At 37.4% G+C, this 114841-nt stretch overlaps 2 protein-coding genes, 1 long non-coding RNA gene and 1 other non-coding gene across 5 annotated transcripts; 2 read left to right on the plus strand and 2 right to left on the minus strand.

The window, feature by feature from the left end:
- Positions 1–1138: 1138 nt before the first annotated feature.
- Positions 1139–70019, minus strand: SEC24A (SEC24 homolog A, COPII coat complex component). Of its 2 annotated transcripts, XM_043465482.1 has the most exons (23): positions 68799–70019; positions 46346–46828; positions 41751–41921; positions 39727–39804; positions 39010–39176; positions 38572–38744; positions 37619–37721; positions 36357–36483; positions 34657–34766; positions 31267–31379; positions 29694–29812; positions 25407–25462; positions 24107–24313; positions 22727–22847; positions 22261–22419; positions 18804–18977; positions 11815–11925; positions 10120–10295; positions 8587–8724; positions 6272–6376; positions 5744–5836; positions 4400–4503; positions 1139–4118 (listed from the first exon to the last, which is right to left on the minus strand). In XM_043465482.1, the coding sequence occupies exons 1-23, from the start codon at positions 68893–68895 to the stop codon at positions 4004–4006; spliced, it is 3300 nt and encodes a 1099-aa protein (XP_043321417.1). In that variant the 5' UTR covers positions 68896–70019; the 3' UTR covers positions 1139–4003. The 2 variants fall into 2 exon arrangements, with proteins under 2 accessions (XP_043321417.1, XP_043321418.1); XM_043465483.1 differs by lacking the exons at positions 1139–4118; positions 4400–4503; positions 5744–5836; ... (6 more) ...; positions 22727–22847; positions 24107–24313 and adding an exon at positions 24366–25034 and having other exon boundaries at positions 68799–69354.
- A 6320-nt stretch (positions 70020–76339) lies between these two features.
- Positions 76340–104848, plus strand: SAR1B (secretion associated Ras related GTPase 1B). Its single transcript, XM_043465484.1, has 7 exons — positions 76340–76488; positions 86613–86688; positions 90288–90407; positions 95982–96047; positions 97526–97629; positions 98670–98801; positions 100177–104848. Exons 2-7 carry the CDS (start codon positions 86631–86633, stop codon positions 100291–100293), a joined length of 597 nt encoding a protein of 198 aa, XP_043321419.1. The 5' UTR covers positions 76340–76488; positions 86613–86630; the 3' UTR covers positions 100294–104848.
- LOC122441089 lies at positions 92003–92109 on the plus strand. The gene has a single exon (XR_006269232.1). It is a non-coding gene; the product is annotated as a U6 spliceosomal RNA (small nuclear RNA).
- On the minus strand, positions 95326–111173 carry LOC122439914. Its single transcript, XR_006269018.1, has 3 exons — positions 110205–111173; positions 108140–108216; positions 95326–95617 (listed from the first exon to the last, which is right to left on the minus strand). It is a non-coding gene; the product is annotated as an uncharacterized LOC122439914 (long non-coding RNA).
- Between the last annotated feature and the right edge of the window lie 3668 nt (positions 111174–114841).

A 114841-nucleotide genomic window follows, 5' to 3' on the forward strand; every position in this document is an offset into this window, starting at 1 on the left:
GCTCAGTCGTGTCCAACTCTTTGTGACCCCATGGACTGTAGCCTGCCAGGCGCCTCTGTCCATGGGATTCTCCAGGCAATACTGAAGTGGGTTGCCATTTCCTTCTCCAGGGGAATCTTCCCAACCCAGGGATTGAAGCCAGGTCTCCTGCATCACAGCTGGATTCTTTACCGTCTGAGTTCCTAGGAAAGCCAACCCCAGAATTTTATAGAACAGTTTTAATACATTACTGAACAAAACAGACAGAAATTAATCAAAAATAGTTACACAAATATAAAATTCAATAGATGAAATTAAACTTCAACTGGACGTAGTCACAAGCAGAATTAGTAAAAACATACATCAAAAAGGAATTCTGAAGGTAAAGAATAGAGGGAATGACTGAAGCAAAAACTTAAAAAAAAAAACTTTATATGTCAATTATACCTAGTTTTTAAAAATAAAATTTTAAAAAGTGAGAATTTTCTGGAATTGAAAGTAGACAAGGATCTCTGGATTAAAGCATGCACTGAGAAACAAGCAGGATAAAAAATGAACTCAGGGTAGTGAAACCATTGTGCTTTCCAGGCAGCTCAGTGGTAAAGAATCCTCTTGCCAAGCAGGAGACACAGGTTTGATTCCTGGGTCGAAAAAAATCCTGTGGAGCAGGAAATGGCAACCCACTCTAGTACTCTCACCTGGGAAATTGCATGGACAGAGGGCTACAGTCCATAGGATCAAAAAGAGCCAGACACTACTTACTTAGCATAGCAACTAAACACAACAAGTAGAACTATTACAACTATAGTATATTAAGGATAAAAGAAAAATCATAAGAGCTGATTATCTTTCAAATAACAATCAGACTTACAGTAGACATCGTATCAGTAACAAAAGGGACACAAGACAATAGAGTAGTACCTTAAACATATTGAGAATTAAAAAATAAAAAATTTTAAACCCTTTCAATCTAGAATTTTAAACCTAGCTGTTCTTGAAGAGTGAGCATCTAGAATTAGGATTATGAAATCGCAGACTCTGACTGAGGTTTAAAGCATCTTCAACAGGATTTTTCCATTGACTTAATTTGGATGTACAACATAGAACTACTCAGTTACTGTCAAGTTATCCATGTCAATTTAAATACATAACCACAGTATGAAGTTCTTTCAATTAACTTTATTGAATAGCCAAATCGATAAGTTAGCACAGTTCAAACGATTATTTGCATGGGTTACAAATGACTTTTTTTTTTTTACAGGAAAAAAACAGTGAGAATTACAAACTGTAAAAAGGAAGACATCTTGTCTCTAACATTTCAGAGAAGCAAGATATAACACAGCACATTGAAGATCAATACATATTTGAATTTGAAAACAAGAATTTAATGTTACAATATTATACACTACTTTACAAAATTAAAATTTCTACATAAGGATTATACTTGTAATAGTTAATAAAATCCTGAAATCACATTTGGTGGTCCCCTAGATAACAGCTGTTATGCATCTTTGATTAGAAGAAAAATCTTTTATCCTAATTATTGTAAAACAGTCTATTAGATTCAATACATTACATTAAATTAAAACAATGAAATATAGGCAAACTAAAATAAATGGTACAGCTTGAGTGAATATTAATGTGCCAGACTTACAGAAATGTTATTTTAAAAATCCTAGAAATTAGAAAAATAGAGTACTTTTTATGGTAGAACTGCCACTCAGATTTAAATACCAAGATTGCCCTTGTCAATTACTTTAGTAGTTGTAGATCTGTAGAAAATTCAAGGATCTTTCATAATTTACAACTACAATAAAAAAAATATGGCATAGTGTAAATATTAGTTGCTTTACATCAAAAAGTAATACAAGATGAGATAGCAGGTAGTGCCCTACTTAAAAAAAAAAAAAACTAAACTAAAAAACACATTCAATATTGCAAAAAATAATTGCTTAATATCAATATCTCCAAAAGATTCATTCATTCCCTCATTACTGGGAGAACAAATATTGTGAATTCTTACTAAAGTTATGTTTTTTATGACCTGGCTATTATAAAATTATTCTGGATTGCACATGTTATGCAATATCTAAAATAATTTTTTAAAGTAAATTTGTGAAATATACCAACAAAGCATGTGGTAATAACAAGAGTCATACCCACTTAGGGATGAAAGTGAGGCACAAGGAAGATTACTGTCCCTAGGAGCACAAACTTTCCCCTCTAGAAGATTCATTACTACTATTAAAAAAGGACCTACAATATCAACATTTAAAATTCACATTATGAACAGAATTTTAGTTATTTTAAGAAACATCAGTGCATAATAATGACTCTCAGTTTCTTTAGAAGAGGGGAAAATAGAAATGTATTCTAATTAGCTACAATTTGAAAATTGCTTTCTAATAAAGGAAGCAGCTTTCAAGAAAATTTCCAATTCAATGTATCACTTCCATACTGAAAATAAACCTTAACACTGCTTAAGGGAGATAATATTTTTATAGAACACAATTATTCTGATCTGGCTGGCAAGCAGTAGTATATACTCTAGTGGGACCTATTTCTTCCCTACCCCAAAACAATTCAGTTAAAGTCAGCTCATATTGATGTAAACCTGAAAGTTACTATTTCATTGGTGATCATATAAGATCAAGATTGTAAACACATTTTTCTAATCCATTAAAACAAAGAAACAAAAATCTTTTCATCAAGTACTACTCATGAACAACTTTTACTTCAAGAAGTTCATACAAGACAAGATGAATCTGTGAAAACTGGACCAAACTCTTTTTTAAAGATATTCTATCACACCACCTTAAATATACAGATGTATAATTTACCTATTTGTAAACAAAAGTCACTTAATAGTTTTTACTATGATATTTCTCTGGCCAAATCAAAAAGCAGTATCTTGAGCATGTTCAGAAATCAAGTTTCTTTTATAACCTCCATATATCAGACTTGTGTGATCTTAATAACCACTAAACCAAACAGCGGCATTCATGCTTTACTAAGTTTTAATGTTAAGAATGAATCTTATGAGCAACTTCCAATTTAATTATTAAACTCCTTAGAAAATGTTACTGATGGATTTGAGACAGCATTTAAGAAATCTTTAATTTCTTTCATTCATACTCATTTCACCAATATAATGCCTTTATATTATACATCACAGAGCAGAAATGTACCAAATAAAACCCACTTAAAGGATCAAGATAACTAAGTTTCTCATCTCCCTATTATTGCCAGTCCCAGCATATTTATGAAGACAGCTCAGATTTTTTTCACTGCAGAGTAAGATAGTGTGTCCAAGCAAGTCTTCTGCAGTCGAATCAGAAAACCACTTAGAGTTTTCACTCTAAATCAGTGACTTTGTTCTTCAAGTATAGAGAATACTGACAAAGCTTGACTGTATCACTTCATATTCTTCTCAAGCTAGACTAGAGTTAATTTACTCTAGTTTTAGTTAACATGATGATCCTTTTTCTTCCTTTTAAAAAAAAAAGCAAAACTCTGGGGGATGGATACTAGTTTTCCAACATATTATTTACTTCAAAAATCTTTTTATTTTAAAAAGATCATTATCAATGGATTTGTAACTTCCCCACAACATTTAATCTTGTGAGGTTTTAAATGTAGCAGCCAAAAATTCAGAAAAAAATGAGAAATATACATTTGGAACACAGAAGTCTTTATTTTACAAAATGTACTTTGCCTCTGCAATACTGTCTTATTTCAATCCATAACAACTCAAACATAATTGGCAGCAAAGAAAAAAGATAATTTGTGTGATCAATCATATGCAGATATATTTTGATTTGAAAAATACAGTATTTCAGAGTTGCATGTTTGATTCTCCGCTGTGTTCCTTTATTTGCTACAATTTGTTGAAATCACAGTGAGAACATATAATCATCACATTAGTCCACAAACCTAATAGGAAAGGAAGGTATTACACATTCTCAGGTGTTCTGTGTTATTGTGACTTTCCTTTGAAATTATTAAGTCGAGTATCTTCATTTGTTCATTTATTCACTTGCTGTTGTATATGCAAGAGGAATTCATAATATGATAATGCAGATTCTGTTCTGTCTTCTACCATGTTTTGAAGGAAGTTTGCTTTCATTGGACTCTCATCCCTTAGGAATAAAAGACAAATATTTATATATATTAGACGAAACGTAATAGTAAAATAAACAGTGGATTTGTCACAAAGCTTTGACATCTATTTTGCTAATAAATGGATATAAAGCATAACTTAATACTACTAACTTGTACTATTTATTAAAAATAAAAATTTTTTTCTATACCCTACTAAAGAGTTTGCAATAGGTTATACATACCTATGATTCAACTCAAAGGTTTCCTTGCAAAGCCAAGCAAACTGCTTTAGTCTCGACAAATGACAAATTCAACTTACCTTATTACATAAAGTATTGGGTAAAATGGTCTCTGCTCTCTAAGCCAAGAGATGAAAGCTATTGTTCTGGCAGATTCTGGTGTATCAAGTTCTGGAAGGTCTGTCTATTAAAAAAAACCAGCAACATACAACTTACTCTAAATTATCAACTATAATACTTTTCAAACTTTATCTTGTATATGAATCACCTGAGGATCTTACTGAACTGCAATTGATTTAGGATGTCTAGGGAGAAGCCTAAGATTCTACATACCACAATTTTCTCCCTACCCCTAAAGGGTAGGCAGACTTTTTAAAGGAACAGATAATAAATATTTTAGGCTTGCAGGTCATTTGGTCTCTGTTGCAACTTCTCAACTCTGCCACTGTTCCACTGAAGCAGCCACAGACTATACTATAAGTAAATGCACATGGCTATGGTCCACTGAAACTTTATTTACAAAACCAGGTGGCAGGCCTCCTTAGGCATAGTTTATCAGACACTGATCTAGAAGAATATGCTACCTCTTATCTTCAGTATATTATGACATCTAGAATTAACTGATCCATTCACACCGTTATTACAAATATAAGAATTTCTTATCTCCTCATTACCTAAAGCTCTTAGTCATTCAGATCAGCCATTAAGCTAGTGCTTATCCTAGATAGAACCCTATGTCTTTTAAATACATAAATGTCCTAATGACTTCTATAAATGAAGTTAAACCCATAAATATGACCAAGATGCGGACATAAAATATATTCCAAAGTTGGTGACAAACTGATAGTTGAAACTGAAAAGTATGCATGAAATAAGACCATGTTATAATTAATTCTAACTTTAAAATTCACAACTATCCAAATGTTACATAGTTTAACATGTGCTTTCTATGTGTTGTTTCAAGTACTCCCCCATAAGCAACAGCACTCTTATTTTACAAATGAGGCTTTTAGAGAGTGGGTGACAGAGTCCAATAATCAATATATATCCAGCTGATATTGGTCTCAAGTTGTTGGTTTGTGTGGCAGTTAGCTTAGTTCTTACTCTAAAGCAGCAGTTAAAAGGGCTCTGCCAAAGAACAATGAAATCACTTGCAAAAAACACAAAACACAGAAACAGAAGAGCCCTAACACTAATGCCAACTGCTGCCAACAGCAGCAAACTTTTTTTGGCCATTAACTACGTTCATTACTTTCTCACTAAAATAGTATACACACATAAGAACAAGCAAGTAAAAAATGCAAAATAACCTAAAGAATGCCTCTAAAATACAGCTATGATTTCAAAATAGGATGTCCATGTTTTTGCCATCATTTGAAACGCCTTTTAAGCCTATCACAATCACTATAATTACACAGTCTTACCATGGTCTGTGGAATTAATGCATAGTTTTCAACTCCTAGAACTTGGCTGAGAAAATTCTGTCCACAATTTCTTCCAACCCAAAGCATTAGTACCTGGAGACAGGAAGAAAATTATTTTGAGATATAGCTTAACAGTGAGATATTGACTCAACCTTTAACCACTGACTGTGTTTCAAAAGATCAAAAAGGGTAAATCCATGGCTGATTCATGTCAATGTATGGCAAAAACCACTACAATATTGTAAAGTAATTAGCCTCCAACTAATAAAAATAAATGGGAAAAAAAAATTTTTTTTAAAAAAAAGAAGATCAAAAAGGGAAGTTAGTTTACCAAGACTGTATAGCCTCCAACTAAAGTAAAACTACTATTTACCATAACAGGACATTGTATGCTCCGCATGCAAGGAGACTATGGAGGAGAAGGTGGCAAATACAAAACTATATAGATTAAATAACACATAATCCGTTAAGAGAGAAACTAAGGGGAAAGAAGGTAGCAGTGTACAGAGAGAAGTCAAGACTACTCACAGAACCTGCATCCATGAGAAAGGCCCCATCCCTGCTGAGCTTCTCCACTGAAAGCTGAAGAAGAGGCGGCTGAGGTATAGTGCGATCACTGATGCTGATTGCTCCCTTAAAAATTCAGCAAAAGATTAAAGCTTTTAGATATAACTATTAGGGAGCCACAATTTAATAAAAAGAAATTTAATGAGTGTTACCCTTGAGACTTTGGAATTTATTTAGGTAAATTACAATTATTCATATTTAAACATAAAGACGAGGAGGAAATATGTATCGTTTATCTAAACAAAGCCATCATGATCCCAGTCAAGCCAACTTACTTTCTGATCTTAATTTATTATTTTAAAAAACTAATGCAAGCCTGTGATGGTTAGTTATCCCTGTCTGAACATCTCGACTGAGGGAAAACAATCTGTTCTGAGGCTTAAGGGAAATTAAAAAAAAAAAAAAAAAAAAAACTAATGCAATAAATGTAATCAGTACTCATGTCTCCTGATTAGATAAATTACATTAATGAGATCCAAATAAATCTGGAATTTAGTTAATGGTAACAGATGATTGTGTGGTTTAGATCATATACACATCCTGATGTAACAGTAAATCTAATGCAAGTGAATTTTCATTAGTTCTCTTCAATTTAACACTTACTGAATAAGGCCAGAAATGGAAGTTTCTCATTTGTCACTGACTATAATACTGCTATCTTAAAATATACACCTTTAATTATTTGTAACTATTCATTTTTGACCAAAATTTGATTTAAATACTAAAACTTGGTACTTAATGAATCTTATCTAAGGGAGAATGTAAATAAAATACTGACCTATCAAGGGGTACTACCAGTGAGAAGGCTTTAGCTCTACTAGGGCCTTAAGACCTTAAGTACCTTAAGGTACTTAATCACAGTACCTTAAGACCTCTGGCCTTAGGGCGTGTGGGGAAGAGACTATAGCCCAAATACAGCCAATCAGAAATTAATGTGAACTAAGAAAAGAAAGCCTTGTCCTTCTCTGGTGTTAAAGATGGGATGCTATCAGTGGCTCTGTTTTCTAGTCTTATATAAAAGGCTGGTCTGAAAGAATGAGGCAATGCAAACAAGAGTCTATGAATTTGAGTTAGACCTGAGTTTAATTAGACCCTAGCCTTTCCTGTGGTTTGTGTTTGAGTGCCCCATCAGTCCCCTTTCTTTCCTAAGCTCACTTGCAAAAGAGAGTCCTGATAAATATACCATTGAAAATCTTAATAGTGCTTGTCTCTGAATGTATGTACTATGAGTGATTTATTTTTCTCCTAGTGGTCTCCACATTATAGACGTCTAACATACTGCATTTGTATTTTTATGTTAATTTGCCACTTTTCAATTTGAGAAAAATATAGATCCAGTTAGTTGAACTTGTCAAACACAGGAGTAATCTTAAGTCATTATTTTTGTAATACAAATTAATGTCATCAACAATTTTCATTTGCTAAAAAGTTATCTCCTTCATGTATGCAAGGTACCTTAAAATATTTAAACTCAAATGTTTTTAACCATAGTATTACTTCTAACATATATATCCTAACTTGATTACAATGTATTGTAGAAAGATTATGATTTAACATTTTCATGCTTGCAGCTTTAACTCTAGTAAATTTCCTATGAAGGGAAAATAATGTTACAACTTAGACAAATATTTTCTTTTCAATTCAAGAATATTATTACACTAAACAGTGACTGGGCATTCAAGTGTAATTTCACACTGGATACTCCTTTCAGATCAACCTGTTTAAATAAATAAATTATAGGTTGCTCTTGGAGAAGGCAATGGCACCTCACTCCATTACTCTTGCCTGGAAAATCCCATGGATGGAGGAGCCTGGTAGGCTGCCGTCCATGGGGTCACGAAGAGTCAGACGCGACGAGCGACTTCACTCTTACTTTTCACTGTCCTGCACTGGAGAAGGAAATGGCAACCCACTCCAGTGTTCTTGCCTGGAGAATCCTAGGGACGGGGGAGCCTTGTGGGCTGCTGTCTATGGGGTCGCACAGAGTCAGACACGACTGAAGTGACTTAGCAGCAGCAGCAGCAGGTTGCTCTAGTCAATTTGACAATGTCTTCATTTACTTAGATCTCTCTAAAGATTTGTCTTAAACAAACAGTAAAGTTTATTACTTTAATAACTAGGTAATATTTTCAGGAGCTTCCCAAAGCCAAAATTTCTTTATATAAGAATAAAATGAAAAGCTTTAAGAAAGAAATCACCTTTCTTCATTTCTTCAATGGATTCAATATAATTAGGCTTATAAACATTCAAGTGAATAAAAAAATGATCAATCTTACCTCATCTGAGAGATTGTCAACTCTATACAAATTGGGATGAGTTGTGAGCATAAGGTAAACCAAGGGCTGATTTTTCACTTGACACATAGCAAAAATGCGTTCATCTAAACGTGCATTTGTCCCAGTCTGAAATGATTTCTATAACAAAAAAATATACCCATCAGAAAAAAGGTATTTGACAAATACATATAAAATTTTGCAAATATCAGCTGTTAAAAGAATATATTCAAACAGAATTAACAAATTTACTGCTACTTGTTCTTACAAAAATATATCTTAATCAAAAAAAATATATATATATCTTAATCAGTCACACACATCTATTAAATTGTGGCTATATCCTCACCTAAAAGTCTTGACAAATTAATTATCTGACCATGGCAAAATCATTCCATCTCTCTGGCATCTGCTTCCTAATGGAATCTAAACATTCTATCTGTCATAAAGCAATAGTGATACAAAAATCTAAATAACTGGACAAGAAGGATAAAGTTACACTGCAGATGCCAAAAAAAAGGCATATGAAGTATGAAGAACCAAAGATATAAGTATTCTGTAAAAGCTGAGTGATGATGAATGGTGGTTAACTATCCTCATTTCTCCTACAGCTAGAGAAATTAAATAATGTATAATAACAAAGCTCACAAATCAACCAAGAAAATTAGTAATTTGAAGACAGCTACTTAGTAGAATAGAGTTAACAAGTAATTGTCAGTTTCAACTGGAATATTAGCTCCATGAAGACTAAATTCAGAGATAAGGTTTTGGGCATTTCTATTGATGGAAAGGAGTAGAAAGAGGCAGAGAGATAACAGCAATGAAACTTTGCTTTAAAACAAATGCACTGACTATAAGTAAGGAAGATTAGAAAAGGCTGTTAAAGAAAGAATACTATAGGAAATGAAAGACATTCCATTTATTCATTCAAAAACTACTTACTGAGTGCCTATGGGCTTCCCTTGTGGCTCAGCTAGTAAAGAATCCGCCTGCAACGCAGGAGACCTGGACTCGATCCCTGGGTTGGGAAGACCCCCTGGAGAAGGGAAAGGCTACCCACTCCAGTATTCTGACCTAGAGAATTCCATGCACTGTACAGTCCGTGGGGTCGCAAAGAGTCGGACACAACTGAGCGACTTTCACTTTCTCTGGTTCTATCTGTCCTGGGGTTCTACACTTACTATTCAGAAGCATTAATTACCCTGAACTCTGTCATCTAATATTTCACGCCAGAAAGCCTGCAAATTACTGGTGTTTTATTCCCTACGCAAGACATTAAAGGTCACCTATCCTCAGGCTAAAATAATAGGAAGTGCACCATGTGCATGCCTCTTCTTCCAAGCTTTGTTTCTCCTTACATACATCCTCCAGATCCTTTAGGTAGTTAATTTTTTGTATTTTTTCCTTTAGGTAATTAATTTTTTGTATTTTTTTCCAGAGTTTAGAAATTGTTATCTATGAGAAAGAGGTTCACAGGACAAAACTTTTGGCTATTGACACTTTCACTGTGTTAGTTTCTGGTTTTGATTCTTTTACCTGTTTAAGGAGAGCCAGCACAAACAGTGGGAAAAGCCGAAGAGAGAAAGGAACCATGAGTCCAGGCTGCTGGTTACTTAGGGCTGAAGAACGATAAGCTGAAAGGGAGTCTATGACGGCATTCACTAGGGCATCTCGAGCATCACTCAGACTGGCAGTCACAGACCTGTCAACAGCTAACAGAAGTTGAAGTAGGGACAAAAGAGAAAAAAGACAGAAGTTTAGTCACCCCACTGTTAAGGATAGAAAAACTTTTTTTAATTATACAAATTTTCTCTCAAGTTATTACATACACAAGGAACCAAACACAGCAGTTAAAAGCACATACTTTGGAGAATCAAACCAACCTGTGTTGAAATGTTGTTTTGCTCTTTCCTAGCAGTATGAAAATCTGGCAAGTAATTTAACCTTTATGACCCACAGTATCCTTATCTGTAAAATGTATACACTGGAAATACAAATGGAAAATATATACCCCAAAATTTTTTCCAATACCAAAAACACTGTAGTTGCTTTGAAAACTTCTCAAATTATAGCTAAACTCTATTCATGTGGTATCAAAAATACACTCAATGAAGTGACATTATTAACTGCTATGACCAAATTTATATATAAGAAAAAAGAATGAAGACTACTATTATCTAAACTCAAGGATTTTGACAAAATGTGAGGGGTAAAAAGTACATATTGGGATCAACCAAATTTAGTAACAGAACTAATACTTGTTGTGAAGATTTTTTAAAATTCACATATACTCCCTGACATATAGTTGCTATTGTTAATAATAAAGATATTGTTACAAAAATGTACTAGTTCAACAAAATATAAAGGCAATGGATCCTCAAATTTCTTAGGTTACAATTTTTAACTTTTAACACATGAGACTAAAGTGAAGTTAATTATTTATCATGTTACATTAAAGAACATTTTTTTCCCAATAGGAAATTCAAGAAAATAGGTAATTATTCCTATTACAGGCATTTGAGTTTGAAGCAAATTGATGATTGAATTTGAAGCAAAAGGACTCACTGGCAGCCATCCCTGAAGGAGAAAGGGAGCAAGAACCAAGATGACATTAAGCTCTATGTTTTTGAAAAAGGGATCCAAAAAGAAAACAAAACTAAACAAAATTCAAGAAGGCAACTCTGACATGGAAGACATTAAGTAAAACATGGCATTGAAGTCCACAGCAGGTAGACTGTGAGACAGAACACAGTTTGCATGTATGTGTCTGTATGTGTGTGTGCACTCAGCTGCTCAAACAGTTTTGTGGTAGCCTAAGGCCAGTGAGGGAAGAAGAAGAGAGCAAGCAGTAACTGTTAATTAATGGGCATGAGGCTCATTCAGGGGTGATGGAAATGTTCTAAAACTAGACTCAGGTGATGGCCATACAAATCTGTATACATACTCATGGATGTATATATGGAGTTATATACTCAAATGGGTTAAGTGATAATTATATCACTTATATCTCAACAAACTGAAACTAATTTCAATAAAGCTGTAAAATTAAAAAAAGAAAAAAAAATCAGGTTATCTGCAGCAGACCCATTTATTCAAATAGTTACTTGGCAGGCATACACTGAATCTAAAATACTGAAATTGTAAAGCAAATTATTCAAAGGAAAACACAAGTATATAGATTTTTCAAATGCTACTACTTGTAATATGTTTACAATAGGTAATAATTCTTACCCATATTGGCCAATAACCCTGAAATTGCTTGAACATCAGCTCCAAGAAAGACTTCATTTAAAGTTGAAACTACCGGCAAACACAGAGTATGAACACGAATTCTTCTTTCACCTTTGGAGAAAACATACAAATAATAGTGAGGAACAACAATATTAAAAAAAAAAAGGTGTGTATTAAAGTTACTCAGGGGACTTCCCTGGTGGTCCAGGGGGTAAGACTCCATGTTCCCAATGCAGGAGTCCCGGGTTCAATCCTTGGTCAGGGAACTAGATCCCATATGCTGGAACTAAAGAGCTTGTATGCCACAACTGAGATCGAAGATCCCACGTGCCACAACTATGACCTGGTGCAGCCAAATAAATAAATATTGAAAATAAGTTAATAAATAAAGTTACTCAGAAAAATCACTTCAATTTGGAACCAAACAGGATTATGTGTAGTAAGTAGGAATAGTATCAAAACAAACTCTAAACCATTATTTTTTCTACTACAAACTTTTTTCAAGGTACCACTGAAAAGACAATAGAGATCATATCCAAATGATGGTAACATGCTAGCTTCTTTAAGATTTCTTTTCTGAATTTTTTGATTATTTTATCCTTTTTGTAAAAGCGATTTTGGTAAAATATAGTTTAAGAAAACACTACTCCAAGATATGTTCTACATTCTGTTTTGATATTCAAACTCCAGAGAAATTTTATACTGTTCTTTTTAATCACAGGAAAAAAAAATTAAAAGAAATCCACTAATTCAATTTGACTCAGCTTGTGAAATTAAAAATAAAGCTTTCATTTAAAAAAAAAAAGTCACAATACTTCCTCTTTGCTAATTACCCACACAGCAAAAACCAGTAAATACAAGAAACAAAAGTGAAAACCATCTGAGAACCATATAATATCAAATATCAAGTCAAGCTCTTAAAAAGTTCTAACGCGCAAGACCCTGAACACCAAAGAAGAACAAGCAAAAAAACTGGAATGGATACCCACACTACAACCTGTAGGGACACATGATGACTTACAAAACCTTATCTAGGAGGAGCTCATACAAATTACTTTTAAAGAGAAGTAATATCTATGTAAAAGGGTGATATTATTTACAGCTTCTATTCTAGATAAAAACATTGGTAACTAAAAGAAATAAGATACAATGTTTAGCCTATCATAACAACAACTATTATATACTTCAGTTCAGTTCAGTTACTCAGTTGTGTCTGACTCTTTGCTACCTCATGAATCACAGCACACCAGGCCTCCCTGTCCATCACCAACTCCCAGAGTTTACCCAAACTCATGTCCATCGAGTTGATGATAGATACAGATAAACTCACAAAATCAAAAGGTGGTATTAAAAGGGCACTGAATGGGACTATAAATTGGTAAAATATTTCCCATGGCAGTAGCATGGCAGTAGCAAGATTTTTCTAAACATCTCTATATTTTTATTTCCAATTTGAGAAATCCATCTTAGTGAAATTTTTAGATGACAAAGATTTGCGGACATGGATAGAAATTATAATCACATTTTATTTAGGTTATTCTTAGAAAACATTAGGAATAACCTACACTAATAATTAATACAGTAAGTATATAAAAAGATGTCCAACATTATTTATTAAGGAAACATGAAATAAAACTAAAAGTGATACATTATACTTTATTAAAAGGGCATAACAAACAAAAAACCTCAAACCAAAAATAACAAGCAAAAACTAAACAGATAACAGTAAATGCTGGTCAGAATGCAGAGCAGGTGGAACTCTCATACACTGCTTAGAGCACAAAATGGTACAGCTGCTTAGAAACAGTTTGGCAAGTTCCTAAAAAGTTAGACATAAGCTCACCATACAACCCAGACACCCATCAAAAACACTGAAAAGTATTTAACCAAGTGAAATTATAACTTAGGCTCATACAAAACTCCATATGCAAATGTTTATAAGGGTTATATCTGAAATTGCCAAAAACTGGAAACAACTCAAATGTACCTAAGCTAGGAAATAAACAACCTGAGTACAATGGAATACCATTTAGGAATAAAAAGAAACAAACTACTAGTAGATGAAACAACATGGATGAATTTCAAATCCACTGTGTTAATTGAAAGAGCCAGATATAAAAGGTTTACCTACTGTATGATTCTATTCATAAAACATTTTTGCAAAGGCAAAAGTAAAGGGTCAGAAAACAGATCAATAGTTGTTAGGATCTGGGGATGGGAGACAGCCCAAGGACATTTTGGGGGTAATGGAACAGATTGTGATACTTAAATTATCAAAACTTGTGGAACTGTAACTTCCCTGGTGGCTCAGATGGTAAAGAATATGCCTGCAACGTAGGAGAAAATGTAAAAGTTGCTCAGTCATGTCCAACTCTTTGCAAACCCATGGACTGTAGCCTGCCAGGCTTCTGTCCATGGAATTCACCAGGCAAGAATACTGGAGTGGGTCGCGATGCCCTTCTCCAGGGGATCCTCCAGACCCAGGGATCGAACCCAGGTCTCTCGTATAGAGGGCAGATTCTGTACCGTTTGAACTACCCAGTAAGCTGGGTTCAACCCCTGGGTGGGCAAGATTCCCTGGAGAAGGGAATGGTAACCCACTCCAGTATTCTTGCCTGGAGAACCCATGGACAGAGGAGTCTGACAGGCTATAGTCTACCGGGTCACAAAGTGAGTATATCTGTTTCTATGCGTGTAATAGCTGTCATTGCCAATATGACAGGCTTAAACGTCTTAATTGTTAGTTATAAATGTTTTTATCTAGAATAGAAGCACTAAATAACGTTACCCTTTTAGACAAGTATTCAGTTCAGTCATTCAGTCGTGTCCAACTCTTTGTGACCCCATGAACCACAGCATGCCAGGCCTCCCTGTCCATCACCAACTCCCGGAGTTCACCCAAACTCATGTCCACTGAGTCAGTGATGCCATCCAACCATCTCATCCTCTGTCGTTCCCTTCTCCTCCTGCCCCCAATCCCTCCCAGCATTAGGGTCTTTTCCAGTGAGTCAGCTCTTCGCATCAGGTGGTCAAAGTACTGGAGTTTTACCTTCAACATCAGTCCTTCCAATGAACACCCAGGACTGATCTCCTTTAGGATGGTCTGGTTGGATCTCCTTGCAGTCCAACGGACTTTCAAGTGTCTTCTGCAACACCACAGTTCAAAAGCATCAATTCTTCGGCACTCAGCTTTCTTTATAGTCCAACTCTCACATTCATGCATGACTACTGGAAAAACCATAGCCCTGACTGGACAGACCTTTGTTGACAAAGTAATGTCTCTGCTTTTTAATATGCTGTCTAGGTTGGTCATAACTTTCCTTCCAAGGAGTAAGCGTCTTAATTTCATGGCTGCAGTCACCATATGCAGTGATTTTGGAGCCCCCCAAAATAAAGACAGCCACTGTTTCCACTGTCTCCCCATCTATTTCCCTTGAAGTGATGGGACTGGATGCCATGATCTAAATTTTCTGAATGTTGAGCTTTAAGCCAACTTTTTCACTCTCCTCTTTCACTTTCATCAAGAGGCTCTTTAGTTTTTCTTCACTTTCTGTTATCAGGGTGGTGTCATCTGCATATCTGAGGTTATTGATATTTCTCCTGGCAGTCTTGATTCCAGTTTGTGCTTCATCCAGTCCAGCATTTCTCATGATATACTCTGCATATAAGTTAAATAAGCAGGGTGACAATATACAGCCTTAACGTACTCCTTTCCCTATTTGGAACCAGTCTGTTGTTCCATGTCCAGTTCTAACTGTTGCTTCCTGACCTGCATACAGGTTTCTCAAGAGGCAGGTCAAGTGGTCTGGTATTCCCATCTCTTTCAGAATTTTCCACAGTTTATTGAGATCCACACAGTCAAAGGCTTTGGCATAGTCAATAAAGCAGAAAGAGATGTTTTTCTGGAACTCTCTTGCTTTTTCGATGATCCAGTGGATGTTGGCAATCTGATCTCTGGTTCCTCTGCCTTTACTAAAACCAGCATGAACACCTGGATGTTCACGGTTCACGTATTGTTGAAGCCTGGCTTGGAGAATTTTGAGCATTACTTTACTAGCGTGTGAGATGCGAGCAACTGTGCGGTAGTTTGAGCATTCTTTGGCATTGCCTTTCTTAGGGATTGGAATGAAAACTGACCTTTTCCAGTCCTGTGGACACTGCTGAGTTTTCCAAATTTGCTGACATATTGAGTGCAGCACTATCACAGCATCATCTTTTAGGATTTGAAATATCTCAACTGGAATTCCATCACCTCCACTAGCTTTGTTCGTAGTGATGCTTCCTAAGGCCCACTTGACTTCGCATTCCAGGATGTCTGGCTCTAGGTGAGTGATCACACCATTGTGATTATCTGATTCGTGAAGATCTTTTTTGTGCAGTTCTTCTGTGTATTCTTGCCACCTCTTCTTAATATCTTCTGCTTCTGTTAGGTCCCTACCATTTCTGTCCTTTATTGAGCCCATCTTTGCATGAAATGTTCCCTTGGTATCTCTAATTTTCTTGAAGAGATCTCTACTCTTTCCCATTCTATTGTTATCCTCTATTTCTTTGCACTGATCGCTGAGGAAGGCTTTCTTATCTCTCCTTGCTATTCTTTGGAACTCTGTATTCAGATGGGTATATCTTTCCTTTTCTCCTTTGCTTTTCGCTTCTTCTTTTCACAGCTATTTGTAAGGCCTCCTCAGACAGTTATTTTGCTTTTGTGCATTTCTTTTTCTTGGGGATGGTCTTGATCCCTGTCTCCTGTACAACGTCACAAACTCTCTGTCCATAGTTCATCAGGCACTCTGTCTATCAGATCTAGTCCCTGAAATCTATTTCTCACTTTCACTGTACAATCATAAGGGATTTGATTTAGGTCATACCTGAATGGTCTAGTGGTTTTCCCCACTTCCTTCAATTTAAGTCTGAATTTGGAAATAAGGAGTTCATGATCTGAGCCCCAGTCAGCTCTTGGTCTTATTTTTGCTGACTGTATATCAAAAAGATAGGACACTGAAAGATGAACTCCCCAGGTCGGTAGGTGCCCAATATGCTACTGGAGATCAGTGGAGAAGTAATTCCAGAAAGAATGAAGGGATGAAGCCAAAGCAAAAACAACACCTAGTTATCAATGTGACTGGTGATAGAAGCAAGGTCCGATGCTGTGAAGAGCAATATTGCATAGGAACCTGGAATGTTAGGTCCATGAATCAAGGCAAATTGGAAGTGCTCAAACAGGAGATGGCAAGAGTGAACATCAACATTCTAGGGATCAGTGAACTAAGATGGACTGGAGTGGGTAAATGTAACTCAGATGACCATTATATCTACTACTATGGGCAGGAATCCCTTAGAAGAAATGGGAGTAGCCATCATAGTTAATGGAAGAGTCTGAAACGCAGTACTTGGATGCAATCTGAAAAATGACAGAATGATCTCTGTTCGTTTCCAAGGCAAACCATTCAATATCATAGTAATCCAAGTCTATGCCCTTACCAGTAACGCTGAAGAAGCTGAAGTTGAATGGTTCTATGAAGACCTACAAGACCTTTTAGAACTAACACCCAAAAAAGATGTCCTTTTCATTACAGGGGACTGGAATGCAAAAGTAGGAAATCAAGAGAGACCTGGAGTAACAGGCAAACTTGGCCTTGGAGTACAGAATGAAGCAGGGCAAAGGCTAATAGAGTTTTGCCAAGAGAATGCACTGGTCATAGGCAGGTATTTTAAAATAAATAAATAAAATAAATTAAAAATAAATAAATAAAATAAAAATAACTAAATAAATAAAATAAAAGTAATTTGTGGAACTATACATTAAAATGGTAGATTTTACCTAGTTCAATTATATATTAGGGTTTTTTTTTTTAATAGGTTAAGAAAAATCAATGAGAAAAAGGACTGGGAATTATTCTGTCAAATAAAAAATAATATCTAGATTCAGAAATCTATCTTACTTTTACATTTATGGTATGCAATGTTATTATCATCATAGTACAAAAAGTGGACTTCTCTAATACTAATAGTTTTCAGTAAAATATCTATCATACACTTTTTATAGATTTTGGCAGGGTTGTAAAAATCAGTAGACACAGCACAATAACACTTTTCAAAACTTTTTTTAAGGAGACGAAACAGAATTACGGTGAGAGCTGTGAATCTTTAAAATAATAAAAATAAATTTGGGGGCACTCTCCTGTTCCCCTTCTGATGTCTATGTCAGAAGCTTTCTCTGTCCTTTTTGCATTGTAATAAAACGTCTGCACAAAAAACAAAAAAAATAAATAAATAAAATAAAATAAAATAAATTTAACCAGCCTTCACATCATCTTTTGGACAAAATATATTATAAATTAATTAGTACTAAACAAATTATACCCTTAAAAACTGTTTATCTTGCATTTGAACTCCTTCAAAATTCAACTCAAATGTCAACCTCTGTGAGACCTTTCCTGGAAACCCTATCTTAAAAGACCATCACCCCTCAGAACCTTTTAAACCCTTTACCAGATTTCTGTTTCTCATTAACTAATGTCACTATATAAACATATTATTATTTTACTGATGTATCCTTTTTATTGTTTGTCTCCCCTATTAGAATAAGGGCTATGAGAAAAAGGGTTTTAATTCAGTTTGATTGTTGTGTTACCGTAACGTATTTCAGACACTAAGTAGACTCTTAATAAGTATCTGTTAAATACAATGCTTAAAAAATTAAACACCAAATATCTTAGCTTTATCAAGAATAACAGAAAGCCTCTTAAGATTAAGATCACTTTTTTGGCTTAACAGAAATGGTAATTTTTTCCAAAGAAGATGGATTTTATCACAAGCCATAGACATGGCTTTTATCACATGGATTTTATCACAAGCCAATTCAAAAATCTTACCTTTGCTCCATCATTGTGCTTCTAGTTAACAATACTGTATTTTAGACATAATTTTGTTAAGAGGATAGATCTCATGTTATGTGTTTTTGCTATAACGAAACAAACAGAAAAGCTTACCTTTGCTGGATGTATACAAGAGTGCTGACTGAAAGGATACCAACTGAGTGTCAGTAAGACTCTCTTCCACTGACATCTGTACTGCATAGCCAGCATCTGGGTTTACATTGGGCAAAGACAGTAAGTCTGTTGACCGAACAAAGAAGTTCCCATGGAAAGTATGAATGGAAAGACCTAGAAAAGAAAAAGGCATCAAAACGATTTACATACACCTACATATAAAGTTTAGATGTAGTTTATAAAAAGATAAATACTCAGTCTTCACCCATTCCAGGCACACAGCTTCTAAAACCCTTAGAATTCCCTAAGTGTTGAGGGTTATAAAGTTGTCTTTTACTATGTTAACTAGGTGACTTCTGGAAAGGAACTAGGATGGAAAGAAACTAATGATGGGGGCGGGCTACCAGAGTATTCAACCATTTGATTACAGAGGGTTAGAACTTTCAGTCTGACATTCCCCCCATCCCCAACCCACTCAGTACCTACAGGGAGGGGAGAAGTGCTTGAGAGTGACGTAATCAGTCTTGACTATGTAATAAAGCCCCATAAAACCCAAAAGGACAGGGTCTTTACGAGAGCTTTGGGATTGTGAATACACGGAAACTTGCGGAGAATGAAGCAAGCTCCAGAAACTCCAGGACTCCACACCCTTTTCCTTTCCTCATATCTTGCTCTATGCATCTTGTCTCTTTTTTTGTTGTTGAGTTATATCCTTTTAAAATAAACTGGTAATCTTTACTCAGCTATTAAAAAGAATGCATTTGAATCAGTTCTAATGAGGTGGATGAAACTGGAGCCTATTATACAAAGTGAAAAACCAATACAATGCTGTAAAGTAAAATAAATAAATAATTTAAATTTTAAAAATAATACAAACACAGAAAACTCAAAAAATAAAATAAAATATACAAAGTGAAGTAAATCAGAAAGAAAAACACCAACACAGTATATTAATGCATATATATGGAATTTAGAAAGATGGTAACAATGACCCTATATGCGAGACAGCAAAAGAGACACAGATGTAAAGAACAGTCTTTGGGACTCTGCGGGAGAAGGTGAGGGTGGGATGATTTGAGAGAAGAGCATTGAAACATGTATATATTTTTTTTTTTTTGAAACATGTATATTTTAATATGTGAAATAGATTGCCAGTCCAGGTTCGATGCATGAGACAGGGTGCTCAGGGCTGGTGCATTGGGACAACCCTGAGGGATGGGATGGGGAGGGATGTGGGAGGGGGGTTCAGAATGAGGAACACATGTACACCCATGGCTGATTCATGTCAATGTATGGCAAAAACCACTACAATATTGTAAATATTTTAAAAATTAAATAAAATAAACTGATAATCTAGTAAGTACAATGTTTCTTCTGAGTTCTATAAGTCATTCTAGCCAATAATCTCAACCAAAGGAGGGATTTGCTGGAACCTCCAATCTATAGCCAGAAGCAGAGGTAACAAATTAGACTCACAACTGGTTTCTGAAATGTGGTGGTGTGGTGTGTGGGGAGGCAGTCTTGTGAGACTGAACCCTTAATCTGTGGGATCTGATGATATCTCTAGGTAAGCAATGTCAGAACTGAGTTAATTGCTTGGTAGTATGGGGAAAACCCACACCCTGACACTGGAAACAATCATATTAAATAATACACAGTAGTTAGTAAGAATGAGGATGGGATAAAAGATAACTTCTTAAATGAATTCAACACCACAGTTCAAAAGCATCAATTCTTTGGTGCTCAGCTTTCTTTATAGTCCAACTCTCACATCCATACATGACTATGGGAAAAACCATAGCCCTGACTAGACGGATCTTTGTTGACAAAGTAATGTCTCTGCTTTTTAATATGCTGTCTAGGTTGGTCATAACTTTCCTTCCAAGGAGTAAGCGTCTTTTAATTTCATGGCTGCAATCACCATATGCAGTGATTTTGGAGCCCCCCAAAATAAAGTCAGCCACTGTTTCCACTGTTTCCTCATCTAGTTCCCATGAAGTGATGGGACCGGATACCATGATCTTAGTTTTCTGAATGTTGAGCTTTAAGCCAATTTTTTCACTCTCCTCTTTCACTTTCATCAAGAGGCTCTTTAGTTCTTCTTCCCTCCAATTTATCTACTACCTATTAAATGAAAGCCCTATCAAATACCAGCTGGCTTGTTTGCAGAAACTGACAAGATGAAACTAAGAATCATATGAAAATGCAAGGAACCCAGAATATCACAATAATTCTGGTAAAGAAGAAAAATGTGAGAGGACTCATACTTCCTAATTTCAAACTTACTACAAAGTCACAATAGTCAAGAAAGTTTGGTACTTGCATAAGACAGACATATAGATTAAAAGAATAAAATTTAGAATCCAGAAACACACCCTCCCATTTATGATCAACTAATTTTCAACAAAGGGACATAGAGGACAAGACAATTCAATAGGGAGAGAACAGTATTTTTTAATAAATGGTGCTGGGACAACTATATCCACATGCAAAAGTATGAAGTCAAACACCTACCTCATCAAAAACAAAAATTAACTAAAAATAAACCAAGGACTTAAATATAAAAATTATAACTATAAAAATCTTAGAAGACAACATATGAATAAATGTTCATGACTTTGAATTAAGCAGTCAGTAGTTGCTGTGAAAGTGAAAGTCGCTCAATCGTGACTGACTCTTTTGTGACCCCATGGACTACACAGTCCATGGAATTCTCCAGGCCAGAATACTGGGGTGGGTAGCCATTCCCTTCTCCAGGGGATCTTCCCAACCCAGGGATCGAAACCAATCTCCTGACTGCAGGTGGATTCTTTACCAGCTGAGCCACCAGGGAAGGCCAAGAATATTGGAGTAAGGGTAGCCTATCCCTTCCAGGCAGATCTTTCCAGATTCCTAGGAATCGAACCAGGGTCTCCTGCATGGCAGGTGGATTCTTTACGAACTGAGCTACCTATGATACCAAAAGTACAAATAAAAAATTTAAAAAGATGATAAACGGGACATCACCAAAATTAAAAATAATTGTGCCTCAAAGGGTACCATTAAGAAAATGAAAAAGGATGGACTTCCCTGGTAGTCCCGTGATTAAGAATTCACTTGCAAATGCAGGGGATACCAGTTCAACTCCTGGGCTGGGAAGACCCCACATGCCATGGAGCAGCTAAGCCCGTGAGCCATAACTACTGAGCCTGCAAGTACGCACGCCGCGTACTACTGAAGCCTGCAAGCTGCAACTATTGAAGCCCTTGGCACCTAGAGCCTGTACTCGGCAACAAGAGAAGCCACCGCATTGAGAAGCTCACGCACTGCAACACGGAGTAACCCCTGCTTGCCACAATCAAAGAAAGCCCAAGTGCAGCAATAAAGACCCAGAACAGCCAAAAATAAATAAAGATGATTTAAAACAAAACTCCATTTATGCCTTCATAAATGTCAAAAAAAAAAAAAGTGCCCCCACCTTTGGTACACCGAATCCTCATGACTGCCTCAAAGCCAATCTTCCGAGTGAGGTATCTCTGTAGTTCCTTCTGCAATTTCTGTACTTGGATTGGGTTGTGTTGATGGTGGTAAGAGGGATAATAATAGACACTACCTGCTGAATACCGAGAAATACAACCTGAAAGAGAACATATAGTCCTTTTAAATTCTACCATCACCTACTATTACTAACACAAAGTAACTACAAGCATTTGAATTGACCTTTCTTTACCTTCCAAGACATTGTCAAAAAAGACTTCATTCCTTTAAATAGTAATAAAGACATTTCTCTATTATAAATGTTCAGAGAAGAAGACTACAAGGTTAATTATAAACTAAACTGACTTCCCAAGGGAATAAGAATTCCTTCACTTTGTCATCTATGTCATCATAAAAATACCATTTTGACTTTCACCTGAGAAAAATAATCACTAGGAAGAACTTACCCAGAGAAGCCAAATCAGAATACTGTCCACTGAGAAGGAATAAGTCAACAGCTACCTGCTGACCAGAACAGTCCAAGGCTAATTTCTTATAGAAGTCAGTTGATGGTGTCAAGTGAATTTCCTATTAATAATTACAAAGAGAAAAAATTTTAAATCATTAAATTGTCATAAAATTTATATACCAGTTCACATATACCAATGAGATGACACTAGAGATGCAGGTTCGAGCCCTGCATCAGAAAGATCCCCTGGAGGAGGAAATGGCAACCCACTCCAGTACTCTTGCTGGGAAAATCCCATGGACAAAAGAGCCTGGTGTGCTACTGTCCATGCAGTTGCAAAGAGTTGGACACAACTGTGACTGAGCACACACACGCACAACCATATATACTGAGGGTTAACAATTACCTTTGAACCTTTATGTTTTGTAATATTTTCTCTTTTTTTCAGTAAGAAACATGTCCTGCTTAAGAATTTTCTATTTTGCTTTACTTTTTTTAAAAAGGAATATACCTATTATACTTATTTTGATAATCTTTTAAATGCTTAATGCTGGAACTTCTAAACAATTCATATGTAATACTTTTCATCTATCATAAGAGATAAGTACGATTGATAGTTTCACTTTATAAATATAAGGAAACAGAGTTACTTAATTAAGTAATTAAGTAACTATTCAAGCTCACACATTTAAAAAGCAGTGAAACTTAGGCAGACTTATTCCAAAGCTGACACCTTTAATCATTATAGTATATGGCCACATTCTCATTATCTTTTGAGAAATATGTATCTTAAAATAAGTTTATACACACAAGGTGCTCAAAAACAATTCAGGACAATCAATATAACCAACCATGACTAATTTTACTCATCATTCAGGTTCTACCTTGTCCCTAGCAAGCATATTCTCTTAGTTTCCCTGACTTTCTCATCAAAGGCAGGTGGCATTGCTGCTGCTACTTAGTTGCTAAATTGTGTCCAACTCTCTGTGACCCCGTGGACTATCGCCCACATGGCTCCTCTATCCATAGGATTTCCCAGACAAGAATACTGGAGTGGGCTGCCATTCCTTCTCTAGGGGATCTCCCTGACCCACACTGAATCCACATCTCCTGCACTGAGAGGCAGATTCTTTTACTGCTGAGCCACCTGGGAAGCTACACACAAATTTGCTAGTGGTCTGCTAAAGATCTAACATAAGGTAAGAGTGAATCAAATAGAAAATAATGAAATAGAAATGACTACATAAAAGAGAAATGATTATCCATTTCCTTATATTCCCTGTTTTTCATAACTTAAAAATAAATTTAAAATAATCTCTCTAGTCAAAGGGACAAGACACCAGCATAAATCTTATCATACACTTGATGACTTTCTAACCTTAGCAGATGATCTTTGGTTGGGTTCCTCTCGAGGTTTCAGGGCTCCCACTCCAAGAGTAGGGAGTTGTGTTTGAAAAACAGACATGCGACCACCAGTTGGGGACATCAACTTAAAGGCAGCCTGAAGAGCTGGACCCAAGGCACTCTGAGTCTCCAAGGTCTTGGTGAACATTTGCGGCAAAGTTTTCAGTAAATCTTGGACGAGCTTGTGAAATAAAGCAAGAAAACTCAAAAGTGTTACAATAAAAAAAATTTTTTTCACAATAAGTCAGTAAGTAATACAATAGACAGGACATTGAGTCATGATGATGGTCAGAGAATCTACAGACAGTACAGTAAACAATGAAGTTGGTCAAATGACAAGAAAGCCATTTTAAGTCAACATTATAAATTGGCAAGCAAGACAAATCAAAATTGGGGCCTTACAGTTCTTGCACATGCAGTAGTCCAGCAAGACTATAAGTCCAAAATATATCCAAAAGAACCATCACAGTTTAGAGATTTGACATATTTAAATGCCATGAAATATGGCCTTCTCAATCACCTCTATACACTTTATTCTTTTCAGTTCCAAAGTGTATTTAACTCTTCCCTATTGCAAAATCTAAGGTAGCCAGTAAATTTGCCAACTAGTGATATTACTACAAAAGAAAAACAAAACAAAAAACAACTACCTCTTCAGGTTAGGTTGTACAAATAAAGAGAGTTAATGGGAAAAAATACTTTGCGCTATGGCAAAGTCACCATTGCCAACAGCTGAGACCATAGACTTGCTAGTTAAAATGTTACCCCTATGGCATATATGCATGTACAGGGTAGACAACATCCCCCCTTCAGACACATTCTGTTCACCTCTCACTGTATTATGTCATGGCAATTTCCAGGCAGGTAATAAGAGTTTCTTCTGAACTGACCTCAATGACACTCTGTGAATCAGAAAAGCAAAGGGCACTGAAAGCAGCCTAAAGTGCTTCTACGTAGTGACCAGAAGCTTATCTCAGCAACCCTCCCAATTTCCCAAATGGCTGGCAAGGCAAGTTTCCTGCATCTTATCCTGCTTTATGGAACAGACTTATCTTCTACCCTATTACAAACTGATACATTAAACTTAAAAGCAATCAGTTTAAGGGCAAACTCAAAAGCTGTTCATCTGATGAATTTTAACTAATTGCAAATATAAAATGCTACACATCCTAGAAATGTCACAGAAAGAAGCAAAATTCTACATAAAGTTCATTTTAAAAATACATTCCTTCAACATTTCAATCAAACATGTCAGATAGGAAAGTGCCCCTTACCTCTTTACTTTCATTTAAATTTACTAATAAGTTCTCCGGCATAGGTATAAAAACATCTGAAAAGATAAATAAATATTTCTTTTAAACAAAACAACTGTCACAGATGTTCTAGATATATAACACTGATATAATTAACCACCCCCACACTTAGAGAAAAGCTCTACTTTCACAGCAATGTATACCTATGTTCATAGAGTTACCAAAACAGCACTGATTTAGGTTTCTATTGTAACTTATCTGTTATGTAAAAGGTAAATAGTCTCTCAGAAAATAGAGATCCACAAGCACTCTGTAACGTTTGTACAAGTACTCCGCTTCTTAAAGACAATTTAGAATCCTGCCTTAGAATTCCTGCTTAGCCCCAAAAGCAGTCAAAGAAACACTCCTGGCATTAAAAAAAAAAAAAAAAAAAAATCTTGACTAAGAAGACACACAAAAATTCTGTCTTGAAATAGAAGTAACACAGCCCACTAACAACTGCGTCATTCATAAAGTGGATACTTTCTCAGAAAGGAGGCTACTGTCCTACTTAGGGCTATAAAATCAAGTAAATCGCAAGGTATGCTAAATGGACACATCAGAGGAGTTTTTCAGTATTCAAATTTATTCCTTCTTATGTAGTAAATACTGTTTTCTGAAAGGAAGCAAACTGGAAGGAAAATGTGGGTGGTGATGGAGTACTTTGAGGGGGTCTCACTTTTTACATTTTTGTACTGTTTTTCATTACAAAATTACAAAAATAAGGCTCACCATAATTCTTATAAAAATAATACCAACAGATAATTTGAAACATTAAATATTTAACTATCATATAAAAAAATCTACTGTTTAGATTTCATCCCTTTTATCTTTAAGATTTTAATAAAAGTTTTAAAATATAATCCACACACCATGAAATGTACTTGTGCAGAAGGCACACTTCAGTGATCTTTTTACTGTATGCACAGAGTTGTACAACTGTCACCACTATCTAATTCTAGATCCTTTTCATCCTTGCAAAAGGGAACCCCACACTGATTAGCAGTCACTCCTCACTTCCCTACCAACTCCCAAAGCTCTAGGCAGCCTCTAGTCTTCTGGTCTCTGAACTGGCCTATTCTGGACATTTTATAATAATGGAGCCACACTATGAGGTCCTCTGTGACTGGCTTCTTCCTCTTAGCCTAACATTTTCAAGATTCATCCATGTTGTTTTTTTACTGCTGAGTAATATTTCATTATATGGATATCCTACATTTTGTTTATGCTGGGTTGTTTCCACTTCTTGGCTGAGTTGTTAAAAAACATTCATGTACACATTCTTGAGTAGACATGTTCTGTACTGTTTTATTTTTAATAATTCATGTTAACAATTAAAATAAATTGAAATATAATTGCTTTCCTATTAAGTAAAAATGCTGGGTTATATGGTTAACTCTATGTTTAACTTCTAGAGGAACTGACAAAATGTTTTCCCTAATGGCGGCACTATCTTCCATTCCTACTACTAGTGAATGAAGGCTCTACTTTCTCCACATCCTTGAAAAAACTTGCTACTGTCCTTTAAAAAAATGTTTGCTATGTGACACCCAGCAAGGGATATTCATCAGCTTTTGTATAAAATTGAGAGGCTGAACCATATCAGTAAATTCACAACTTGGCCCATTATCAGAATCACCTGTTATGTGATTTTATTTTATGCCAAGTAAGTATTTGGAGAAACATGAATAGGTAAGAGAAAGGGGAAAGACTGACTTGGCTGCTCTGTTGTGAGATTTGGAACAACCAGGACAGAAGGGGGGCTCTATTAATCTATTGCATTTTAAAGATGTACAGCCAATTCTCATAATTCACAGATTTTATAGTTGTGAACTTACCTATTTATTAATATTTATTTGTAATCCCCAAACCAATACTCATGGAACTTAACCAGTTATCCAGACATGCTCAGAGCAGCAGAAAATTCTGGTTTTGAGATTTCTTTTTAAGTGCTCTGATATGGCATTTCTTTGTGGTTTTCATTTGCATTTCCCTGGTAACTCATGATATGAGCGTCTTTTCAAGGGCTTATCAGCCAACTGCATAGACAGAATGTTGAATACGGTGTACCATAGAGACAAGGCTATTCAAATCCTTTGCCCATTTTTTAATTAGGTTGTCTTTTTATTAAGCTGTAGAAATTCCTTGCATGATCTAGATATATATTTTGATCAGATATATGACTTTCAAATATTTTTTCTCATTCTGTGGGTGTCTTCACTTTCATGATGGTATCCTTTGAAACACAAAAAGCTTTAGTTTTTAAAAACATTTTCATTTTTTTATTTTATTGAAGTACAGTTGATTTACATTGCTGTGCTGATTTCTGCTGTACAGCAAAGTGACTCAGTTATACAAATACGTATTCTTTTCCATTATGGTTTATCATAGAATATTAAATACAGTTCCTTGTGCTACACAGTAGGACCTTGTTGTTTACCCAAGGTTTTAATTTTTAAGAAGCCCAACTTACCTATTTTCTCTTTTGTCGTTTGTGCTTTTGGTGTTTTATCTAAGAAATCACTGCCTAATTCAAGGTCACACACTTCTATGTTTTTTTCTAACAGTTTTATAGTTTCAGTCTCATATTCAGATTTATGATCCATTTGGAGTTAATTTTTTAAACTGTGATAAACACATATAATATGCAAAGTTTATCACCATAACCATAAAAAAATTTTGTCATTCTTTTTCAAATTTTCATTCATTTATTTAATTTTTTTTTTTGGCTGCACAGGCTTTCTCTGGCTGCCGTAAGTCAGGGTTACTCTCTATTGTGGTGCCCGGGCTTCTCACTGCAGAGGCTTTTGCTGTTGTAGAGCAGAGGCTCTAGAGCACTCGAGCTTCAGGAGCAGTGGCTCAGTGGGCTCAGTAGTTGTGGCACATGGGCTTAGCTGCCCCATGACAAGCGTTAACTTCCTGGACCAGTGTCCCCTGCATTAGCAGATGGATTCGTAACAACTGGACAACCAGGAAAATCCTCACCTCAACCATTTTTAAATGTACAAATTGTTTTCCAGTAGCACTGAACCATTTTACATTCCTACCAGCAATATACAACAATTCCAAAGTTTCCACATCCTTACCAGTCCTTGTTATTTTCCATTTCTAAAAATAATAACCATTCTAATGGATGTCAAGTGGTATCTCATTGTGATTTTGATTTGCATTTCTCTAATGACTAATGATGTTGAGCATTTTTTCCTATGTTTATTGACCATTTGTACATCTTCTTTGGAGAACTGTCTATTCAAGTTCTTTGTCCATTTTTGAGTTGTGGTTTATTTACTGCTGAGTTGTATGTATGTCTGTTAGTCACTCAGTCATGTCCAGCTCTTTGCGACCCCATGGATTGTAGCCCACCAGGTTCCTCTGTCCATGGAATTCTCCAGGTAAGAATACTGGAGTGGGTTGCCATTCCCTTCTCTGGGGATCTTCCCAACCAAGGGACTGAACCTGGATCTCCTGCATTGCAGGTGGATTCTTCACCGTCTGAGCCATTAGTAGCTCTTTTATTAATCCTTTATCTTATGTAAAATTTGCATATACATGTGTTTTCTCTGTACTTCTCTACTTCTTTTTACTGTCTTGATAGTTTTCTTTCATGTACAAAAGTTTTTAACAGTGATCAAGTCCAATTTATTCATTTTTTTCTTTTGTTGCTTCTGCTTTTAGTGTCATATCCAGGAAATCACTGCCAAACCTAATGTCATGAAGATTTTCCACTGTTTTCTTTTTTTTTTCCCCACTGTTTTCTTATAGTTTCAGTTCTTAAGTTTAGGTCTTTGATCCACTGAGTTAATTTTTTTTTTTAAATATGGTTGAAGATAAGGGTCTAACTTCATTCTTTTGCATGCTCAGTTTTCTCTGAACCATTTGTTAAAAAGACTGTCTCTTCCCCATTGAATGGTCTTGGTATCCTTATCAAAAATAAAGTTACCATATATGTGAAGGCTTATTTCTGGGCTTCTATTCTGTTCCATTGGCCTATGTCTATCCTCAAATACTGCCTGAATGAGATTTAACATTAACTTGCTTTTGTTGCCTTGTTCAGAATTCACTTTACCTCCATAACTCTGTTTCCTCTTCTATAAAATAAGAGCTTTGACTGAAGAACTGTCACAAGTTCAAAAATCTTGTCACTATATACTCAAAGTTTTCCTCAATATAGTAGAATCATACCAAGTGATCTGAATTGGCTGAACAATCATGAAATATTTCTAAAACTAAAATTTCCTCAGTTCATTAATTTAAGTATATAATATATACCTTCAATATCTGAAACTATTAGCATCTGAGGTTGAGAGAGACCTTCTTGAAGACTGTAGAAGTGGATTGTACTATCAAATGTTATGAAGCCAATTTTTGTCCTGGTGTTGCCAGGAAGCCTAAAAACAAATTCAGAAGAATATTTTATAAAGTTTTATATTATACCTAAAATATCTGCAAAGAGTTACATACAAACATTTGCTTCTGTCCTGTGGAAAATGTCCCAACATAAGTGTTTTTAATCCATGCAGTGTTTAATCACCATGGAAACATATACTACTCAAAAGAAAACACTACACATAACCCAAATAATCAACAAAACCAAGCAATAATACAGCAATCCAAAACTCATTATACCTATATAAAGCTATATTAATCACTTAGGAAATGACATATAAAAAACAACAGAAAGTATATAAAAAGTCTGTAGATGATTTTAACTTACAAAAAAGACTTCAAAAAATTACCACATACCAACTCTAAAATGTAATTTACATACTGCATAAATCTACATACTGCTTTACATACTGTATCTTTTTTTTTTAATTGCCTAAATTTATTTTTATATTGCTTAATGCATTCATTTAAGAAGATCAGCAAAAAGACGTTTTAAAGAACTTAAATATGTAAACCTTAGTTTTACAAGGGGAAAAACAAACTAGTTTTCATTCTTGGGTAAGTTAGTAAACCCTTTCATCAACAAACAATTCTTATACACAACCTACAACATTAAAAACACAAATGCCGATAAGAACAAAAATGTCTGTAACCAAGCTGAGGGAGTTAGTCCATTTCTGATGAGATTTGCTCCTGAACATTCTTCCTTACCATACAAGAGCACAAGAGTATTTCATTACACTGAAAGGTCATGCTAGCTTTCATGGGTTATACTAAGCATGTAAGAGCCATTTAAAGTAAAGTTGTTTTAAGAGGCTTAAATGACCAGCAAATGCAATGTGTAGACACTGTTTAGATTCTTTTTCCAACAAACCCACAATAAAAAAAATTCTTGAGACAACCAGGAACAAAAATTGAACTGGATATTATATCATATTATGGAATTACTGCTAATTTTGTTTGATGTGATTCTCATATTTTAGTTACGGTTAAAAATAACTCCACTTATTTTTAGGTAAAATGATCATATTATGGAATTACTGTTAATTTTGTTGGATGTGATTCTCATATTTTAGTTACGGTTAAAAATAATTCCACGTATTTTTAGGTAAAATGATATACTGACTGAGATTTGCATTAAAATAATCTAGGAGAAAAAGCAGGGGCAGGGGTAGATGAAGCAAGAACAGTTGAATGCTAAAAATACTGAACCTGAGGCTAAGTACCTGGAACTTCACTAAGTTCTTTCTATTTACCACATCCTTGAAATTTTTCCATAATAAAAAGTTAAAAATAAACTAGTATTTCTCAGAGAAAGGGAGACCTAAAGTTAACTGTGGATTTAAGTGGACTTTTAGAACATAATTACATAGCTTTTTAAATATATTTTGGAACTACCTATTCATTTTATTAATACAAACACTGTTTCTAAATTAACCTGAGTTAAGATACTTACAAATCCAGATTGTCTAACAAACTCTGGCAAACTGAATTCAAGTATCCAGTTTCAACTGCATTGTGAGACACATCAAAAACAAAGAGGTACACTGGAGGCTGAGGTGGTCGTAACTGAAGGAGAAAAAGGATCTCATTAAATACAATTAACAGGATTTAATTTAAACTTACCATTTGTCATGTCTACATATAGCAAAACAATAAAATAAACATTATTTACAGATCAAGTGGAGCCTATAATAATAATAAATGAAGAAAATAATATAGAAAGAAGTTTTTTTCAGATGCATACTTAGAAAAAGGAAAATGAGAATATGATTGTCATCTGTCAGAAGAGTGTTTTTTCTAGGACAGGAAGGAGAATACATATATTCAGAAAGCTTTTAGGGGACCTCCTTGGTGGTCCAGTGGCTACGACTCTGTGCTCTCAATGCAGGGGTCCAGGATTCAATTTCCAGTCAGGGAACTAGATCCTACATGCCAGAACTAAAAGAGCCTGCATGATGCAACTAAGAGTTGGTGTAGCCAGATATCAGGTTGGTGCAAAAGTTTTGCATTGTTGAACTTTGCCATTTGATATTGGAAAATTTTTTAAGTAAATGCGGTTATGATACACATCATTTTAATGCACATTTCTTGCTTTATGTTTTTTGCTAATGAATTATTACTTGTTAATTTTGTATGTATTTTAGACTATAGAAATTGTTACTAGACAAAAAGCGAATTCTTGCAATTTTCTTATCGGCGTTCAAAATGGGTTATAAAGCAGCAGAGACAACTCACAACATCAACAATGCCTTTGGCCAAGGAACTTCTAATGAATGAACAGTGCAGTAGTGGTTCAAGAAGCTTTGCAAAAGAGATGAGAGCCTTGAAGATAAGAGGCACAGTGGCCAACCACTGGAAGTTGACCACAAACAACTGAGAGCAATCATCAAAGCTGATCCTCTTAAAACTACACGAGAAGTTGCCCAAGAGCTCAATGTCGACCATTCTACAGTCATTTGGCATTTGAAGCAAACTGGAAACGTGCAGAAGCTCAGTAAGTGGGTGCCCTCATGAGCTGACCGCAAATCAAAGAGGTTGTCATTTTGAAGTGTCATCTTCTCTTATTCCATGCAACAAACACAAACCATTTCTCAATTGGATTGTGACTTGTGACAAAAAGTGGATTGTATACAACAACCCGCAACTATCAGTTCAATGGCTGGACCTAGAAGAAGCTCCAAAGTGCTTCCCAAAGCCAAACTTGCACCAAATAAAGGGTCCTGGTCACTGTTTGGTGGTCTGGGGCCAATCTGATCCACTACAGCTTTCTGAATCCCAGAAAAACCATTAGATCTGAGAAGTATGCTCAGCAAATCGATGAGATACACTGAAAACTGCAACACCTGCAGCCAGCATTGGTCAACAGAAAGGACCCAATTCTTCACGACAATGCCCAACCACCTGTCCCACAATCAACATCTCAAAAATTGAACAAATTGGGCCACAACATTTTTGCCTCATCTGCCATATTCACCTGACTTCTTGTCAACCAACTACCACTCCTTCAAGTATCTTGACAACTTTCTGCAGGGAAAACGCTTCCACAACCAGCAGGATGCAGAAAATGCTTTCCAAGAGTTTGCTGAATCCTGAAGCATGGATTTTTATGCTACAGGCATAAACAAACTTATTTCTCATTGACAAAAATGTGTTGCAGTGGTTCCTATTTTTATTAATAAAGAGCTGGTTGAGACTAGTTAAAATGATTTAAAATTCAGGGTCCAGAACCATAATTACTTTTGCACCTATCTAATTAATAAATGGGCTTCCCTGGTGGCTCAGAGGGTAAAGCGTCTGCCTACAATGCAGGAGACCTGGGTTCGATCCCTCGGTTGGGAAGATCCCCTGGAGAAGGAAATGGCAACCCACTCCAGTACTCTTGCCTGAAAAATCCCATGGACGGAGAAGCCTGGTAGGCTACAGTACATGGGGTTGCAAAGAGTAGGACACACAAATGAGCAACTTCAGGAAGGAATTAGTAAATAAATATTTTTTAAAAAGAAAACCTTTTGAGAGTATTGGCAATGTTCAATTTTTGGACCTGAGTGGTGAAACAGTGGTATTATGGTTAGTTGGTAACCTATATATTCATGATTCATAGGCTTTCATCATATTTCACAATTTAGAGAAATTACAGTTCTGAAAATGACAAATCAAGTCAACTTGAGTTGGTTATTTAACCAACACATTTCAACCAGTTGCAGAAAAATGCACAAGTATATTTTAAACTTGCAGAAAAATGTACAAGTGTATTTTGTATATACTTGCAGAAAATGTACAAGTATATTTTAAAAATTGCAGAAAAATGTACAAGTACATTTTAAACTTCCAAGCTCAAATATTTGTCTTCAATTCAATAAAAAGCATCAAATAATCACACTCAGAACTTGATGTATAATATACTTTTATATTTTTTTGCACATATCACTTGCCAAATTCATAGAATCTGCTGTCCAAGAAGTAAGTCTGGAAGAAGCAACATCTCTTGCAGACCTAGGCAAGTTTCCAAATGTAAAGGAAGCCATTTTTACAAAAGCTAAGAGGTAAAGAAACGGAGGAAAGCCAATTCAAAAAAAAAATTCTTCTGATTTTTTGGCTTTACATAAAGAAAGCTATAACAGCCATTTAAGTGTCACAAAAACGTTTTCTACACTGAAATTTCCATGTGGTGAAAATAGACTGAGTCCTCATAATTTCTATAGTAAAATGGCCCCAACTGACCAGATAGAGACTATCCCATAAAAATACACTAAAATAAAGTATTAAAAGTTGGTATTAAGTCTTATCTTCCATATTCCCTTTTCTTAGAGGCAATTACTGCATAGAGAAAGAGAAACCAAAAGTTCTGGATTTTGCAAGTCACTTAAGTAAATCTGTTTCATACCTGTAAAACAGGATGAACAGTGCTTAAGTAAGAGTTGTTTCTGATGATCAAAGAGATATATGTGGTTTGTAAAATGGACAGTACTAATCAAACATTAGGCATAATTATTATCTTTTCAAATGCAAGACCTCAGATACTCACACAAGTGTATATATAAGTACTTGAAGAGGATACACATCACATTATTATTTGTAATAGCAGAAGCCTAGAAGAGACCTAAAAGTAAGTATGATCCCAATACTCTATTGCAGATTTCTGAATGGATACCCAAGAAATAAAACGGAACTTCGCATATACTTTCACTCTCCAAACTTACCCTTATATACAAATTAACTATGTTTATAATGAACAGGATAACTTTTATAAGTTAAAAATATAAAATTTCATTAAAAAACTATATGGTATATTTAAAACCCAGTATTATGAAGTATTTATGCTACATAAAAAGTGAAACTTTACCATGTATTCTGAAGGAGCCATAAACTCAATTGTAGCATTTTGAACTTCAGGTCTTCTGTGAGGTTCTCCATAGACTCTGGTCAAAGGGTTGTACATGAATTCTTCAGGAACTATGTGAATTAACAACATACACTGTTAAAACTGAAAGGATTACGTTTAATACAGCTTGCATTTGGCTGTTTTCTTAATTTAGGGATTCATATATAATTCAATATAAACTAAATATTAAAAGCTAAATGCACTTTTTTTTTTAAACTTGGCCATGCTGTGAGGCATGTGGGATCCCAACCAGGGATTGAACCCACTCAATAACCACTGGACTGATAGGGAAGTCTGGGTTAAATATACTTTATTTTTGAGTTCCATTTAATTTCTCTCCATAATGAACAGCACTAAGTATGTTTTCCTTTTACAATTACAAGTACTATGACTTTTCCTATTTTCTAATATCCTTTTTCTCTTAATTCCTGGAAAGCTGCTTTCCTAAAATACTTTAAGAGGATGATAAAAACTCATTAAGTGCTAATTATTTTCTTAAACGCAAGACTAAACTTTGTCTTAAATTTCACAGTGGTAAAAGGATAGTAACATTTGATGTTGTTTACAGACTCTGGTTGCCCCTGGAAAGCTACGGCAAAAATACTTCAAAGTATTTTTAGGGTATCAGGGTATGGGGCATGGTGAGTTTCAAAAGTTATTAAGACCTCTATGGAATATCAGCTGCCTTCTGCTTACAAAACACTAGTGCTCCAATATTTTCTAAATTATCACTGCACCTGTCTTCTCAATAACTGTTTAAAAATTCAAATCCCAATATATGCTAAAGGGTAAGCTATAGTTCATGAAATGCTCTGGGCTGCTTATGAAAGTGACTTCAACTTTTATTACAATTTAACTTCATATACCAAAGCACATATACATAAGCTTTTAAAGGTGTACTAAACACTATACATACATATATTTTCTGAATTATTACAGCATAAAAAGAATGCTCTTTTTCTACCCTCATTTTCTTCTACTCTAAAAATACAAACAGTAAAAGTGGTTTTCAAAAATATCAGAAGCTCCTCTATTTCCCAATACTTAATGAAATGTCCTTCTAAACAGATTTTTAGAAAAATTGAAAACTTAATTTTCAATGTGGATATCGGCATGCCCTTTTTCCTTCTCTAATCCTAATAGAATGTTGTTAGGTGATATTTCTCAATATATAAATAGTGAAACAGTTACTGAAGGCTATCTCCTCCTCATTAATTACTGAAAAAACTACATTCAACTAACCTTCTAGCACTGCCCACCTCCCTTCATACAGCAGTGAATGAAGCTAATGGCAGCTATTCTGTGGACTTATTTTCTCTCACCCTAGAGAAAAGGCACGGGACAATTTCTAAATAAAAATATTTCTTAAATTATAGGCTTAAATAATACCATGAAATATGCCATTTATTATATGCCTAATATAATAAATGTGAAAAAGTGGTATCAAAGTAATATTACCATATTTTTTTGCTTAAGAAGTATGTAATCATTTATATATAAGTATAAATGCCTAGGAAAAAAGTGAAAAGAAGTTATATCTGAGTGGCAGGATTACACATAAATAAGACAGGAGTTTGTGGTTTTTTTTGCTTTTTTAACTTTACATTTATATTATCTGATTCCCTACAATGAATATAATAATGTTAATAAAAAAGACATACCATCATTAATTCGGTAACATAAGTTACACTTCCATCTCCTTTGATCAAGAAAGCTGACAAAAGGGTTGATGTATGTCCTGCATGAACGGCATCTCACAATTGTACTAGAGGTAACCACAGGCAATTGCTGAAAAAAAAAACCACCAACTAATTTATTAAAGACAGCAATCATCATGTCTAAGGGTAAAGCAATTAATCCATACAACTGTTGCAATATTATAATTTTCGAGGAAAAACTAGGGTAAAAAATGTGTCCAACCTGCCACACAAAATATTATGTAGTTGACATGTATTTATTTTTAAACCTTAATGATTTTCCTGAAGACTATTCTCATTAAATTTTGCCTTTTAAAAAGTTTTTATTTTCTCATTAAAAGTTTACATTGCATACACGACAGTGTAAAGCAACTATACTCCAATAAAAATTGATTTGAAAAAAGTTTACACTGCAAAATCAACATAGTAAATTTACAGTGTATTTCTGAGATGAATGGTGAAGGATCGATCAACATTCTAAAAAAAAATCAATTAAATTATTGGGAAGTTTCTTCATGTTACATTAACAGGCTACTAAGTTCTCATAAAAGAACTATCACAAAGTAAGTTATGGTTTAAATCATATTTCAATGTTTTATTTGACTTGGCAATTATGCTATTTAAAGTCTATCCTACATATTAAAAGATCTAAAGTCTTAAAATCAAAAATCAATAAAGGCAATACAATCCTATTACCAAAAGGAGGTTGGTTATGGGAAAGTCATTTCACCAAAAAAAAAAAGAGAAAGTCACTTCACTTATGAACTGATCAACTCAAATGACTGGGTCACATGTCATGGGTCACATGTCAAGGTCCCAAAGCCTTAGGACAAAAGTAGAAGGGCTTTTTTTTTTTTCCTCCTTTTTTTGGGAAACAGTTTCTCAAAGCAACAGACTTTACTCCAAGAATAGAAGAACTGGGAGAACAGGTAAAGCATTTTAATGGGTAAACAATTTACAACTTTAAAAAAAAATACTATGGTTCATTTATCTATTTTCTTCAGTACATCTATCCTACTCAGTACCTCCTGAATTTTTCAACAATATGTTTATTTTATCTCATTGTAAAAGTGTTTGATAATAACCTTTTTGACTGAAATACAAATAAAGGAATTTGTCAATGGTCAAATTCCTAAAGACAGCTCAAACAAAATTCTTGCATTATTATAAAAGATGCCTTACCACTAAGATAATTTTCCACATTTACTTTCACTAATAAAACATACCACTAGGTCTTTAAAAGGATGAAGCAGCAGTCCCAGAGGAAGTTTGGCTTTATTCAGTAAGGCCTGAGTCTGAGGAATGCTAGTCAGTGTGCAGCGAAATAACCTGTATCAAAGTAAAAATCATGTATCAGTTATTACTATGACTAGTTTGGAACAAAAAAATTTCAAAAGATTTAAAAGGTACATGTTGTAACACTGGATCAGATTATAAATGAAGTACTTCAACAGGCTCTCACAAATTTTATCCTTGCTAAATATTTAAATCCTATTCAGAAAGAAAGGGTAGATGGTTACAATCCCATTTCACATAACAAAACAGTTTCTTCTCAGCTTGTGCATAAGACAGCGTGGACTATCAAAGGACTTACTTTTTCTTTATATAAATCTAGATTGCACTGGAATTACAAGGTGGTAACCCAAATTTGCAAATGTAAAGTTATATGTATTACCTGAAAGCTCAGTTTTGTATTAGGATCTAAAAAGGCAGTTTAAAAATAACACATTCAATTTATCAGAAGTCTTCATATCTTAAAAACTTCATAAACTTAAACTCACAACCAAATTGAGAAGAGAAAAGCTTACTATAATTATGTTTGCTATGAAAAATAATTTAAAAGGATAGCAAATAAAGGATTATAGAGAATCAAATCTCCACACTTCAGACTTTGAAAATATAATAGAGCCACCATAATGATAATGAATATCATAGTCCCAATAGAGTTGATAAGAGCAACTATCAGATCAGGCATTACAACCTTATTTCTTTACTTAGAACATTTCAAATATCAAGTAAACAACTAACAAAGTACTGTTTTGTGCATGCAGACTACTTTCATAAATTAATACACCTACATAGCTTGCTCAAAATACATGAAGCTCAAAAAAAAAATCTGGAAGCATTTTAGAACAAGTAAAATGTCATATTCAATAAAAAGTACTGTTTGAAACCTTACTCTGGGTTACAGTTCAGTTTCTGGATATCTTCATGCAAATTTGGAACTGGAGGCTGCAAAGGTGTCGATGGAAGCATGTTTCTCTCTTGAAGAAGATTGATAACTCTTAGCCCCTCTGGATGTAGGCTTAATCCACTCATACTTGCAGTTAAATGATTAGCACCTAAAGGAGTCTAAAGAAATATAACTTCACATTAAGTAGCCTTTACAATGTCTTCCATTGAAAAGAGAAGCATATATTAATAACAAAACTGTAATCTCGATTTCCTGGTCAATTGTTTTGGTTCTGGAGACATCTAACAGGACAAAAGTCTTATGAAATACTCATTATCATTCTAAGTTGGTAAAACAATGTTCATTGTACCTTACTTAAATGTTTTCAGGTGAAAATAGTTTAAATCAAAAAGCAGAATACAGGTTATTAAAAGAAAAGTATACCTGAGTAAAAGCCTGTGGACCACTTGCGTAATTCAAGGAAGAGGGTGGTATTCCTGTTCCTGTTGTACTAGGTGGTGTTGTGTTCTGATAACCAGGTGGTAAAGAGGGATATGAATATCCAACACTTCGGCTCATTGTGGGATTCTTATTAGTAGGCTGTGATGTTGCTAGAAACAAGGTAACTTTTAAGTTCTATTTTACACTCCAGAGTACTTTAAATCAACACATAGATCCATTAAACTTGTAACTCCAAAATCCTTTGGGTAACTTAATACTTTAACTCATCAATTTTGTAAAATAAAACAAACACTAGTAACAAAGTGAGAGCAATGATTAAAATCTAGCTAATGTGGTCTATAGCTATAAACACACACAGGTTAAGTTTAGTATACTTAATTTACTCATGTCATGTACTAAACATTGTATTCACTAAAATTTTAATTCAAAACAACTTTAACTAAAATATGATAAATGTTCAAATGGATAAATTTAAATAGGTCTAACTGATAAAAGTATTCTATAGTCATAACATCATAATAATAAAGCCCATAATCCCAATTCTAAAGGGGGGGGAAAAAAAACCTAACAAAAAGTCTAAATCCATAGAGACAGAAAATGCTAACAGGAGATACCATTGCATGACCTAATTATTAGGTTTTCTTCCCTGTTTTCTATCAGGAACACATAAAAAAAATAAAAACTTTCATAGCATCTCACCCAAGAAGCCACCGCCTTCAATCTCATCATAACTATTGTGAACCACCATAGATCCATTATTGGTATTTGATATAATACCTAAGGAGGAAGTTTATTAACAATATTTAAATTAGAACCAGTATTACAATTTCTGCAAGATCTGATCTAGTGTTTAAAATTTATGATAATGTTCCAAATGACAAAGAGCTTAAACCACATCCCAGGAAATGTCACATGTTGAAATAAAAATTTCAAATAAGATTCTAAATATACAAAATATATAAAAGTTTCAAATAACTTTATAAACCTCTAAAAAGAATGGTACTTTGTGCAGTTTACAAAATTATATACAATCTGAAAGTTTTAACAGTTTCAAGAGCAGCATTAAAAACTTCTCAGGAGCAGTACACACTAAACTAAGTCACGAAAATCAATACTATTTAAGAATGAGGATAAATACGGATGAGATAAACTATGAGGGTAAAAACCTTTAAAAGAAATACAGAACAAAAAAAAAAAAATTAAAAAAAAAAAAAAGAAATACAGAACAGAGTAGAATCTAGAATTAACTCTAAAGTGATGTATAGTAATTAGAACAATTGCCTTAGTCCAGCAAACTAAACTAATAATAATAATCTATCACTAAAATTTGTTAGCTCTAATTCAGGTATAGAAGAAATCAAATCAGTGAACAGCATCACCTCTAGCACCTACAAATAAACGTGTTAACTTTTAACAGTCATTTTAATACCAAATAGATAAGTTTAATGACTTCAATAAAGTTAGTAACTCCTTTCCAATTCTCAAGACCACCATGACTTTACCCATGAGTTGATATATTAATAGAAAATCTTGGTAATCTTGTAGAAACAAAAACACTGAGCATATTTTTATTTATTTACTGTTGGCTGTGCTGGGTCTTAGTTACTGCACAGGTTTTTCTCTAGTTGCAGCAAGCAGGGGCTACTCTCCAGGTGCTACGTGAGGGCTCCTCATTGCATCGCTACTCTTCTGCAGCACATGGGCTCCAGGCTGTGTGGCTTCGATAACTGTGGCATGTGGGCTCAGCAGTGGCAGCTCCTGGGCTCTAGAGCACAAGTTTGGTTGCTCTGTGGCATGTGGGACCTTTCCAGCCAAGAGATCAAACCCATGTCTGCTGCACTGGCAGGTGGATTCTTTACCACTGAGCCACCAGGAAAGCCCTGAGCATATTTTTAGTTGGTTAAAAGTTTAAATACTTATTCTAGCTTGATTTTCAAAATTATCATGTGAGACACTTACTTTATCATTTTGTTACTCATTGTTAACATGATCCTTTTCAAATTATACACAGGTCAGTTTTTTTCCCTACTAACAATACTAAAAAAAGGAAATGGTAGGAGAAAATACAAAAATGATAATATTGATTGTACTGAGTTGTAGAATATGGGCAGTGGCTTTTCCCCCTCTTCTTCTGTTTTCCTATTTCCAATCTTGTTACAATGGTTATATTATACCTAAAATCCAATTTCTTACTTTACAAAACATTTTAAGTTAATAAACTTGTATTTTAAAGTTACATCTGAAGATAATGGTTTAAAACTATAAAACATGAAAATGTTTTTACATTTTACTTTTTATTTAGGCTTATAAATGTTTGTTAACAGTGGCAGTTTGTTAACAGTAATGGTGGCAATCAAAAATCTGCTTCCACAAAAAAGAGCCGATATATTAAAAATATAGCTTCAAACATCATGTCCAGAAAAGCAAAAGTCCCCCTCTCACTTCCCTCTACCAAGAGATACGTAACTTTATAGCCATGATTTTTAAAGTCTGCACAGTAACAAAAAAGTTAACAGTGATCCCAAAGGCTAGTCCACAGCCCAGAATAGAGGAATGGAAAACTGAGAAATTTTTTTAAACCCTAAATTCCTAAGGGGCATCTCAAACCAAAACAACCAGATTTTCTGGAAAAATATGGCTTGTGTGCACAGAATTCAGAGAATATTAATCCTTCCACCCTGAGTCAAAACTTTAGGACTTGACTTGGTTTTTGTCCTGCTTACCTTCTTGGTTGCTAGTTGAATTAAATGAGGGCTGGGGCACAGTTCTAGGTGTCAATTTCCGAGGAGTAAGGGCCCTCACTGGAGGTGGTCCTCCAGTTGGAGGGGGGCCAAGAGGAGCTCCTGGCTGAAAAGTGGTAGGCAGAGGTGGATTTGCTAAGGGCAGTGCAGACCCTATGGAAACAATGGTTTTTCACGCGTCACTTAAGAACTTAAGAAAAAGTCCAAAACAGCCTTCCACCAAATCTAAATAAGTTCCAAATTTATATTTTCATTATAAACCAACAAATTACTACAAATAGGTTAACTTTTCAGATTGACTGCCTAATTTTACATGCATACTTTACACATTTCCAAATCTCTCCTACCATAATTCTTGTGTGTGTGTGTGTGTGTGTGTTTGTGTGTGTACGCGCGCACTCAGTCGCTCAGTTGTGTCACTCTTTGTAATCCTATAGACTGTAGTTCATGGAATTCTCCAGGCAAGAATACTGGAGTGGGTTGCCATTTCCCACTCCAGGGGATTTTCCCAACCGAGGGGTCGAACCCAAGTCTCCTATGTCTCCTTCACTGGCAGGCAAATTCTTTACTGCTGTGCCACCTGGGAGGCCACCATAATTCTTACCTGTCAATTATTAAAGCAATATAAAGTCGGGATCAAATCACTTATAGAGTAGACACAATGCCCTGTTTATTGCTTAATTCTTATTAACTGGTCACAGAGTTTCAACAGGCTATGTCAAGTATTGCAGTAGAAATTAACATGAATAAAATTTTATGGAGTACTTATCAACATAGCCCATTCGATTACCATCAATTAGGGTTAGATTTAGCTTTCTAAAACTACAAAGTATTCTGGTTATCCTAAATTCTCCAAGTTTTATCTCATTTTGCTTCATTTTTATTGGGGGTATAACCTGTTAATATTAGATAATAAATGTGTACACTGTTTATAGTGTTTACCTAGTAATAATTATAAGCAGGTTACTTTCAATAATGACTTACATCCTATATTAAGAATACTTCCTAGGCTTAAAAATCAGGAAATGATCCAAAGTTTATGTAGAAACCTTATGAAACACTGCTATCCAAAATGCTTAAAAGGTATCCATCAAACTAACCTAAAAAATATCATGGTATTCATCCTTGTATCTACCAGTATCTCACTGCCTAAATTTCACCAATTTTCTATTAGGGTAGTAAGTTCTACTCTTGAGGAAATTCTGTGTGATATGGAAAGTTCCAAAACCCACAACCAACTTCTCATTTGCCAAAAAGGAGCAATAGTCTACAAAGTAGATAAAATACTACTGATTAAATACACGTGATTTAAATTTTCATTTTAATACTTGTTTTTTTATCCTTTGAATTTAATATATTCTATCTGTGTTTTATAAAATTGAAGGAATAAGGACAGCAAATATGAAAATTTTCAGTGTCTCTTCAATATTGTTGAATTCTTCAGTGCTAAGTCACTTCAGTCATGTCCAACTCTTTGTGACCCCATGGACTGGAGCTCACCAGCCTCCTCTGTCCCTGGGTTTCTCCAAGCAAGAATGCTGGAGTGGGTAGCCATCCCTTCTCCAGAGGATGTTCCCAACTCAGGAACCAAACTGAAAAATGATCTTCCAACAAGACTAGTCAGTGCCCTGTTGTCAAAAGTGAAGATAGAGATTTATTGCCATGGAACTCCCTTATCGAAGGATAGAGATCAGTCAAAGGAACAAAAGGGCAAGGTACACTACCAACTCAGCATGAACAAGAATGTATGATACATCTGGCTACAAAGATGTAACAACCTAATGTTTAACAGAATACAAGTGAGCTTATTGAGATTTTTCACAGCTTAAGAGGAATACTGTTGAATCCAGAATAAGCTACGTTTCATAAAATAGACTTTATTTTTTCAAGCTGAATGACTCTTATTTAGAACATTAATAGCTAGAGTTTCAGAATCTGGCTTCTGAGATCTCTAAAGCTAATTACATGCTAAAAGGTGGCCTATAAGAAAAGAAAAAGTTAGAGAATTTTAATATGTGAACTATATATTTTGCATAACTTAGATACAGTTTTGAGATCAGACAGTCAGGCATCTACCAACAATGATGAAAAAACAGAGGTAAAAATCAGGGAATTTTTTGAGGTCTCATTAAGAAAAGAGAAGAGCAGTCAAATAGTTCTTTCAGCAGTCATATGCTTCTTTTACACAGAAACCTTCCTAAATTTTGGCACTTCCTTATGTCTCTGTCACTACATCTGTGCTATAATCAACGTGCTCTACCTGGGGGCACCTCAGGGCGGTCTACCTTCTGTTATAGCCAAAAAAAATTTCAGGGTATTGATCACATGCTTTGTAATGAGAGGCTACACTTCCAAGTAGTTTTTATTTTTTAATTTTTTAAAAAAATATTTATTTATTTGGCTGCATTGGGTATTAGTTGCAGCATGTGAGATCTTTAGTTGTGGTATGTGGGATGTAGTTCCCTGACCAGGGATTGAACGTGGGTCCCCTGCACTGGGGACATGGAGTGTTAGCCACTAGATCACCAGGAAGTCCCCCAAATGGTTTTTAAACAGTACTTTTTCCTAACCTATTTTCTTGTGGCTTTGGGCAAATTATTCAAGCCTCACATTTCTTATCTGTAAAACATACTGCTATAAAAATTAAATAAGATAACACACATTCAAGTTTGGTAAAATGCTGGAAAATAACAAATATTCAATAAATGTTATAAAGAAGTGAATGTTCATTAATTTCAAATGATTAATGCTCACTCACAGTGTCAAATAAATAAGAATACAAGTAATCAGAAGGATTTTGGTTCTAACAATGATAGGTCAGAAGATCTCTCCAAAGAAACCAAGTTTCTAGAAGCACCCTTAATCTTTACAAGACCAAAATGCATTCACCAAGGTTAGTGGCTAGTCAAGAGGCTAAGAAAAATAGTTTCAGCAGTTAACAAACTATAAAATGCAAGAAGTCCATGTAGTATCTAGATGCATAAATACATATTAACATAAAAAGGTAACAACTGATAATACCATTTCACTTGAAAACTTTTACTAGTTCATTTCCTTGAGGATATCTGCTGAACAGAATCAATCTGCAGATCCCAATATAGAATCTGAATTAATAGTTAAAAAAAAAAAGAATAGTGAAATGGTTAAATGAACCTACTTTTGAACCACATATGACCAAACAATGAGGTTAAAAAGATTTAATGATCAAAGTGAGTCCAAGAATACATAGCTTTCTTCCCAAACTGATGTACAGATTCAGCACAATCTCTATCAAAATCACAGCTATCTTTTTTTTTCCCCCAAAATTTACAAGCTGATCCTAAAATTCTGAAGGAAATGCAAGGGACTGAGGACAGATAGAACAATCTTGGAAAAAAAAAAATAGTTGGAGGAGTCAATATTTCCAAACTCAAAGCTTACCATAAAGCTATAGTAATCAAGATGTTTGGTAACAGTTTAACAATAGACAAATAGATCAATGGAACAGAATTCAAAGTCCAGAAATAAATCCTACATTTATGATCAACATAACCCTTATTTTCAACAGGGGTGCCAAGATCATTCGATGGGAGGAAGAACACACTTTCTATCCTAGGACAACTATATATCCACATGCACAAGAATAAAGTTAAATCCCTACCTACCAACACCATATGGGGCTTCCCTGATAGCTCAGATGGTAAAGAATCTGCCTGCAATGCAGGAGACCCCAGTTCAATTCCTGGGTCGGGAAGATCCCCTGAAGAAGGGATAGGCTACCCACTCCAGTATCTTGGGCTTCCCTTGTGGTTCATCTGGTAAAGAATCCGCCCGCAATGCGGGAGACCTGGGTTCGATCCCTGGGTTGGGAAGATCCCCTGGAGAAGAGAAAGGCAACCCACTTCAGTATTCTTGCCTGGAGAATTCCAAGGACTATATAGTCCATGGAGTCACAAAGAGTCGGACATGACTGAGCAACTTTCACTAAAAACACCATATACAAAAATTAACTCAATTTTGATCAATGTTTGATCAAATTTGATCAAACACCTAAACGTAGGAACTAAAGTTATAAAACCTTAGGAAAAAAATGCAGGGATAAACCTCTGTGCATGGCTTTCTGACCACAGATGTGCTCAATAGTACTCCTCACTTCAAAAGTAAGTCTGTTTTCACCGCCCCTCCAAGATTCTCGAATTTCTGCAGTCAAAAACTGTCTGGGCTTTAACAAATAGATAAGCCAAGCCTTAGATCAAGTCCAAAGAGAGACCACAGGGATTGAGTTTCCCTAGAATACAAGATGGAACCTTGCTAATGTAAGTACTGGCCAGTCCTCAAGGAAGTGATTCTGCACGCATACCTGAAACCCTAAAATATCACAGTTGACCCAAAGAAACTCAGATAATACCTTCAAAGGAAAGAAGCAAAGCAGAAACAATCATGATTTTAACTTAACCCAAAAGTTGCAGAAATAATCTAAAGATTAACAGTGATCAAAAAAATAAAGTCTTCCATGTGATTTTAAGACCGAAATAGTAATTTAAACATTTAAAATAAGCAAAATTTTCCTATTTCTAGCACTCCTATAAGAACTCTACCTGATTTTATGACGTTGTTTTGAAGTGAAGTATCTCCAGAAGAAACATATTGAGGACTCATCAAATTTGTATTCCCAGTCATGGTTGGTTGGGATGACGCACGAGGACAATGGTTTGTCTGTGACAAATAGTTATACTGCCAATTCGAAGGTGATGGTACGCTGGCTCCAGGAGGAAAGCTACCAGAAGGCATTGGTGTAGCAGCTGGGTTCTGAGAAGTAGGTAGTGGCATTTGGGGACTAGGACCACTATGGAGTGAAGGTGTCACTGGATGAGAAGCCACAGGTGGTCCATAGAGAGCTTGTCCATGTCTCTGATAATTACTTAACGGAGAAACAGTCTGGGAACTACCAGAGTTAGACTGTCCGGAGACTGGATTCAAGGTCTTTGCTGGTATTAGATGAGGGTAGGATCCTGTAAGCTGAGAATTATACCCTTGGCTCACTGACACTTGTGAAGACAGGAGGGCATTCTGGACAGGACCTTCCAATAAGAGCAGGAAAAATTAGTCTTACAAACAAACAAAGCAATACTTAAAAAAATACAGTAAAATATATGCTACTCTTAAAACTCAACAACAAAAAGACAAATAACCTAATTAAAAATGAGCAAAAGCTTTAAATAGTATTCAAATATACTTCCAAAGACATAAACAAATGGCAAAATGTTCAACATTATTAGTCTTAAGAGAAGTGCAAATCAAAACCACAATGAGATATCACTTATACTAGGATGGTTAAAAAGACGGCAAATAACAAACGTTGACAAGGATGTGGAAAAACTGGAACCCTCATACTTTGCTAGTGGAAATGTAAAACAGCACAACTGCACTGAAAAGCAATCTTGGCAGTTCTTCAAAATGTTAAACATAGATATCATATAATCCAGCAATTCCACTCTTGGTCTCCGTAAAAACTTGCAGACAAATGTTGATATTATTATTATTATTTTTAATAGTCCCAAAGGAGAAACATTCAAATGTCCGCTAACTACTGAACAGATAAACAAAAGGGGCATAACCATACAATGGAATATTACTTGGTCATAAAAAGGAATGAAGTACTGCTGGCAAGCTATAACATAGATGAACCTTGAAACTTTATAATAATTGAAAGGCACTACTCACAAAAGACCATACGCTGCACAAATCATTTATATAAAATGTCCAGAACAGAAAAACCCAAAGACACAGAGGTAGATTTGTGGTTAGGAACAGGGAATAGGTAGTAACTGCTAATGGGTATGGGGTTTCTTTTTTGGGGTGATAAAGATATATTTATTTATTTATTTCAGTTGGAGGCTAATTACTTTACAACATTGTAGTGGTTTTTGCCATACATTGATATGAATCAGCCATGGGTTTAATGTGTTCCCCATCCTGAACCCCCCTCCCACCTCTCTCCCCATCCCATCCCTATGGGTTTTAGAGTTGGTTATAGTGATGGTTATTGCACTGTACATTTAAAAAAACTTTTTTTCATTTTATTTTTGGCTACACTGGGTCTTCACTGCTGCGCACAAGCCAAGGCAACTCTCCAGTTGCAGGGTGTAGGCTTCTCACTGTGGCGGTTTTTATTGTTGCAGAGCATGGGCTCTAGGGCACGTGGGGTTCAGTTGCTTTTAGTTGCTTGGTGGCATGTGGAATCTTCCAGGACCAGGGATGGAACTCATGTCCCCTGAATTGGCAGGCAGATTCTTAGCCACTGGACCATTACGAAAGTCCTGACTGTACATTTTAAAGCTGTTATATATATAAAAAATTTATCTCTAGAATCACCACTTCTCAGGAATATAGTCATTTCTGCCCATAAAACTAGAAAATGAAAAGAAATAAGATGAATATTTTTTAAAAGGTGGCACTCATACAAAACTAACTCCCGTGGACTCTCTACATTTAAGAGATATAACAAAAAAATACTTATCTTCCACTCATACCCTCTCAATCCACGCAACCACAGTACAAATATCATTAGTTTAATTTGAACCCTTTCATTAATTACACAATACTTACACAAACATACACAAGTATATATATATAGAAGGAGAGGGAGGATTGTGTATGTGTAAAGCACATACACATAAGTAGTATGTATCTGGGGAACGCTAGTTGATAAGCATTCAGTTCAGTTCAGTTCAGTTCAGTCACTCAGTCGTGTCCGACTCTTTGTGACCCCATGAACCGCAGCACACCAGGCCTCCCTGTCCATCACCAACTCCCAGAGTCCACCCAAACTCATGTGCATTGAGTCGGTGATGCCATCCAACCATCTCATCCTCTGTCGTCCCCTTCTCCTGCCTTCAATCTTTCCCGACATCAGGGTCTTTTCAAATGAGTCAGCTCTCTGCAACAGGTGGCCAAAGTATTGGAGTTTCAGCTTCAGCATCAGTCCTTCCAATGAACACCCAGGACTGATCTCCTTCAGGATGGACTGGTTGGCTCTCCTTGCAGTCCAAGGGACTCTCAAGAGTCTTCTCCAACACCACAGTTCAAAAGCATCAATTCTTCTGCGCGCAGCTTTCTTTATAGTTCAACTCTCACATCCATACATGACTACTGGAAAAACCATAGCTTTGACTAGATGGACCTTTGTTGACAAAGTAATGTCTCTGCTTTTTAATATGCTGTCTAGGTTGGTCATAACGTTCTTTCCAAGGAGTAAGCGTCTTTTAATTTCATGGCTGCAGTCACCATCTATGTGCATTACTCTGCCAAAAAATTTTTTAAAAATACAGGTATTCTTTCAGAACAAAAGAAACAGATCCACATGTGTTAGTTGACTAATTGCTTATAATAATGAAAAATTGGAAACAAATATTCATCAGCAGGAGACTGAGTAAATTATAATTATTCACACAACAGACTAATTATGAATAAAATGAATAAACCAGATGTACATCTATCAATTTAGATAGACTACAAAAAGAAAACTAAGGACTTCCCTGGTGGTCCACTGGTTAAGAATCTGCCTGCCAATGCAGGGGACACACATTTGACCTCTGGTCCGGGAAGATTCCCCGTCCAGAGGAGCAATGAAACCTGTGTGCCACAACTGCTGAGACTGTACATCCTGGAGCCTGTGCTTTGCAACAAGAAAAGCCAAAACCGCCGAAATGAGAAGCCCACACATCGCAACTAGAGAGCAGCCCCTGCTTACTGCAACTAGAGAAAGCCCTCACGTAGCAACAAAGACCCAGCACAGTCAAAAATTAATAAATAAAATATTTAAGAAAAGAATACTGAGAAAAAGGAAGTTATAGAGAAAGAAGTATGATATCTTTCTTACACAAATCTTTTGATTATGAAAATTTTTCATACATAACACAAAAATATAAAACCACTTTTTGCAGTCTCCCACACACAAATCAATGAAATATCAATAGGAAATATATTTGATTTATTTTGGATTGTTTGACATTTTACAATAGAAAATCTTTCTTTCAGGAATTCTCTGACAGTCCTTTGGTTAGAAGTCCACGCTTTCACTGCAGAGGGCCAGGGTTTGATCCCTGGCTGAGAAACTAAGAAACCCCAAGCTGCGCAACAGTCACACACACACACACAAACAACTTTCTTTCTCTCATAAACATGATATGTCTCTCCATTTATTCAAAACTGTTTTATATAATTCAATTATATTTCATGCTTTTTTTGTAAAGGTATCTTCCTTTAAATTAAATGTAGTTAACTTGATATTAGGGATTCTGTAGTTTGTAAATTACTATGAATAGAACATTTACTTTCACTTCTAACTAGTAAAAGGCTGTCAGGTATTCAAAGTACCATAAATGCCCAATTATAAGGTGAGATTTTCCTCAAAAATTATTTCTCAAAAAAGAAGGCACCATACAAGTCTCTACAAACATTCTCATTGTACAATAATGCTTTGTTCTAGTGGATTAACACTGTTTCAAACAGTAGGTACGATAAATTAATGAGTTACAAAATCAATAAGCTATAAACTATCTTTTTAGTTAAGAAATAGAAGACAGTTAAGAATGGAAAATATTGCAGGATATCAAATGTAATAAAGGTAACTATTGTGAGGTTTCATTACAAATATAAACATATATGAATATGGATACTGGGTCACTATTTAAAATGTATATCTTATTGTAGATTATAGTCAAAATCTGAAAGCCTGTGATCAGCTGATACCTTTGAATCTTCTTTCATCCCTCTAAGATTTATTCCTTACATATCCTATTACCTTTTAAAACATGGATCAGATCAACTTTCTACTCAAAACTTCCAAAGTCCTTAGCTTATAAGATCCTCTATGTCCCTGGCTTCCCCTCTGGTCTCATTTCCGACTTCCTTTGTTAAAAAATTTTGAACATTCATTTTATTTTAATGAAACAGTGCCAGGATAATACATATGTTGTTTCTGAGCTGGAAGTAAGTATCCTGTAGTCTTCTGATTCTATTTGTTTTTTCTTGTTCTTGCAGCAAATTTTAATATAAAGTTCAATTTTCCTTTAAGATTAGGTTTAACAGATTATGCCAAGTCAGACAAGAAAATAGCCAATGTCTTGAACCACAGCTTCATTAGTTCTATATTTGTCATATTAATTACACATGGTTCTTTTCTTATTAGGCTGTTCCCATCCTAATTTGATTTTGCTTTCAGTTAATATTATCTGTTCATCTATATGGGCTAAGGGGTCTTTTTATCTGGCATCTCTAATTTTGGAAAGATGTCTATGCAGGGCTATGTTTAAGCCAAGTTGGCGCAGATTTGCAGTTCTAAACAAATACACACCTTTATAACTTTACCTTATATCAGTTGATCATATAATCTAAAATGACTTAATAATTTCCACTAAAGACTGAAAACCCTTTTCAAATATGTACATATAATAGAACCCAAAATCTTTGAGTGTAATGGCTTCTGGTAAGGTCACTATGTCAACTGACATCAATTACTCTACTTTAATAGCTAAAGGCATTTTACTATTCAAATAATTTCCTACTCTTTCTCTCTACTCAGCTCCAGTCACATTCACCTTCTTAACGCTCCTTCAACAAGCTTAAAAATGCTTCTACTGTAGCGTTTGTCACTATTTTCTCCACCTAGAATACTCTTCCCCCAGATATAATCTCACTCCATCTCTTCATTCAAGTCTCAGACACAATCTCCTCACAGAGGCATTGTCTGAACACTGCATCTAAAACAGAAACTCTTTCATTCTCTTCCCCTCTGACTCTGTCTTATTTTTCTTTCCAGTGTGTACCTGACACTATGTTATTTATTTATAGTATCTACTTCACTATAACATAAGCTCCAAGAAGGTAGGGATTTCTTTTGATCATTACTGTATTCTCAGCACCTAAAATGTGCCTATTACATAGTTGAGTTTGTTGAATGTGTGCTCAATGTTGTTTATTGAATGACTTCAAGAATAAATATTATAGCACAGAAACTCTTGTACTTTGAATAATAAAGTACCACTTGGGGAAAAGTGAAAATATAATAAAGGAGGCGATGGAATTCCAGTTGAGCTATATCAAATTCTAAAAGATGATGCTGTGAAAGTGCTGCACTCAATATGTCAGCAAATTTGGAAAACTCAGCAGTGGCCACAGGACTGGAAAAGGTCAGTTTTCATTCCAATCCCAAAGACAGGCAATGCCAAAATTGCTCAAACTACCACACTACTGCTCTCATCTCACACACTAGTAAAGTGATGCTCAAAATTCTCCAAGCCAGGCTTCAGCAATACGTGAACCATGACCTTCCAGATGTTCAAGCTGGTTTTAGAAAAGGCAGAGGAACCAGAGATCAAATTGCCAACATCCGCTGGATCATCAAAAAAGCAAGAGAGTTCCAAAAAAACATGTATTTCTGCTTTATTTACTATGCCAAAGCCTTTGACTGTGTGAATCACAATAAACTGTGGAAAATTCTGAAAGAGATGGGAATACCAGACCACATGACCTGCCTCTTGAGAAACCTGTATGCAGGTCAGGAAGCAAGTTAGAACTGGACATAGAATAACAGACTGGTTCCAATTAGGAAAAGGAGTATGTCAAGGCTGTATATTGTCACCCTGCTTATTTATCTTATATGCAGAGTACATCATGAGAAAGGCTGGACTGGATGAAGCACAAGCTGGAATCAAGATTGCCGTGAGAAATATCAATAACCTCAGATATGCAGATGACACCACCCTGATGACAGAAAGTAAAGAACAACTAAAGAGCCTCTTGATGAAAGTGAAAGAAGAGAGTGAAAAAGTTGGCTTAAAGCTCAACATTCAGAAAACTAAGATCATGGCATCTGGTCCCATCACTTCATGGCAAATAGATGGGGAAACAGTGGAAACAGTGGCTGACTTTATTTTGGGGGGCTCCAAAATCACTGCATATGGTGACTGCAGCCATGAAATTAAGACGCTTGCTCCTTGGAAGGAAAGTTATGACCAACCTAGACAGCATATTAAAAAGCAGAGACATTACTTTGTCAACAAAGGTCCATCTAGTCAAAGCTATGGTTTTTCCAGTGGTCATGTATGGATGTGAGAGTTGAACTATAAAGAAAGCTGAGTGCAGAAGAATTGATGCTTTTGAACTGTGGTGTTAGAGAAGACTCTTGAGAGCCCCTTGGACTGCAAGGAGATCCAACCAGTCCATCCTGAGGAGATCAGTCCTGGGTGTTCATTGAAAGGACTGATGTTGAAGCTAAAACTCCAATACTTTGGCCACCTGATGTGGAGAGCTGACTCATTTGAAAAGACCCTGATGTTGGGAAAGATTGAGGGCAGGAGGAGAAGGGAACGAGAGAGGATGAGATGGTTGGATGGCATCACCAACACAATGGACATGGGTTTGGGTGGATTCCAGGAGTTGGTGATGGACAGGGGAGCCTGGTGTGCTGCGGTTCACGGGGTCACAAAGAGTCAGACACGACTGAGTGACTGAACCGAACTGATTAAAGGATAATTTCAATTACTATGGTGATCACATGATGGACTCTCTTAAAGGTAAAGAAATTTTTCCACAATACAGCACCATAATGTTGCATATTCTTGTAAGCAAAACTTCTAAATAAACTAGAAAAAAGGGCAAAAAAAAATCCCTTTCCTGAAAAATTCAGTCCTAAAACATTAGGTGAGGTGAGCATACACATATGTGGAAACTGGAGTAGAGTAAGGGGGCAGCACAAGCAATGACAGAATGGTTACATACCCTTGTTTTTGTTGTTCAGTTGCTAGTCATGTCTGACTCTGCAATCCCATGAATTGCAGCATGCCAGGCTTCCCTGTCCTTCATTATCTCTCAGTTTGCTCAAACTCATGTCTACTGAGTCAATGAAGCCATCATCTTCTGCTGTCCCCTTCTCCTGCCCTCAGTCTTTCCCAGCATTCGAGTCCTTTCCAATAGTCAGCTCTTTGCATACAGTGGAACTGATCAAATAAATATATATGAGATAATGGAAGTAAGGTCTCTTATTCTCAGAAAAGGAAGTCACAAATATGAAAAAGGGAGAACAAGAATGAATCCAATGGTAGTGGGACTACAACAGAGGTGACAATTGAAACTCATGGACTTCAATGTGTATATAGTTAAGACTCCCTAGCTCCGTCTGCTGAGACTGAGAGCAGAGACATTCTAATAGCACTGATCTCTCAGTACTTGTGTTCTTGGTTTCTAAATACTATTCTCCACTAAAAGGAATCATGGCTGATTCATGAGCTTGAAAAGTACAAGATGAGCCTGCAACACCTTACTGTGCCAGAGAGCAAGAAAGTGCCCAAGAATGATGACACATGACAAGAGGATACATGAAGACAGCCTGAAAGAGCATCCACAGGCCAAATCTGAGATAATATAAGCATCAGTATAAACAATGATAATACTAGGTTATAACCCACTGAAATCACTGAAGTCATGAAATCAGAAGACATTGGCTTCTTGGCAAGAAAGCTAAGACAAACCTATACAGTGTGTTGAAAAGCAGAGACATCACTCTGCCGACAAAGGTCCGTATAGTCAAGGCTGTCTTCCCAGTGGTCATGATGGTTGTGAGAGCTGGACCGTAAAGAAGGCAGAGTGCTGAAGAACTGATGCCTTCACACTATTGTGCTGGAGAAGACTCCTGAGAGTCCCTTGGACAGCAAGGACATCAGACCAGTCAATCTTAAGGGAAATCACCCCTGAATACACACTGGAAGGACTGATGCTGAAGCTGAAACGCCAGTATTTCAGTCATCTGCTATGAATAGTTGACTCTTTGGAAAAGTCCTTAATACTGGAAAGATTGAGGGCAAAAGAAGAGGGCATCGGAGGATAAGATGGCTGGATAACATCACTGATGCAACAGACATGAATTTGGGCAAACCTTGGGAGATGGTGAGGGCAGAGAGGCCTGGCATGCTGCAGTCCATGGGGTCACGAAGGTTGGACAACAACAACCCACTGGAATAGTCCACACAAATAAAATAAATGAATAAATTAAAATTCTAACAAGGAATGAGATATTTACAAAGTCTCAAACTACATCACCCAAAATACTTTTCAATTACAAAGGAGAAATGAGCAACATGACTGTGAAGAAGCTTGGCAGACACCCTTCTAATCAAGTGATCAAAGTGAACATCACCAATAATGGGGAAAAATGAAATCATGTGCCACTAATGCGATGTGATGAGAATACAACATCTTTTCTGTAACAGTCCTGCTAAAGTGCATAATCTAAATCTAATCATGATGAAATATTAATATATGACAAACCCAAACCGAAAGACATTCTACAAAATAACTGGCTTGTAATTTTCAAAAGCATCTAGGTCATGAAAGTCAGAGAAAGACTGAGAAACTGCTTCAGATTGAAGAACACTACAGAGGCATGACACTTAAATGCTAAATGTGACTTTGTACAGGATTTTTTTGCTAAGGGTTTTATTGGGACAACTGGTAAAATCTGAACAGGGTCTGAGGATTAGATAATAGTAACGTATTAGTGTTAATTTCCTAATTTCATTAGTTGTATTGTAGTTATTTAGGACAACTTTCTTATGTGTAGGAATTAAAAAAGCATTTAAGAGTGATGGGACACCATGTCAGCAATTTACTCTCAGATAGTTCTGGGGGCAAAGTTCTTTGCAGTGTACTTGCAACTTGTCTATAAAGTTGATGTGATCAAACTTTTAAGTAAAAGCAAATGAAGACTTTTTAGGTGAACTCTTTAGGAATAAATTATGTTTTAGGATTGTCTACTTAAAAATAGTTTCTCCAAATCTTTTTGACAACTTGAAACTTAAGAGTTTTGCTAAATTAAGTTAAATGACGGAAAAAAGTTAAGTCATTCCCAAGTCAAATAAGATACTGGAACATCATTTACTGAACATAGGTTTCCTTTTATAGTGAAACTAAAGCTATTTAGGACTATTAATGTTCGGTAACACACTAAAATAATTTTTTTTCTATAAAAGAGCATGTGCTTTTTTAGCAACCATAAATAGTATAAGTTTGCCAATCTACAGAATGCTAAGAAGACAGTTCATAATTGCTTACTTCTTGGTTTTCACTATAAACTGAAGTTTTTAAAGGTTAAGAATCCTAATTAAACTATGTAATTAAAACTACTAAAAAATCTGAAGATATAAGGAGTAGAGATACATTTTGTTAAGGAAAAAGACAGTAATTTTGCTGGTTATTTCTAAATGGGAAAGAAAATATGGGTCAAATTAATATAAATATAGAAAGTTGTAGAGATTTAGAAGAAAAAAATCTTTAGGACAGAATTCTATGGGGACTTCCCTGGTGGCCCAGTTGTTAAGACTGTGAGATTCCACTGCAGCGGGCATGGGTTCAATTCCTGATCAGGGAACTAAGATCCCTTATGCTGCTAGGCAAGGCTAAAAACAAACAAAAAAAAGAGAAGACAAGGAAGAAAGGAATTCTATGTGTAATCAGAACTATGATTGGAATAAATTTGAGTAGATAAATTTTAATATTAATGTAAGAGGATACAAAGCCTTAGTTTTCTTTCTCTGTTAAGAGGACAAAGTTTCTTAGGATACTGAGCTGCTTTTAATACCAGATTGTAAAGTTTCTTTATCTTTTAAGTAATCTGTTATAACTTTCTACATTTGCCTTGGAAATCTAAAGTCACTTGGTTAAGTGAATAAGTATTATTTCACAGGGACCTATGATACTGTTTTTAAAAACTGTTTGATATCTCTGACAAAATTCCCAAAGATCAAATTTATATGAAGTTCATTTGACCTCCAGCTAACTTTGAGGTTTTCCAAGAGGGCGCTCGGGGCTTCCCCGGTGGCTCAGCAGTACAGAATCCGCCTGCAACGCAGGAGACACAGGAGATGCAGGTCTGATCTCTGGGTAGGGAAGATCCCCTAGAGAGGGACATGGCAACCCACTCCAGTATTTTTGCGTGAAAAATCCCACGGACAGAGGAGCCTGGCAGGCCACAATCCATGGAGTCACAGAGTCAGACACAACTGAAGCAACTGAGCAGAGCATGTCACAGTGAAAGGGCCCTAGAGCACAAGAAAATTGTTTTATCTTGTTATCAAAGAAAGATATAAAACTAATTAGGCTTGTTTATTGTTTAAGTTTATATTGTATGGGTAAATTCTATTAATATAGATATTCTAGAAATAATATGGAATATCTAAAAACCTGGTATGTCCTAGTAAATAAAATGTTATCAGCCATAACTCTAGTTATTATCTTAACATATTGTATGTCACAGTAATAACCAAATTCATCTGCCAATTACACTGTCATCAGATCTTTAACCATGCCTTTTAAAGTCTTCTGTTAAAGAAATAAATAAATAAAGTCTTCTGTCGTCCATAGACAGTTATTGTTTTACTCTGCTGCTGCTGCAAAACAAGAAGCTTCATCTTCAAGAACACTCACAGAAAGGACTTTCTGACAAGTACAGGTTTCTGACAACTTTCAGATAATACTGCTGAACTGGTAAGAAATTAAATAATTATAATGGGAAACCTGATGACTTCATGAAACTGTTAACAGAAGATTAAGATCAAGGATTCGTCACAGGGCTAAGTGCATGATGAATATAATTGGGGGATTTTTTTAACAAAATTATTACTGATTTTTAATCTTGTGTTTTCTAAATACAAGGAAACCCTTCCCCTCGAGATAATTATGACTTACGGCGATTTGGTAAACTCCACTTTTGTAAGTACAAGTGAAACATTTACCTTTTCTCTCTACTTGATTCCCCCAGAAACTGGAAACTCTTAGGTTCTCAGCAGCCTTATCAGATGGATAATGAAGATTACCTCCTGGCAGGTGCAGGAATCTCAAGATATTCTGAAGATCCTGAGAAGGGAAGAACCCACCTAGATCTTAGGTATCACAGACTGAATCTTACAGCACACCCTTGATCTGGCTTTCTTGGCCTTGAAAGACCTTTAAGAGTTCAATTTGAGATTCCTTATGAAAGTTCCACCACAGCTGAAAAAGAGCCTATATGATCAGTTACACTTATGTAAATAATCAGGCCAAGTTTATTGAAACCAGATTTGTTTTGCAAATAAATTAGCTTTAATCTGGCCATATTTGATGAAAACTAGGGTAATTTTAGAGAGAAAAAAATGTATTTCAGTGTATGTGCTGCTGAAGAGAGCACCAGAAAAATATATTTCAATGCATATTACGTCTTAGTGTTGTCTTTAAGGTTTTTCTATATTTACTGCCTAAAGACTCACTTCCAAAATAACTCTTTGTTATGTAATATTATTATAGAATTTAATTACAACTTAACTGAATTATTAAGAGGACATTCTAAGTTTGTTTCTGGAGTTTATCACAGTAAATTTTCTTTGGATGAAGATCAAATCCCCATAACCTGCAACTAGGATATTATGTATATTGGAAAAGACATCAGATAAAGGACTCTTTATAGCCACACTGGGAGGGGCCATATCAGGCTACCTCTCCTAAACAGACTGCAGCTCCTGTTTCTGACACCCAGCTCTGACTAACTGAGGCCAGCCCTACCAGATCAGGATGAGAAGAAAACATCTGAAGTAGACAGCTGACCCAAAATGCTGGACCAGACTTGTACACTAATTACTTGGACAAATGCTCACACTTCTGCTTATAAATCAAATATTTATTTCTTGGGCTTAATCATACGCCAAGTTTCAAAAGTCAGTATGTTGGGTTTGTGGCCAATTACCAATGTCCAGTACTCCTGGGTTACCTTTGTGAATTTCTCCTTTCCAAAACTCTAATCGGATGGCCCTTAGAAATTTTAGTTTAGAAGAAACTTGAGTACCATGCAAGCTACCATCAATATTACTAAATGGGACCCTGTTACCTGGCCAATTTATGACACTTGCTCTGAAACTGGCCACAAAATATATAACATCTCCTTTTTACTAGATGTTAAGTATTGGGTAGCTCCTGATCCCAGTGGATTTATGGAACAAGTTTATGGCCTTGGCTCTCCCTGGGCTGATCAGGAAGATGCACAACTGGTTTCCCGTGGGCTCAAGGTCACCTACAGGCAGCCTTGGAACCAGGCCCTGCCAATCTGCCTTCAATTCCAGCATGCTGGGTTCAATGTTTTCCAATGGTATGACCATTTAGCTACAGAATCTGCTATTTCGCACTTGAAATATAAGATATCATTACTGACATAGAGGCTTTAACAAGATTTACTGAGTAGGCTTTGAATGATAGTTATTAAAGCCAGTAGCTTGCTCAATTCAGAAGTCTACATGATGAGAAAAAGTGGTGCTACAGAACTGTAATATGACCCTTGAGATTCTAATTGCTTCCCAAGGGGGAAGTTGTGCTGTAATACATACTGAATGTTGTATATTATATTCAATAGTCTTCTGATATAACTCATCTTGAAAGCTGGGTCTGACCCTTTGCGACCCCATGGACTATACAGTCCATGGAACTCTCCAGGCCAGAATACGGGAATGGGTAGCTGTTCCCTTCTCCAGGAGATCTTCCCAGCCCAGGAATCGAACCCAGGTCTCCCGCATTGCAGGAGGATTCTTTACCAGCTGAGCCATGAGGGAAGTCCAAGAATACTGGAGTGGGTAGCCTATCCCTTCTTCAGCTGATCTTCCCGACCCAGGAACTGAACCAGCGTCTCCTGCATTGCAGGTGGATTCTTTACCAGCTGAGCTACCAGGGAAGCCCAACTCATCTTAACACACATGAAGAATCAGATTTCTACTCCGAATAATCCTCTTCCCAATTTAGGGGAAATAATAGAAAAATGGTTTGGTTTAGGAGGCTCTGGCTTAAACTTTTAAACTACTGATCACATCTACAGTTCTCTATGAATTAATGAACATGCACAATCTATGTGGCAAGATAAAACTGGCATATATCCTACTAGACAACTTGAAATTAACCATTAGTCCTTGCCAGATATCTTACTAGTATAACTGCCTAAAAGGAAAGAAAGAACCAGGCTATTAAGACCCCAACATCAAGGAAAATGATAAACACAGGGTAGGAAAGCCATCACTGTGGCATCGAGGGACCAAATATTTGATTACCTAATGCTTTCTATCAAAAGATGAATGATCAAAGAAGGGAAATTAATGAAATAAAATTCCTATTTATGGCAAGACAAAAAAATTCTAAGTATAAATTTTTTCTCTGTCTGCTTGGGACTCCTCTCCTAAGTGTGTAATGTGTATCTGCATTAATCACACATACTTAGGAGATAACCTTCCTTATTAATCTTGTAAAGGGTCATGATGATTCACTACCAGCTCTGTACATGCAGACCTGGATTGTGTAAACTGTCAATATGTCATTTGAAGTACAATCCTTTGTCTCAAAAAGGTATATGACTGTACTTTGACTTCTGACAGGGGCAATATTCCTCAGAGCTTTCTAAAAGACTATCTCCCAGGTTATAATCCTCAGGTTGACTGAAATAAATTTTTCCATTTCCCTCTTAGATATTAGCCTATTGATTAATTTTATTGTCAACACTATATTTTATTCCAAATGGTTAGGAACATACCATTCATTGCCTAATTGAAAAGACAGATTTTATGAAGAATCTTCTGAGCACACAAGGTAAGCTCCACTCCATCCCTGTCCTCAAGAAGCTATGGTCCAAACAGAAAGACAACCAGGTGAGGACAAGAGAGAGTAAAATCTTAAGAGACAATAGAAGGTAGCCCCAGGAAAAGGATTGTCAAGGGTGCTTGCAGAAAAAGGAACAACATGTGCAATAGCTTATGGTAGTAAAACGGCATTCTGAAAAATCAGTGTGGCACAGCAGAGTCAAGTGATTGTGTCAAGCATCTGAAGTGAGGCAAGGGGTTAGGACATCAAAAAACCTCTTGGGGATTGCAGGAGAGATTGGAAGATACTAGAGTCTACAGTAGTAATCCAGGTAAGAAATAATTGACTAAACAGCAGTAGTGGGAATACAGAGATCTTTGAATCAATGAAAACATTTGTAAAAAGTAATATAAGCATATTTTGGGTCATCTGGATAGAAACCAACATCTCACAGCCTAGTACCGCCACAGGATTTCATGGCTCACTCTAATATTTTTATTTATTGTTTCATCACAGGCCATTATGCTAGAGGTCTTTAAGCCAAGTACAGTCAGTGAAAGCCAAGTATCATCAAAATGCACAAAATAAGCAAAAGTCTTACAGTATATCAATGAAGAAAATGAAAAGATTATGCAGTCATGAGACTATAAGGTAGAAAGACAAACACAAAAGAATCTGCTCTGGGCTTCCCTGGTGACTCAGTGGTAAAGAATTCACCTTCCAATGCAGGTGACACACATTTGATACCACACGCCTCGGAGCAACTAAGCCCACACACCACAACTACTGAGCCTGCGCTCTAGAGCCCAGGAGCCACAACTATCGAAGCCCACTTGCCCGAGAGCCCACGCTCCACAACAAGATAAGCCACCACAATCCGCTCATTGCAATTAAAGAAAAGCCCCTCCCCCCCAAAAAAAAGCCCAGCCCACATGCAGCAACAAAGACCCAGCACAGCCTAAAATAATAAATAAATTATATATAAAAAACAGGAAACAAAAAACACATTAAAAAAAAAAAGAACCTGCTTTGTAGTAGTCATTATCGTAGATCCACTTCAAGTGACTTATAATGTAAAAACTGTCTTTTTACATATGTATCAACTTGCAATAGTTTCTTAGAAGTGCAGCTGTAAATATGTAATGAAGTTTTCACCAGTTTTAATTATATTATTTTGAAGTCATTAATAAATTATATAATCTACCAAAATAATGGATCAGCGATTTTAAAGGGGTCCAGAATATACCACTGTGACATAAAAATTATTTTGAGTAGAGGGCATGAGTTCCGAGAATCTGCCTAAAAGCACTTATCTGCCAAAAAGTACAGCCTTCCAAAATAACTCAAAAGAATTAAGTTGCCCCACACCTAAACATACGTTGTCACAAAATGATCAAGTCTCCCATTTATTCTAGTAAGGACTCATTTATTTTTCCTAAAAATCATTTTCCGTAACTGCTCTTTTCTCTCTCCTCTTCCCCTATTAAGATAGTATATAAGTCTCAAATTCTCAAGGCATATATTTATGAACCCTTATACGCATGAGTAAATTCTGCCTTTTCTCTTGTTATCCTGTCTTTTGCCAGTTTAACTCACAGGCTCCTCCCAAGCACTAAAAACTAAGAGTGCAGAGGAAAAATATTTCTTCTCCAACAACCTGAAACTAGTTTCATCTAAAAAAAAAAAAAAGAAAAACAATAACCATAATAGTCACCCAAATGATGTTCTAACATGTTAAAAATCAGAAGACTGATCAATTTTGGCTTCAGCCAAACAATCCATTGCATTATTTATTGTTTTAAGTTTGAATTATACTGCTTTTGTTATAATGTTCTTAATTTGTCTTGGTTTTACAATGGTACAATAGCTAAAACATATGGAGTTTATACCTAGTTTTGTATCTGTATATACATTTTATATAAAGTAATTTAACATTGAGGTGGCAAAGAAATATTTAGCACCTACACATTAAAAAAACTGATAAAGGAAACTGAACTGATAGGGTTCATGGAATTGAATATGGAGACACAATAAGTCTGTGGAACTGATATGGAATTGAAGGGAAGGAACCGAAAATGACTGCCAGGACTCTGACCTGTGCAACTCGGTGGATGACAGTGCCATACATTAGGACAGAAGGGGGAGAAAAGAACTGCAGAAGGCAGGGGATAACAGAACAGAGAATGAAGAATTGTTTTAAGTATACTTTAAGTGTCACCAAGAAATTCAAGTGGAACTAGAAAGACATCTATTTTCAGCAAAAGAGATAGGTTTCAGCTTATGATATAACTTTGGAAATCACTGGCATACAGTGTTTGATATCACAAGAATTAATAATATCATGCAGGGTGTATGTACAGAGTAAGAAAAGAGCCAGCCACAGAAATCATGTGAAATAATACATGTTTACTGTTAATTTTTAAAATACTATTTATTATTTATTTATTTTTACTGCTCTGGGTCTTCACTGCTACACACAAGTTTTCTCTCATTGCGGGGCTCGGGCTTCTTGTTGCAGTGGCTTCTCTTGATGCAACTCGCAGGCTCGAGAGCACGGGCACAGTAGTTGGGGCACACAGGCTCAGCTGCGCCAAGGCGTGCGGACTTAGCCAGGCCAGGGATCGGGCCCCTGCTCCTCGCACTGGCAGGTGGTTTCTTAACCACTGGGCCACAAAGGAAGCTCATATTGTATTGTTTTGTTTTGTTTAGAAAGGAAGAAAAAGAAGGGAACTAGGTTAGAAAGCTCCAAAGATCACCAATATTTTAGGAGAAAGACAGCAATTAGAGAGAGGGACGAAAAATATTTTTTGTAACTTAATAACCAAGAAATTATTTGTGGCCTTATTAAGGGCAGTTTTGGTGGATGTATAAAAGTAGAAGCCAAATTAGAAATTATATTAAAGAAACAAATGAGAGATTAAAATAAATGCAGGTGACTGCTTTTCAATCACCTAACCAGAAGTTTCAGAAACAAAGAGAACCTAGGTTCTACGTTTATAAATTCCAATTTTATACTTGATGGAATCCCAGAACCTAAACTAGTAAAGTTTATGGTCTAAATTTTACCACTGTACATGTACTGGTGATTCTCACATACTTCAGAATAAACTTTATGAATTTTAGAATCCACTGATACATAAAAATGATACTCCCAGAATGGTTTCCCCAACGACTTAAGGTCTTGTATTCTTAAACAACTCATTCACCAATCCATTCAGTAAATATATGCACGTGCTCAGTTGCACAGTCGTGTCTGACTCTTAGTGACTTTACGGACTGAAGCCTGCCAGTATCCTCTGTCCATGGGATTTTCCAGGCAAGAATACTGGAGTGGGTTGTCATTTCCTCCTCTAGAGGATCTTCCAACCCAAAAATTGAACCTGCATCTCCTTCATTGCAGGTAGGTTCTTTATCAGTGAACCACCAGGAAGCCCCAGTAATATACAATGAGCTACTACTTGCCAGGGACAGTTTACACTTTCTACCTACCATTCATGAATTCAAATGACTAAACCAGTTCAAATTAATTCAAGGCTCTCTTGAATATGGTTCCATTAGTTATGGTGTCCTACATGAAAGTAAATAAAAGTTACAGAAAAGTAGCCAAATATTCAAAACACTGTGCTTTAGATGGCAATGTTTTACTTAAATTTTGAAAAGTTCCTTCTCCATGTGTGCTTTTAAATACAACAGATCTGGAGAACAAGTCAATTATAGAGAGAAAAAAAAACGATTTAGCACCTCTCCCTGACATCAAAATACACTCGGATCGCTTACAGTTGACCAATTGACACTATAAGTGCAACAAATGGATGCTACTGCCTGAGGACAATTTGTGGATCAGTGACTAAATAGAACGGCTTTAAAGAAAGCAATGAAAGGGGCAAGAGCAAATGCTAAGAATCAAAGTGGGGGCATCGGCAATTTCAAGAAGTACAAGACATTTATGAGATGTGATGCTGAAATAGCAAAGAAATGGACTCAGTACTAACAAAAGTGAGGGTCTGGTCATGTATTAATTATAATCCAAAGGAAACTATGCTGGGTGGCAATTTCAAAAAATATCAGCATTTACGCTAAGTATATATATCTACCTACATAAAGAAACCAAAGAAAAGCTTCTGTTCCTTGATCCAGGCATAACCACCAGGCAAGCTGAATAAATAAGACTGCCAAGTTTAAATCTAGGTTCCACAACACATTAGCTGTGTAACCTTGAATGAGCTGCTTGACCACTCATCTTTGTTTCCTGGTCAGTAAACCTAACAGTTCTCATATCACAGGGCTGTTATGAGGATTAAATGAAATGATGCATATAATGCAGTCTAGCACAATGACTAGGAATAGAGTAAGTACATGATAAATGCTAATTCTTATTGTTACTATTTCTTTTAGGAATTCCCAGTCTATCAGCAAAGTCCAAACAGACGCTCAATGTAGTAAATTCTACTAGAGGTATGCAAAGTCGTACGGGCTTCCCTGGTAGCTCAGACAGTAAAGAATTTGCCTGCAGCGCAAGAGACGTGGGTTGAATCCCTGGGTCAGGAAGATCCCCTGGAGAAGAAAATGGCTACCCACTCCAGTATTCTTGCTTGGAGAATCCCATGACAAGAGGAGCCTGGCGGGCTACAGTCCATGGGGTCACAAAGGGTTGGTCGTGACTGAGTGACTAAGCCTGCACGCGTGCAGTCCTGTAGGACTTCAAAGTTACTGTGCCCGATGAAAACACTAAAAGGAACTCAGCCACAACAACCAGTGTTAGACATCACATGCCAATCTTAGTCTCAGCACTAAAGACTTCATATAGGACTTCCTTCCCTGGTTGCACAGTGGATAAGAATCTGTCTGCCAATGCAAGGGACACGGGTTCAATCCCTGATCTGGCAAGACCCCACATGCCCTGGAGCAACTAGGCCCCTGCACCACCACTACTGAGTCCTCGCACCCTAGAGCCTGTGCTCCAAAGAGAGGCCGCTGCAATGAGGAATCTGCGCACGCAAGGGAGTAGCCGCAGAGGAAAAGCCCACACAAATCAACCAAGACCCAGCGTGGCTAAAAATAAATAACCAATTTTTTTTAAAGACTGCCTGTATTAAAAATACACAATCAAAAAAAAAAAAAAATACACAATCATAATTATGGCTTACCTCATAGAAACTAAAAGAGATTTACATTTCTGCCATGCCTAAAATAGAGATATGAGCACAAGTCTAGCATTTAAACTGATGACTAACCCATACATCACATTCTACTATGTTTCAGCTGATAGTATCAGACACAACTTGGTGACTGAACAACAATAACTGTACAAAAATCCACAGAAAATTTCACCAGAAAGAAAACAGTTGAAAATGAGCTCAAGTCTTATAATGAACAAGTCAATACATGTTTAGTGAACTAAACTGCAAATACCCAATTCTAAAATCATTCAACAAAACTGGTAATTTCCTAAATGTGCTAGACACCATGCGAGTCTGCTGGAGAGAAGATGATGAGCAAAGACAGATATTCTTGCCCTCATAGGACTTATAGTCTAGAGGGAAAACATACTATTTTATAAAATTATAATGTAACAGGGGAATGAATCTGGGTGGAAGAGAGAATGTAGAATATCCTTCTCACTCTTAACCTATAAGGGGAAAAGCTGAGTATTATATAAATATTACAAAAAGTGTTAATAAAACTACAGTTTCTAACTGCCTTGACAAATTGACTCAAATAGTCAACAAAGGAGCTAGTTACAAGTGGGAGTCATGATTTGCTTTTAGTCTTTATTATATGATAATCAGATGAAAATCTGCCAGTTTAAGTAGTCTTGCAGTTTCAGTGTCAACTTCTGCAAAGGAAATGAATGTACCCAAATCTACACAGAGACTTAGAAAAACCATTCTAGACAACCTTTGGATTGTAGTACAATGTAACAATCAACCACAGAAAGAAATGTCCAGATGTATGAGGTATTCTGTAATAACACTATACAATACGAAAGTAAGTTACAGAAAAACAAGAGTTGACTCAATCAATTTTTAAATTATAATCTTAAAAAAAAAAAAGGAAGCTCCAACCAACTAAACTCTAATGCATACTTTAGGCATGCTACATTAAACCTAAAGCATGAGAATTCAATAGTATTTAAGCAGCAATAAGTGCCTAGAAAGAGTTAACCAAAAAAAATTAGATCCAGCACGGAACTTTTTTTTCACCTTTTAGAGAAATACCCTTCCCTCCAATTCTCCACCACATCCCTACTCTCTTTATTATTAGTGGAGTGATCAACGTGAACAATAACGGAACCCAATGCAGGATATTAGCCATTTTACTGAGAATACTTTTACAAAAAAACTTTAGAAATAGGGTTTATAAAAAGAATGTCAAAGTTATATCTTAACAAGGGTGTATACCATATGACCCACTATTCTACTTTTATGCATTTATCAAAGAATACAAAAGCACTAATTCAGAAAGATGTATGTACCCCTGTGCTCACTACAGCATTATTTACAGCAGCCAAGATATGGAAATAACCTAATTGTCCATCAATGGATGAATGGATAAAGATGTTATAGACACACACACAATGGAATATTAATATAATTCAGCTATAAATAGAATGAAATCCTGCCATTTGCAAGAACATGGATGGAACTTGAAGGTACTATGCTAAGTGAAATAAGCAGACAAAGAAAGATAAATACCATGTAATTTCACTCATATTTAGAAGCTAAAAAGACAAAGTAAGTGAACAGACAAAATAAAACAAAAACTCACCAATACAGAGATCAGATTAGTGGTTACCAGAAGGGAAGGGCGTTGGGGAAATGGGTGAAGGGGTCAACTGTATAGTGATGGATGGTAACTGGACCTGTGGTGGTGATCACTTTGTGGTGTATGTCAAATTATAATAATGTACACCTGAAACTTATTTTCTAGAAAGTGGGGGTACACATTTGCAATCCTATGACTTCCTTCCCTATCTGACTCCGAAATTGGCTCTGCGCAAGCTGTGTACACAGACTCCTTTTTTATTCTCTTTTATAATCCTAAGGACAGAACTGGATCAAATCAACATAGTGACAACATCTCCAATACAGTATACACAATGGCTAAACTGCTTTACCATTTCAAAATATTCAAAACTATACTTACGTATAAGTTTGCAAGCATATTTGCAGGGTTTACCACTTAAAGCTCCTGTAAAAGTGCAACTTAAAGAAGAAAAAACACAGTCATATGGCATCTTGCTTAAGAGTTTTGGCCTTAATGTCTTAAAGTCATTTCATCCTCAGTGAAAATGCAACTAACTAGCCTAGAATAAAAAATAGTTTACATAATCTGTTACCATAAGTTTGGGAAAAAACAATTGATTCAACTTAATACCATTTCAGTGCTTACTCTCACTTATTCTTGCTACTGCCTACATACTTGCCTACTCATAAACATTTTTAAAAGTCTTTTGGAGCCTTCTTTGTAAAGAAAACAGTAGTCTCTAAAAACAATGTAAATTAGCTATTTTAGTCAGTGGTTATTTTCTCGAACTCCACAGAAACCTTAGATTTCAATGGGAAACTGAAGCATTTTAATATTATTCTACTAGTTTTGTTTCCAAGTAAACTGGTAACCCATCTCCCAACAGATGTTGGGAGAACATCTGTCTTTATTATAAGTTCTTTATTATTATAAAGAACTTAGCAAATCACAACATAGGACAATTTAAAGAATCCTAGAAAGAGTATAAAATTAGAAGACATCCTCACACCGAATGACAAATTATAGTGCCACATGTACACTCTGGCCAGAGGTCCAGAGACTTTGTGTCCAATCACTTCCCAAGTGATGTAACGACCTCTGGAAATCAAACAGGAGATCCTCCCCTTCTAAAGCTGAAAAACTGAACAGGTGGCCTAGGTACAATTCGGGGAAGGTTCAGGGAGAGAGGAGCAGGCCCTAAAGAGGCAAAGCATAATCCTCCATTCATCTCCGCAGGTTCACACTGAGTACTTCATGCAGGCCCGACCGGACCGAAATGAATCAGCCCCCGAACCGTGCTCTCCAGAAGACGAAGGTGAGGTGGCGCGGAGAGAAAGGGCACATAAACAGATGCCAAGAGCCTTGCATGCGAGTTGTGAGTTAAAGACGGAGTCTGTGTTTTTCACCCATGTATACCCAGGGCGTTTTATACAGCAAATGCTCAGCAACTGTGTGCTGAACGAAAGAATAAAGAAATAAATATGAAACACTAAGCAAGTCGCGGTCCCTGTGGCTCAGCCTCCCAGCTCCAGGCGCTCCTGACCCTGGCAGGGAAGTCACTCTCGCCTGCTGTCCCCTCAGACGGAGGCAACAACCAAAGGTCAACTCGGGCCGGGGCCCAAACTTCGCCTTCCCCAACTCTTAACACCCAGAGGTACTTACCGTTGGTGTAGGGAGACGCCGACGCCGAGGCGGCCCCATTCTGGGCCTGGAGGCCGGTGGAGGCGCCGCCAGAGGCGGGTATCCCGGGCTGGGACATGACGACGACGTTTATAGGGGTCTGGTCGGGGTCTGCGACAGCCCCAAGCCGAAAGTTGAAAAACGACGGCTGGAAGCCAGAGATGGGGCTAACGACTTAGGACTGAAAGCCGGGTAGAGAGAGGGCGGCGCAGGGAGCCCTACGCATGGCGCCGCACTCTCCCCATTCCGCCGGCGGTCAGAGCTTGGCCTGGGTGCCGAGGCTTGGGTGTCGGGCCGGTGGGGCCGCGAACGCCGGGTTGTAAAGCAGCAGCCAAGCGGAGAGAGACTGAGGGAGGCCCCGACCGGAACTGCCTGTCAGCCGCTGGGCGCGCAGGCGCAATCGGGACACGTGGCACTTCCGGCTCCGGCCTCGCTGCGGCAGCCGCAGTCGGTGAGCTCTTCTCTCCCGGCGGGGCTGCCCTGAAGCCACCTGACAGCTCCGGGTGTCCCGGCCCGAAGGACCGTGCTCGGCCTCTCCTGCCACGTCACTGACTCTCACCGTCGGCCGGAAGTGGCGTGTGTCACCGACACGGAAATCCCCGCCGTCGTGAACGCGGCAAGGCCGGGATCTGAGGACAGTCAGGGTTTCAGTGGCAGCTTTCGACGGGTGGGACTGACAGTTCTCCAGTTTTTGTGAAGATTACCTGAGAGGACAGACTTGTCCTCTGTTGAACCGATTAATGTTCATCACGGTATTTCATTTCACATTTCATCATATTCCAGGTGTAATTTATAAGGGATTTTTTTTAAAGGTTAATGGTATAGGTGTTCAAAGTAATCAAATCGAAGAGGAGGCCTTTGCTTTTTGACCTGAAGATTCAAAAGTAATTTTAATTTTGAAACTCGCTGATTCATATAGCAAGTCATGCCAAAGTTCATTAACATATTTAAATGGCAATTTTATTTCCTCTTCTAAGAGTTTACAGTAAAGTACAACATTCAAACTTCCTTTCTAGGCAAGGTGACTTCTTTTTTTCTTGCAAGTAAGACTTTTTTTTTTTACTTTTGAGACTAAAGGGAGGTAGAAACTGGAATGATTAGACAACATAGTTAATGACATCAGTGATCATATTAGCCACCTTCCTTATACTTAGGTTTTTCCTGTCCTGAGCTGATGATAAAGCCCTCCTTTCAACTATAGACTTGTATCGTTGACCACAATGTCTTGCCAAGGGTTTCAAAATCTGTGAAAGGTGAAATACATCTTAACTCATTTAATATCAAATGCCTACTATGAAATGTTATATTACATACAAAAAGAGTAAGAACTAAACTGCTGTGAGAGGCCTGAAAACAGTAAGAATTCAAATAACTACCTGTTAACTTTTATCTTTTTTTTAACATTTGCCTCATATGTGTAAAAATTGTTTGCTGTGCATGAAATTGAAAAACTCAATTCCTTTGTACAAGATACAAGTACAAAGTCTTTAGAATGAAGATGATACTTTTGGTCAAAATGTTTTTCGCTTAGGGCCCCATAACAAAAATCCCAAAGCATATGTCCCAAGACCACTTGAAAAGATACACAATCACAAGCCTCTCAATGGTTTTAAGATACATAAACACAGGTCTATTTTCTGAGAAAATAGACCTCAGAAACTGAACCTCCCAGAGCTTAGAAAAATCAGGGTTACTCTTCAAAAGAGCAAATCCTTAAGCCTGGACTCAAACTTGCATTAGTTTAATTCTTTTTATGCAACATTTTAATGATCTTGGTTTACTAACCTTGGCATCGGAGTTGGATTTGGTTAAATCAAGTTTTCTTTGGACTTTGTTCTGTTTAAGCAATATCTCTGTTCAGCAAAAAAACAACAGCAGCAGCAACAACTGATGAAGAAGAATTAGCCATTTTAAAAAGCAAGTAACCTCTGGTTCAATCAGGTTAAATAAACATAAATAATTTGCTAATAAGTAAACAATGCTTTTTCTAAAATGTGTCACACCCCTATGTATCCCTGTTGCTATTATCACCCCCACTCCAAAAACAAAAACAAGAAACAAAACTATGGTTAAGTCTTTCAAGTGTTTTTTACATTTTCAATGTAACAGCTTTAAAATATTGAAGGAAAAGGCATTATTTGTCATCTGCACACCCTGAGGAATAGTAGGAAAGTAAGTTTAACTAACTGAGGTGAGAAAACATACTTAAGTGCTTTTCATATTTAAATATCCACACAAGTGCCAAATCCTCTGGCTTCTTAAAGTGTGGCCACATAAATTTTATGGAAAAATTATTAGTACTATTACCAGTTGTTAAAGGTATTGATATTTCTTTGATCAATTATTATATCTACTCTATACTACCATACACTTTTCTAAACTAATGTCAATAATATATTCTACTTTGTAATCCTTGATTTCCAGAACAGGACCCTTCTACCACATATGCCTCTGCACATACATATGTATCACATTTTCTGTACATTATTTTCAGAGCCTTCAACCCTGTTCAAGAAAATTATAAACAATAAAATAAGTGACACAAAAGTGTTTCAGTAAAATAAGTGCACAAAGTGTTTCAGTAAAGAGACAGCATTATACTAAGAATATTTCATAGTATACTCTTTCATTGACTTTTGATTCCTTATTTAGACCCAAAAAAGGGATATGCATTCCTAATAAAATCTGATGTGCAGATGTGGACTTAGGCTCATGCCAGCCTAAGTCCACTTTGCCTGCCTGCTCATAACTACTGAACTGTCAGCTGATAAGCAGGATCAATTCTGCTTATTTTTCAGGATAATGGAAATTATTTTAGGTCTTCTAGTTATTTTTTAAAATTTGTCCTATTTCAAACAAAGAACTAGTTTCAATTACAAACAGCAGGTTTCTTTTGAAACTGTCTTGTGGTTCCGTTTTAGAAACAGTGCCTTTGGCCTCATTTGCCTCTCACAGGACATCTGTTTGTATCTGAAGTCAGTGGTTCTGAAGGTGCAAGCTCAGTTATCCCACACCAAGGCAGTAAATTGCTTTCTTTGAAAACTTTTCAATTTTATGTAGTTCTCACTGCCCACTCTAGTTAGTTTTCATCATCTCACACTTGAACTATCGGGATGGTCTTTCTGCTTTCAATCTCTCCCACCCACCCTTCATGTTGAACTGAGCTTCGAAGTACTGATTCCACTTTTATTTTCCTATACCTCTAAACCTGTAATTGCTCCCTTTACCTGCTCCATCAAGTTAAAGTTTCTCTGCGTGAGTTTTCTCTTCTCATTCTGAGTAAAATCCAAAGTCTGACTCATAGCCTTCAAGGCTTCAGATCACTCAGTCAGCCTTATTATCTCTCTCATCATCTTCTACACTCCCTCTCACTCACTACTCCGGACACACTCACTATTGGTTTTTTTTTTTTTTTTTTTTAGACCTAAAGAAACAACACTGTACAAAGAATACTTCATTGACTTTGATTCCTTATTTAGGAATAAGGAATCTCTCTAGGCATACAAGCACAAGTCTGCCTTAATTCTTATTTCCATTACCTGGGATGCTCTTCCCCAAGACGCTCATCCAGCTCAATCTCTCACCCTTTCTTTAGTCAAATGGTACCTTATGGTGAGGCCTTTTCTGAACACCCTGTACAACAGCATACTCTCCCTACTGACTTTCTATCCCTCCCATCCTTTTTTTTTTTTTCTTCACAGCACTTACCAACATTGTTATATATTTGTGTTGGTTGGGAAGATCCCCTGGAGAAGGAAATGGCAGCCCACTCCAGTATTCTTGCCTGGAAAATCCCATGGACTGCAGAGCCTGGTAGGCTACCGTCCATGGGGTCCCACAGAGTCGGACACGACTGAGGGACTTCTTTCACTTTCATGCTTATCTTTCTTCAATGGAATAAAATTTTATATACCTCATAACAGTTTTAAGGTAATCATTTTGATTTCATGTCTGTCTCCTTGGTTAGACCATAAGAGAGACCAGGGCCTGTGTCCTGTTCAACTCTGTATTCTCAACACATGGTTTGGGGCCTCACATTTAACAGGTGTTCAATGAACATTTTTGAATGGATAAATTTAAAGTGTCATCTCTTCCAATCTTCTATTCAGAATATTTTGACTCTCATTTGTTCACTACTATAAGTTCCTATTGCACTTGGAGATTAAATCACACCACTAGCACTTATTTCTGAAATATCATGTTCTCTAATTCTTTTATTCTTAACTATTATGCTACATTGTGTCCCATCTGATACTGACCTGTAGTGTAGCTGAAATACTGTCAGTGTCTGGTCAGACTTTATTTCCTCTGGGCAGCTGGTACAATACCAAAGGCCCACTCTTTCCTTATATCTCTCTGTCCCTGCCTAGCCACATATACTCTGGCACCATGGTATCAGAAATCTGAAATATCAGTGCCCTTCTAAACTATCTTTTCACCATATTCTCTACTGGATGACCTCACCAGCTCCTTCATTAATTGATTTATTCATTCATTCAACAAATACTGATTAAATGCCTTCCATATGACAGGTACCAAGAAAAAACAACAGGACAGACAGGGTCTCTTCCTTCTGTGGAGTTTTCAGTGGAGGAAATGCAATAAAAATGTAAATAAATATACCTTTTTAAATTTTGAACTTGATAAGTGCTGTTGAGGTACTGGTAGTAAGACAGAGACTAGGAAGCAGGGACTTGATGTGGACAGAATGGTTAGGACATGAGGTGACATTTAAGCTGTGATCTAAAGGACAAGGAAGTTAGCTATACAAAGGGAGAATATGGGGAGAAGTAGGACTCTGGGCAAAGGGATCAGCACCTACAAGAGCTCAGAGACAGGAATGAGCTTGCTGTGGTGAGCAAGACAGAATGGCACAAGATGAGATTGGAGAAATATAGGAGGCAGAGCAGCAAGAGCCTTATAAGGCATTGTAAAGACTTTATAGACTTTGGGAAGCAATTGAAGAATGGTAAACAGTAGAGTAATTAAATTCATGCTTTAGTATGAATGCATCAAAAAATCAATCCAATAGCTGTGAAGATAACCAATTGATAGGGAAAGAAGAGTTGCTGCAGTAACCCAGGCCACAGATGATAGTGACCTGCAGTAAGCTGGTTGTACAGGAGATAGAAGTAGACTCACTAAGCCAGGTCAAATCTTGGAACTTTGATATTTCCTCTACTTTTGCTACCAACATGTAATCAATCACATATAGGTTCTAACTTCTACAATTTCTCACACCTGACTCTCTCTTTGTTCCCACTGACCCAGCACTGCCCCATATTACCTCTCACCTCTGTGATTGCAGCTGTCTCATTACAAATCTCAGTTTTCAGCCCTTATCTGTTCCAATACAACCCACACACTGCTGCCAGAGCAAACTTTCCAAAAATAGGATTCTGACCCTGTTCCTGTTCTGCTCAGAACCTCCAAAAGGCTCTATAGCTTGGGAGTCTACATCCTTGGTGGATGTAGTGGAAAGCTATTTAGTCAAAGCATAATACTTGCCTGGTGCTTTGCCCATCTCTGTTCCTTTCTAAATGTTATTCTCACATTATGATATTATCCCTGCTGAGTATTAATCCCCATTTTACATATGTAGTAACTGAAACTTCAAGTGGTTAATGTTAGAATCATCATCTGTAGCTGTACTTCTATTAAAATACAGTCATTAAAATTAATGATTTAGAAGAATACTTGATTATATTGAAATGTTTTTAGTTTTAAATGTTTTACAAAACTGTTTATAGTATGATTATAATCTTATAAAAATGTTTATATCTGTGAGGTGTGACAGAGGATGATTTTTGTTTCCATTTTTCTTGACTTTCCAAACTTTTTAACCAATATTGTGTATTACTTTTATCATGATATTAGTCATCAAAAAGCTCAAGATATGTAAATATCTTACATATCCTGTAAGGCTCTCCTCAAACACTGATATCTCCTGCCTCTCCACTCCCTCACCCCTACCAGAAGCTTGTAGTTTGTTTTCCTTTCTCTCCTCCTACCTTCTTTTATAGTCAGTTGTGAATTAAAATATCTCCCAGTCAAATCAAAAGGTCCTGGAAGAAAGAGACTGTCTTGCTTATTGTCTTTCCCCCATTCCTAATCAATTTACAGTCTATTGCTGAAGTCAGGAGGAATCACAATTTATATTTCTATCTAAAGGCTAACTCAAATGCCAAGGATATCAGGAATATCTTTTCAAATTCTGGAAAAGAGCTGTGGCATAATCTTGAGAAGCCCAGTGAAGTGCCTCAAGCCACTTAAAAGGATTTATTGTCGGGGGGAGAAAGGCTCAAGAGGGAGACGATATATGTATAATTATGGCTGATTAGCATTTTTTGTGGCAGAAACCAACACAACACTGTAAAGCAAGTATCCTCCAATTTTTTAAAAAAAGTATTTATTAAACCAAACTGAAGACTAGATCTGTGGAAAGGAGAATAAAGGGAAACCCAGACTAGAATAGCAGGCTCCTCCAACTTAGACCAATGGACTCTAGTGAAATTCTTTATCCCCCTGAGGACAAAAATGTACCTAAAAGTCTTTTATGAATGAATCACTTGCTCGAATGTATTCAGCACCTATAGTATGCCAAGCACTGAAAATATGTTCAACAGGAGAAAAGGCAGATATGGTTCTTGACCTAAGGAAGCTGATAGAATGCCTGTTGGGGAGGCTATAGATAAATAATCATACATTTTAATTGTAAAATTATAAGCAAGATAACTTCAATCAATCATAAGATAAATTGTACAGTTGCTGGGGAAACCTGAAATAAAGGGCTTAACTGAATCTGAGAGGGAGTCTGATGAGAGAGCTATTGGTGCTGAGACCTGAAGAGTGTGTAGGAGTTAGCCGGGTGGAGGGAGCTATCTGCGGAAGCCGTTCTGGCGGAAAGAATGACAAGTGAGAAGCGAGGACCAATGGAGTAAGTCATTTCCTGAGGCTGGGATGAAAGAGGCGGAGATCCAGCAGAGCCAGTGATAGGCTTATTGGGAATCTATCGAATAACTGCTTCAGTCCCCAAGCACCTCCTTGTTCTGCCTGCATCACCGAGAAAGAATCCTAGGCTTGAGAGCAATCTTGGAAGCACTGCCATCACATTTTCATTCAAGGCACCCGAGTATTCCTATTTGAATAAATTTAAGAAAAGTAACATCCATGAGCAAAAAACAGCAGAGTCAAGACAGTCTTAAAGATCAACATTCATTAGCAAAGAACGACGGAGTAAAGACAGCCTTGTTGAAAGCTCAACACATTATCTGGCACATAGTTACATTTTGTAAATTACTCGTTGAACTCAAGAAACAGGTGCACTTTGAAAATGTAATTTATTTTAAGAAAAGAAAAGAGGATGTCACGTATAATTTCCCCAAGCTAAACACCGGTGTTGCCTTCTCTGCCTGAAACTCCTTCAGGCCTGTGTGGGCAGCAGGTCCCACCTCGGAGCGCACTCAACCGCGGGACTGTCCGCGGAACCGCCGGAAGGCGGAACTGCAGGCGCTCGGCACTGCTGTCCTGCGAACCTTCGCGAGTGAAGCACCCGCCGGCCCGGAAGGCGCTAACGCGAACTACGGCCGCGGCAGCCATCGTTCTTTGCAGTTCGGTGTCGGAGTGAATAGGGCCGACTCCAAACAAGGAATTGCGTTTTCTCCAACCGCAGGTAAGTGACGGCCTCTCGTCCCGGAAGAACTGGCGGGCGGCAGCTGTCGATCCCGGGGAAGGAGCGCCTTTGGGGCTGGGCCCACTCGATGCCCCTGCCTATAGCCGGGCGGGGAAGGGGCTCCTGTTTTTCGCCCTGGAATCTGGCGGCGGGAAAGACGACAGGTTCCTTTCATGCTTCGCGGGACCACTCTGACGGCCATCTGGATAAGACACCGCTGCTGTCAAATGGTGGTAATTTCAGGAATCAAATAGATGACTCTGAACTGCAGCCAAGCCCTTCCTTGCCCTTAGCCTCAGTTTCCTTACCAGGTAAGGTGAAGGCTGCGGGGATCATTGACAGCTCAGAGGCAGTGACGCGACGTGTTGTTTTCAACTCTCCCACACAGTGTGGGGACAAATCGAGCTTTCCTTACTACCAGTAGTTAACGTTTTCCCATTGCCCAAGTCCCAGTTGAGTGGGGAAAAGATACACCATACTCTTGGGGGAAAGCTGCAATTATTTACAGACTGTCCCAAGAGTTTCCAACAAGGTTTAAATACTGACTTTGACAACAGCTGAAACTCTTGACATCGTTGACCAAAAGAACCAAACTCGTCAGGAATTTTAAGGTATTAGGTACATTGAACAGAATGAGCTGAAGAAATACTTTTAATTTGAAAAAGTAAACCCAGTATTAGTTGCACATTTTTATCTCACACGTAAGACTGTCCTGCGTTCAGTGTTAGAACACCAATTAGTCTCAATGAGGCAAATGAAAGAGGGAAAGGAACATTTGTTGTCTACTATGTGTAAGGCGCTAATGTACTTTTTGTTCATTACACGAACCAAAAGGTTTAGTTCCCTACAGCCATCCACTGAGGGAATAGTAGTATCTCTGTTTTACAAATGAGGAATAAGGAAGGTTTACATTTTGTCAACAATTAGTGGTGCTGATATTTCAAAATAATCTGCATACCAAATATTTTAGTGGACTTGCATTGTCATCAAAATATTTTGAATTTTAAAAACTTTAGGATAGTTCATTGACGTTTCCTGAGTTTGTGGAAGAGGAAGGTGTTGCCATCATTTTAGAAATATTAGAGAAGCAGTCATTAATTACTGAGACTAGTAGTTTACATAGGGTACATTTTAACTCCTTTGCTTTGCACTTTGAGCAAGAATTGAAATCAGAGAATAGGCTATCAGAAATGGAAATCAGTGCCATATATTTGAAGCTTATAAATCAGAATTCTGTAGTAATGATTCATTATTTCTCCACCCTCTTAAGTACACTTGGCTGAAAATCATTTAAATTATTTTTCTGCAAAACGTTACTAAGCAAGTAATTTTCAGATCATGGTATTGAAAAGTTTACCTTCCTTGCATGTAGCTTTTAGTACAATTTGAGTTAAAAGTATTTTAATGATTGAATTAGCCATTGCTTATGTCAGTTTTTATTTTAATTCATTATAGGTAAGTTCAGTACTTTTAAGATTTTTTTTTGATGTGGGCCATTGTTACAGTGTTTATTGAATTCGTTACAGTATTGCTTCTGTCTTTATGGTTTGGTTTTTTGGCCACCCGAGGAATGTGGGATCTTAGCTCCCCGACCAGGGATCTAATCCACATCCCCTGCATTGGAAGGCCTCTGGAGTCTTAACCACTGAACTGCCAGGGAAGTCCCTCATAGCTTTTTAAAATATATAGTTTTTTCCCTTTTCCTCTTAAAAAAATCCAACTTATATCTGTCACAGATTTAACCTTATTTCAGTCGAGCATCACTCTTCCTTAAAGGAAAATGGAGTATGTACTTTTTGTTCATTACATGAACCAAAAGATTTAGTTCCATTTTTATAATGGCTAAACATTCAGTCCTCAAATGTTTTCTTGAGTTTTTTATTTGCATCACTGTTTCAGTACTTTAAAGGTTGTAAAAAGAAAATCTAATAATTTTAGGGTTGGGTATTTAAAAGCAGCCTTATTTTGAAACATTCAACATCATCAGTGTCCATACTTGTATGGACATTGGCCCTCCTTATCCATGGATTCTGTTTCTGAAGATTCAAGAACGGATAGAAAATATTTGGGGAAAAAAAATTCCAGAAAGTTTGAAAAAGCAAAACTTCAATTTGCCAAGTGCTGACAACCATTTACATGGCATTTACATTGCATTTACAACTACTTGCTTTGTGTTAGATCCTTTAAGTAATTGAGAGATTATTTAAAGTATACTAGAGGAAGTGCGAAGACTGTATGTAAATACTATGACATTTTTATATAAGGGGCTTAAGGAGAGGGTGTAGGGTGTAGAGGCCTGGAAACAATCCTCTAGATCCCCAAGGGACCAAGGCACAGGGCCTTGTTGAAATTCTACAAAACATGGCCAGAATTTGGCCTTTGTATTTCTAGTGCTATTTGAAACTGAGAGAGGGGTATTTATAGTTCCTAAATTGGTTTACAGACAGCATACTGATCTTATGGAATTTGTGCACTGTATAATTACAAGCCTGACAAAACTGTGTAGAAAGTTATGATCAATCTCTTCTACTGAAATTTCCTTACCTGGATTTGAAGGAAACTATTCTAGTGCTTTTCTGGTGACAGTGATGTTGTTGTTAATATTTAAAGTAAAATCAGAACATCATTAAAAATCTTTTTCTTAGTAGTAGTTATTAATATTGAAGTTGATTTCAAAATTGGCATTGAAAGTTCTATGCTTTGATTTTCAATTGATTTAGTCTAAATTAATACCACCTTATATGGTATATTCAAAGTATTTTCATGTATGTTATTGTACTTAATCATTCCTAACACTCTGTGAGGCAGGCGGTATTTCCCTTATATCGAAGAGCAAACTGGGGCTCATAAAGAATGGCTTTCCCAGGATGAAATTATAGTATTTCAAAAGAAGAACATTCAGGACTTCCCTGGTAGTCTAGTGGTTAAGACTCCATGCTTCCACCACAGGGGCACAGGTTCAATCCCTGGTGGGGGAAGTTTTACATGCCATGTAATACGGCCAGGTAAGAGGCAGGGATGCACATTCAGTTTAGATTTTTTAAAATCTAGGACATCCATTCTACCTTATTCATTTTACCACAGCTCTACCATGCTTTGCTTCCCAAAGTTATTAATGTATTTACTCTAGAATCCTATTCTCAATAGGATTTATCTCCTTAGAATATTCTAGTTTTTATTTTCTACCAGCACTACTTTTTGGAGTATTTGTATCTTGTCATCTTATGTTTATTTTTTCTCTTATGTATGTTTTTTAAAAGTTCACACCTAAATGATTTTGCTAAATTACTTACATTGTTGTTGCTTAGTTGCCAAGTCATACCTGACTCTTTTGCGACCCCATGGATTGAAGCCTGCCAGGCTTCTCTGTCCATAGGATTTCCCAGGCAAGAATACTGGAATGGGTTGCCATTTCCTTTTCCAGGGGATCATTCTGACCCAGGGATTGAACCCGGTCTCCTGAATTGGCAGGCGGATTCTCTGTCGCTGAGCCATCTGAGAAGCCCAAATTATTTTGTTGTTGTTCAGGCACCCAGTCGTGTCCGACTCTTTGCAACCCCATGGACTGCAGCACACTAGGCTTCCCTGTCCGTCATCTCCCAGAGCTTGCTCAAACTCATGTCCATTGAATTGGTAGATGCCATCCAACCATCTCATCCTCTGTCATCCCCTTCTCCTGCCTTCAATCTTTCCCAGATCAGGGTCTTTTTCAATGAGTCGGTTCTTTCATTTTTTAATAATAATTTTATGGAGAGAGAGTACATACCATAGAGGATAGTTGTACATAACACTACTTAGCATTGTAAGTGTACAATTGAGTGTTTTTAGTTTACTCATGTTGTGCAACCATCACCAGTAACTCCAGAAACATTTTCATCACCCCAAAAGAAACCCAGTACTCATTAGCCACTCCCAATTTCACCTTCCCCCGCAGTCTGACAGCAACCAATCTACTGACTCTAAAGGCTTGACTATTCTGGACTATTTCATATAAATGGAATCATCCTTATAAGTTTAATGTGGCAAGGCTTTGAAAAGTTATTTGTAATCTGAGAATTTCTTTTCCATTACACCCTTTGCACTGATTTTCATATTATTTGAGTAGATCACTTTTCTAATCTGTGGGGCAATTTTTCCTGTTTGGTGTTCATGCAATAAATAAATCTGCTGACGTGTATATGTTTCCTTGTTCTTGACCTTTGCTTTTCACATGTCTTAATAGTGTGTTCATGGTGTTGTGTAACCTGTTCTCAGGGCTCAGGTATCTGTTTGCAGCTAAGTAACTTTTATTCTTAGTTGGCATTTTTACCTCTACTTTAAAATGACTAATGACTCCTAGCTTGTTTTAAAGATCTCAGAAGCCATGACTTTATAGAAATATAAATATCTCATTAATTTCTGAAGAAGAGTTTCCCCATATATGTTATTAGTTATCTTGGGACAAATTTTACAAAAGCAAATCCTTACACAAAAAATCCATTTATCTGCATGGCTACCCTCTCTACCATCTTACCCACTCTACCCTCCCTCAGTCTTCACTTAATCTTAGCCAAAAGGCCGAGAAGCGATTCTCCCTCAGTCTTTCACCTACCAACAGTCATCTTCAGTGAGGACTTTGCCACTTGACTCACAGTCCTGCTTTCTGTAATGCTCCCCTCCAATCTTCTGGTGATTCCACCGCCTGTCAGCGTGGACAGTACTTTGGAGCTTGCCACCACTCAGACCTTCCTTAAATTCTGAACCTACATTTTCCTCCACTTTGCTGGCACAGTTCTGATCACCTTTCACTTCTTGCACCCTTTTACTACATCTATATCTGCTATTTTTAACTAAAGATTCTTCCTCTATTCTTCCAGTTCTATTCTGTGAGAAGCCTGCTTTTGATCCTCACCCATTCCCGTACTTTGTCTACCTTTGTAACTTTATCCACGCAGCCTGAACTTCTGATCAGACCATTTCAGCCTCTGTCACTAGTGCTCTCAAATTCTTGTTCCCCTTTTTTCATTTGCTCTTCTGGAAGTCCCTAATACACATTTGCTCCTTATTCTCTAAAGCTGAGCACTGCTGGGGCGGGGCCGGGGGAGCAGCGGAGGGCTAGAAGTCGGTGCATTCACTGCTGTGAATGTTTCAGTCTTAGCAATTGGCTCTTTTTTTTTTTTTTTAATCAAGGAATCTGTTTTATTTTGTATTTTTCAATAAAAAATTTTTTTAATTTAATTTAATTTTTATTTATTTATTTATTTTTTCAGTGGGTTTTGTCATACATTGATATGAATCAGACATAGATTTACACATATTCCCCATCCCGATTGGCAATTGGCTCTTTTTAGCCGTCTTGTGGCAATTGGCTCTTTTTAGCCGTCTTTTAACTTGATCTTTCCCCCACAGTAGCTATTCTAATCCTCACTCTGCTCCTCAGAATTTCTCTACACTCCTTCACCTTTCCTGGCCTTCCTTCCTTTTCATCTTAGAGAAAGAGAGCGTGCTGTCTGCCCAGGCTCCTCTTGAGACTTTGCCCCTTTTGGTTAATTCCCTCTCTTGCTCATCTTTAACTTATTCCTTGCCACTAGCTCCTTCCTTTCAGTTAATCAACATGATCAAGCCTCACCCTCCCCTAAGAAGAAAATCTCACTTCCCTCACCCCATTTCGAATTTTTTGCCAGAAGAATTTCCTCACTGCCTCCACCTGCTAACTTCCATCACATTCTCTTCTCAATAATATCAATAACAGAGGCCAGATTTTAAATACTTATTTTGTGCATTTTATCTTGTTTGCTCATAAAACCCCGAGAGATTTTAATTTGTTCAGGGTCACACAGCTCTGCTGGGACTTAAGTACTGGCCGTCGGCTCTCCTGGACTACCACGTCACCGCGAGCTGCTCAGGCTCTCAGCAGCCGCCTCCGTGTCACCGAAGCCAGCAGTGACATCTCTGCATATAATGTGACTGACTTCTTTTCTTGCCTGTCTCTTCTAGTTCTTTTACCCTTCCTGGGTTCTGTTGGTTCTTCCACCTGTATCTGTACCTTGAAGACTATCTCAAGTGAGAATTAATTTCTTCCATAGCATTTGGCAAGGAGCCTCTGGGCAGAGATGATGGGAAAACATTCTGATGCCAGGAAGGATAATGGGCAGATGTTTTAAGGTAAAGTACAGGTCGCCAGCAAGCAGTTTACTTTAGCCCAGGGAAAGCTACAAGTAGGGAAGTGATATGTATTATAAGCTTGGAAAGGTAGCTACAAGTAGGATGTGGAACACTGGACCAAGGAGTTTGACTGTATCATCTCTCAGCTCACACACCTCCAGTGGCTCTCCATCCACAAGCAGACTGGCCATATAATTTAACACCTAAATCAGGACCCTTTTGAGAAGGGAAGCACTATTAATGATTACACTGAGAAAACTTTACTGAGACTGTCCCCAGCCAACTGAGAGTTACAGTCACCCTGACTATGCAACAAGTCTGAGATGACATTTTGGTGGAGCTACTCTGGAGGGCATGTACAACTGGGTAGAAACACATTTTGATGTTAAGATGGTAATTTAGGAAAGTGACACAAGGATTTTGACCAGGTGGCTCCTTGAGAATCAAAGAAAATGCAGAAATTGATAGAACTAAGGAATGACTGGCCGTGGGATGTGAGGGAGAAGAAGGAATTACATGTCAGAGTCATGAGCTGGAGTAATTTTTAAATGTTATGTAATAATTTAAATAACTTTAAACCTTTAAAACTATTGTTATAAAGCTTTAGAGAGCCAATGCAACGTAAGGAAAAGGGGGATGGATGTGGAAGTCAGACTCATGCTTGAAACTTAGATGTGCCAATCACTAAAAGTTGAATTTTACTTGTAACTTCAGCTTCTGCAAAATGCAGTCAATAATATATTTATTCTGAAAGGTTATTGAGGGTTTTTTTTGTTGTTGTTGAGTTTTTTGTTGTTGTTGAGGTATTTAGTGATGATATTTGTAAAGTGCCTAATACTGTAGGCCACGTAGTGGAAGAAATAATAATAATAGCAGTTAAAATTGAGTGTTTCCTCCATGCTCAATACTAAATGCTTTGTGTGTAGTAATTAATCTTCACAACAACCATCTCAGATAGGTATTGTTATCCCCATTTTACAGATGAGGAAAGTGAAATAAGTTACTTAAAATATTAGTAAAGCCTTAGCTCCAGAGCTGCTGCTGTTAACCTCTAGATCATACTGCTCACAGAGGTTTAATAAATGGTAGCTGGTATTTTTTTGTTTTGCTCCGTTTTATTAAATTGAAATGCAAATTCAGCATTTTTTCTTATGTTTACATATTAAAAGTAGCCAGCATGAAAACCAAATGTCTAAATTTAATCTCAGATTTGTTGATCAGTCTGGCTTCTGCATCACTAATTAGCACCCATTGATTTTCACTCTGTCTCCATCCCCTAATCGCAGTTACGTCATCTAACAATTCCCGACTCTCTGCTGTAGCCATTTAGGCTCTGGGTACCCGATCACCATCCTTTCCCTTAGCTGCACCCTGTTGTCACCACAGAACTGGGAAAATAGGAGTTTGAATGTAGAGACAAGCAGGACTGGTTTTCTCTTGTTTTCATACATAATATAAAGTGTTATTTGTGAGCATACTATATACCTCTTTCAGGCTTCCCTTGTGGCTCAGCTGGTCAAGAATCTGCCTGCAATGCAGGAGACCTCAGTTCGATCCCTGGGTTGGGAAGATCTCCTGGAGAAGGGAAAGGCTACTCACTTCAGTATTCTAGCCTGGAGAATCCCATGGACTGTGTAGTCCATAGGGTCACAAAGAGTCAGACACGACTGAGCGACTTTCACTTCACTATACCTCTTTCTGTTAGTATGCACACACATACCTCATGTCTTTTTTTTTTTTTTTGTAATTTATTTTTGGCTGTGGTGAGTCTTTGTTGCTCCATGAGCTTTGATCTAGTTGTGGCAAGCACTGGCAACTCTCTAGTTGAGGTACACAGGCTTTTATTGTGGTGGCTTTTCTTGTTGGGGAACATGGGCTCTAGGGTTCACAAGCTTCAGTGGCCCATGGGCTCAATAGCTGTGGCTCCCAGCTCTAAAGCACAGACTCAATAGCTGTGGTGCATGGGCTTAGTTGCTCCGCAGCTTGTGGGACCTTCCCAGCTCAGGGATCAAACCCGTGTCTCCTGCACAGGCAGGTGGATTCTTTACCACTGAGCCACCAGGGAAGCCCACCTCATCTCTCTGTTATTTATTTTAATTGTTTTGTCTCTATGCTCTTATGATCATTACTCCCCTAGTACCTTAGGATTTACAGTATGGGCATTTTCCCCTCGCCTTGTGCTTGAATAATTCTTGAAACCTTATAGGGTGAGTTGTTACCATTTTAGGTAATATCCTATTCAGTTTTAACATTTTTCAGTTTAGTTGTATTTGTGTAGCTAATTTATCACTCTATAACCTTTTTGAGAGAATGAGCCATGTTTGTCATCAGTATTTGTATTCCTCATGATGTCTAGGTTAGGACCCTGGATGTAATATGAGCTAGGTAAGTATGTATTGAATTAGAAAGGGAAAAAACTCAACACACCACTGCTTTATTTGATTCTCTACAGTGAAAATTATTATGATTTCCTTCGAAAAGCATATACCTAAAAATCTTCAGAAAAGATAAGCCACTTGTATATATTTTTTCTAAGTCTCAATTTATCCATGACCTAAAATGATAATAGTAGAAGGAGTAGTAATTTTCAACTTGTAAAATAATAACTTCTAAGGTAATAGATTCTTCTTACATAATTATGTCACTGTTGTAGTTACAGCATATAGTTACAGTATCACATTCTTGTGATACTGACAAATGAAACTATTTATTTTGCCAGTGTTAATCTGGAAATCAACTGGTTGTAAGAACAAAATTCTACTTATGCTGGTACAAGCAAGAAGTTAATAGAAGAGGGGAGAAGCTACTGCCAGGATCCAGGGAATCTCTTAGTAAATACTGCTAGGCCTTGTGCAAGCTAGGTAGGCTGTCTCTTCTCTGTTTCTCACTCTCAAGGTGATGTGGTCTCAACATCTTAACCCTCTAGGAAATTCTGAGCCTGGTGGGCCCATCTTTGTCCAGCTTAGCCCACTTTGGAGGAGAGGTGGCTAAAGAAAGGAGGGCTATGTGTTGTACTTTGTCTAAAGAATAGCAAAGATAGCACAACCCTTCAAACTTTTCAGAGTTGGCCCTAGTTTGGAGCCTAGGTTCTTCTGTTCAGCTCTAGAAAATGAACTTCGTTGATCGAAAGCATATTTTTTTTATAAATGATACTTCTTTTCTAAAGATACATTTTCTCTTGTTTTTCACATTAGGTATATTAGTTTATTAAGTACATGTCAGGTAAATGCTGAATTGAACTATACTCTGCATTTTCTAGTCTGATTTAGTAATTGGTTTTTTTTTTTTACATTTAGTAACATGATTACAATTTGAAAAATGCAAAAAGATAATAAACCCAGAAATATACTGTCTGGTACCAACTGCTACAAAAGACCCAAACAAAAAGAAAAAGAGTTTTTACTCCCCATAGGTAAAATCAGATTCAGAAACTTATTTCATGATCATAAATTTCCTCTCTTTTCCTTTTGGCTCCTGTCTTTCCCTCTACTCCAAGGTTTTTGGTAAATATTTCATAGGCAATAGAATTTAATTTACTATTGAACATAGATTATATCTAAAAATTCTATTATGTAACACTTTGATGAACATCTTTATACATAAAGCCTTTCCATATTTAGGACAATTTCTAAAATTTTTGGGTCAGTTTGTATCACCAGATACATTATTGCCAAATTGGTTTTAAAAAAGATTTGTTCCAATTTATACTGCCATTAATAATGCTTCTTTTACCACATTTTTTCTAGTCTTGACTGTTATAATTATTTTTCATGTTTGCTACTTTGGTAGGCAGGGAATGGTCTCTACATGGTATTTTAATGGCATTTTATTTTTTATGCATCAGTATAGACGAGGTTAGACTGGCCTGGAAGAGTATTTAACTCTTTGTAGTAAGGTTGCTGTAGAATTATTTACTCACAGTTGATGTTTAATGTCATTGCTATTTAATATTGACTACTAAATCCCACTTTTTTTTCCAGACCTTATAAGATTTGGCTATGTCCTTCATATTTGACTGGATTTACAGTGGTTTCAGCAGTGTGCTACAGTTCTTAGGTAATGTTGGCCCTTTGTTCTCTTTTGTTATCCCATTTAATCCTACTTATATGAAAGTGTCTTTTATTTGTCTAGAGCCTCTTTATATGTAACCCAGTAGTTACAGATGTGGGCTTTGGAATCATACAAACAAATTCAACTACTCATTATACCTGTTATGAAGTAATCTTAGATAAATTGCTTTCTCCACTTTAGCCTTAATTTCCTTATGTGTAAAATGATAATAATTCCTACCTCCTAAGGTTGTTGATAAGCATATTATTAGCAGGAATAGCTACTATTTATTAGCCAGTTTCCATAAGAGCTTTACATCCTTTATCTCAGGTAATCCTCACAGGAATCCAAGGCATTATTATTTTTGCTTTTTTAATAAAAATGCATGTTCCATCAAGTACCTCATATGTTATAAATGGCATTTTTTAACCTACTAAATGAGACTTGTTCACCCAGAGATTCTGACTAGTGATTTTCTTCTCTTTATAGATTTTACAGATAGGAAAAACATTCTTCTTTTATTGACACCCTTGACTTCTCACATTTTTCAGTGAAACAGGCTTTTTTTCCCCCCAAAGACAGACTTTTGATTAACTTTTATGTTGGGATATACACAACTTTACTATAGCAGTAATTAACAAAAATATTTCTAGTCCCCTGTTTTCAAATTTTTCTCTAATTTGAACTGCCAGAAAGAGAAGCATTTCATGTAATTAGAGATTGATAAACATAGTTCAAACTGGCCACAACTTACGGAATGATATATTCTATATAAATATTTCTTTCTCCACAAACATAATCTTAACTGAGGAAGTAAATTTTGCTTGGGAAATATAAATTTTGACTACTATATATTAAAAGGATAAAAGTATAAGATCAAACTTTGTCACTGTATTTTTATTTCTTAGTTGAACCTTAATACTTGCAAATTTTAAAAAACTCAGGATGTTTTCCTTTACGTTTTAGAAATAAAATTCCTCACATTATTTTATATTGTTGCTCTACCACACGTCAAATGTCAGATCTCGTTATACTACCTCCAAGAGAATCCTTAAGTATTTTGTCACATATTTGTAAGAACCGGGTCAGAAATAGGGGTTTTTAAACTTTATTTTGCTGACGTTTTGGATTATAACAGGTTGGAATCTGTATCTCAGTTTACAGAACAATGAATCTATCCTGAATTATGTTGAAAAGGCAAAAAAGACTGCATCATAGTCAGGAACAAGAAAGTTAATAGAGCTAGCATCAGGAGGCAGTGTAGAGAAATGGAAGTGAACCAAAGGTCTGGGATCAGACATGGGTTCAAATCTCAGACCTGACTTCAGCATTTGAGTAAATAAGTTTGAGTCTTCATTCTGCTCTGTAAAAAAGACAATAATGATGCTCCTATACAGAGTTGAGGATTAAGTGAAATAATGTATGCAGGTGTTTAACAGTGCCTACCACTGAACAGAAACTTAGTTCAATCCAGTTGAAAGATTAAATGCTCTAGCTGTTCCCCTTTGGAATCTTATCCGGTACACTTTTACTATTTAAAAGCTAAGGTGGTAAGACTGAGTGCATTGGTTAGAAACAATCTATATAGAAACCTTTTAAAGAAATACAATGTTTAAGGAGATTATTAGTCAGTATTCATAATTACAGGAGAGCTGTAGTATCCCAGCTCAAGTGACTGTGGAAGCAATTTTCTCCTTAGGACCCAGGTTGTTGGTTGATAGGTGATCAAAAGATTAGGACTTTAAAAAAAATTTACTTCTTAGACTTAAATGTGGGTATATAACTAAATGTTATTTTGGCGTGAACTTACTGGAAAATGGATAGCCCAATCTGTAATTCCCTAATATCTTAAAATTTTCACTTACTGATTAAATTTTTTGAGTTGCTACTGTGTTCCCGGTCTTCATATACTTCTATATAATTCCATAAGACAATTAAATGCATGAAAAATAAAGTTCAATACTACTACACACCTATTAGAATGCCCCGAATTCAGATGCTGACAATACCAAATGTTGTCAATACCAAATGACAATACCAAATGTTGGTGGGGATGTGAAACAACAGGAATTCTTATTCATTACTGGTGGTAATACAAAATGGTATAACCACTTTAGAAGAGAGTTTGTTGTTCTCTTATGAAACTAAACATACTCTTAAACCATTCAGTCCAGCAGTTGTGCTCCTTGGTGTTTACCCAAAGGAGTTGAAAACTTACATCTAGCCAGAAACCTGCACACAGATATTTATAGCAGCTTTAGCCATAATTGCCAAAACATGGAAGCAACCAAGATGTCCTTTAGTGGGTGGATGGATAAATGAACTATGGTACTCCGGGAGTTGGTGATGGACAGGGAGGCCTGGCGTGCTGCGATTCACGGGGTTGCAAAGAGTTGGACGTGACTGAGTGACTAAACTGACTGAACTGACTTGACAGCCAGATAATGGGATACTGTACAACATGAGAAAGAAAATGGGCTATCAAGCTATGAAAATACATGGAGAAACCTTACATGCATATTGCTGAGTGGAAGAAGCCAATCTGAAAGGCTACATATTGTGTGATTCCAACTACATGACATTCTAGAGAAGGCAAAAATACGGAGGCCATAAAAAGATGAGTGGTTGCTGGGTCGTGGGTAGGGTGGATATATAGGCAGAATACAGAGACTTTATTTAGGGCAGTGAAAATATTCTGTATAATGATGGACATAAGTCATTAAACTTCTGTCCTCTTTTGGGGGAGAGTCTACATATGTGGGGACAGAGGTATATGGGAAATATCTGTATCTTCCTTTGAGTTTTGTTGTAAAACTAAAAGTGCTCTAAGAAAAGTCTTTGAAATATATATATATGAAAAGCTCAATATGGAATTCTGCAATGAATGTCAGTCTACTGTAAACCAGTCAGTGTTGTCTTTATCTGTTTATCACTTTAGCTATCAGTGCTTGATTGATATATTTTAAATTATGTGCTTGGATATTTTTGTTGTTGCTTAGTTTTACGCAGTCATGTGAATAGTTTAACCTTATTCTCAGGTAAATTTGACAGTGAACGAAACTTTTTTACTGAAAAAAACTCACTGTAGTTTTGATTGTCAAAAATAGTTAATTTATTTTTACCTGTGAAAAAAATGAAAAACCTCTACTTTTTCTTTTGGTCTAGCTTCATAAATATATAATCTCAAGTATTTTATGTCTCTAGTAGAGGGCACAGATATTTTTCAAGGGGTAAATTAAAAGAGGATTTAAGTTAAATCATCAAGGGAATTGGCATTTTGGTATTGCAAGATAAGTTTAGGTCACACACATTCATTGACTGGGGCAAAGTTTAGTTTCATAATGATCTGACGTCCCAAATCGTAATAGATTTAAAATAGTTCTTCAAAACTAAAAATGGATTAGAAATCCAAGCTTTTTCAGGCCAATTTATAAAATCTTAGAAGTTCAAAAGGTTAATAAGTGTCTCTTTATAAAAAATCTGGGGTAATTAGGAAAAGTATCCAAATAACTAAATTGTGAAGATATTATATTTTTATTTAAAGTCATTTTATTTCTATAATCTGTGTCAGATATCACTGACTAATCATAGCTCTTACTCTGCAGGATTATATAAGAAAACTGGTAAATTGGTATTTCTTGGATTGGATAATGCGGGAAAAACAACATTGCTACACATGTTAAAAGATGACAGACTTGGACAACATGTGCCCACGTTACATCCCAGTAAGTATGTTCTCCCATACAGTGTGTTACTTGATGAAGTGATTCCAATTCATAGACCCTAACCAAAAGGTTTTGTTTGTTTTTTGGTGGATAAATTATGATCATGTCATTTCACTTGTTCTTTATAGTAAATGATAAGTGACCCAACTCCAGGGAGTATATTTAGATCTTGAAATAATACTCATATCATCTTATAGTTAGTATACCTTTGTCCAACTAGAGGAGTTAAAAAGTTATTGTCTCAGGGATTATGATAGTATATTTAACCACATATTGTTTAGGTTATAAATAGTCAGCATTACCTTTCTTATATAACTTAAATTTCTTTCAAATTTTAGAACTGTACTATTTTAATCATTATTCAGTGGACAGATCATAGTCTTATACTTTGCTGTAGCTCTTAACTTATTAACCAGTTATTTTTCTAGTTCTAACAACCTGAACTGTTTCTAACATAAAGACCATAGAATTTTTATTCCAAAAAACAGGGCATGTATTGATACACTTACAGAAAGTTTTCTTTTATTTTGTTTTTGGCCAGGCCCCATGGCTTGCAGGATCTTAGTCCCTCAACCAGGGATTGAATCTGAGCCCACAACAGTGAAAGCGCCAAGTCTTAACCACTGGACCACCAGGGAATTCCCTAGAAAGTATTAAAGTAATTAAAAAAGAATTTACTGTGCTTTCTTTTAGAAAGCCAATTGAAAGACATTAATAATGATTCTGTAAATCACTTAATATGTATCATTCTTAAGATTATGTAATAGGTACTGTTGAGAGAGTCAAGTTAGAGTGACAAAATTAGTCACTTTAAAATTAGAAACAGAAGTCTAATTTTAAAATACCTGTGGGGGAATTCCCTGGAAGTCCAGTGGTTTAGAGTCTGAACTTCCAGTGTGGGGGCACACAGATTCAGTCCTTGGTTGGGGAACTAATACCCCACATGTTGCATGGCACAACAACAACAACTTATGAACTTGTTTTAGTGTTGAAGAGACTATGAATCAACTACACAGAGAGTTTAAAGACAAGCTAATCCACAGATTTTGAAATAATGAGTGTCAGCCTTAAAAATGAGTATAAAGTTGAGAATTGGACTAAAAAGTAAATAATACAACAGTTAATTTAATTCCGTAAATATACTAAGAACAAGGAAGGAAAACAGAAAAAAACAAACTACCATTTTATCTCTAAAACTGTTAGTGAGTCAAGTTGGAAAAGGAAGATTTCATAAAATTGATACTTTTTTTTTGCATTAGGAGAAGAAAGTAGGGCTTGACAAATAAGATTCTGATACAAGAACAATACTATTAAAGAAAAATCATGGTGAAATTGAGTATACAAAATTATCTGCAAAAACAGCAGAATTGGAAGAGATTACACAGTGGTCTTATATTAGGTGTAAGTCACTTTTAAAATTTTATGATGTTCTTTTTAATATATTCAACAAATATTTTTTGAGCACTTGCTTTAGGTCAGACATTGTTCTAAGTAATAAGAGTAAAAACAATGGCACAAAATAGATGTTATCTCAACCTTCCTGCATCTCATATTCATTTTAGCTTATATTTTTCAATTAATCAAAAGCATTATGTGTACTCTCTTCAGCAGCACATACACTAAAATTAGAAAGACACAGAGAAGATAAGCATGGCCCCTGCAGAAGGATAACACACAAATTTATGAAGCGTTCCATATTTTTAAGAATGAAATTAAAAATACTCCCTAACACCATACCAAAAATAAACTCAAAATGGATTAAAGATCTAAATATAAGACTGGATACTATAAAACTCTTAGAGGAAAATGTAGGCAGAATGCTGACATAAATCTCAGCAGTATTTTTTTTGATCGACTGCTAGAGTAATAAAAATAAACAAATAGGGTCTAATTAAGCTTAAAAGCTTTTGTATAGCAAAGGAAACCATAAAATAAAAAACAAGCCACAGAATAGGAGAAAATATCTGCGAAGAGACTGACAAGGGATTAATCTCCAAACTATACAAACAGCTCATGCAGCTCAATGTCAAGAAAACAAACAACCCAATCAAAAAATGGGCAGATCTAAATAGACGTTTCTTCAAATAAGACAGATGGATGGCCAAAGGCACATGAACAGGCATTCAACATCACTAATTATCAGAGAATGCAAATCAAAACTACCATGAGGTATCACCTCACATCAGTCATAATGGTCATCATCAGAAAAATCTACAAACAGTAAAGGCTGGAGAGGGTTTGGAGAAAAGGTAACCCTCTTACATTGTTGATGGGAATGTAAATTGCGACAACTATTTTGGAGAATAGTATGACAGTTCCTTAAAAAATTAAATATAGAACTACCATATGGTTCAGCAGTCCCACTCCTGGGCACATATCTGGAGAAAAACCATAATTAAAAAGATACATGCTCCCCAGTGTTCACTGCAGCACTGTTTACAACAGTCAGGACATGGAAGCAACCCAGATGGCCATCAACAGAGGAATGGATAAAGATGTAGTACATACACACAGTGGAATGTTGTTGTTGTTGTTTAGTCACTCAGTTGTGTCCAACTGTTTGTGACCCCATGGACTGTAGCCTGTCACGCTCATCTATCCATGGAATTTCCCAGGCAAGAAAACTGGAGTGGGTCGCCGTTTCCCTTTCCAGGGTCTCTTCCCAGCCCAGGGATTGATTACTCAGCCATAAAAAAGAATGAAACAATGCCATTTGCAGCAACATGGATGGGCCTAGAGATTTATCATACTAAGTGAAGTAAGTCAAAGACAAATATCATATGATATCAGCCATATGTGGAATGTAGTAAAAAATGATACAGATGTACTTATTTACAAAACAGACTCACAGATCTCGAAATCAAATTTATGGTTTATCAAAGGGGAAACATGAGGCAAGTAACAAATTAGGAGATACGGATTAACATATACACACCACTATATATAAAATAGATGACAAGAGCCTACTGTATAGTACAGGGAACTCTACCCAATATTCTGAAATAAGCTGTATGGGAAAAGAATCTGAAAAAGAACGGATCAATATATATGATTCACTTTGCTGTACATCTGAAACTAACACAACATTATAAATCAACCATGCTCCAATAAAAAGGTTTTTAAAGAATATGGGAGAAAGGTAACATGTATCTACCCTATGATCTGGCAATTCCACTGCTAGATATTTATCTAGGAAAAGTGAAAAAATATGTTCACCAAAATCCTCATACAGGAATATTTGTTATACCAGCTTTACCTGTATTAAGTCCAAACTGGAAGCAGTTCAGATGTCCTTCATAAAAAGAATGGATAAACAATGGAATTCTATTCAACAAAAAGAGGAATAAAGTACAGATCCACACAATGCATATTATATTGCATGGAAGAGGCTCGTCACAAAAGTTATATACTATATGATGCCATTTATATAAAATTCTAAAACAGGCAAAACAAACCTGTGATGACAGAATTCAGATCAGTGCTTGCTTCTGGGAGTGGAGGTGTGAACTGACTCGGCAGGGGCAAGAGGGAACTTTCTGGGATGTTAACAGTGTTCTATATCATAATCAAATTGGGACTCATTTTATAAAGCAGGGAGTGTACCAGAGATTGTAACCATAGAGATAGTTTGCCAGTCATGTCCAAGCATTATCTTTTCCTAATGGAAAGGATCATGCTTTGAACACAAATTGTATTAATTATTCATTCAGCTGGCAGTCTTCCTACAGAATTTTTTAGCAAGATAAACTACTCTGGGGTCTCATAGCTATACTGAATAGTTAACAGTTGTACTGAACCTTTCACTGTAATTGTAGCGGCCTTCTGCTTTTGTCCGTGAGGGAATAACGGAGGTTGGAATTACCCTCCCACTAAAAATGACTAGAAAAGTGGACAAAAATATACACTACAGCTGTTTTCAGATATTGGGCAATAGCTAGCACAGGGCTATGATTCCTGAGAAAAGAAAAACAAACCCTTGTCTGTTTTAACATTTATCATAGGGGTTAATTTTAAGACCATGGTGTAGGGAGAAGAAACCCAAATGTAACTCAGTAGTCTTACTGAATTGAGGAGACAAGAGAACAGAACTTGGGGAGGCTGAGGTGACTAGAATTTGCTGGGCAGATTACCACAGAGGAAACAGCTCTGTAGAGAAAGAACTCCAGAAATGTTCATGGCTGAATACCAATCTGTGCATACATAGGGTAAAACTACACATAGCCCATCAAAAGAACAGTTATAGTGAAGTGGTTGGCCAGTTCATTCCTAGAGCTCACACGGAGCTATCAATCCATGTACCCACCAGCCAGAAAAAAGAGACCTTGTAGACTACTCCAAAAAAGCACAGCTTAGTAATGAGGCTAACATAGCTCCAAAGTAAAGGCTACTTTAGATCTGCTGTAACAAAACTTAAAAACTGATCTGCAAGCAGTTTAACTGCCTGCCAGAACAAAGGAACAAAGTCCAACTTATTATTAAAAAAAAAAAAAGTCCAACTTATTTGTATTTATTTATTTATTTTTTTTGACCGTGCTCCAGAGCTTACAGGATCTTAGTTCCCTGACCAGGGTCCCCACAGTGAGATGGTTGAGTCTTAACCACTGGACCACCAGAGAGTTCCCAAAGTCCAACTTTCTTGAAAATGATACAACAAAATCCAACATCCAATAAAAAATTACTAGACATGCAAAGAAGCAGGAAAGTGTGATCCCTAAATAGAAGAAAAGTCAATCAGTAAAAGCGGATTGATGGCACAAGTAAAAGATATGATGGAATTAGGAAATATGAACACTAAAACAGCTGTTATGAATATGCTGAGAATGGAGCATTTATATGCTCCATAAATATGCAGAGAATGGAAGATTTAAGCAGTCTAACAAACCTATCACTAAAGTCCAAGACAGGAAGATAAGGGAGCAGAAAAAAAATTTGAAGAAATAATAGCCAAATTTTTTATTATAATTATGTTTGCCATTAAGGACTGTGTGTGCACGCTTAGTCACCCAGTTGTGTTTGACTCTTTGCCAACCCCATGGACTGTAGCCCGCCAGGCTTCTCTGTTCATGGGGATTCTCTAGGTAAGAATATTGGATTGGGTTGCCATGCCCTCCTCCAGGGGATCTTCCCAACCCAGGGACTGAACCCAGGTCTCCCGCATTGCAGACGGATTCTTCATGGCCTGAGCCACTAGGAAGCCCCAAAACCATCACCTGTGAAATATAACAATCATGAGAAAATATTGTTTTTTCACCTTTATCATATAAGATGAATTACAGGAAAAATTATTAGGTTAGACCAGTCACTTGAATTCACAGTAAATAATTGTCAATTTCAGCTGGACAGAGGAGGAAAAATAAGTTGGACTTGTGGTGGGCACTGAATACTAGAATTGAATATTACCAGTTACTTGCATTATACTGGCAATATAAAATGGAATATAGTAGTTATAACAAAGAATTCCTTTTTGATTTGACCTTATTTGCAATTAAAGTAAATCAAACTTTAAGTGGCAGTATATGCCAGAAACGGACTTCTAATTTTCATGTTTTTAAAACATTTTGTATTATTATTTAGCTTCAGAAGAACTAACCATTGCTGGCATGACCTTTACAACTTTTGATCTGGGTGGACATGTTCAAGGTGAGATTCTACTTCTCTTACAATTGTTTTATTTAATAAAAATGTGACCATTATGTTACAGTGAATGAAACCTCATTTTATTCAAGGAAAGCCAGAGTAGACTTAAAATTTAGGAATTATCACCCCTGGATAAATGCTTTAAATGCAAAGGATGATTTTCATATGATACTCCAGTTTAAGTCTGAATTGCTTTTGGTGATAAAGCATATGAGTAAAATTTTGCCTCCAATTTTTCTCTTCTTCAGCCCACCTCTTACTGTCATAATCATGTTATGAATATGTTATTGCTTCTGTTGCTCCATATGAAAAGCCTTCATTGACTAATTCATTACCTACAAAATAAAGGCCATACTCACTGACCTGGTATTCAGGATTTCTATGATCTGGTCGCACTTTTTACTTTTTGAGTCTTTATTTCCCACTGTTCCCTTTCTCATTCTCTTTACTCCATCCAAACCAAACCATCTTGGTGTCTGTCCTTCCACCTCTGTGCTCATGAGGTCTCCATCAGCACACAGGTAACCCACTTTCAGGGCCCAGTGTTAAGTGTGGCTGCCTCCTCTGAGAAGCCACTCCCAACTGGGAGTGCTCTCAACTGCACTTACCTAGCAATTAGTACATTTGTATACATGTCTAAAGATTGGAGTGACTGTCTTATTTCAGATTCTACTAAACTTTCTGGGATTGAAATGCTAGTTACTTTTTAATATCCCCAAAAGGACTTAGCAGTACCCACTACATAGCAATTCATAAATAATGAATACTACAAAGGTTGTGGCTAGAGAAAGCACATTTGAGATATACATCAATTGTTTAAAATATACATAAACTAATTCCTAGAATAGAATGATTAGATTTAGAACCTAATGGAGGTTGAGGCTTCATCTCTATATGAAGGTGTATTATAAAGCTGAAGCCAGGAGAAAAAAGTTACCTTCCTCTAAGGGCACCCTCAAAAATATTTTCTTTTCTAAAAGAGAATGTCATGGAAAAAATTACCCTAATGGTTTCATAGACTTGTGCTATGAGTAGAACAGTTTGCTTTATTTTTTAACTTAACAAGTCTGAACCTGATACTAATTTCCTTCTGTCACTGACTCCAGACTTGATCACTAGCAAAAAACTGATAAACTAGAAATGTCAAAAAGAAATGAATACTGCATATAACAAATAGTAGTGGTCCCTCCGACGAACCTAATGTGCATCCTTGTCCATTAGTAAGCAAATATTAATTCTTCTGACATGGGTAAACTGGGCAGACTAAAATATTTGACTTGCCCAAATTAAGGAAAACCTGTAATTTCTTCTTTGGTCATCTGGAGAGATTTTGGCAATACTGGGTAAAAGATTAACAAGTATATAATGATGTAGCAGCAGCTAAGGGCTAATTACACTTGATATCTTTTTGGACTCTTCCATCAAACCATCTGCTAGGTTTGACCAGCAAATAAAATCTAACTCCTGATTGTTTTTGTTAGCTCGAAGAGTGTGGAAAAACTACCTTCCTGCTATCAATGGCATTGTATTTCTGGTGGATTGTGCAGACCATGAAAGGCTGTTAGAATCAAAAGAAGAACTTGATGTAAGTTAAATAATTAAAACTAAACAGCTGAGTCACTCTGGTAAGCCTGAGAAAATAGGTTAGAAATGTAAGTATGAGAGTGTAGCCTTTCTGCAGCCTCTGATGTAATTGCTGACAATTTGTGGAGTTCAGAGATTACTTAGAATGCAGAGGGAGTACCTTGGAGTAATTGTGGCTGTTGAGGAGTACTAACAAGATTTCCTTCCTGAAGGCTTAATATTAGGCTCATTCTATGCAATGTGTGCCCTTGTAGCTTATTTCATATCTGCTGCATTCCTGTAGTGACTTGGTCTTAAGCCCCTGGTCTTCCAGGTGGTTTCTTCAGGAGTTGGCCAGAACCTGGAAATGGTATAACATGCTGTCTTTGTCACCATTCCCAGGAGTGATCAAGGCCATGTGTAGCCACCTCCTCTCCCATCTCCCAGGTTACATGCTTTATAAAGGGGCTCAGGAGCAGTAGGCAAGGCCAGTGCTAGACCTTGGGCCCACAGAGAAAGGAGGTCCATGATTCGATGGAAGGTTGACCCAACCATACATCCACCAAGAGCAAGCAAACAAATACTTATTCATGTGGAAAAGTCCTGGTAAGTTCTATGGTCATGGAACAGAGCCAGAGAATTCCTTTGTTCCTATTTTGTGCCAGGCATTATGCATATTACCTCGTTTAATTCTCAGATTAACTCTGTAAGGTAGGTGCTACTATTGCAGATTCTCTTTGAACTTCAGCGAGCCTTATTTGTCTAAGATCTCACAACTCAAAAGCAGCAGAATTAGAAATGAAACCAGGTCTGCACACCTTCAAAGTGTTGAGTCTAGTCTCAGCGAGCATTTACAGAAGGAGACAGAGAGGCAGAAGAACTGAGCTATGGGATCGTTGAGCTCACTTTAAAATGTAGGGAAAGTTCACCAAAGAAAGCCAAACTGCCAGGATATGATAGAGAGTGAGCCCTTGATGCCCATTTGCTATCTTGTCACAATGAGCCCTTTAGATGGTTTTATATCAACATCTTAACTTTGATTTTGCTTTTTTTTTTTTTCAGTCACTAATGACAGATGAAACTGTTGCTAATGTGCCTATACTGATTCTTGGGAATAAGATTGACAGGCCTGAAGCCATCAGTGAAGAGAGGTTGCGAGAGATGTTTGGTTTATATGGTCAGACAACAGGAAAGGTAAAAAAAAAAATTGACAGGTGTGAATACTTCATTCAGTAGTACAAGTATCTTTTTATTTTATTTACTTTTAATCTTCTGAAAAGGTCTGTTCCCATACTGCCGTTAACAGTAATCATGCTTATCAGTCTAATTGGTAGTCTGGCTTCTTTTCTTTAATTGGGATATAATTGACATATATTATACTAGTTTCAGGTGTCCAACCAGATATCTTTAAATTACTATTGTCCAACCTCACAAGCCCATTTTCATTTTCATCTTAAAAACTGTCCTTGGTACATTTGGGTCTTTTTTGAATGTCCTCATTTGTTTTCTTCCTACCACTGAATGCAATGAAACCTTTTCTTCAGTTCAGTTCAGTGACTCAGTCGTGTCCGACTCTTTGCAACCTCATGGACTGCAGCACACCAGGCTTCCCTGTCCATCACCAACTCCTGGAGCTTGCTCAGACTCCTGTCCATCAAGTCGGTGATGCCATACAACCATCTCATCCTCGGTCGTCCCCTTCTCCTCCTGCTTTCAAGCTTTCCCAGCATCAGGGTCTTTTCCAATGAGTTAGTTCTTCGCATCAGGTGGCCAAAGTATTGGAAGTATCACCAACCTTTTCTTGGTGATATAAAAAATGTCACAGCCTATGCATATGGGAAACTTAATGAAAGCTTTCAAAGTTTTGTCATAATTTTTCAGAATTAGCCACTAAATAATATATTTGAATGTTTAAGCATACCAGTAGTGTGTTTAGGCCCCCAGTTCAGTGTTTTAAGTCCAGAGTTCACCACAGATAAAAATGAAATGTATACTTGGCTATAGCAGAGTTATGGGGTTTTCAGAACATACACTTCATAATTAAGCTTTAACACACATTATTTTTGCATTCATTTTTACTGAGATTTGTTTTGCGGAAGGCCCTTAGCATTGAAAAATCCCAGAGTAGAGCAATATGGCGGCCTATGGAAGGAGACTGTTATGTTAGATAAGGTAAACTTTGGTCTGTTTCCTGTGTCTTTTTAATAAGTCAACGCCACATTAATTTTAAGAGTTGCCTTGTTAGGTCATAAATCTACTCGCAGAATGTTTGTTTTTAATATTAGTGAAGCCAGTTGTCCCAGGTAACTTGAATTTTTTCAGTCACAGATTCTTTTCCTTCTTGTGCACCTCACAGGCTCACCTCTGTCCCACTGACTGAACATCTGTCCTACAGCAGAGTGAGAGGAGGTGCCCTCTGTGTTCAGGGGAAGGGACTTGGGTGACAAACAGCCATGGCTTTATCACAGTCACCCTTTGTTCTAAGATGTACGAACTGCAGCTCTCCGAGGGAGTAGGGGTTTTATTTCATTAAGAGGTCACCCAACATAATGCCCATCTTCTCTCCTAGGGCAATGTATCTCTGAAAGAACTGAATGCCCGGCCCTTAGAAGTTTTCATGTGCAGCGTGCTCAAGAGACAAGGCTATGGAGAAGGCTTCCGTTGGATGGCACAGTACATTGATTAACACCAGCCCACATCAGTTCCAGGTCTCACCATTCAGGCCTACTCAGAGATTTGATCACTCAACATGCATAACTTGAATTCAATAGACTTTTATTGTTGGTTAGAAAACAGATGTTTTTTAGATTATTAATATTTTATCAACTTAATTTGAGTGAGAATTGAAAACTGATTCAAATAAGTTTGAATATCACAATGTTAGCTTTCTAATTCCATAAAAATACTTAGTTTTTACAGTTTATAATGCGACATTACCCCCAGCACCATTTTTGAACAGCAACTTTCCAGATGACATTTGAAGCACTTTTTAACAACATGAAACTACAAATAGCAACCATATTTAAAAGCTCATCATGTTAAATTTTTTATGTAATTTTTTGGAACTAGTTTTTAAATTTTAGATTATATGTCCACCTATCTTTAGTAAGCAGTTAATAATAAGCTTATAAATGACTGCATGATGCCTTACAGTTTCAATTATTTTTTTCTTATGCAAACGTCATGCAATAAAACAAACCCTAATATTTGGCATCCTTGTTGGGCAAATGTTTCATTTTAATGTGTCTTATCTAGCTAGTATGCTTTGAAGTTTTGCATATTTAATATTAAATATATGAGGGTTGTGGGGAAAGGAGATTGCTTTAAAATATTTAGGATAATGTTTTAAGTCCCTACAGGCTTTTGCATTTATCTAGAGACAAGTTATGTTTGGTTGCACCTTATACCACATTTATGTCTGAATCATGTATATTTTTATCTGTAACACTACCATTACCAGTGCTGATGGGGTCCACGTCCTAGTCCCTGTGGGATCGGCCTTCTGAAAAAAAGCACATGTTCTGGTACAACCCAAGGTTAATTTTTGGTTTGATAAGCCAGTCCCAGTTGTCTAATTCTGAAGTGCTCCAATCTTAATGGCACCCAGTTTGGTAATCTGCCTTTTCACCAAAAATAATGACAGGCACCAGTCTCCCCACACTTAGAGGTACTCCCCAGTCTTACTTAATGGTACTTAATGGTATTCAGCAGGGCAAGCGACACATAGGGTGTTGTGCAGTTGCATGGTGGAGGCCTGCATCTGAGGATGAAGGAAGCGTGTTCTGCTTCAGTTGTCACTGAGATATTTGAAGATTTTGTTCCTGTCCTATGGCTCTTTTTGCATTTGGGGTATGTTTTATTTCTTGGTGGAAAGAAAATGAATCCATGTATTTAATTTTCTTTTTTCTTAGTTATTCTCAACCAGCTCTTACTTTATAACACAAAGGCTTTTGTTTTTTGATACCATGCTTGCCACATGATAGTTTCTACAAGCCTCACTGGTAAGATTTTCTAATCAGATTGTGGTTGGCTTTTTAAAGCATTTTAATTTCATAAGAAATTGAATTCTTTTTTCCCATATGTCTGAGATTCCCATAATTAGTTGAAAGACAAGTGCCAAATAATTATTTTTAAAGACTCTGAAGATGAAGATTTCCTCTCTTGGTCATAAACCGAAGTTTTATAGTATATTTAACCAATTCTATTGAGAATAGATTGCTCCAATTCCATCAACAGTAATTTTAATATCAGAATTACTGTTTTCTTTAGCTCTTGTCCAAATCAGAGTTAACTATAGTCCTTTCTGTCATCAATAATATAATATTGTATATAAAGCAAATAAGGATTGAAAGATATGCCTGGAAGGAATTACTAGTTAGCTAAACCAACAAGGTCATTTCATCATGACATTTGGTTTTAGGAATTCAGCTATTCTGTTTCATTTTCAGCTTCCTTCTAAAGGAAAATAAAAAAGCTTTCTCCCTGCCTAAAAACATCAGTAACACCAGGGAAAAGTAGAAATGACATTCAGCCTCTTGGTTTATTCTGCCAGATATGTTTAAAGTTCTCATTTCTAACGTCTTGACTGAAGAGAATTAAGCCTTATTCAAAGTAATTGCCTCTTGTTGATGGTATCTGTTTTCAATATTTACAGGGACATGCTTTTCTTCAAGTATTTCCTAGTATCTATTGTGATAATTGAGAAGTTAATTAACTGTGTTATAAATCGTTTAAAAGAAAAAGCTTTCTGGTTTCTCTAGAGGGGATTTGCTTTCTGGCACAAACTCTCTTGTTCCAGAACTCTCATTCTAGGTCTGTCACTGGGATCAAAGGAACAGTCACTTTGTGGACCACAGCTAAACTGTGGGTATTTTCCCAATGATGTAAGAGTCTTCCATAGTCTGAACCTCTGGAAATGAAGCTGCACTTTCCTGCCAGCTGAAGGGAGATGGACCTCAGAGTTCCCTAGCCATTGGGCTTATCATCCAGCTCTGAGAGCTCCTTAGAAAACAGAGAGAGTCACTGCTTCCATCAGGAGAAGCAAGTTAAGAGAATGCCAAGAAATGGCAAAAGCATGTGGGAAAAATATATACTCTGTATGTGCCTGTGCAAGTGTGTACATTTGTGGAGTATTTTGGGGGTAAATGTAGTTAATTTTCTTCCCTCGGTAAAGTGTGAAAATGTAATTAACACTATTATATACATAAGACTGGATTCCATATACATCAGGAAGTGTTCAAGAGATGTTTTAAAATCTTAAATCCAAAACTCTAAAAACAGATGGCCTCAGCTGGCTTTTATATTTTTAAAAAGATTCTTAACCCCATACCTGTTTCAATGACTGCTATTAATTATACTTTTCTGTAACTGGTTAAATTGATGGATTCCAGTTTATCTTGATGAATTTTTAGATTGGAGATTATAGCATTTTTAAAAATTGGGCACAGATATTCCCTGAAGAATATGAAAAATATTCTTCACTACTGACTTAGTTAACCCAGTATCCTTGAGTGCCAAAGAAGTATGAATTCAGATATTGCCTGCATAGATCTAAATTTTAGTTTTGTGTGCCTGTGTACATATACAACTTTACTGTGGTTTACAACATAAACACAGAATGTTGTTTCTTTTCTTTAGTTTTCAACTGGCTCACACTACATGTAGTGCTTTCCAGCACATAAACTACTTGGAAATCACTGAAATAGACTAATAACTGTGATAAAAGTGTTTCTTGTCTTCTGCAAAATGATTTGATTAACCACATTCAAAATCCAGCATTTTCACAAGCTCCGTCATTAAAAACAGAATACCTCCAGTTGATGACTTGAGCTCGAGCAGACAGGTTTATATTTTCTGAACCTGTATTTGGTATGTGTCTCAATGTGGCGTTTCAGTCTTGTTAGTCACTTACATGACTGAAGTTTGCAAGGCTTCTATCGCCAAATAAATTTTGATCAGAGTACAATGACAAAGCTAATATAAAAGAAAGTCTCTCAGAATATCGTGTGTTGATTTAGAGTACATTGTTTGAATCATTTTAAATATATGTAAAAATTGGTGAAGTTTCGAAAAAATCTCCAAAACAACATGAAAAAATGAGATTAGAAAATATAAATTTCTGGATAAAATTAATAAGAATTATAGGTTTTCTATAAACCTTTAAAATTTTTTTTTGTTACAGACAGTAAGAGTTCAGAAAACATATTTTAAATTAAGGACTGAATTCTCAAAGCCCAGTATTAATGTTTCTGGTCTTTCCAGTCACTGTCCTTTTGAAATGCAAATTAGTGTTTTTTAACCAAAAAAGAAAAAAAGAACAAGCTCTTAAAAATATGGGGCTGTGCCTCTGCATAAAGTGATTGGGATTTTGTTAAAACCATGTTTCTACTCTTGAACCCTATAGCCATTCCCCCTCACATACCTCCAGCCCATACCTGGAAATCCTGAGTATAAAGGGAATTGACCTTTGTTAATTTGACCAACTACTGACCATCTATTGAAGATGCAGTTTTGAATCAACTAATTTTTGTCTTCACAATTTAAAACATTAAATAGATAATATATTTAATACCTCTGATTATTCTGGGCTTTGACCACACCTTTAAACAGATTCCAAATTAATCACAGTAAAGTAAGCAAATTTATTCAAAGTAAACTTTGTTTCAGGAGTGCCCCCACTCCAAATAGATTTTAAGACAGAAATGGGAAAGGCTTTTGAGTTATTTCATGGAGAATCATTATCTTTAGAAAAGATTCACATCAGAATGGCCAACTTCACCTGGGTTTCTGGATTCCCTGGTGCTGCTCCTAACCTGAACTCAGAGTCTGCTGCCATACTGAGGCAAGAGCACTCAGGGTGAATGCAGTCAGGTGACTTTCAAAGTGTCTTCTGTGGTGAGGCCTTCAGTGTCTGGCTGAATGCAGAGTATGCTGAAGTGGTGAGTCAGTGGTAAGTTCTTCATCACTAACCTTGTTTGCACTTTTGTACACCACTGCTTGCACTAGTATCTTAGTGTGAATTTTAACAATTGTTTTACAGTGTATACAGATTGTTAAGCATTAATTTATATAAAGATGTTTCTGTTTACCTTTATGTATTTTACAAAGAACAGCTATAATAGATGGTTAAATGTTCTTGAATTGTGTTTGTGTGTTATTTTGATTATGTTCTATTATCTTTTTACCCCCTATGATTTGAGTGTCAGATATAGAAAAATAAAATAATTACCTGGTCTTTGAAACACTCTGGTGTCAGGTCCTGTTTTTATCATCTAATAGTTTTTATTGTGCTTATTAGAAACTTCTTGAACTTTGAAATTACTAAGGTTATAGAACGTGCCCTTTGTGCAAGGATTCCAAGCAACTGAGGCCTAATTTGCTGTGTAGTAGGACTTATACAATGCTGACTCAGTTGAAATGTGAAAAATAAGCACTTGGTTGGTTTTATCTACATCAAGGTTCTCAAGCTTTAGTAGGCATCAGAATCTCCTGGGGGGGGGGGGGGGGGGACTTAAAAAAAAAAAGAAACCCTAGAGAAAAAAAAAAAAATCCCACCAAAAACTGTGATTCAGTAAATCTGGGGTGGAGTGGAAGGCAAGCATACAAATCTTCAACAAGTTTCTCAGGTTTTTCTGATGCCAGAATGTGTAGATTTTCATTTAGGAGAAACAGTAATATACCACCAAATACTAATAACACTAAGTGATCATTGGCTAATCAGTGAAGAAAACAAAAAATTTTTTTTCTGAGAATTCATTTAATAGTAAATCCTACATCAATATAGGGCTTCCCTGGTGGCTCAGTGGTAAAGAACCTGCCGGCCAATGAGGAGACACAGGTTCAGTCCCTGGGTCAGGAAGATCCCATGGAACAGGAAACCACAACCCGCTCCAGTATCCTCCCCTGGGAAATCCCATGGACAGAGGAGCCTGGATGGCTACAGCCCATGCGGTGGCAAAGAGTCACACACAAATTAGCAACTGAGCATGCACGCACATCACTGTAACCTGTAGCTGGTGGTTCTCAACCTTGGCTAAAATTCAGAATCACTGAAAGCCCAGGTAGCAGAATTTTTCAACTCAGGTGATGCAAATGAAACATTATCATTTCGGTAAGGATTATCAAGCTACTTTTGAGACTTAAATCCAACTATAAGATGATGGCCCAGTGGTTAAGAATATACCTTGCAACACAGGGGATGCAGGTTTGACCCCCAACTGGAGAACTGAGATTCCCACATGTGGCAGAACAACTAAGCCCAAGCCCCTCAACTACTGAGCCCACACACCAGAACTAGACGGTCCATGCACAGCAACAAAAGATCCTGTAGGTCACAACTAAGACCTGATGCAGCCAAATAAATACATATTAACAAACAAAACTTTATACAGCCATTCCTTTAACCTTTCCACTAACAATGTGCAGGATGACATAAGGCTTTGCCCTAACTCTTAACATAACCAGTCATGATTCTATTACCGTTGAAGTGAAGTGAAGTCGCTCAGTCATGTCCAACTCTTTGGGACCCCATGGACTGTAGCCTACCAGGATCCTCCATCCATGGGATTTTCCAGGCAAGAATACTGGAGTGGGTTGCCATTTCCTTCTCCAAGAGATCTTCCCAACCCAGGGATTGAACCCGGTTCTCCCACATTGTAGGCAGACGCCTTACCATCTGAGCCACCAGGGAAGTTCAATTACTGTTGAGCCCATCAAATAGAGATTTAGCATGCACTCAAACTATTTGTTGAACTGAAACTAACAAAGACAGTGAATGTACTGAAGGGATAAATGCTAAGAAAATAAAAATCCAGTTTATTCAGACATTTCTCCAAATAAGACAATCAGATGGCTAATAAACACATGAAAAGATACTCAACATCACTCATTATTAAAGAAATGCAGATCAAAATTACAATGAGGTATCACCTCACATTCATCAAAATGACCATCATCAAAAAGTCTACAAACAATAATTGCTGGAGAGGGTGTGGAGAAAAGGGAACACTTGTACTGTTGGTGGGAATGTAAATCGATACAGCCACTATGGAGAATAGTATGGAGATTCCTTAAAAAAACAAAAATAAAACTACTATATGACCCAACAATCCCACTACTGAGCACATACCCTGACAAAACCATAACAAACATGCGTCCCAATGTTCACTGCAGCACTATTTATAAGAGCTAGAATGTGGACGCAACCTATTAACAGACGTCCATCAAGAGATGAATGGATAAAGAAGCTGTGGTACATATATTCAATGGAATATACTCAGTCATAAAAAACATTCGAGTCAGTTCTAATGAGGTAGTGAACCTAGAGCCTATTATACAGAATGAAGTAAGTCAGAAAAACAAATATTGTGTGTTAACGCACATACATGGAATAGAAAGATGGTACTGAAACCTACTGCAAAGCAGCAATGGAGATGCATAGATAAGAGAACGGACTTGTGGACACTGGGGGAAAGAGAGGGTGGGACAAACTGAGACAGGAACATGGAAACATATATATTACCATATGTAAGACAGTCATTGGGAATTTGCTATATGACATAGGGAGCGCAAACTGGTGCTCTGTGACAACCTAGAAGGGTTGGATGAGGCGGAGAGGTGGGAGGGAGGTTTAGGAGGGAGGGGACATATGTATACCTATGGCTGATTCATGTTGATGTATGGCAGAAACCAACATAATACTGTAAAAGCAATTATCCTTCAATTAAAAACAAGTTTTTAAAATGGAAAAAAATCCAGTTTATTTACCTCATTTTCTTAAATTTAGTTACATAATATCCCACCAAACTATCTGATGGGCTTCCCAGGCGGCATGAGTGGTAAAGAACCCACCTGCCAATACAGGCGACATAAGGGACATGGGTTCAATTCCTGGGTTGGGATAATCCCCTGGAGAAGGGCATGGCAACCCACTCCAGTATTCTTGCCTGGAGAATCCCATGGACAGAGGAGTCTGGGGGAGCTACAGTCCATAGAGGCTCACAGAGTTGGACATGACCAAAGCAACTTATCAAAGCACACAGCACAAACTATCTGATATTTGTACTAAAGGTACAGCAATGCAATGTCACAGCCCCCAAGAGTGTGAAAAGCACCTTGTGGGGAACAGGGGAACTAGGAGACAGTGTAAAAGAAGCCCATTGGGTGGTGGCCACCATTCTCCTAATTGAAAGGTGAGAACAACAACTTAGAAACCTGATGACTAAAAACAAAGGTCCCCAAAACAGGCCCTTATAAAGGATTCAGCTGGGTATTAAGTTAGTTGACAAACGTCAAAGCCTGTGTTTACAAAGCCTCTTAACTTGATTTATTTAAAATTAGACACCAAAACTCAATAATTTTCTGGCTATTATGTGGTAAACAAAGGAAGCCTTGCTTTGGAATGTGGATTTTGATTGGAGGCAGTACGGTGAACCACTTAACATGCTTATTAAAGTCACTGAGTTCAGTGATGGCACCATGCCACTACAAACAGGCTGGCAACGTTGCAAAAAGAAACTGAAGAGCTTTCTTACCTGATCATATTGAAAGGACCTGGGTTAATGGGTAACAGTCCTCCAGTCAAAATCTTCAGAGGTGTCATGTTTCATGTCTGTTAAAAGTAAACAAGGGGAAGAAATAATTGGAGGTGAGGTACAGGTGAACAGAGAGAGAACACTTGGGGGTCAAAATGAAGATATCTGTTTACTCTTTTCTTGAGCTAAAAGGAACTGAATGTGAACCTCATCAGTGGAGTTGTAGCCTCATTTCATCCAGGATGAAAATCCCAGAAACTAGAGAGATTATAAACATTACCATTACAGCACCATTTTTAGGGTTCTCTCCTAGTCCTTGGGTTTGGGTTGAGGTCTCTAGACCCACCTCGTGACTAGGAAGCCACAGCAGATTGACTGCAGTCTAGAGAAAAGCACATTGACTTCCCTCCATTCTACAGACTTCTCTTTCGAGACCCAAATGGCCTTTCTTTGAGTAAAACACAGAATAGGTGAGTTCCAGCCCTGTTCTGGGCCCCAGGGCTTATTTGCAAGTAGGGGCTCCACTGCAAGGGACCCACTGCAAGGGGCTCCACTGACAGTTCCTGAAGGAAACCATGCAACACTACTTTCTTTTCTGACTTCAGGGTAGTAAACACAGGGGCAAAAAGCTATTTTGAGACCAGTCTGAAATTTTCTCCACCTCAGCTTCTATTTGGGGCCAGGTTCAGAACCCACAATCCTCTGGCAGTCTGATGGCAGGGGGACCCCTCTTGGATTCTGAAGCCTCACTCTGCCTTCCTGTTTGGAGAAGCAGTCTCTGATTACTTGACATGTTGGCGGCCTTGCTCACTGCTCCATGTGCAGGGCTGGGCTGGGTAAAATATGAGGGAGGGTCCCTGCTCACTGGGTTCGTTTTCTCTCTTTTACATATAAAGCCTTATGTGTGGAAAACTATTAGTTATCACCAGGTGTTTGTTTTTTGTTTGTTTTTTTTTTTTTTAATCACCAGATCTTTTGCAAGAATCGTGCAGGTGCTGGGTTCAGGTTGGGACAGGTGGCCACACTTTCTGTCTGCCCTTCTGCAAGCCAGTCAGTCAGCTGGCATTTCCTCAATACCTCCTTGCTGGAGACTTACATGGAATGATGAAAAATGGGCAGCCATCTGCCCGCGGCACCATGGAAGGCAAAAGAGAAAGGCCCTCAAACACCATCGAGGTTTCTAAAACAGGGGCACCAGAGCTGAATCTTGAAGGCATATAAACTGTTTAGTAAAGAGGGGGTGAACAAGGTGAGTGTAAGCAGACAGAACAGCAAAGAAAAAGGCACAGCAGAAAACGTCACGCTGTGAGTTAGGGCTGGTAGAGCCCAGAGCCTGAAGAGGTGCTATGTGGACAGCATATCAGACAGATGTCAGTGGAGGAAAAGACAAGAACATGAGGCCTAAACTAAGAAGGCAGGAGAGCAGGGCTGCTCTTTCCCATCTTTCAGCCCATTTTTCACCTGTCAGAGTAGGCTACTTCTAACACTGATTCCAAAACCAACAGTTTATGATGTATGACCACGTTTTCCAACCCAAGGCAGGAGCCAGCGATCCACCAGGAAAGTGTGCTCAGGGAGCCATGAGATCAGGAATAGGCTATTTGAAGTTGGGAACATCTGTACAGACATGTGTCCCCAAAACGCCACACAGAGCATGCACACCAGAATGTGTGCTAGTGACAACAAGGAAGACACAGGTTTGAAGTCAAATTAAAAATAACACAGGGTGGATGTTGCACAGGGAACTCTGCTCAATGTTACATGGCCGCCTGGATGTGAGGGGAGTCTGGGGGAGCATGGATACATGCATACCTATGGCTGAGTCCCTTTGCTGTCCACCTGAAACTACCACAACACGGTTAACTGGCTATAATCCAATATAATAAAAGTTTTTAAAAAACACACAAGCTGGAACTGTTGACACAGCCAGTATTGCCAACCTGTTCAATAAAAGACATCAGGCTAAAGGGGTGGAGGGTTGGGGCTCCCTGAGGGTTCTGCTGGGAGCCAGGAGCTGAGGCCCCAGCTGCCCCTCTCTGATCCCCCTTCTCCAGGAACCTCTTACCTGGGGACTGGCTTTGCCAGCACAGTGTGGGCATCTGATGGTTCCATCCACCAACCAGGAGAGGCATAACAGAAGTAGCTGAGAAGAATACCCTGCTTTCTAATCCCCTAGTAAACTCCTGAACTTGAAAAGTCAAGTGGGTAAGGTATTCTAACTCCTCACACAGCCCGAGGACTGCCCAGTGAACGCTGGACCGGACTTGATCTCTGTGGCTACAGGGCTCAGCACAGCGTGTGAACAGAAACATCATGTTTCAAGTCAACAATTACAGTTGAATTTAAGGAAGACGTTTTAAACTTAATATGGATGGCTTAGCAATGGGTTGCTTACAAAATGACACGCTCTCTGTCACTAGAATTCAGAGGCTGTCCTAGAGAAGGTGGTGGGCAAGACGAGCTTTCATGCCCCCCCAACCACCTAAACCCTGAGGTATCACCCAGATGAGGCTCCTTGGCTGAGACCTGAGCAGGAACCAGGATTGATAATGCGGGTCGGTACTGGTCCCGTACCCCTTCTTGACCAGAAGGGAAGTGCTCCTGGAGGGCAGAGGGGTCCCTAAGACTTGAGCATTCCCTCTGGTTCCTGATGGCCCTTCAGGGTACATTAGGAGTCTAACAGTGGACGACGCAGCTATCGGGGACCGCCCACGGCAGCTCCTTCCGTAAGCTGAAGGGCATAAATAATTACGGCGGGCATGTGGGAAACAAGGTTTTGTATACCAAGCACCTGTCACCAGAGCCGGGCAGTCACCCAGGGTCCCAAAATAGCAGTTCAGAATATCCACAGGTGACGGTTTATTTTGCTGAGTCACTCTTCTTTTTTGGCTTCTCCTACAAACCCTGCTGCTCTTCTGAGTTTCAGGTTGATCCCAACATCCAATCCCTAGCAATGCAACGTTCCTTCTCTGCAACAGGGGGTGGGGTGAGGGGGTGGGGAGCAGGAAAATTCAGCTACCTCCCGCCTCCTGCGTTAAACCGTTTCAGAATGGCCGCGGAGGAACCCCAGAATGCTGGGAAGGTGGGTGTACTTCAGGCGCAGGCAGCTGATTGGCTCAGGTGTCACGTGAGCGGTGTCCCGGATGACCGCCAGGTGCTTCCAACCCGCCCTCGGCCGGCAGCACGTGACCTTCCTCTGCCCTGCCCCGAGACCACAGGTGCCTTGGCTGGGCTTGGGCGGCCCATGAGAAAAACGGAGCTTCAGTGAACAAATCCCTCTGGCTTCCTGGCCTCTCTAGTCAGCCTGCCGGCGTCAGGGCGCCCTCTGCCTTAACCTCCGTCCCCCTCCTCTCACAGTGATTCCTCATTCTAATCACCGCACATCCAGGCCCACTTTGATCCATTCTCAGCCATCATGCATGGGGTGGGGCCCAGCAGGAACGCTCATCCTCACTTCACAGATAAGGAAACTGAGGCCCAGAAAGGGCCAAAACACAGTCCCTAATTCTCCTTTACCCCAAAGCCCACACGAATCCATTCCTAGTCACTTCCTCATGTGCGGTGCATTCCTGGGTGAATTTTCGGGACTTGAATGGCCACAAATGGCTAACGATAACCAAAGATGGGGGTAGAATAAGGCGGATTGCCCACTGAACACAAACCCCTAGACCTGGGCAAGCCACCCTACAATTGCTGTCACCAAATCACAGAGCCCGCCCCACACCCCCAGCCCTTCCAGAGAGGCGTGGGTCCCACTTCCAAGCCTGCAGGACAGATAACTTACCTTCCTTCCATTGCCCACAGGTCCTGCTCAGCACTTTGCCCTGTCACCAGCGGGGCTGGATCTGGTGCCTCACTTCATGTTCACCCCCATGGTTAATGCTATGCTCCTAATGACCCCTCTCCTGGTGACATGAATCTGTGGCCACCGTGGCATTCTGACAATGTGATGACCCTGAACTTCTTCCTGCTCTGGCTCTGCCCAAGTCCAGTCTGGAGGCTCACTGTAGCCCCAGTCAGTCCCGCCTACCCAGCTGGCCTTAAGGTAAAAGGAAGGGCCCTGGCAGGCTCTCACCTGACCCTCACTGACCACATCCTTTGACCATGGGCTTTCCCACCAGGACCTAAAGAAATCAGTATCCCCAACATCTTCTATCTGACAGATGGAAAAACTGAGGTACATCAAGTCAATGGCAGAAGACTAGAACCTCAGTTTCCTGATCCTGGATTAGACATACTTTCCTACTGCGCTCTACAAAAATCACTATGGGGATGGGGTTAACAATAATGAAAAGAAACCTCCTTGAGTTTGAGTTGGGGGACCCTGGGGAGTCATGGATACTCTAGGAAAGGAATTTTTGCCATGCTGTTTGGCTTGTGAGATCTTAGTTCTGCAACCAGGGAATGCAACCCCAGGAGCAAGAGCGCCAAGTCCTAATCACTAGACCACCAGGGAACCCGCTTTTTTGCTTTTTAATGTTTTAGAATGTTTTTTTTTTCCTTAACATTGTGTTTGTTGTTACAACAAAGCAGTTGCACATTATTAAATGTAGTAGGTTTTTTCTCCCCTCTATATAGGATTCTTTTTTCAAAGAATTGTGGGGGGAAAAGACAAAACAAAAACACACATTGTCAGGCATCAAGGCTGGGCAGCAGATGGCGCCCCAGATCCTACCTACCTTGCAGGAGTTTCATCAGAACAAGGGAAGCTCAGGGCAGGCGGAGGAAGAGTCCCTCCCCTCTGCCACACTGTCTGTGTGTAACTGCACCTGGCTTTGGGACTATGGGATTAAAGTCTGTCTCCCCCACTGGCCTGGTCTCTGCATAGGACATTTGGTCATCCCAATGTCCTCAGGGCCCAGCAACTGGTGCCCCATGAATGCTGAATCAATGCGTGCAGGAACAAAGTGGGGGAGTGGACACTCCTGGCCTCCCCTTGGATTCCTGTACATTGGCTCATTAGTGATTATTTTATATTGATTACAGGTTCAAGTGATCAAATTTTGGATATAATGGATTAACTAAAATATATTATTAAAATTCATTGTACCTGCTCCTTTGTACTTGTTAAAGATGTGGCTACTAGAATTACCTCTGTGCCTCACACTTCATTTCTATTGCACATTGCTGCTTCGGGCCCACTGGTGTTTCGGCCTCTCCTGCCCACGGTTATCAGCTGGGTCAGCTTTGCAGCTGCAGGCCTGGCAGCGGGGCCCCTGCATCACTCTTCTGGAGCACTGTGGCCAAGCGGGCCTGGCTCTGGGAGGAGGGAGAATCTGGGGTGTCGACAGCCCCAGATCACAGGTAGGGGAGCTTGGCCACACAGGCGCCCTGTCAGCCTGGGGACTGATCTGCCAGTACCTCATGCTGACTGAGGCTGGTGCTAAGTGAGCCCTTCACTGTCGGCTGAGCCCCCTGAGAGAACACACATGTCTCAGTCAGACAAGGTTCCCTGATCCCCAGGGATGTGGCAGGCATGGGGCCCCTCAGTGAGAGACACCTTCCTCCACAGTCGTTCAAAGCACACCAGGTTTATTTCCACCGCCTTCTACATTGTGGAGTCACAGAACTTTGGATCTGGAGGTGCCCTTGGGGACTCACTGTCTACTGCATCAGTGAGGAAATGGGGCACTTCTCTGTGCTTCACAACCAAGTCAGCAGCCCCAGAAGCTATTTTCCTTGAGTCTCAGTTCAAGCTCCTTTCCACGCTCCTCCCCTTGGACTGTCAGAGGAGGTTCAAGACCCTTCCACCCATAGCTGAATCCAGCTTTGTTCTTGTGGACCTCTCTGTCCAGAATGCTTGTTGTCCCTTCCTCACAGCCAGCTCCCCTTGGGCAAGCAACTAGTTATCCTTCGAGTCTATGTTACCTGGAAGCTCTGGGAAGGCAGGGTCCTGGTGCCACTCACAGCACACAACCCAGCACACTGGCAGAATGAGATGCATGCTCAGTAGATAATTGTCTGTCTATGAATGAATGCATGAATGGTGTTGCTTCCTGTGTCCCCCCACCTCATCCATAAAGGCCTCCACAGTACCTCCCAGTTCCCTCATTGCCTCTCTGCTCGACTGTGAGCTCCCCCAGGGCAGAGACATTGGCTTCATTCTGCATATATTCTGCATACTGGTCCAAAGTAAGTACTAAGGAAATAACCAGTGAAAAACAAGCCTGGATTAAAACCTTTCCTGATCTAGGGACAGATATCAGAATGGAAGCAGTGAGATTCTATTTCTTGGGCTCCAAAATCACTGTGGATGGTGATTGCAGCCATGAAATTAAAAGATGCTTGATCCTTGTAAGAAAAGCTATGACAAACCTAGACAGTATATTAAAAAACAAAGATATCATTTTGCAACAAAGGTCCATATTGCCAAAGCTATGTTTTCTTCAGTAGTCATGTAGGGATGTGAGAGTTGGACTATAAAGGCAGCTGAACATTGAAGAATTGATGCTTTAGAATTGTGGTGCTTGAAAAGACACTTGGAAGTCCCCTGGACTGCATGGAAGATCAAACCAGTCAATTCTAAATGAAACCAACCCTGAATATTCATTGGAAGGATAGATGCTAAAGCTGAAGCTTCAATACTTTGGCCACCTGATGTGAAGAGCCGATTCATTAGAAAAGACCCTGATGCTGGGAAAGACCGAAGGCAAAAGAATGGGGCAGCGGAGGATGAAATGGTTAGATAGCATCACCAACTCA

This window comes from Cervus canadensis, chromosome 4, assembly GCF_019320065.1.
Source record: "Cervus canadensis isolate Bull #8, Minnesota chromosome 4, ASM1932006v1, whole genome shotgun sequence".
In the NCBI taxonomy this organism is placed as follows: Eukaryota; Metazoa; Chordata; class Mammalia; order Artiodactyla; family Cervidae; genus Cervus; species Cervus canadensis.

Bases quoted from the DNA above. Each gene is read 5' to 3' on its own strand.
- SEC24A (XM_043465482.1), bottom strand. From the start codon at position 68,895: ATGTCCCAGCCCGGGATACCCGCCTCTGGCGGCGCCTCCACCGGCCTC. The intron at 38,745-39,009 runs GTATACTTTTCT...ATATTTCTTTAG, and splicing joins GTCCACAGGCTTTTACTCAG to ACTCCTTTAGGTGCTAATCA. The intron at 29,813-31,266 runs GTAAGTATCTTA...ATTTGTTTTTAG, and splicing joins TTGTTAGACAATCTGGATTT to GCTTCCTGGCAACACCAGGA.
- SAR1B (XM_043465484.1), top strand. From the start codon at position 86,631: ATGTCCTTCATATTTGACTGGATTTACAGTGGTTTCAGCAGTGTGCTA. The intron at 90,408-95,981 runs GTAAGTATGTTC...ATTATTATTTAG, and splicing joins TGTGCCCACGTTACATCCCA to CTTCAGAAGAACTAACCATT. The intron at 97,630-98,669 runs GTAAGTTAAATA...TTTTTTTTTCAG, and splicing joins AATCAAAAGAAGAACTTGAT to TCACTAATGACAGATGAAAC.